This window comes from Pituophis catenifer, unplaced genomic scaffold (genome assembly GCF_029215685.1).
Source record: "Pituophis catenifer annectens isolate HBS135680 unplaced genomic scaffold, rPitCat1.0.hap2 SCAF_15, whole genome shotgun sequence".
Taxonomy (NCBI): Eukaryota; Metazoa; Chordata; class Lepidosauria; order Squamata; family Colubridae; genus Pituophis; species Pituophis catenifer.
This window is the reverse complement of record NW_027256895.1, coordinates 5,915,374-6,059,552: the sequence shown is the minus strand read 5'-3', so window position 1 is coordinate 6,059,552 and position 144,179 is coordinate 5,915,374. Positions and strand designations below refer to the sequence as shown.

Here is a 144,179-nt window from a genome sequence, read left to right as displayed (position 1 = left end):
GGAATTTCCATCATTTCTCCAATTTATTCTTGAACATTCTGGCTATTCTCATTGGGGGTAGATGCCACCTGTAAAACATCTTATAAATTCTCCTTATATGCTGTAGACATTGTCATTTTATAATTTTGAAACCACAGTTTTTGCCATTTCTCTAAATCAATCCCGTGTCCAAAATTTTTCCTCCATGCTATCATCATTGTCTTCTTAACTTGTTCCTCTTCCAATTTTACCTCTAATAAATAACCATACAGTTTTTTAATTACATAATCATCAGACTCTGTCAATATCTTATCTAAATTAGTCAAAACATTGTAAAAACCTTCTTGTTTAGAATCTTCTTCATTTCTAGAACGTATTTGCAAATAAGAAAACCAATCCATCTTAAAACCTTGTTCTTCCAATTTTTGCTTCGACTTAAGTTCACCCTTTTCATCCATTAATTCACTATATCTAATGATTTGTTCTCTTCTAAATATTACTGAATATGAAAAAGCTTCAATCATTGAAACCCAGACTGGAATTTTCAAATAATGTTGTTTTTTAATCTTCTCCCAATTCAATAACAAAGCCTCACGTATATGGTGTTTCCTAAAATACCCCTGTATTTTTGTTCCCTTATATCATAAAAAAGCATGCCACCCCATCAACAAATCATGACCTTCTAAATTCAATAGTCTAGTATTCCTTAATGTTATCCATTCTTTAATCCACATCAAACTTGTCGCTTGATAGTAAAGTTCCCAATTAGGTAGGCCAAAACCCCCTCTCATTCTAGCATCTTGTAGCAATTTAAGTCTTATCCTCACCTTCTTTCCCTGCCAAATATATATTAACACCATTTTATTCAATTCTTCAAAGAAGTCTTTCCCCAATCTAATTGGAATTGTCTGGAACAAATATAAAATTCTGGGCAAAATATTCATCTTTATAGTTGATATCCTTCCAATCAAAGAAAGCTGTAAATTTTCCCATTTTTAATTTGTGATTTTTGAAACGGTATATTCTGTACAAATATTGTCAATGATCAGGTTTTCATCAAATTGACAAAATGACATTACAATTTAAAAGATAGGTATTCACATTTGGGTTGCATTTCCATTTGAAATCATAAGATAGTGTTCCCATAATATTGTAGTGACATGTATTTCTTTATTTACTCTTCCATTCTCCAAACACGCCCTTTGCACATCCTTATAATGTCAACATTTTAATGGGTAGTATAAATATGTGATGGCTCACTGGTTAAAGACACTGAGCTTGTCAGCTGGAAAGATGATAGCCCAGGTTTGAGACCTGCGTGTCATGCAATAGGGTGAGCTCCCATTCCTGCCTCAGCTCCTTCCCATCTAGGAATTACAAAGCATGCTAATGAGTGTAGATTCTTAGGTACCACTTTTGTGCGAAGGTAACAACGTTCCTTGTGTCTTTGGCATATTGCCATGCTGGCTACATGACCATGGAAAATATCTTCAGAGAATGCTGGAGGACTTGGCCAAGAAATGGAGATGAGCACTGTGCCCTAGAGTTGGACGTGACTGCAGAGGGAAACTTTTACCTTATAATAAACCTGAACAAACCCTTGAGGAATTCAAATATTCTTCCCACTAACATAAATGGGAACATTATAAACTGCTTTAAAAATTCCCTTTGCAAAAATCTTTTATGCTTATCACCAGGTTATTCCATTTTCTCAGTGTAATGACCATTGCTCCCCTGGATACTGGAAGAAAGGGTTGGAAGGAGAGCAGTTCTGTTGCTACAACTGTGTTCCTTGCCCAGAAGGGAAGATTTCAAATGAAAAGGGTAAGTTAGACATTCCAGCAAGTTCTCATTGGATAGACTTAAGCAAACTATAATACCCTGTTTTCGTGTAGCAAATAGTTTTGTGAGTTCTTCAAGGTGAATATTCATTTCTATGCTTGTGAATCACATTCTGTTCTTCTGAATGTAAAGTTTTCCCATAAGAGCTAAACTCTTATATCCCCCCCCCCCTCAGATTTCTTCTTTGTGTTTTGGAAAAATAGGAAAAGTCAAAATGCTCTAAATTTTAATAAACTTGAAAATGTTTCAAAAATATGGAATGCATAAAAACTTGCCTTGACTTTGCTTTCAGATATGGATGACTGTTTTGAATGTTCAGAAGATCATTATCCAAATAAAGAAAAGAGAGGCTGTATCTTGAAATTGCTGGTCTTTCTAACTGTTGAAGAAACTTTAGGAATTGGTTTAACCTCAGCAGCTCTTTGTTTCTTCTTCTTGACATCTTGGGTACTTGGAAGTTTTATTATGCACAGGGATACTCCCATTGTCAAAGCCAACAACAGGTCCCTCACCTACACCCTCCTTGTCTCTCTTCTGCTCTGTTTTCTCTCCTCTTTGTTCTTCCTCAGTCAGCCTGGCAAAGTGACCTGCCTTCTCCGACAATCAATGTTTGGCATCACTTTCTCAGTAGCCATTTCTACTGTACTGGCTAAAACGATCACTGTGGTTGTGGCTTTCATGGCTACTAAACCAGGATCTCAGATGAGGAGATGGGTGGGGAAAAGATTGGCTTTTTCTATTGTCCTTTCATACTCCCTCATACAAGTATGTATTTGTATAATTTGGTTGTCAACATTTCCCCCATTCCCTGAGTTGGACAAGCACTCAGTGCACCAAGAAATAATTCTACAGTGCAATGAGGGGTCAGCTTTCTTCTTCTACTGTGTCTTGGGCTACATGGGTATCTTGGCCATCACCAGCTTTATTGTGGCTTTCCTTGCCCGTAAATTACCTGACAGCTTTAATGAAGCCAAGTTCATCACCTTCAGCATGTTGGCCTTTTGCAGTGTGTGGATCTCCTTCTTTCCAGCCTATCTGAGCACAAAAGGCAAAGCCATGGTAGCTGTGGAGGTCTTCTCCATCTTGGCCTCCAGTGCTGCATTACTGGGATGCATATTCTTACCAAAATGCTACATCATTGTTTTCAGGCCTGACCTCAACCACAGGGAGCAACTGATAAAAAGGAATTAACACTTGGTGTAATATTTCTGGCTTTGAGAAATTGCTCACAAAGAAACCGAGAAAGATTTGCTATCCATAGGAGACATATAGAAGCCCTTAATTCTGACAACAGAGGATTGATGGAGGATTATCCTGACAACTAAGATTTATTATAGTTGCCAATTGCAAAAGAAATGCTCATGCTGCTTCAATTGCAATCATTCTCCAATTAAACTTTAATTAAACACCTTCCTTCTTTCAACACCCCAAGATAGCAAGACATTGAGAATCCAGTTGTCGTGTTAGAAGAATAGAGATATTGAATCAAATCATGTCCAATGTTTGCAGTTTACTTATTTATTTATGTAGAAAATTTATATAGCTGCCTACTTTCTCACAATGACTCTAATCAGTTTACAAGCATTAAAACACAATAAAGAAAAAAAAAGACTATATTCCCCTCTGGCAACAACACACAGTCAAATAAGCCATTTGATGGGCTCCCTACGCCTGCGAGCAAAACCAGGCCTCCAGGGCCTTACGTAAGAATGTCCAAGTGGGGGCCAGTCTCATTTTTGAAGGAATGGTATTCCAGAGGATAAGAGCCACCACGGAGTAGGCCCTTCTTCTCTGTCCCACCAAATGTACCTCCTTAAGGGACATTTTCATGGTTTTTCTATTGTCTATTTATAAATGACTTCATAAATATAGTAAAAAGGGAATTGCATTTTATGAAGATATATTTAACATGGTATCAGGGGGATATCCTTTTTGGATAAGTGTGGGGTCTTTGAAATGTCAATGTTATAGAGCTTCTATGCCCAGTCCAGTTTCCTTTTGGAAAATCACTTTTGGGACAACCAACAATAAAGGAACCAGCACTCAGGAAATATATTGCAGACTATAATTTCATCAGATAGCAATGAAAGTTTCAGAGAAGACATTCAAGTGTTCTTGTGTGACAACATACATGAAGATCAGGATTCCCTGAGGAACACACAATGTACTGAAACAGGGCCCTGGAAATTGTGAAAGTCACACCCAGCAACCACGATTTTTCTTTTCTTTGAGTATCAGTTCAATATCCCCTACTCTGGTTGGTGGCTTTGGACTTCCCTGCTCAAAAAAGATTACTCCATTCACTCATAAATGAAATATTTGACTTCAAAGCCAGATTCAGATATGAGAGTCAGTTTGGTCTAGTGATTTATGCATCAGGTTAGAAAGCGGAAGGTTATGAGTTCAAGGCTCACCTTAGCCATGAAAGCCTACTGGTGTAACTTTGAGTCAGTCAATCTCTCTCAGCCCAACCCACCTTTTTGATTTGGTGAGGAAAATAAGAATAACAGAATAACAGTGTTAGAAGGGACCTTGGAGGTCTTCTAGTGCCATCCCCTGCTCCAGCAAAATGTCCTATACCATTTCAGACAAACAGTTGTCCAATCTCTCCTTAAAAACCTCCAGTGATGGAGCACTCAGAGCTTCTGGAGGCAGGTCCTCCCACTTATTAATTATTTTCACTATCAGGAAATTTTTCCTTAGTTCTAGGTTGATTCTCTCCTTGATTATTTTCCATCTATTGCTTTGTGTCCTGCCTTCAAGTGCTTTGGAGAATAGGTTGACCCAGGGGTGGGCTGCTGAGGTTTCGAAGGGGTTCAGGAGAACCTCTAGCTAAGTTTCTGTGCAACTCGGAGAACCCCCAAATCCCACTCCTAGCTGGCCCTGTCCCACCCACCGCATGCAGCCTCTTTTGGATGCAGGTAAGTGCAGGGCATGCACGGAGTCTCAAGGAGGGCAAAAATGGGCCTACCAGAAGTTTGGGAAGACCAGAAATGGTCCCTCCGCCGTGGTGGTGGATACTGACTAGGCCACCTCCACCATGGCTATGCCCACCCAGCAACCTGGCAAAGAACTCCTTGCTAAAAATTTATTTTAAAGCCCACCCCTGAGATGACCCCCTCTTCTTTGTGGCAACTCTTTAGATATTGGAAAACTGATATCATATCTATCCTATCCTATCTTATGATATCTATCGTATCACATCACATCACATCACATCACATCACATCACATCACATCACATCACATCACATCACATCACATCATATCATATCATATCATATCATATCATATACCATATCATATCTATCATACACTATAATAGGAGGAGGAAGGTATGTTTGATATCTTCTCTGCCTTGAGTTATTTGTAAAAATAATAGAAGTCAGAACGCAAATAAAATAAGTAAGTAAATAAATAAAGATTTGGAGGGGTAGATTATTAAACTCGAGCCAATGGCTAATGCTACTTTCCAAATATCAGCATTAATGTTCTCATCTTTTCATTCTTCAACATTCTTGGACTGAAAATGTGGATAAAACCTCCAAAGAAATTATTGGCTATCTCTTCAGTCCTTAAACATGTAAAAAATATTTCCTCTTCTCTGCCGAACAATTCTATTCATTTTATATGGAAAATGGGAAAATGGGATTCATGTAAACATGAATTTCAACACTTAAGACTATTTTTAATTGCCAATGTCCCTTAGATAATTTTTATTAGTATTTGCCCATTTGGAAAAAAAAAGTTGAACCATCACTTGAATTACTTATTCTCTCACCAAAAACAAAATAATTATTTCCTACAGGAATCAACATATTATTATTTTTTTACCTAGGCCAAAACATCAAGAATTATGCATTTAAATTCAGCAACAATTAAGGTATCAATCTGGTTATAAAGTAACTCTTGAACCCCAGGGAGTTTGTCACAAAGGGATAATAATGACTCCGTCATATTCATTGCTACAAGTTTATTCTTTTCCAGAACATCTGTTCAATCCTAGTGACAGTCAGTATAAAATTTGCACACACATGGAACTTCAAATAGAAAATGATGGGATTTCTGATTAGGTGCATTGACAGATATCAACCTTGGCTCAATCATTGAATGAACCACTGAAATACAAACTTCCTTATGGACAGGAGACACAAATATTTTCACTATGACAGATGCCTGAAGATGTTTTTCCTTCTGATGCTCTTGGTGGAGAAAGCAGTTACTCTGAGCTGCCCTGCGAGTGATGCTTTCCTGATTCCCCATGAGTGGTACCAGCCTGGTGATCTCATCGTGGGTGGGATGGTGTCTCAGATAATTCATACCTTTTTTGAAATTGAATTTAAAGAACATCCTTCTCTAATACCTTATGAGTTACCACTGTAAGGATTTTTTGTCTTTCCATTCATTTTCTAATTTTATGGTTTGTATGACTAATAGCTCTTTGAGAATAAATGCATGGTTTTTTATATCAACTTACTCTTGCTTCAAAGTGATCAGATTGTGGGAAAACAAATCATTTTCATTGTGTTAAAATCTTACTCATAAAATGTCTGAAACTATTCTGCAAGCATTCTTTTGGACAATATTTAAGGAATATAATTATTTAGTCTATGCAGTCACTCCTTGCATAACTTACATGTATTAATCATCATTTTCTTTTCACTGTATTAAGTCTAACAAGAAGTCTTTTGGAGAACATTTAGGGAGTGTAAAATCATTAAAAGTATCTAGTCTGTGCAGTCACTCCTTGCATAACTTACATGTATTAAAAGAGTGATACTTGCTGGTTGTATTCGATTTTGTGCCAAACTGATAGAAATAAATGTGAGAGCTTGAAAAAAAATCACAACATTGTTCTCTACTTATTTGTGGCAAATCATGGAAACACTGTACATAGTTGAAAACTATACAAATTATTGAGTGTTTTTACGAAGACTCCCATCTTCTCACTTACAAAAGAGACAGAAGTGGTTACTACTCATATATTAATGGTTTCACCATAAAAGAATTGTCAATTTATTTTGTTTAAACTATTTGCAGTGTAATAACCAAATTCTACCAGCATGCCCTCACCTTGGCCTTTGCTGTGAAGGAGATCAATGAGGACTCCCAGATTTTACCTAACATCACTCTTGGGTTCCACATCTATGACAGTTACAACAACCCAAGGATGACCTATCACACCACTCTGGACCTGCTTTTCAAATCCCAGGAATTTGTCCCAAACTACAAATGTGATAGCCAGAAGAATCTCATAGCCATCATTGGGGGACTAAGTCCTGATACATCATCCTTTATGGCAGAAAGTATACATGTCTACAAAATTCCACAGGTAGTTTGGGGTGGAGTGAGAGAGAAAGTCTTTTGTAATTAATAGTAGATGCTAGTTGTTTGCCATACCTTTCTATAGAAATTCAATTAAATACACTATTATCACCCCTCATCTGTTTTCCCCACAACTCAATAGACTGGCTCAAGGTAATCCAATGAAATCAAAACCTTACAATCATAGAGGTGTTTTGACAGCCAACCAGCAATAGGCTGCAACTCTACTTACTTAATTTTCCTTTTGTATGATAAAAATAGTTTAGTGTAAAACTAAACTGTTTTTCTTAGCAATTGTTGACAGATTGGTGCTGTTGGATTAGTTAGTATTTTGCCATTCCTTTCTGCAGGACTTCAGTTTTGCTCTCTTTGCTCTCCCTTCTACAATTGTTCACACAACTCAAAATGTTGGCTCAAAAAAAATCAGTCCAGAAAATCTAAATCTTTTATTACAATCATAGATTAGAAAATTTAAATTTAAATCATAAATTACAGTACAAAATTTATCTTACTTGAGAAGGTCACCTATGATTTGACCACTATCTGTGGTGGAATCTGGAGCTGTATCAAGAGGAGGATAGAAAAGGCCGGCTAGCACGTAGAAGACAGAACATAGAATAATAGAGTGGCAAGGTTTCTTGGGGATATTCTAGTTCTACCCCCTCTTTGAGAAGGGGATCCTATACCATTTCATATAAATCACTACCAGTCTCTTTTTGAAAGCCTCCAGTGGTGGAGCACCCACAATGTCTGAAGGCAAGTTGCTCCATTGGTTAATTGTTTTCACAGTTAGGAAATTTCTCCTTATTTTTAGGCTGCTTCTCTCCTTGATTAGTTTCCATCCATTGTTTCTTGTCTTGTCTTCTGGTGCTTTGCAAAATAGTTTGACCACCTCGTCTTTGTAGGAGCCCCTCATATATGGGAACACTGCTATCATATCTCATGGTTTTAGGGAAGATCTCCTTTCAGCCGCTTCCTGCCCATTCCCAACTCAAAGCTAGCCAACATTTTCACTGCTGCCCTCAACTCAGCTCCAGATTCCACCAAGCCACCTGATAATAGACCACAACTCTCTTTGGTATCTCTTGGTTGGGTCTGATAGTAATAACTGAATTTAAAACTCATCTGATTTTCTTTGAAATTGTTGAAGGATTGGGCCTACGTGGTACTTTTGGAGATCTCTATCATAATTGCAGTAAATGAAGACATAATTAACCCAGAATCTCATGGGCATACTCTTTCATCTATAAGTATTTTATTTTATCTGCTACAAATAATGGAAGAAGGTAATCCAGTAAGTCTAGCTCTTCTTTGTAGATGCCCCTCAAATGTTTCACTATTGCTGTCATGCCTCCCCTAGTCCTTCTTTTTATCACACTAGAAATACCCAATTCCTGTAACTGAACTCTTTTGGATATCTCTATAATAATTGTAGTAAAGGAAGACATGATTAATCCTTTCTATTCCTCCAGAATCTCATGGGCATAGTCTTTCGTGTACAAGTATCTAACTTTATCTGCTACAAAGAAGGGAAGAAGGTAGTCCAGTAAGTCTAGCTCTTAAAAATCTTTTCCTTAGGCTGAGAAAAGTTCACAAGCTCAGATATTTAGCAATATTCCAGATGTTCTAAAAGGATGAACATACTGGAACTTTGTATTAGGAAACTGAGTGTGGTTGTAATCTAGTTATATTTCAGATGAGAAAATATTTCATCTTGGGGTTTTAGTTGCTTCTCTTTTTCATCAGAATTCTAATAATCTACATGTCAGCATTCCAAATTAGGCTCTTTGGAACGCTGACACTACACTGAATTAGACAAATGTTCAATATAGGGAGACCTTCATTAAATTTCTAACAAGCAGTCTTCTCATTTGTCCCATGATTTTCATGAAGAACAAATTTCTCTTTTTTGTATCTTTAGTTGACTTATGGTTCCTTTGCCAAAGAAGACTTTCAGATTACTGAGTTATTTCCACTTTATTGCATGGTCCCAAAAGAGGAGCATCAGTACGCTGGACTTATTCAACTTCTTCTCCATTTTGGATGGACGTGGATTGGACTCTTTGCTTCTGAAAATAAGGAAGAATGTTTTTTGCAGAAACTGCAGCCGTTGCTTTCACAGAACGGAGTCTGTTTAGCTTTCACAGAAAAAATTCCACAACATATCCACTTGGAAGATGTGTCCCAATTGTTCGATTCAATATCAATTATTTCTGATAAATTGATAGATCCAAAAGCAAATGCTTTTCTGGTCTATGGAGAAACATTGACAATAGTGTGGCTCAGAAGTGTGATGTTTCTACGTGATCCTGAAAATAAAGAGCATGCATTATGTAAGAAGGTTTGGATCCTGATGAATCCAATTGATTTCATTCTGCTGGGAACTCAAAGGAGTTGGGCTCTCCAGATGTTCCATGGGGCTCTTTCCTTTACTGTGCATACAAGAGATATTCAAGGCTTCAAAGAATTTCTTCAAGTCATCAAACCTTCAACCCACAAAGATGCATTTCTTCAAGAGGTTTGGGAGCAATTGTTCAATTGTTCATTTTCAAATACAGAATTATCTTCAACGATGAATGAAACTTGTACTGGAGAAGAGAATTTGGAGAATCTACCTAGTGCTCTGTTTGAATTTCAGATGACTGGCCATACCTACAGTATCTACAATGCTGTTTATGCAGTGGCACATTCTTTGCATAAGGCAGTGAGATCAAAATCCCAACCAAGAGAGATTCAAAGGGTTGAATTTCCAAATCTGCTGCCTTGGCAGGTAATCTTTCCACACCTATCATGTATTTCAATGATTATCCACTATCATCCACAATCTAATATAGTTTATTTACCCTGGTCTATGGCTACAACTCAATAGAGAAACTGAGGAAACAAAGCTATTCGTTTTATCAAATAAGAGGATGAACATAAACTGTGTCCTTACTAATTTCAGTATAGTTAATGGGATTTACTGTATGCATCAATTTTCATTGTATAAATAACTTTTCACCTCCACATAGAATTGGCCTGTCTTGTGAATATATCCAATCTGATTCCAAGAAGAATTCAATTGCATTGTGTCTGAAGGCAGTCTTTCTTCTTTTTGTGCCACCACCCCCCCCCGTGAATATTTTCATGTCATGTAGACGTATCATTTTACTTATTAGATTGTGAATAATAATTCTCACCAGAGCCATGGTGGCACAGTGGTTATAAAGTAGTACTGCAGCTAATTGTGCTGATTGCTGGTTGCCAGCAGTTCAGCATTTTGAGTCCCACCGGCTCAAGTTTGATTCAACCTTCCATCCTTCTGAAGTTGGTAAAATGAGGAGTCAGCAATATGTTGACTATGTAAATTGCTTAGAGAGGGTTGTGAAGAAGGCACAGAAGAGGCTGTACTTCCTGAGAATGCTCAGGAAGAGAAATCTATCTCAGCATCTACTTCTGTCCTACTATCGCAGCATCATGAGAGTATCCTGACATATGGCATTCTTGCATGGAATGGGAGCAGCTCTGTAGCAGACAAAAAAGCTCTACAGGGAATCATTAAAACTGCCCAGAATATCATCGGACTCCAGCTACCAGCCCTGGATGACATCTTCAAATCTCGATGTTTGAGAAAGTTGCAAAACATTCTCAGAGACTCTTCCCATCCTGCTTACAATCTTTTTGGACTGTTACCTTCTGGCAGAAGATACAGAACAATTAAAACTCGGACCACACGTTTTCTGAATATTTTTTATCCCACAGCTATAATTGCACTCAACAATGAACTAAAGGGCCACGATCAGTGAGCTGTTGGACAGTATTACTTTAATTTATTTATTTATTTATTTATTTATTTATTTATTTATTTATTTATTTATTTATTATTGTAAAGCACAGTGAAGGGGTGGGAAATTGCAGTGGGTGGAAGTGTGTTTGGGGATTGTTTGGGGGGTGTTGGACCTGGTCTTTGGGTGTTAAGTGAATGGGTGTACCGTGTATACACGTACAATGACAATAAAGTTATTTATTTATTATTGTAAAGCACAGTGATGTGGTATAAGTGTCCCAAAGGTGCTTTTTCAAGAGGCAACTTTCTGGATTTTCTTTGAAGACGTTTCACTTCTCATCCAAGAAACTTCTTCAGCTCTGATTGAATGGTGGGGAATGGAAGGATTTATACTCCTTGCAGACAAGTGGTCATTTACATTCTTTTAGCGAGTCGTTAAGGTCACCTGGAGGTTTATCTGAGTCATCAGGATTACCTGTGTGATACAAATGGGTGTGCTTTCTTCTTGGAACTTTTGTAAGGACTCTGTTGTAGATGGGAGATAGATGATGTTGTATCCGTCCTGTTTCCCCTGGAAGTAACATTAAAGTAATACTACAACAGACCTGTGTCTTTCTCTAAAATATAGATTATCTATATTCTACGTGTACTTATTTGATATTTGTTAGAGCAACGGGAAAAATTAGTAAGTAAAAGTTTAATATATTGGCCACTTCTTCATTATTATCCTTCCAACTCCCTTTCCCTCTCTCTCTCTCTTCCCCCCCTCTCTCCCCCCCTCTCTCTTCCATTCTCTTTCAAGTAGCTCCATTCATTTCTTCAAGGCATTTCTTTTAACAATTCAGCTGGGGACAGAGTGTTCCTGAATGAGAAAGGGGAAGCAACAGGTGGTTTCGACATCACCAACTTGATCACTTTTCCAAACGGATCCTTTCAGAGAGTTAGAGTTGGAAAGATGGGTCCTCATATTCCCAATACGAAGGAATTAATCATTGATGAAGAGCTGATTGTGTGGCACCCAGCTTTTAACCAGGTGTGGACTCAGTATTATTTGATACTATTTTACTATTTGTATTAAGATATAAACCTTTATTATGAAATTATTCAGTATTTCAATGTATCATTCTAATGCCAATTACACCATTGTTTAAGCATGCATAATAATAATACTCTCTTTCAACCTCTAATCTTGCCATTTAAGTCTTTAATTTATTCTATTTAATCAGGCCAATCTTACTAATCCTAGTATTGTATTAAAATCTAACCCCCTTACTCCATCCTGACAACAATCACCATATTATTTATACATACATATTAAATCCATCTTTCAACCTCTAATCCTCTGCCCATTTATTCATTTTATAACACATGTATCTTTATTTCTACTTCTACTTCTATTATAAGAAGTATAAGAAGAAAAAGAGCCTTGGTGGAGCAGCGGACTAAAGTGCTGTTAAAGTAGCACTTAGCTGCCAGCTGCCTGCATTTACTGCGAGTTCAAATGTCACCAGGTTCAAGGTTGACTCAGCCTTCCATCCTTCCGAGGTAGGTAAAATGAGGAGCCGGATTGTGGGGGCAATAAGCTGACTTTGGATAAAAAAGAACACCGCTTAGGGAGGGCCAAAAGCCCTACTAATCAGGTATATACAAAAGTATGAAGGTGATTGCTAAACGCATTGTAAGCTTGCCCTGAGTCTCTGGAGAAGGATGGCATATAAATCAAACCAATAAATAAATAAATAAATAACTTTTAATCAGGCCCCCATTATATTAAAGAAAGAAGGGGGGAACATGGAAACCCCTTTCCTTTCTATCCATCTCTTGCCCATTTTAATATTTCAATTCTTATTTGTTTTTTGACATACCTCCCATACTCCTCTCTTGGATCTTTGTCTCTATCTACCTCTGCATTTTTACTGTTTCGACTGTTTCTGTTTACTCTTTCTATATTCCTCCATCTCTATCCTCTTATGCTGCCAAGCCTCCAGGGTATTTGCCCAAATTCCTATCTCTTTTTCAATGGTATCTTCCCATTCCATTTTGAAATCTCTTAAAATACTTTCCCCCTGATTTGTTTCATTCATCATTATAGTCTTTATTATCTTCTCTTCTTGTTTTGCTTGTTGATTTATCTGTTCTGTCTTTTCCTCCATTCTTTCTCTTGTCTCCTCCCTCTCCTGGGTATCTTGGTCTTTATTCATTCTCCCTTGTAGAATCTTTTCTATTTTCCCATCTATGCTTTGCATTAAATTGGTTATCTCCCTGAAGTTCTTTGTCATAGAGTACTTAATGCTTTTGAACATCAACAATATTTCCTTTGAACTTCCACTCATTTCCCCCATATGGAGCATCTTGTCTTATTTTAATAAGGTCCACTTTTACTCAATAGTTCAACAACCATATATATATTCAGGCCTAATGTTGATCTTCAAAGAATACTTTAGTCACAGTTCTTTTATATCCCAGGATTATTCATTCAGATGTTCAGGTAGTCCAGGGAACTCTCCAAATATCTCTTATGTCCCCTCTATAACTTTAATCATATATCTTAACATTCAAAAATTGCTTTACTTAGGTATCTTCCTTGTTCTCACCATTGCACCGCCCATAGTCATAAGGTAAATAAGTATAGAACAGTAAATATCACCACAGTTTTCCAAATAAATGTTGTTTATTTTTCTAATTGAAAATTTTCCCAGGGTTGTAGAATATAGTATGTTTTCCTTTGTCAGTAGATGGTGCTCTCAACAGGAGAGATTGCGACTCTCTGCGACCTGCAGGGTGCCCCTCTTTACTTCACCACCCCTCCAGGGTGGCTTTCTCTCCTTTCAGAGCCCTTTAATGTGGAGAACTTGGTGTGGGAGCTCGGAGACCCCCTTCTCATGTCCAATATTGCTGCGATATCAGCCAGAAGTCAGGAATTCAAATATTCTTCTTTCTACCATGAATGAGAACATTATAAATTGCTTAAAAATTTCCCCTTACAAAATCATTTATATTTATCACCAGGTTATTCCCTTTTCTCAATGTAATGACCCTTGCTACCCTGGATACTGGAAGAAAGGATTGGAAGGAAAGCAATTCTGTTGCTACAACTGTGTTCCTTGCCCAGAAGGGAAGATTTCAAATGAAAAGGGTAGGTTAGGCATTCCAGCAAATTTTCATTGAATAGACTTAAGCAAACTATAATACACTACTTTAGTGTAAACAAATATTCACAAGTATAGAAATATTCATTTCTATACTTGTGAATCACAATCTTTTGTTCTGAATATAAAGTTTTCCCATAAGAGCTAAACCCTTATATCCCCCCTCAGATTTCTTCTTTGTGATTTTTGAAAAACAGGAAAAGTCAAAATGCTCTAAATTTTAAGAAATTTGAAAATGTTTCTAAAATATGAAATGTATAAACACTTGCCTTGCCTTTTCTTTCAGATATGGATGACTGTTTTGAATGTTCAGAAGATCATTATCCAAATAAAGAAAAGAAAGGCTGTATCTTGAAATTGCTGGTCTTTCTAACTTTGGAAGAAACCTTAGGAATTGGTTTATCCTCAGCAGCTCTTGGTTTCTTCTTCTTGACTTCTTGGGTACTTGGAACTTTTATTATGCACAGGGATACTCCCATTGTCAAAGCCAACAACCGGTCTCTCACCTACACCATCCTTGTCTCTCTTCTGCTCTGTTTTCTCTCCTCTTTGCTCTTCCTCAGTCAACCTGGCAAAGTGACCTGCCTTCTCCGACAATCAATGTTTGGCATCACCTTCTCAGTGGCCATTTCTAGTGTACTGGCCAAAACGATCACTGTGGTTGTGGCTTTCATGGCCACTAAACCAGGATCTCAGATGAGGAAGTGGGTGGGGAAAAAATTGGCTTTTTCTATTGTCCTTTCTTGCTCTCTCTTGCAAGTGTGTATCTGTATTCTTTGGTTGTCAATATTTCCCCCCTTCCCTGAGTTGGACATGCATTCAGAGATCCAAGAAATGATTCTACAGTGCAATGAGGGGTCAGCTTTCTTCTTCTACTGTGTCTTGGGCTACATGGGTATCTTGGCCATTGCCAGCTTTATTGTGGTTTTTCTTGCCCGTAAATTACCTGACAGCTTTAATGAAGCCAAGTTCATCACCTTCAGCATGTTGGCCTTTTGCTGTGTGTGGATCTCCTTCTTTCCAGCCTATCTGAGCACAAAAGGCAAAGCCATGGTAGCTGTGGAGATCTTCTCCATCTTGTCCTCCAGCGCTGCATTATTGGGATGCATATTCTTGCCAAAGTGCTACATCATTGTTCTCAGACCTGACCTCAACCACAGGGAACAACTGATAAAGAGGAATTAGCACATCATGTAATATTTCTGCCTTTGAGAAGTTGCTCACAAGAAAAAAGACAGAAGGATGTTTGCTATCCATAGGAGACATATAGAAGTCCTTAATTCTGACAATAGAGGATTGATGGAGGAGTATCCCAAACACTAAGATTTATTATAGTTGCCAATTTAAAAAGAACTGCTCATGCTGCTACATTTGCAATCATTCTCCAATATTCTTTAATTAAACAACTTCTGTCTTTCAACACCCCAAGATAGCAAGACATTGAGAATCCAGTTCTTGTGTTAGGAGTTTAGAGATACTGAATCAAATCATGTCCAATATTTACAGTTTCCTTATTTATTTATGTAGAAAATTTATACCGCCTAGTTGCTCACAGTGAATCTAGGCAACTTATCGTCAATAAAACACAACATAGAAGATAATAAAGAACTATATCCCCCTCTGGCCACCACAGACAGTCAAATAAGTCTGTAGATAGTCTCAGTCATTCATGTCATGGTTGTCCCAAAGGTGTTTTTTCATGAGGCAACTGGACTTTCTTTCTTTCTTCCTTTTTTCTTTTGAAAACGTCTTCAAAAGAAAAAACAAGAAAGTCAATGGAATTGGGGAGGGCTTATTTTCAGGGAGGGATTATTTATTGGGGGTCTTATTTTAATGCATTCACTCAAAAGCCTGATTGGGCTTATTATCCAGGGAGGTCTTATTTTCAGGGAAACATGGTATATAATGATGATTTTAAAGAATTAAAAACTATAAAAGCTGAATTAAAAAAGGAGTAAAGCAAATAATTCTTTATGATGGTAATTGACTAGCATTTACATAAAGCAATTGACTAGCATATACTAATAAAGCATGTGGAGAAGGAAGAATACATTTCTTTTTTTTTAAACAAAACTTTATTCATTCTTAAAAACATTTAAAACATACAAGTTTCTCTTAGTCAAGAAACAAATTTACATATACAGTACACAACTTTACCTACTAACTAATTTCTATTATTATATATACATACATATATACAAACATACAGTGACATATTTCATTTTCTATCCTTCTGACAGTTTTTAATTATATTAATTTCTTCTAAATTTCATCTCTACCCATTTCCCCTCCTCTGATTTATCTACTGGTACCATCTATTCCATATTGTAAAATATTTTGAGTCCTCCTTGTCCTGTAACTCTAAAGTTAATTTGTCCATTTCTGCGCATGTGTATATCTTTTGTATTAGCTCCTGGTCGGTTGGCAATCGATCTATTTTCCAAAGTTGTGCTACCGCTAATCTAGCCGCCGTAATTATGTGAAGTATTAAATATTTTATATCATTTCTAATGTTCTTTTTTATCATGCCTAATAAAAAAATTTCGGGTTCTAATACAATTTCGTAATCTGTTATTTCTACTATCCATGTTTTTATCTTGTTCCAATATTTCTTAATTTCTGGGCAGAGCCACCAAGCATGGTAAAAAGTTCCCTGTGCTTTTTTGCGTTTCCAACAGGTCGGATTTACATTTGGGTACATTTCTTTTCACTATTTTTTTCACATTATTAAAATCTAATAAAAGGTTACAGTGGAAATGGAATGATGGATACAAAATGAATAGTTATGACCAGGTATTAAACATTTTTAAAAATACATTTATATTTCAGAAACTCTATGATTTTCTCATTTCAAAAAACCCTAACCAATCCAAAAGAGGAGCCTGATGGCGCAGCAGACTAATAGCCTGTTATTAACATTCAGCTGCCTGCAATTACTTCAAGTTCGAATCTCCCCAGGCTCAAGGTTGACTCAGCCTTCCATCTTTTCTAAGGTAGGTAAATTGAGGACCCAGTTTGTGGGGGCAATAAGCTGACTTTGTATAAAAATACAAAAGTATGAAGGCTATTGCTTAACGCATTGTAAGCCACCCTGATTCTCCGGAGAAGGGCGGCATATAAATCAAATAAATAAAAAAAACTGATACCACATGATACCATTTTAAATACATGCTCATAAAATATGATTAACCTTTTACTACATTTATCAAGTGATTTTAAGAATTGAAAATATAAAAACCACATAACTGGCAGCTGCAAACTTTGGACATCTTTTGAGTTAATATTTCCAGTTATTCTAAGATTAACCAAGAAAGTTACATGCTCATAGCCTTGTTTCCATTGGAAAAGGGGTTAGGCAAAAGAATTTTGGGAAATTACTGAAAATGAGCATGAGCACTGCTGTTGGAATGAGTGACCATAATAAATCTTAATAATTATTTTAATGACCCTGTAATCCCTTGCACTGAAATGGAGTCGGGGCAACTGAATGGAGCTGAATGTTTATTAACCAGATGCCCTTCCTGATGCCTACATGGAGTTCACAGCAGACAATTACTCATTGTGCCCAGAGAGAGAAATATCTGCCATTACCTAGGATTGAACTCACAGCCTCCTGATTGTGACGCGAAGATCCACTGCTGGGCTACCACACTGCTCAACTCTTAATAATCATAATAATTCTCAATATCGACAGAAATAAAATTATATGTTGCCCGTTTTTCTACACTTTTCTGTCAGCAGTTTGTCATTCAAGAAATTACACCAAGTTTTAATTCCTCTTTATGACTTGCTCTTTGTGGTTTAGCTCAGGTCGGAAAATAATGATGTAACATTTTGGCAAGAATATGCATCCCAGTAATGCAGTACTGGAGGACAAGATGGAGAAGACCTCCACAGCTACCATGGCTTTTCCTTTTGTGCTCAGATAGGCTGGAAAGAAGGAGATCCATACACTGCAGAAGGCCAACATGCTGAAGGTGATGAACTTGGCTTCATTAAATCTGTCAGGTAATTTACGGGCAAGAAAAGCCACAATAAAGCCAGCAATGGCCAAGATACCCATGTAGCCCAAGACACAGTAGAAGAAGAAAGCTGACCCCTCATTGCACTGTAAAATCATTTCTTGGAGCTCTGAGTGCATGTCCAACTCAGGGAATGGAGGTGATGTTGACAACCAAAGTATACAAACACATACTTGTAAGAGAGAGCAGGAAAGGACAATAGAAAAGGCCAATCTTTTCCCCACCCATCTCCTCATCTGAGATCCTGGTTTAGTGGCCATGAAAGCAGCAACTACTATGATGGTTTTGGCCAGGACACTAGAAATGGCCACGGAAAAAGTGACGCCAAACACTGATTGTCGGAGAAGGCAGGTCACTTTGCCAGGTTGGCTGAGGAAGAGCAAAGAGGAGAGAAAACAGAGCAGAAGAGAGACAAGAAGGATGTAGCTGAGGAACCGGTTGTTGGCTTTGACAATGGGAGTATCCCTGTGCTTAATAAATGTTCCAAGTATCGAAGATGTCAAGAAGAAGAAACAAAGAGCTGCTGAGACCAAGCTAATTCCTAAGGGTTCTTCGAAAGTTAGAAAAACTACCACTTTCAAGATACAGCCTTTCTTTTCTTTATTTGGATAGTGATCTTCTGGACATTGAAAACAGTCATCCATATCTGAAAGAAAAGTCAAGGCATGTTTTTATACATTCCATATTTTTGAAAATAATATTTTATGAGTCCCTCTCAAGTTTTTTTCCCTATTGGCTACCAGTTTGATCATGTTTCTATGGAACTGCAGTTTTTCCATTGTTCCATTGTCAATAAAATTGAAATCTCTTATTATGATGATAGATCGGAAAATCTAAAACAAATATTACACAACAAATTGAAACTTATTTGATGCACGCAAGTAACTTTGTGGTGTAATCACCACCCAAACATTAAGTGATTAACATTAAGTGATTAACATTAAGTGATTAACTCGCTTTTCGTCTCAGTTTGTGTCTGATAATGATAACTCGGTTTGCCTGGAAATGATTGAAGGATTGGGGGCTATGTGGTACTTTGGGAGATCACTATAATAACTGCAGTAAAAGAGGATATGCTTGACTCTTTCTTTTCTTCAAAAATCCCATGCATAGTCTTTCATTCTTAAGTATTTTACTCTATCTACTGCAGAGTTGGGCAGAATATTATCCAGTAAGTCTAGCTCTTAATAATTTGTAGCCTGGATAGAGTTCACATACTGGGGTAGTGAGAAGATTTCCAGCTGTTCATGAGGATGTGCTTTCTGAAGCTCTTCCTTTGATTCTAATCAATAATAACTTTCCTTTCCTTTCCTTTCCTTTCCTTTCCTTTCCTTTCCTTTCCTTTCCTTTCCTTTCCTTTCCTTTCCTTTCCTTTCCTTTCCCAGAGGATTATTGGTTGCCCTCTCCCCTCTTTGGAAGAGCTTTATAGTTCCCACTGCCTTAAGAACATTCAAAACATTCTTAAAATCCATCTCATCCTGGGCACCTTTTTTTTTTTGACCTATTACCATCTGGCTGCCGGTACCAGATAATAAAAATAAGGACAAATAGGCTGAAAAACAGCTTCTATCCCAGGGCAGTAACTAGATTGAATTCTACTGTATAGTCCAATATTAATGCAATATCAGTTTTCAATTCAATTGTATAGAATGTGAAGGATGTTTGTTTGTGTTTTATTTTTATAATTATAATGTACACTGAAGATGGCATTTAATTTTGTAGCACAAGGTGCAATGACAATAAAGTAAAGTAAAGTAAACTAAGTAAACTTTCCTTCCCTTCCCTTCCCTTCCCTTCCCTTCCCTTCCCTTCCCTTCCCTTCCCTTCCCTTCCCTTTTCTTTCTTTTCCTTCCTTCCTTCCTTCCTTCCTTCCTTCCTTCCTTCCTTCCTTCCTTCCTTCCTTCCTTCTTTCCTTCCTTCCTTTCTTTTTCTTCTTTTTTTTCTTCCTTTTCTTTTAGTTGACCTATGGCTCTTTTGACCAAGAACATTTTCAGTCTACTAAGTTATCTTCACTTTACTGCATGGTCCCAAATGAGAACTATCAATACATGGGAGTTATACAACTTTTCCTCCATTTTGGATGGACGTGGATCGGAGTCTTTACTTTTGAAACTAAGGGAGACCATTTTTTGCGGAAAATGCAGCTGTTGCTTTTACAGAACAGGATCTGTGTAGCTTTCATACAAAAAATTCCAGAACATATCAACTTGGAAAACTTCCCGGAATTATTTGTTTCAATCACAATCACTTCTAATAAATTGATAGATCAGAAAGCAAGCGTTTTTCTTGTTTATGGAGACTCACTCACAATAGTGTGGCTCAGAACTGTCATGGTTCTACACGATCCTGAAAATAAAGAGAGCGCATTGTTTAGGAAGGTTTGGATCCTGATGAACCCGATTGATTTCATATTGACAGGATTTCAAAAGAGTTGGGATCTCCAGTTGTTCCATGGGGCTCTTTCCTTTACAGTGCATTCAAGAGACGTTCCAGGCTTCACAGAGTTTCTTCAAGTCATCAAACCTTCAACCCACAAAGATGGATTTCTTCAAGAGGTTTGGCAACAATTATTTGACTGTATATTTTCAAAGGCAAACTTACCTTCAACTCTCAGTGGACCTTGCAATGGGGAAGAGAATTTGGAGAATCTGCCTGCTCCTCTCTTTGAGTTGCAGATGACTGGCCAAAGCTACAGTATCTACAATGCTGTTTATGCAGTGGCACATTCTTTGCATGAGGCAGTGAGATCAAGAACCCAAGCAAGAGAGATTCAAAGAGTTGAATTTCTGGATCTGCAACCTTGGCAGGTAATCTTGTATTATCTATACCTATCTTGTATTTCAGTCATCATAGCTTATTTACCCTCTCCTATGGCCAACCATAGAGAGGCAACAAAAGTATTAGTGTCAGAAGTCACTCTATGTTCTAAAACAACAACAGCAAACATCATGTCTTTGTCAATTTCAGCCTAGTCAATGGAATTGATGTATCAATGTTCATTCCATAAATAACTATTTCATCTCCACAATGAATTGGCCTGTCTTGTAAATTTATCCAGCTTGGTTCCACAAAGGATCAAGCTAGTCTAGTGAGAAGAGAAGAGAAGGACCAGGGAGACATGATAGCAGTGTTCCAATATATGGGGTGCTGTCACAGAGAGAAGGGGGTCAAGCTATTTTCCAAGGCACCCAAGGGCCAGACAAGGAATAATGGATGGAAACTGTTCAAGGAGAGATTCAACTTGGAAATAAGGAGACATTTTCTGACAGTGAGAACAATCAACCCATGGAACAGAAGTTGTAGGAGTTTCCTCACTGGAGGCTTTCAAGAAGAGACTGGACTGCCATCTATTAGAAATAGTGTAGGGTCTCCTGCTTGGGTGTGGGTGTGGGGGTGGACTAGATGACCTACAAGGTCCCTTCCAACTCTGTTAATCTGTAAAAATAAAGGATTCAATCGCATTGTGTCTGCATTGCATCTTTTTTTATGCCCCTCCCCCCCAAAAAAAAACTTTTCTGAAATGTGGACATTTCACTTTTATTAGCTTTTTGCAATTTATTCAAGACAGGTTAGATGGGAGACCTAGGGCTTATCATACTATCTTTGGTAATAGAGGTGTATTATATATAAATTAAATTATAAATAAATAAATAAATAAATAAATAAATAAATAAATAAATAAATAAATAAATAATATTTCTATAAGGGACGTGGTAGCTCAGTGTCTAAGATGCTGAGCTTGCCGTTCGAAAGGTCGGCAATTCAGCGGTTCGAATCCCTAGTGCTGCGTAATGGGGTGAACTCCCGTTACTTGTCCCAGCTTCTGCCAACCTAGCAGTTCGAAAGCACATAAAAAATGCAAGTAGAAAAATAGGGACCACCTTTGGTGGGAAGGTAACAGCGTTCCGTGCACCTTTGGCATTTAGTCATGCCGGCCACATGATCACAGAGACGTCTTCGGACAGCGCTGGCTCTCTGGCTTTGAGATGGAGATGAACACTGCCCCCTAGAGTTGGGAATGACTAGCACATATGTGCAAGGGGAACCTTTACCTTTACCTTTAATGTGAGATATTTCTATGAAGTGATGTTGATTTCCAGATTTATGATTAAGTACCAGAACAAATGCTGAGTTTTTTGGGCTCTAAAGGACTTGCCATAATTAATTAATAAAACAAAAGTGAGTTCCATATCTCAGTTATTAATCATTCTTTGTGGGTGGACATTCCTTCTTCAAACCAAGAAATATTGTTTGATTTCCTGGGAATGGTGCATTGTTTTCTTTTTGAATCCCTTTTTCCTATCCTCCTTCAAGTAGCTCCACGAGTTTCTTCAACAGATTTCTTTTAACAACTCAGCTGGAGAAAGAATCTTCTTTAAAGACAGAAGAGAAGGCCCAGGTGGCTTTGACATCATCAACATGATCACTTTCCCAAACAGATCTTTTAAGAGAGTTAAAATTGGAAAGTTACACCCTAAGGCTCCAAAAGGAAAAGAAGTTATCATTGAGAACACAATCCTTTGGCACCCTGGTTTTAACCAGGTATGAAAATGTGTTCATGGACAAAGGAACACATCCCCTCATAAAATGTTCTCATGAAGTTTTATTATTTTCAGCATAGGTCTCCCATCATCTTTTTCAAACATAATTAGGGCCTGAATTTCTGCAATGGTCTAGAGAAAATGCTGCAGATGATGATGATGATGGTAAATAGATGATAGATAGATGATGATAGATAGATAGATGATGGATGGATGGATGGATAGATGATAGAATAGAATAGAATAGAATAGAATAGAATAGAATAGAATAGAATAGAATAGAATAGAATAGAATAACTGAGTTGGAAGGGACCTCGGAGGTCTTCTAGTCCAACCCCCTACCCAGGCAGGAAACCCTACACCACTTCAGACAAATGGTTATTCAACATCTTCTTAAAAACTTGCAGTGTTGGAGCATTTCCAACTTCTGGAGGCAAGTTGTTCCACTGATTAATTGTTCTAACTGTCGATAGATAGATAGATAGATAGATAGATAGATAGATAGATAGATAGATAGGAGAGAAAGAGAGGGGGAATGGAAGACAGGGAAGTGAGAAGAAAGGCTAAAGGGAATATATTCTGCTGATATATTTATTTTTCATGCCTACAAATATTTCATCTCCCCCCCCAATTTTTTTCACCATTGTATTATATAGGCTTAAATGAATGCAATTCTTGCAATTGTGTATGCATTGTTACTAACTGCATTAATTTTCAAGAGTGAATATTCAGTCTATTCACATAAATCAAAATCTGTTGTCTGTAAATAAAAGATATTTATGAGCTATTAAACACTGTGTCAGAAAGAGAAAGAAAAAAGAAAAAAGAAAAAGGAAGGAAGGAAGGAAGGAAGGAAGGAAGGAAGGAAGGAAGGAAGGAAGGAAGGAAAGAAAGAAATCACTATATTTTATTTCACCAGGTGACCTTTCATTTATATTAGAAGTACCGTATTTTTTGGAGTATAAGATGCACTGGACTATAAGACGCACCTACCTTTTTTGGTGAGGAAAACAAGAAAAAGAAATCTGCCTCTGCCTCTGTCCCCCAGCAATTTTGCCTCATTGCAGCAAACAGCAAACACCCTGCTTTATTTTTATTTTCGTTTTCAGCATAGCTGAAAAAAAAATCTGCTAGAGCAATTTACCTCCTTGCAGCAAGCGGCAGAGCCCTGCGCAAAACAGCTGAGAGCAAAACAGCTGAGAGTCGGGAGGCCGATCCAATCAACTTGTGCTAATTAGGCTGTGCTGAAGCTGAAACGAGCTGTTTCTTCTTGCTGCTTGCTGCAAGGAGGTAACTGCTGGGAGGCAGAGGCCAATGGGTGTGTGGTGTATAAGATGCACCTAAATTTTCACTCCCTTTTAAGGGGGAAAAGGGTGCGTCTTATACTCCGAAAAATATGGTAGTTGTTAAAAATACGATAATTATTCAGAGTTTCAATCTTGTCTGCTTGTTGTTCTTGTCCCTATGATTTCAGGAATTTCTACAACCCTTCCCCCAGATACTAATAATGTCAAAGGTCATTCATATAATCCAATTTAGATCATTTCCATTGTCTAATCTATATTCTTTCATATCTATGTCTATGTCCCAAGGTTCTGCCTGTTTCTCTCTGTAATGATGCCTGCTCCCCAGGTTACTGGAAGAAAAGGGCTGAAGGGAAAGTATTCTGTTGTTATGATTGTGTTCCGTGCCCAGAAGCCAAGATTTCAAATCTAGCTGGTATTTTCATAATATTTTGGGGGAAATTACATCATTAATTTTTCATTAATTAGCCATTCATTATATATGCTTCAAAGAAATGTAATGTCCTGTATGTGTATTTGTATAATTAAAAGTTTTACCAATTTTTTATGGGGAATATTTTTAGCTGATTCCCAAATTTGTTTATGGGAAACCTGTAACTATTATTCTGCTGGGGATAGATAGATAGATAGATAGATAGATAGATAGATAGATAGATAGATAGATAGATGATAGATAGATAGAAAATAGGTAGATAGATAGATAGATAGATAGATAGATAGATAGATAGATAGATAGAGATGATGTCAGGGTTCCAACAGATGCCCTAATTAAATCATGAGCCTCAAGCCAAGCTTCAAAAGAAATCCAGTTATTTATTAGGAGCTTCATGTTGGCATGTTCCCAAGTGAAGCCAGCTCTTACCCTATGTAATTCACGCTCCAATTATGACCCTGTCCCCCCCTCCCTCAGGGTGTGTTATCAATCACATTCACCAATGGAGCAATTTTGTGGGTTGTAGAGGTCGCTCCCCTCCAGCTGCTGTAGGTGACCATGGGATACAGCCTTGAGAGAGATAAGTGGGGAATGTGCATCTGTCTTTGGCTGCTGTGCCATTTCGCCGGTTTCCCATCCCCCCTGGCCTATGACAACTCGAGAGCAGGCCAGGGATGCTTTGTGAGTTGATGATGGATGGATGGATGGATGGATGGATGGATGGATAGATGATAGATGATAGATGATAGATAGATAGATACTGTATATATATTTGTGACAAAGCAATACATCACAGAGTAGAGTACAGTACAGAGTAGGTAAGATAGATAGATAGATAGATAGATAGATAGATAGATAGATAGATAGATAGATAGATGGATGGATGGATGTGGATGGATGGATGGATGGATGGATGGATGGATGGATGGATGGAAGGATGGATGGATGGATGGATAGATAGATAGATAGATAGATAGATAGATAGATAGATAGATAGATAGATACTGTATATATATGTGACAAAGCAATACGTCACAGAGTAGTGATAGTTTTAATGATAAAATTAAGGAAAAATGAATGATGGTATTATTATTAAGCATACAAAAAATATTATGATTAGCAGTGAAATGATAAAATTAAACAATGGGAGAATAGATAATGAAAGAATATATTTTAATGTAAACATGTGTAGTAATAGTAGAATCACACAGTTTGGTTGATTGGAAAGAACACGAATAGATTTCTTCTATATGTTAAGATGATTGTGATTGGTACTAGAAGTGTACATCGAAACACTGAACAATGAAAGAATGAAGGATGAAACTTTAATATAAATAGATGTGAAGAGTTAAATAAGGGAAATACGAATAAGAAAGCAGGTGAAAGATGGAAGATAGAAAAGAAAAGTCTTTGAATATTACGGGGACATGGGGGAAAAGTTAAAATAGGGATAGAAATAAGAGGGGAATAATAGTATATATATATATATATATATATATATATATATATATATATATATATATATGCGATATTTTTGCAATCAGGGTTTTTTCCTATGTTGAAAGATGTTAAAATGGCCATGGTGGGATGAAATCTCTATTCATCGCTTTCAGGCCTGACAGACATTTTATGTTGTTTCTTCTGAGACTTATGGGAGACTGGGATAGCACTATTTCGGCCTTCTTGGACCTCTTCAGCCAGACACACCCATATTTTATGACTCCTCCCTGTAGAGGTCAAATATGTATTTCTTTTAATTCATAGGTATAAATGTGCGATATTTTTGCAATCAGGGTTTTTTCCTATGTTGAAAGATGTTAAAATGGCCATGGTGGGATGAAATCTCTATTCATCGCTTTCAGGCCTGACAGACATTTTATATACATTATATATATATATATATTAATATAACAAGATATATATATTAATATAACAAGATATATGTAATAATAAAAGGGTCTGGTGGCTCAGCAGACTAAAAGCATTGTGATTAACATCAGCTGTCTGAAATTACTGTAAGTTCGAATCTCACCAGGCTCAAGGTTGACTCAGCCTTCCATCCTTTCTAAGGTAGGTTAAATGAGGACCCAGTTTGTGGGGGCAATAAACTGACTTTGTATAAATATACAAAAGTACGAAGGCTATTGCTTAACGCATTGTAAGCCGCCCTGAGTCTCCGGAGAAGGGCGGCATATAAATCAAATTTAAAAAAAAAAAAATAAGGGGGAGGTCTAGAAATTGAAGGGCGGCAGTATTAGGTATGTTTAAACAATATGAAACAATGAAAATGAAATGTAATAACTATGAATAATAATATTATGTCTATTTGTGATACCCAGGTATCACACTATTCACACATTGATATGTATAAATAATATAAAATAAAAAACTTGGGGGGGGGTAGGAAAAAATGCATTTTCATAGAAACATGATCCAACTGGTACCATGTGGAAAGAACTCAAAGTAGAATAATAGTTGGCCACCAACCAAATTATGGCTAGGCGCTGTGGTGATGCAGTGGTTAGAATGAAGTATTGCGGGCTAACTCTGCTCACTGCCAGGAGTTCGATCCTGACTGAATCAAGTTGCCTTAACCTTCCATCATTCTGAATAGAAAACCCAGATTGTTGGGGGGGCAATAGGCTGACTCTGTGAACGACTTAGAAAGGGCTGTAAAGCACTGTGAAGTGGTATATCACTCTAAGTGCTATTGCTATAAAGTGAAACACGATCTGCTGATGCAAAAGTATGAATTCATGTCTGTCAAATAGTGTGATCTTTGTTATTTTGACTGGAATGGTGTGATTGAAAGTTGGCCTTATTAGCAAGCTTCTAATGAACTACACTCATTGTATATACTGAATGTCATGCTCAAGCATGTCTTGCAAAACCTGGTATAAAAGACCTGTCAATCATCCCAGCTTGGTCCATTAGAAAAGAAAGACTCTTTTGTGTCTGACAGCTGCTGTCACTTCCAGACCCTGCCATGAACTGCTCCTGCGGCAGGGTAATCCCCCTTGAAATTGGGTGTTACTCTGGCATCGGTCGGGTTTGTTTAAGCATTCAAGCCTCTCTCTCAGGCACCCCTCGACTGCCAGCTGGGCCTGCAGAAAATATTGGTTTTATGGGACTTACTCTAAACAGCTTTTCCTGCTTTCCTTTTTCAAGCAACCTAAGAAAATTGCCCATCCGCCAGCAATGGCAAACAGAATTTTAGAAAGGCCAAAAGGGTGAGGAGGATAATAAAAATACTCAGGTGTGTATGTCTATTTGTGTCAATGAATCAGTATAAAGGTCTTTTTTTAACTTAAAGATTTAAGTTAAAGCTTAAGTTTAAATCTTTAAGTTAAAAAAAAAGAAGTGAAACTTCGAACCGGGTGAGAGACGATGGATAGAAAGAATCTTAAAAAAAAAAAAGAAGAAGAAGAAAGAAAGATTGGCTCTACTGAGAATTAGAATAGAGTAAGAAATTAGAAACGGGGGAATATTGTTATACATATTTTTACATAGCACATTTAAAGTGAATGTTAGAGGTTAAGATTAGATTTTGAAAAAGAATGTTATCAGATTCGCCCAAGAATAATGTTATGACTATTAGAAGGATGTAGCAAATATTGAATAATTGAAAAGGGAAGGAATATGTGCTGATGTAAAAGTATGTATAATAACATTAGACCATGTAAGTTTGACCAATGTAATAACTTTTATTTGTAGTAATATGGGTTTTGTATCAAAATGAATGACACTCAGAAGCCACACTGTCCATGCAATGATATTGATGATATTGATGTATGTTTAAAAAAAAAAAAAACCTTAGCTCAAAAAAAAAAAAAAAGACTCTTAGGCTATTGCTATGGAATACATAAATGAAAAATGTCTTGACTTTTCTTCCAGATATGGATGATTGTTTGGAATGTTCACAAGATCATTATCCAAATAAAGAAAAGAAAGGATGCATCCTGAAACCGGTCGTTTTTCTAACCTTTGAAGAAACGTTAGGACATTCTTTAGCCTCAACTTCTGTTTGTTTCTTCCTCTTGACATCTTGGGTACTTGGAACTTTTATGAAGCATAGGAATACTCCTATTGTCAAAGCCAACAACCGGTCCCTCACCTACACCCTGCTTGTCTCTCTTCAGATCTGTTTTCTTTCCTCTTTGCTCTTCCTCAGTCAACCTGGCAAAGTGTCCTGCCTTCTCCGACAACCAACTTTTGGCATCACCTTCTCAGTGGCCATTTCTAGTGTATTGGCCAAAACCATCACTGTGGTTGTGGCTTTCATGGCTACTAAACCAGGATCTCAGATGAGGAGATGGGTGGGAAAAAGATTGGCTTTTTGGGCTGTCTTTTCCTGTTCTCTCTGCCAAGTGTGTATTTGTATTCTTTGGTTGTCAACATCACCTCCATTCCCTGAGTTGGACATGCACTCAGAGCTCCAAGAAATGATTTTACAATGCAATGAGGGGTCAGCTTTCTTCTTCTACTGTGTCTTGGGCTACATGGGTATCTTGGCCATCGCCAGCTTTATTGTGGCTTTCCTTGCCCGTAAATTACCTGACAGCTTTAATGAAGCCAAGTTCATCACCTTCAGCATGTTGGCCTTTTGCAGTGTGTGGATCTCCTTCTTTCCAGCCTATCTGAGCACCAAAGGAAAAGCCATGGTAGCTGTGGAGGTCTTCTCCATCTTGGCCTCCAGTGCTGCATTACTGGGATGCATATTCTTGCCAAAGTGCTTCATCATTGTTTTGAGGCCTGACCTCAACCACAGGGAGCAACTCATAAAGCGAAATTAGTACCCCATGTGTTCTTTCTTGCAAGGAAAAATTGCGGACAAAAAAAAAATAGAACATTTGATTGCTGCCTAGAAGAAACCTATAGAAGTAGTTATTTCTTTCAAAATTTTCTTTCAAATAATCCTTTATGGAGGATTATTATGTTTACTCCTAGACGGGGAAGAAATGGAGGCAATGACAGATTTTATTTTCCTGGGTTTCAAGATCACCGCAAATGGGGACTGCAGCCAAGAAATTAAAAGACGCTTGCTCCTGGGGAGGAAAACTATGGCAAATATAGATAGCTTACTAAAAAGCAGAGACATCACCCTGCCAACAAAAGTGAGTATAGTCAAGGCTATGGTTCTCCCAGTTGCAATGTCTGGCTGTGAAAGTTGGACCATAAGGAAGGCTGAGCACCAAAAAATTGAGGCCTTTGAGCTATGGTGCTGGAGAAGACTTCTGCGAGTCCCTTGGACTGCAAGGCGATTAAACCAGCCAGTCCTAGAGGAGATGAACCCTGACTGCTCTTTAGAGGGCCAGATCCTGAAGATGAAACTCAAATACTTTGGCCACCTAATGAGAAGGAAGGACTCACTGGAGAAGAGCCTAATCCTGGGAAAGATTGAGGGCAAAAGAAGAAAGAGACGGCAGAGAATGAGGTGACTGGATGGAGTCACTGAAGCAGTCGGCGGGAGCTTAAATGGACTCCAGAGAATGGTAGAGGACAGGAAGGCTTGGAGGAACAATGTCCATGGGGTTGTGATGGGTCGGACATGACTTCACTACTAACAACAACAACAAATTATGTTTACTGAGATTTATTATGGGCATCCATTCCAAAAGAAGTGTTCAGGCTGCTACATTTTCAACCATTCATTTAACCTAACCCTTTCTTATTTTGAATGTACTGTATAAGATTGTGAGTTTCTATCTCTTTTTATTCCAAGGGATTTGAAATAAACATGTATTTAACACAATATCAGAAGGTATCAGTTTTGGATTGGTTAGGTTTGTTTGAAATTTAGTATTTTTGGATTTTTTAAAAATCTGTACATATAATGTTACTTCAAAAAGTTTTTCTGCTGACTCTCTGTCCATCTGACTCTCTATCCAGCCAACTATTTCTATTGCAACTTATCATCATATTATTAACTTAATGATACAGAAAATTTAGTGAAACAAAATGTATTCTTCCTGCTACCTCATCATTTATTCAAAGTGTATCCTGTCTTATTACCATAATCAAGAATGATTTGATCTGATAAATGAGAAGTATGCATTTTACATGCGGACATGTGATGTGACACCCAGAAAAATATAGCATACTTCACTTAATCCTCCAAGGAAAAATTAAAGGCAAACGAGGTCCAGGCAGAAGAAAAACATATTGGCTTCAAAATCTAAGAGACTAGTTTGGACAAAACTCGGCAGCACTTTTTCGTGAGGCTGTTGATAAAAATAGGATTGCCAACATGATTGCCAACAACTGATGATAAGTATGGCACAAGAAGAAGGAGATTTTACATGGAAACTAAAAGTGAAATTTAGCCCAAATCGTAGAAGATGTAGAGCCCTTTTGTGATGACCCAGGGTATGACACAAAGGCAACACAGCCAGAGAACCGATATGAGTCCCTTTATTATCACCAACTGTGCCCCCAATGTCCCTATCAATTCTCTGGCCTGGAGAGATCTCTTCCACCAACCTGTAATAGTCTTTGGCTGACAATACTTCAGTCCGAAACATTGTAAGCAGAAAACTTTCAACTAAAAATCCAACAAGGCAAGACAATGTATTTAATCCGGCAGGGCACGCAAAATAGGGAATTCCAGAAGTGAAGTAGCACGGCAGTAAATCAAACCAGTTGGGAGGATGCCAGGAACTCAGATAAACACCAGATGAATTCAGTGTTTGTTCCTGACAACCGCCTCTCCCATTTGCCTCTCTTTTTAAACTCCATCAGCAGCTGTGCCTTATAAAGAGGATCGGGTCCCTTTCCTCCCTCGTAAGCCATGCAACCCACGTTGCTCTCTTCTCCATTCCTCCCTGCGCTGCCTAGGATGAGGAGGGGTGGGCCTTGGTCTTCATCTGAACCCCCTCTCCCTTGTTCTACCTCTCCCCAGCTCTGCCCAGCCTGACTTTGCACTTCCCCAGTTTCTTCCACAGCCAACAAATCCACTCTCTCACTCTCTGTCAACTGTTCCTCTTCCCCTTCAGATTCAGACCCCGGCAGGGGCATGACACTTTTCTTATAGAAGGAAGTGTCAGTTTTGGAAGACAATTTTTTTTTGCTTCTTTTTGCTTCTGCCACATATTTTAGCTGGGGAAGTTGGGAGGGGGTTGTTGTTGGAGCAGTAGAAAGTTAGTCATAACAACATTCCGTACTCAAGGACTTTTGCCTGCATCTGATGGAGACTGCCTGAAGATTGTATCCAGTTGAGTGTGAAGAGTTGATTGGACAATGTGATGAACTTGTGAGTGTGGGGCAGGGCTGTGAACTCTTAGCTGGGTGGGGAAACCTGGAAGCTTTCAGATTCGGGTTTTCCCAGATGTGCCAACATGACATTTCTAATAAATTGGAACTTTGAGGAACTTCAGAACTCGGATATTTATTTTGTTGGGGGTCTTCACAATTGTCTTAAAGCAAGCAAAATAACCCGGTGTCCTTTAAGTTTAGTTTCTGGAAAATATGAATGATGTGGCAACAGTAGAGAGGAATTCTTCCAAATGAATACCCCAAATGACATTTAGGCACTATATGAATGACAAATAAATGAATAGGTTATCCCAGATTTTATTTTTCATTCCAAATTCAAATAAATCTGCGACAATAACTGAATACCTTTAAGTGGGTTGGTTCAAATGATAATTGATTGATTAGGCATGCTGCCCTATATTATATATATATGGCTGTGTGTGTGTGTGTGTGTGTGTGTGTGTGTGTGTGTGTGTGTTCCAGCATAACTCTGGAACGCCTCGAGCAATTTCAACCAAACTTGGTACACAGATGACTTACTCTCTGGAAAAAAATATTGTGGGTGTGAGACACCCCTAACACCCCTCGGGGTGTGTGTTCTGCTAAGATACAGCCTGTTGTGCCTTAGAATGGCTTCTACTGTACTGCCTTAAAATGGCTTCTACTGTGCAGCACAGTGGAGTTGCCATGGTAACGGCTTCACAGTACTCCACAAGGGGGCTCTCTCCAGTAAGGGGGAAAATCCAAGATTATAAATTATGTTCGGTCTGGACATTTTCAACAAGGCTTTGATTATTCTTGAGGACAAATCTATGGCCATGATCAACAAAACATTACTGTAACTCAACCTGCCTGCACCACTACGAGACCGACCCGATGTACTTCATGCAGATTACATACAAGAAAAGAACTACAACGTCGAACAGCTTAGTGCATATATCGCAGACAAGAAGTGACTTCTAAATCGAGATCAGAAAAAAGCATACCAAATTATCATGGATCAGCTAGCAAAGCGACAAGGTGGTATCAGTTTACTTGACACTTCTGGGGCTACAGGAAAAACATTTTTAACTAATTTAATTCTCGCCAAAATCAGGGCTCAGGGTGAAGTTGCTCTTCCTGTCTAATACAGGATTGGGATAAATAAATACCCAGGCAATGCTGGGTTATCAGCTAGTTTCATATAAAATCAAAAACAGTCCTATTTTAGTATACAAAGGTAGGTCATTGTTTTATGGTAATAAAAGACTTCTCATCTTTTACTTCTGATCAGCTGTTCCTTGGTGTTCAGTTCAGACTTTAGAAGAATGATGTAGCATTTGGGGGAAAAGATACAACCCAACACCCCAGCACTGGAAGCTAAGATGGAGAAGATCTCCACAGCTACCATATACTTTCCTTTGGTGCTCAAATACGTTGGAATAAAAGACAACCAAACACTGCAAAACACCAACATGCTAAAAGTGATAAATTTGGCTTCATTGAAAGTATCTGGCAACTTCCTGGCAAGGAAAGCCACCGTAAAGCTGATAAGGGATAGGAAACCCATATAACCCAAGACAAGATAAAACATATTGGTGGTTCCTTCATTACATTCTACTACAATTTCCCCCGGGACTGAGTACATATCTAAATTTGGGAATGGAGGTGCGGTTGCCACCCATACAATACAAATGACTGCTTGAACCAGAGAGCAAGAAATGACAATAGAGTTGGATAGTCTTTTCCCCATGTATGTCCTCATCTTGGATCCTGGCTTGGTGGCCATAAATGCTACCACCACCGTGATAGTCTTGGCCAATACAGAAGAAACTGCGATGGAGAAGATGATGCCAAAAACTGATTGTCGGAGAAAGCAAGTCGCTTTCCTTGGTTGTCCAATAAAGAGCAAAGAAGACAAGAAGCAAACAAGAAGGGAGACAAGGAGAAGGTAGGTGAGATCTCGGTTGTTGGCTTTGACAATAGGGGTATCTCGGTGCTTAATGAATGTTCCCAACACCAACGCTGTGATCAAAGAAAAGGAAACAGCCACTGACATTAAACCGATTCCTAAAGGTTCATCATAAGAAAGAAAGCTTATTGTTTTAGGGATGCATCCATCCTTATTCTTGGTAGCATACTGATCTTCTGGGCATTCGATACAATCAATCATATCTGAAAAAGAAAAGAAAATGAAATATTGGATGGATTTATTACACCTAATCGTAAACCACTTCTATTTGGACCTTGATGGGAAGATAGACTTACTGTGGAGACTGAAACTATCATTGGACAACAGTTGATAAGATATTGCATTAAGAAACAAACATGGATATTTGATCCAGGGCAAACTAGTTTTAATTTTTTAGGGTGATTTGGGATCGATAAGATGCCGTAGTAAACTTTCTATGAGTGGATTACAATAACAGTTTGTTAATAGAGAGTTTTGAAACTTTAATCTTGTTTTGTTTTCTAAATAGATGTTATATTTCTAGATATACAGAAATGTATATATTTCTGTATATCTAGAAATAAAGGAGAAACAACTCTGTTTAACAATGGAAGGATCTATCTACAGATGTTATGGGTTCTCCATTGCTGAAGGTTTTTAAAAAGCGATTGGACAACCTCCTTTCAAATTTGTTTCATTGTTTGCATTGCACATTGCAGAGGGTTGGATTAGAGCAACATTATGGCCCCATCCAGCTTCACAAGTTTCTAAATCTAAGATTCTATCATTGTGTGAATTAATACATGTATCAGCTGACTACAGAGATACACATAAAGCAGAGTTGGTATTCAGCCAGTTTGGACTGGTTCACATGAACCAATTGCGGAAATCACAGGTGGGCCTGCCCACCTGCCTCAGCTCTATGCCATCCTATTTAGGCATGTTTTTGAAGCTGGGAGCATGCCCAGAAGGGACATGTATGAGCAAAGCACATGTATGGAAGGCCAGGCACATGTGCAGAAAGCAGGCACATGTGCAAACCAGGCACACGCATGCACGAAGCAAGCGTGTGCACACAGGGTGAACCGGTAGTAACATAATGTGAAACCCATCATTGGCATAAAGTATGGAAGAGTGAGATTTTTTTCATTTAGTTTTCTTTTTCTTTCTTCCCTTTGATTTGATGTTAGGTAACATCTAAGGTCTAGGGCAGGGGTCCTCAAACTACAGCCCGCAGGCCAGATATGGCCTGCTGAAGGCATTAATCCAGCCCACACGGGACCACAAGGCTGCCCCGCCCACATCACCCCACCTACCTACTGGCCCCCACCCACCTTCTGGAGGCCAAAGAGGCCAAAAACGGATCTGTTTTTGGGCAGCAGAATAGTATTCCCCGGCCTCCAGAGAGAGAGAGAGAGAGGGGTGGAGGGAGAGGGAGGGAGGGAGAGAGAGAGAGAGAGAGAGAGAGAGAGAGAGAGAGAGAGAGAGAGAGAGAAACACACACACAAATGGAAGTCCCTCACACATACCCCCAAGGCAGCCACATCCCTTCACTAACCTACTTTCCACTTCCAGGAGCATAACAAATTAAACTGTAATTTGTGTGTATTGTTTAATGGACTGCTAAATTGGCCAGTCACATGACCACCTAGCCACGCCCACCCAGCAGGGGTGAAATGCTCCTGATTTAGACTGGATTGCCCAATCTAGTAGCGATGGAGGCGGGTGGTTCAAAGAATCGGTAACAAAAATCCCTGCACCCCTCCCACCATGCCCAGCTGAGCCGCACGATCATCAGAGGCTTTTTTTTTTTACTTTTAAAAGCATTTTTTTTACAACCTCTTCCGCCGAAAAAAATGCTTTTAAAAGTTAAAAAAAAAAGCCTCTGATGATCGCCCAGCTCAGCTGGGATCGTCAGAGGCTTTTCAAAGCATTTTTTTCTGCAACCTCTTTGGCCAAAGCAGTTGTAGGGGGAAAAATTGCCTTTAAAAGCCTCTCTGACAATCCCAGCTGAGTTGCCTGATCGTCAGAGAGGCTTTTCAAAGCATTTTTTTCTGCAACCTCTTCAACCGAAGAGGTGGTAAAAAAAAATGCTTTGAAAAGCCTCTGATGATCCCAGCTGTGTTGCCTGATCATCAGAGGCTTTTCAAAGCATTTTTTTTTTTGCAACCTCTTCGGCCAAAGAGGTTGTAGAAAAAATGCATTGAAAAGTTAAAAAAAAAAGTTGGGCATTGCCCACCCAGTCACATTACCCCACCCCCACCCCCAAGCCACGCCCACAGAACCAATAGTAACAAATTTTACATTTCACCCCTGCCACCGAGGTACATGATCACCTAGCCACATCCACCCAGCTGGTCCGGTCCTCCAACAGTCTGAGGGACCTTGAACAGACCCCCTATTTAAAAAGTTTGAGGACTCCTGGTCTAGGGGATCTCATGAATGCAAGAACAAGGGGACAATTGCTACTTCTTTATCTGAAATAATGCTGCAGGTAGTGCTGAGGAATATAATGCATTGCCTACCCTTCAACTTTGAGATCTTCCCTTCTGGGCACGGTGAACAGTCATAACAGCAGAATTTATCCTTCTCTCTTTTTTTCTTCTGGTAACCTGGAAGGCAAGACTCAGTACATATGGAAACAGGTTGTACCTGCCACATAGAAAAAAAAGCAGCAACAGGTTTTAGGAGAAACAAACCAAGAAAATATGCCACAGAATTTAGGTTTTCATAGCTACTATTTACAAATGAAATGACATCTGGGTAGTCATGGGGATAGTAAAATATGAGGCCATCTTCACTGTCTCACACAGCATTTGATCATAGGGGGCACCTACGATCTGGAATAAGCTCCCCCCGGAAAAACGGAAGATCCCGGCTCTGCGCACCTTCCGCCGTGATCTTAAGACTTTTTTATTTCATCAAGCTGGCTTGGCCTAAATCTTCTCCCCTTTTTAAATGTCAATTTTAATTTGTTTTTAAATTATGGGGTATTTTAAATTTGTCCAGCCAAATTATTTAATTTGTTTTTATTCTATTTTAAATTTTTGTATTTATGTGTTTTATCCTGTGGCTGTTCACCGCCCTGAGTCCTTCAGGAGTAGGGTGGTATAGAAATTTAAATAAATAAATAAATAAATAAATAAATAAATAAATAAATAAATAAATAAATAAATAAATTTCCTCCTTCAGCAATTGATATGAAGGAATAGAATAGAATAGAATAGAATAGAATAGAATAGAATAGAATAGAATAGAATAGAATAGAATGGAATGGAATGGAATGGAATGGAATGGAATGGAATGGAATGGAATGGAATGGAATGGAATGGAATGGGAAGAGAAGAGAAGAGAAGAGAAGAGAAGAGAAGAGAAGAGAAGAGAAGAGAAGAGAAGAGAAGAGAAGAGAAGAGAAGAGAATTCTTTATTGGCCAAGTGTGATTGGACACACAAGGAATTTGTCTTTGGTGCGTAACCTCTCAATGTACATAAAGGAAAAGATACGTTCATCAAGAATCATAAGGTACAACACTTAGTGATAGTCATAGGGTAAAATAAGCAATCAAATCATATTAGCAAACAGTCAATATAAATTGTAAGGATACAAACAACAAAGTTACAGTCATACAGTCATAAGTGGGAGGAGATGGGTGATAGGAACGATGAGAAGATTAATAGTAATGAAGACTTAGTGAAACGTTTGACAGTGTTGAGGGAATTATTTGTTTAGCAGAGTGATGGCGTTTGGGAAAAAAACTGTTCTTGTGTCTAGTTGTTCTGGTGTGCAGTGCTCTATAGTGTCGTTTTGAGAGTAGGAGTTGAAACAGTTTATGTCCAGGATGTGAGGGGTCTGTAGATATTTTCACAGCCCTCTTTTTGACTCGTGCAGTATACACGTCCGCAATGGAAGGCAGGTTGGTAGCAATTGTTTTTTTTGCAGAATATCACAGATTGCTATTATTTTTATAATCTAGTGTCAACTCTGAAGTGAACCTGTCTGGGACCATTTTGGAGGTTTCAGGGTTGCCACAATGCAAAGATGGGATAGGGTGGGGGGATATAGTTAGATGGGGTTTTTGTAGCCAAAACAAAATAGTTTCCTGAGGGAAGCAAGGACATTCCAACAGGTAGCTGGAGAGAGGAGGAATCTGGTTACCAGCCAGTACCCTGATTGGACAATGCAACTGGTTGTTTGGGGAAAGGGGAAACTTTCCCTTTTTAATCAGATGAAACCCACTGGAAATTTCAAAGTCGGTTTTCACAAGTTTATGCCAATATGATATCTCCAATAAAATTGTTCTTTGAGGACTCCGCCTGCCTCAGAGTTCTGCTTTCTATTGAGTTATTACTTGGAACCCTGATATATAGTTAATAAAAATCTGGAGCTCAAATGAATGAATTAATGAATTAATGAATCAATCAATCAATCAATCAATCAATCAAATCAATTGACTCAATCCAAAACTTATAAAATGAAGAGATGAGTAGTGATATTCCTTGGTGATGTTAATGACATTGTTTCTTCTAACTCAATAAAAGTTTAATTACTGTAAGTTATTGCAAAATGCAATAAAATGCAATGAAACTATCTATTTATCAATCTAAATTTAAGAACAGCTTCCATATATATATATTAAATATTATACAACAAGATACTGTAAATATAAATAATGAAACTAGACCATGAAAAACTAGACAGAAGGAAAGTTGAGTTATTTTAACTATGATGCTGGTGATGTCAGCATTCTGATGCTGCCATAAAAAGGAGGAGACGAGACTTGACTTTTCACCTTCTTATTTTCTCTGTAGATAATATCCCCTAGGAGATGGGATGGGAGGGGGACATTCCTGTGGGCTGAGGTCAGAAGCTGGGGAGACTGACTTGGAAGATGGCCAATGAGAAGATGAGAATTGGGGAACGGAAAGGGAAGGGTTTGGGGGTCAGAGGGTTAGTATCGGCTACGACGAAGTCGGGCCAGATCTGTCGTACTCAATAAATGGAATATTTCAGCAAAGATTAATTGTTTGGGAGTGCAATTTATTTGAGATGACATCAAAACCTGACAGGTGAAGGCTCCTACACATCCCTTGGACAGCAAAGGAGACAAAGAAGCAAGAATGGGAATGTATAAAACCAGACGTATGGTTCAAAAGCAAAATCACAAAATTCTGCTTACTTATTTTGGCCACATCACTCAATCAAACTTACTGGAAAAGGCTATTATGGTTGGAATGGGCAACAGTAAAAGGAAATGAGGCTTCTGTAAACCATGGTATTTAGACACCATCAAAGCAGACACTGGCCAGACCATGAGACAGTAGAAATAAGGTGTAAAAAATTAAAAACTGTGGAGAGATCTCGTTCATAAAATCACCAAGAATCAAATATGTTTGAACAGATAGGAACTTCAAATAGAAACACGTAAAGCATGGTTTCCAAAATGTACCAAAATTGCAGAGATGGAAGGGACCTTGGAGGTCTTCTAGTCCAACCATCTCCTCAAACAGGAAACCCTATATCATTCCAGACAAATGATTGTCCAATCTCTTCTTAAAACCCTCTTGTGTTGGGGCACCCAAAACTTCTGGAGGCAAGTCATTCTAATGATTAATTGTTGTAACCATCAGGAATTTTTCCCCATAATTCTAGGTTGCTTCTCTCCTTGATTATTTTCCAATCCATTGCTTCTTGTCCTGCCTTCAAGTGCTTTGGAGAATAGGTTGACCTATTTACTTGCACCAGTAAATACTGTAAATCAGTTTTGGATTATAAGAAGGAAAGTCAGAAGTTAAACACTTACTGTATCTATATTATTTTAGAAGTGTTTTTCTATTTTATTTATTTATTTATTTATTTATTTATTTATTTATTTGTTTGTTTGTTTGTTTGTTTGTTTCAATTTGTATACCGCCCTTCTCCAATAGGACTCAGGGCAGTGAACAGACAAAATAAAAACAAAACATACAAAATTTAAAAACAGTTTAAAATAATTAAATATTTTTGGCCGCAATTTAAAACAAACCCAATTTAAAATCAGTTAAAATTTAACCCAAAACTGTGGGATCAAGCCAGCCCGTCTAGTTGAAATAAATAAGTTTTCAGGGGCCGACGAAAAATCCGGAGGTCAGATATTGTACGTATCTCTGGGGGGAGGTTGTTATAGAGGGCGGGCACTGCCACAGAGAAGGCTCTCCCCCTGGGGGTCACCAGCCAACACTGTCTGGCGAACGGCACCCTGAGGAGGCCCACTCTGTGTGAGCGTACTGGCCGGTGGGAGGCTATTGGTGGCAGAAGGCAGTCTCCTAGATACCCCGGCCCTAAGCCATGGAGAGCTTTAAAGGTGGTCACCAACACCTTGAAGCAAACCTGGAAGACCACCGGGAGCCAGTGCAGCTCACGCAGGAGAGGTGTCACATGGGAGTGCCCCGTCGCTCCCATAATCCCCTGCGCGGCTGCATTCTGGACCAGCTGGAGCCTTCAGGTACACCCCACGGGGAGCCCCATGTAGAGAGCGTTGCAGTAGTCCAGGCGGGAGGTGACGAGTGCCTGAGTGACCATGCCTAGGGAGTCCCAATCTAGAAAGGGGTGCAACTGGCGTATCAGGCGAACCTGATAAAAAGCCCCCCTGGCCATGGCCATCAAATAGTCTTCTAAAGACAGCCGTGCATCCAGGAGGACACCCAAGTTGCGAGCCCTTTCCGTGGGGGTGAGGGATTCACCCCCAATAGCCAGCGATGACACCAGCTGGCTATATCGGGACGCCGAAAGCCACAGCCACTCAGTCTTGGAAAGGTTGAGTCGGAGCCTGTTTCTCCCCATCCAGGCCCGCACGGCTTCCAGGCACTGGGACATCACTTCAAGGGCATCGTTGGGGTGGGGTGGGGTGGAGATGTACAGCTGGGTGTCGTCAGCATGCTGATGGAACTCCACCCCGAAGCCACGGATGATCTCACCCAGCGGCTTTACATAAATGTTGAACAGAAGGGGCGAGAGGACCGACCTTTGTGGCACCCCACAAGCAAGGTGCCTCGGGGTCGACCGCTGCCCCCCTGTCAACACAGATTCTTGTTTCTTTTTTTCATTACCATTTATAAAGGACCATTTATAAAGGAAAATTCAAAATTTTCCCCTACCAGTTTTGTGGGCATGGCTTGTTGGGTGTGGTAGGGGAAGGATATTGCAAAATCTCCATTCCCACCCCACTCTGGAGCCAACCAGAGGTGTTATTTGCCAGTTCTCTGAACTACTCAAAATTTCCGCTATCGGTTCTTCAGAACCTGTTAGAACCTGCTGGATTTCACCTCCGGATTAGGGGACTGGAGGCTAAGACATACAACGAACGGTTGCGGGAACTGGGCATGACTAGTCTAGTGAAGAGAAGGACCAGGGGAGACATCATAGCAGTGTTCCAATACTTGAGAGGCTGCCACAGAGAGGCCACAGAGTCAAGCTATTTTCCAAGGCACCTGAAGGCCAGACAAGGAATAATGGATGGAAACTGACCAAGGAAAGATTCAACCTAGAAATAAGGAGAAATTTTCTGACAGTAAGTGCAATCAATCCATGGAACAGAAGTTGCCTTCAGAAGTTGTGGGAGCTTCATCAATGGAGGCTTTCAAGAAGAGATTGGACTGTCATTGTCTGAAATGGTATAGGGTCTCTTGCTGGACTAGAAGACCTCCAAGATCCCTTCCAGATCTATTCTGACTGATTGATGGTTTCAAACTCAACTCAATGGTACCTACCTAATTTTTATGGAAAGAAATTGTCACACATGATGGGGTCAGCCCATTCAGAAAAAGCAAATGTTTAGTTACAGGACTGAAGATGAAGAAAAAAAAACATTCTGAAAATGAGTCATAGATCATACCTGATTATAACGCTGGGGCCACACAATTTTCGAGTCATCAAGATTGAGTTTTTTCCCTTCAGTATCCATTGTTCCAATCTGTACTTTAGCAAAGGAGTTGTTTGAGAAAGTGATTAAGTTTATGATATCAAATCCACTGCCCATTTCCTTCTTTCCATTGAAGTACACCATTTCTCCAGCGGAATTGTTAAACACAATAGATTGAAGAACTGGGTGGAGCTACACCCAACATACAGAGGGAGACACAGAGAAAGGAAAATAATGCACTGAAAATTCAACTGGAATTGTTTCCAAATACATTTCCTTCCTGTTCTGCTATGTGTGAATCTTCAATCTACAATGTGCAATTTCCCAAAAGACACAACAGGCCAACAACTGTGCTAGACAGACAGAAAAGATCATTTTTAAAGAAATGATAGAGATAGGTAGGCACTGTGATGACATGATGACGTGGCATGAAGGCAACACAGCCAGAGAACCGGTATGAGTCCTTTTATTGGCACTAACTTTGCTCCCAACGTCCCATTTATTCTCCAGCCTGGAGAAAAACTCTCCCACAAATCTGCAGCAGCTTCTGGCTGCAGATACTCCAGTCCAAACACTGTAAGCAGAATGACCGCAATCAATCAGTCCAGCAGGGCAAGATAATGAGTCCCAGAAGTGAGGAATAATTCCAGCAAGACAAGATAAGCACACAGAAGCATGGCACTAATTCAAACAGTCAGGAGGAATGCCAGGAATGCAGGCTACAACTCTCAACACTAGATGAATTCGGCGTTTGTTCCTGACAAATGCCCCTCCCAACTGAACTGCTTCTCCTTTAAACTCCATCTCCAGGTGTGCCTTGTGAAGGGAATCGGGGCCCTTTCCTTTCTTGTAAGCCACGCAACCAATGTTGCTCTCTTCTGCATTCTTCCCTGCGTACCAGTGGTGAAATCCAAAGTTTTTTACTACTGGTTCTGTGGGCGTGGCTTGGTGGGCATGGTGTGGCTTGGTGGGCATGACTTGGTGGGTGTGGCAGGGGAAGGATACTGCAAAATTTCCATTCCCACCCCACTCCAGGGGAAGGATACTACAAAATCCCCATTCCCTCCGCACTCCTGGGGGAAGGATATTGCAAAATCTCCATTCCCACCCCACTCTGGGGCCAGCCAGAAGTGGTATTTGCCAGTTCTATAAACTACTCAAAATTTCCGCTACTGGTTCTCCAAACTGCTCAAAATTTCCGCTACCAGTTCTCCAGAATCTGTCAGAACCTGCTGCGCACCCTAGGATGAGGAGGGGGTGGGCCTTGGTCTTCCTCTGAACCCCCTCTCCCTTGTTCTACCTCTCCCCTGCTCTGTCCAGCCTGACTTTGCCCTTCCCCAGTTTCCTCCACAGTGATCTGTCCCCGTCCACACACACACACAAACACAGCCAGCCGAGGGTTAAGGAAACACTTTGGCACACACCCAGGTCTTTATCTCCAACTTGGCAGCGATTTACACACCGTCTGCCAAGTGCATTTATTTCCACAAAACAGAAAGATAAGATACTTAACGTACAAAAGTCCAATCAGAATAATATTCCTCTCAGCAGTTTCCGGACGAGGCTTTAGTGACTATCCAAGGTTTACTTTGTTCGTCACAAGGATCACTGGCCACCACCCTCTATTATATAGTCTCTGGGGTGTGGTCCAGTGACTCAGTTCTAATCCCTAGCATGCCTCCTGATCTGCTGCAATCGTTTATCATGCCTTCGGAGGCGTGCGTCCAGGAATGATGTCTCTCCCTCGCTCTCATCCGAGCCACCTGTCTCCCTGCTAATCTCCTCTCCCTCAGCCGGCACCTGAGACAGTGCCAGAGGGGAGGGGCCTGGAGAGGGAGGCCTGGCTGACTCCTCTTCCTCATGCTCGGAGCTTTCTTCCTCCGATGGGACAGGCTCAGAGGGCGGGGTCACAACACACAGCCAACGAAGCCACTCTCCTGCTGTCTTGCAGCTGTTCATCTTCTGTCTCAGATTCACACTCCGATGGGGGCATGACAGGCACAAAGACAGATCGGTTGACAATGATATTTGGTATCTGGGTTAACCTTATTGGTTAAAGATGCAGAGAATGGTTAAGGATGCAGAAAATGATGAGAGGACATAAATCACAAGTACAAAAGGACTGTGTCAGGTTTCGGTGCTATCTTAAATAAGTTTCATTTTCAAGCGCAATCTCTCTCTAATGAATCATTTTTATTTAAGAACATAAAAAGCCGACATTCCTGATTTCATTTTTGCAGCCAAACTGGCCCCTCCTTCCAACCCCCTCCTCTTCCGCTCTCCAGCCCCAATGTCCCATTGGCCATCATGCAGATCCATCTCTACCTCCCGGCACGTTCTTTTCACAGGAATGTAGCCCCCACCCTCGTCTCCCAGGAAACACTATCTGTACATACAAAACTAGGTAAAAGTTCATCTTGTTATGTCAGCGCTGGAAGAGAGCCTAATTTGGAACGCTGACAGACTGTAGTTTGGTTTTGTAATCATAGGGTTTTTTTAGAGCTTTACACTACTTCAGGCTTCCATGCACTAGACCATGGGTGTCAAACTCATGGTGTCATGTTGCTGTCACATGATGTATCATGACTTTTTTCCCTTCACAAAGCTGAGGTGGACATGGCTGGATGCATCTGGCCCGCGGACTGCCAGTTTGACACCCCTGCACTAGACAATAGCCTATTTTCCACACTCAAGTAAACAAGAAACGAAAAGTGCAGCTACAAGGTTCCCAACAAGTAGTTATCTACATTTGTTCTCTACAAATGGAAATACAGCTATGTATAAATTAATAAATAATAAGATCGCTAATATGGGTTGACATTACATCACTGTAAAGATATTTGCACACATGGGCACTTCATTTTGAAGCTTTCCAGTGTGGAACAACAGTAACAAGAGAGCAAGAGTAGTAGTATCAACCTATTAGAACTCTAAACTAGAGTTCTTTTATTTATTTATTTAATTTATTTAATATTCCAATTTATATACCGCCCTTCTCCGGTGTACAGCCAAAACTAGAGCACACAAATATAAAATTTAAAAACGATTTAAAAGCATATTAAATAATTTGGCCCAGCTATTCAAATAAAACACCCGTTTTAAAATTTTAAAAAATTAAAAAAGTTTAAAAATTAGGCCAGCCCACCTTGTTGGAATAAAAACGTTTTGAGGGCACGGTGAAAGGTGCGTAAGTCGGGAATCCTCCGTATCCTGGGGGCAGTTCATTCCAGAGGGCAGGTGCCCCCACAGAGAACCTGGGGGTTGCCAGTCGACATTGTTTGACCGACGGCACCCGGAGGAGCCCCTCTCTGTGGGAGCATACTGGCCAGTGGGAGGCTATTGGTAGCAGCAGGCAGTCTTGTAAGTACCCAGGTCCTAAGCCATAGAGCGCTCTGAAGATGGTAACCAGCACCTTGAATCACACCCGGAAGACCGCTGGAAGCCAGTGCAGCTCACACAGGAGAGGTGTTACATGGGAGTGCCATGTCGCTCCCACAATCACCTGCATGGCTGCATTCTGGACCAGTTGGAGCCTCTGGGTGCTTTTCAAGGGGAGCCCCATGTAGAGAGCATTACAGCATCCAAATGCTTTTTTTAAAAAAAATTAAGCATTTCCCACCACACATCATAAGTCAGGAGTGTCAATCTCTAAGCCCATGGGCCAGATGCGTCGCACGCTGGCCACGCCCACCCCTGGTTTTGCAAAGGGGGGGAAAGTCGCGATATGATGCGTCACGTGATGATGACGTGATGACATGAGTTTGACACCCCTGCCATATGTCATGTTCTACATATTAAGGAAAAAGAAACTTATGGTTGTTTTTCAGTGCATCTTATAGAACAAGGGTGTCAAACTCAAGGCCTGCAGGCCAGATCTAGCCCGTGCAGTGCTTAGATCTGGCTTGTGGGGCTGCCCTGGAAACAGTGAAGGATTAGCCCATGGTGCCTCTGCCAGCAGAAATGGAGCTCTGCTTTTGATGGCAGAGGGTTGCAGGAGGCCATCACAGCCAAAAACAGAGCTCACAAGGGCTGCGCATAGGCCTCTCGACCTCCATTTTTGCTGGCAAATGGTTGCAGGAGGCCCTCCCAAGCTCCATTTTCACTGGCAGAGGGTTGCAGGAAGTCGTTGCAGCTGAAAACAGAGCTCGGGAGCCCATTTTTGTTGGCAGTATGCTCGGCCCACCACAGGGGTCCCTGATATGAATGACGTTGAGCCCGCCACACCCACCCCGGCCCCCCAAGGTCAAATCACAACCCTGATGCTGTCCTCAATGAAATTGAGTTTGTCACTCCTGCTACAGAATAGCAGAATTACAGAGTTGGAAGGAACCTTGGAGATCTTTTAGTCCACCCCCCTGCCGTCACGTGCCAAAAGTGGGGGGAGCACAGTGGGGTCGCGCGTGTGTGTGCTCACACCCATAATTCAATGCACCCTGCCCCCCACACTTGCACATGCGACCCCCTCTGTGCGACCCCCACTTTTGGCATGCGATGGCATGGTGGGCCTGGTAGGCCCATTTTTCACCCTCCCCAGGCTCCAGAGCTTTCTTGGAGCCTGGGGAGGGCAAAAACAGCCGTCCCCCCCCCCCAGAGGTCCTCCGGAGGCTGGAAATGGTGCATTTTCTGACTTCTGTTGGATCTAGAAGGCCCAAAAATTAGCTGGCAGGCACGCACATGCTCGCTGGAGCTGAGCTACGGCAATGCTCACGTGCCCACAGATATGGCTCCACGTGCCACTTGTGGCACGTGTGCCATAGGTTCGCCATCACGGCCCTATACTATTCCAGAGAAGTATCTGCCCAGTCTCTTCTTAAAAGCTTCCAAGTGGTGGAACACCCATGACTTCTAAAGCCAAGCTGTTCCACTTGTTCTAACTGTCAGGAAATTTCTCTTTAGTTCTAGGTTGGATCTCTCCTTGATAAGTTTCCATCCATTGCTACTCGTCTTGCCTTCTGGTGCTTTGGAGAATAGGTTGACCCCCCTCTTCTCTGTGGCAGCCCCTCGAATATTGGAACACTGCTATCGTGTCACCACTAGTCTTTCTTTTCACTGGACTAGACATACAATTCAGGGATGGTATTCATTTACCTTTGCTACCAGTTTGCAAATGTGAGTGGATGCACCACTTCTGCACATGTGCAGAACCTTCTGCACATGTGCAGAGCATCAAAAATGGGATGTGATGATGTCCGGGCGGGTGGGCAGAGCCTCCCGAAGCCGCCGCTACCAATTTGCCCAAATCGGATAGAACCGGCTGAATAGCACCACTGATACAATTGTATTCACTCACGAAAGAGATAAGATGGATGATGTCTCAGTCTGTACTCATCTTTTTTATGATGGAAAGAGAGCCCCCTCAGACATTACCTGCCAAGGCTGAAGACTTTGAAGTTTGTTTTTTTTCATACCGCTCTTGGATCTGAGTTTGGACCTAAATAACTCCATGGAATGCAAAGAATGTGCAATAGCATAGACAGCATTGTAGATGCTATAGCTGTGACCGGTCATGTGAACTTCAAACAGAGATCTGGGAAGTTTCTTCAAGCTCTCTTCCCAAGAACATACTTCTGTGGCCTCCGTTGGTATCTTTGGACATTGAAATGAACAGTCCAAAGCTTGCTCCGAGAAGACATTCAGAAAATCATTTCTTCCAGTCTGACACGGGTCTAGGGCCAGAATAAATTTCTGGAACTTGGGCAGTTGATGGGAGTGAATAGCAAAAGCAATAGCTCCTTGAAACACTTGCAAATCGGAGCCCATCTGAATTCTGGACATTGCAAAATCAATCTGGGCAGTCATAATCCATACCCTTTGAAAGAATACATCTGAACTATTACCATGAGTTGCTTGTAGCATAAAATTGCTCAGCAACATAATGGACAAGGTATCTCCATAAACAACCATTGCATTCACCTTGACGTTAGTCATCGGTAGGTAAATATTCCAGACTTTCCTATTAATGGTTGGGATGTCATCCAACTCTGCTTTGGGGATTTTTGCAGTGAATGCTGAACAGATCCCATTTTGGGAAAGCAGCGGTTCGAACACCTGCATGAAATGTTCTCCACTGTCATTGTCAACGATGAAGAACCCAATCCATGTCCATCCAAAATGGTGAAGGAGATGGATAATTCCCATGTACTGACTGGCTTCATTTGGAACCATTCGGTATAGAGTTGGTTGCTGGGTAATGTAGCTCTTCTCCGGAGCAAATGAGCCATAACTAAGCTGGAAGGAAGGGATAAATAAATCAACATGCAAGAAGGTTTTTATGCAATTGTCAGAGTAAAAAAAAATATGTATCTCGGTCTGCATAAACCCAAAGATAAACATCTTTCCTTAAACAGTGTGTCAGCTGGGTACAAATATCTCTGTGCAACAATGTTCAGCATTTAGACGTAGAAATAGAATAATAGAGTTTGAAGGGGCCTCTACACAACATCATACACAATTTTCTCAAGTATCCTGCACACCAAAACAACTAGACACCAGAACAGCTTTTTTCCTGAACGCTCTCACGCTGCTAAAAAAATAATTCCCTTAACACTGTCAAACTATTCATCATATCTGTATTACTACTATTAATCTTCTCATCGCTCCTATCACCCATCTCCTTCCAATTATGACTACATGACTGTAACTTTGTTGCTTGTATCCTTATGATTTATATTGACTGTTTCCTAATATGATTTGATTGCTTATTTGTACCCTATGACTATCATTAAGTGTTGAACCTTTTGATTCTTGATGAACATATTTTTCCTTTCTGTACATTGAGAGATTATGCACCAAAGACAAATTCCTTGTGTGTCCAATCACACTTGGCCAATAAAAAATTCTATTCTATTCTATTCTATTCTATTCTATTCTATTCTATTCTATTCTATTCTATTCTATTCTATTGAACATTATAAGCCTATTCATTTTTCCTCTTAACCTGTCTTCTAGTAAGAATACAATAATGATAACATTAAGCATAATTATCCTCATCATCATAATACTAACAATTATAATCTAATTTATACCTCTGTCTTAACGTATTTTCTATTCTTCTTTAATCTTCTCCTTTTATTTCCAGTTTTCCTTTTTATTCTCTAACCATTGATAAAATACTTCCCATATCATATAATATTCAGTTTGTTCTTTCTCCTTAACTGCTAGTGTTAATCTGTTCATTTCTGCACATTCTATTTTCCTAATCACCTTCTCATCAATAGAAATCTCTTCAATTTTCCAATGTTGTGCAAATACAATTCTAGCTGCAGTTAGAACATGGATTATTAAATAAGTGTTCTCTTTATTATAACTTTCAGATAAGATCGCCAGCAAAAAATATTTCTGGTTTTAGCTCAATGCCTTGTTTTATCATCTTTTCCAACCATGTCTTTATTTTCATCCAATATTTTTTTTTGCTTCTACACATGTCCACCACATATGATAGTAAGTTCCAAGTATCTGGTGGCACTTCCAACATTTAGCTGACTTATCTTTAAACATCTTTGCCAACCTCACTAGTGCAAGGTGCCACCTATAAAGCATCTTATACTAGTTCTCTTTATTTGCAGTCGACATCGTTAATTTATAATTCCTATCCCACAGTTTCTGCCACTTATCTAATTCTATTGTGTAACCAAAATTTCCTGCATGTTAAAAAAAAATATGATTTCCTGCAACAAGTAACTTGCAAAGAGGTATAAAGGTAAAGGTTCCCCTCGTGCATATGTGCTAGTCATTCCCGACTCTAGGGGGCGATGCTCATCTCCATTTCAAAGCCGAAGAGCCAGCGCTGTCCGAAGATGTCTCCGTGGTCATGTGGCCGGCATGACTCAATGCCAAAGGCGCCTGGAATGCTGTTACCTTCTCACCAAAGGTAGTCCCTATTTTTCTACTTGCATTTTTTATGTGCTATCGAACTGCTAGGTTGGCAGAAGCTGAGACAAGTCACGGGAGCTTACTCCGTTATGTAGCACTAGGGATTCGAACCGCCGAACTGCTGACCTTTCAATCAACAAGCTCAGCATCTTAGCCACTGAGCCACCATGCCACTACAAAGAGGTATACTAGTGGTGATTCATTAGAAAAAGTCAGAGAAGAGCAACTAAGATGATTAAAGGCCTGGAAAGTAAAACATATGAAGAACGGTTGCAGGATTTGGGTATGGCTACTCTAGAGAAAAGAAGGACTAGGGGAGATATGATAGCAGTGTTCCAATATCTCAGGGGCTGCCACAAAGAAGAGAGAGTCAAGCTATTCTCCAAAGCACCTGAGGGCAGGACAAGAAGCAATGAGTGGAAACTAATCAAGGAGAGAAGCAATCTAGAACTAAGGAGAAACTGCCTAACAGTGAGGACAATTAACCAGTGGAATAGCTCGCCACCAGAAGTTGTGGGTGCTTCATCACTGGAGATTTTTAAGAAGAGACTGGAGAGCCATTTGTCTGAAATGGTATAGGATCTCCTGCTTGAGCAAGGGGTTGGGCTAAAAGATCTCCAAGATCCCTTGCAGCTTTTTTATGACACAATTTTAGTATTAGGCTCCTATCCCTTTTCCCGTTTTGGGGAAACATTCCTGTCCATCTATAATCCATTTCTGAACTGCAAAATCAAAGTAAGAAGAAAAACGATCATAACTTATACGGTAGTGGCCAAAATTGTGGAAACCTTTTGGGAAAAGTGCATTTTCTAAAACTAGCTAATAACACCACTTTTTTTGGGAGTAGTACCATAAAATTATATATCAATGGAAAGATAATTAAATATTTAATCATTTTAAACTGCTTTTAAATTTTGTACGTTCTGTTTTTACTCTGGCTGTTCACCGCCCTGAGTCCTATTGGAGAAGGGCGGTATAGAAATGGAAACAAATAAATAAAATAAAATAAAATAAAATAAAATAAAATAAAATAAAATAAAATAAAATAAAATAAAATAAAATAAAATAAAATAAAATAAAATAAAATAAAATAAATAAATAAATAATTTAATCAAGAATGTAATGCAATAACTCTTATGAAGGATTTGCTATTAGAAGAGCAGTTACAGTATAAAGAAGAAAAGCGAAACGAGATGTAGAAAAATTCTCACCATAGAAAAAAACGAGATATAGAAAAAATTATCACCATGTCAGTTGGGTAACCTTTAGCATGAATTACGGCCTTACAACGTCTTCCCATGGAGTGAACCAAGGCTTTTAGTTCTGCAGCTTTTATAATGTGAAACCAAGATTGAATGATTGCTTCTATTAACTGGGTTTTATTGCTGGGTCGCTTCTGATCAGAGGTGGGTTTCAGCAGGTTCTGACCAGTTCTGGAGAACCAGTAGCAGAAATTTTGAGTAGTTCGGAGAACTGGTAGTAAAAATTCTGACTGGCCCTGCCCCCATCTATTCTCTGCCTTCCGAGTCCCAGCTGATCGGGAGGAAATGGGGATTTTATTTATTTATTTATTTATTTATTTATTTATTTATTTATTTATTTATTTATTTATTTATTATATTTCTATACCGCCTTTCTCCCATAGGACTCAAGGCGGTGTACAGTGAAGAAAAATATAGATACACAAACATCATAAAATTGCTAATTAAAATTATTATTATAACATAGTCTGACCCAATTAAATAGAACCTAAAATTAGATAACATTTTAAAAACATTCACATGTTCATATGTTTAGCCCCGCCTGTTGGAACATCAGGGTCTTGAGGGCATGGCGGAAAGCATCAGGGATATTCCGTATTTCAGGGGGCAGTTCATTCCAAAGGGTTGGAGCCCTCACAGAGAAGGCCCTCCCCCTGGGAGTCGCCAGTCGGCATAATTTAACTGACGGTACCCTAAGTAGTCCCTCCCTGTGAGAACGAACTGGTCGGTGGGAGGTTATTGATTATTGGCAAAAGACGGTCTCATAGGTACCCAGGTCCTAAGCCATGGAGCGCTTTAAAGGTGATAACTAACACCTTGAATCGCACACGGAAGACCACCGGGAGCCAATGCAGCTCGTGTAGGAGAGGTGTTACATGGGCGCAATGAGCTGCGCCCATAATCACTCACGCGGCTACATTCTGGACCAGTTGGAGCCTCCAGGTGCTTTTCAAGGGGAGCCCCATGTAGAGAGCATTTTGCAGTAACCTTCCCTTGGATTGGGAAGGGAATGGAGTTTTTGCAGTATCCTTCCCCTGCCATGCCCACCAAGCCACGCCCACCATGCCACGCCCACCAAGCCACACACAGAAATTTTTGTAAAAATTTTTGAAACCCACCACTGCTTCTGACTAACCAGTTTCTTTAGTCGGCTCCCTAGATTTTCAATTGGGTTCACGTCTGGGCTATTCCCAGGCCATTCCAGCAATAGAATAGGATTTTCTTGAAACTCCAAAAAAAGTGATGATATTAGCCATCAAACCTCAAAAATACACTTTTCCCAAAAGGTTTCCACAATTTTGGCCACTACTGTACACATCTCCATTATTCCGTCAGCAGATCTTACCTGTGGAACCTTATAAAGACTTAAAAGTTTTGCCATATGGAATGAGACGGTGTAACCAAGTCCGCCAATAACAGCAATCAGCTTTTTCCCAGAACCACATTCATAGTTAGGTATAACTTGGTGCATTTTGAAAAGAAGGTCCAGAGTAGTCCGATAGGTCTTCATTGCGTCGCTGTAGCTGTCACAGATATGGAACCCAAGCGTGATATTGGGTAAGATCGTGGAATCCTCGTTGATTTCATTTATGGCAAATGCCAAGGCCAGGATGTGTTGGTAGAACTTGGTCACCATGCTGCCAATAAAGTGATAAGTTCATTGACTGGCAGATGCCACAAAGCAAATTGTCCCAGCATAGACTAACACCAAAAGAAAAAATGCTACAGTACTGAATAAAATTCATTGCAAGCAACAGTCATGGTTTTTCATTACTGATGGAAAGAGGGAATAACAGAATGACAGAGTTGAAAAGGATTTTGGAGATCTTCTAGTCCAACGTCCTTCTCAGGCAGAAAACACTGTAGGTTCAGGATAAGCTTTGGCAAAACAACTGTGGTTCAAACTTACTGTAGATAACATCACAAGTCGAACACAACTTTTAGTCATTAAAACAGATAATGGACTCATCTGAAGACCTTCTCATTCAGAATAACAGATGGAAGGGACCTTGAAAGTCTTCTACTCCAATGCTCTACTCATGCAAAAGCAACCATTTCAGACAAATAATAGTCCAATCTCTTCTTAAAAACCTCCAGTGTTGGAGCACCCACAACTTCTGGAGACAAGTTTTCCACTGATTAATTGTTCTAACTGTCAGGAAGTTTCTCTTTAGTTCTAGGTTGTTTTTCTCCTTGATCAGTTTCCACCCATTGCTTCTTGTCCTGCCTTCAGGTGCTTTGGAGAATAGATTGACTCCCCTGTTCTTTACGGCAGCCACACTTTTATTGGAAGTCTGCTATCATGTTACCCCTAGTCCTTGTCTTCCTTAAACTAGCAAGTACTTTACAGATAACCACAAAGAGATTAGGGATAGAGAGGGAGGGAGAAATTCCCAAGAGAAAAGAGAAGACACTTGATCATGGATTTGGGAAGAGGGGAACACAGGTTTTGGAAATAAAGGGAAGGGTCACCTGGAACATACATTTGATACAATTTGTTTGTCTGTTCAGAATTAGAAATAGAAAGTGTAGCCTGCTCAGTCCCGTGTAATCTACACCTTCCATCCTGAATCAAAGTAATATACTTTGCCTTCTTCTTTGCAAAACTTTTTTCAGAAGAAAATACCATTTTCTCCAATTTCTTCCTCAACTGGATGGAAAAAAGAAGGAGGAAGGAAGGAGGGAGGGAGGGAAGGAAGGAGGGAAGGAAGGAAGGAAGGAAGAAGGGAGGAAAGAAGGAGGGAGGATGGATGGATGGATGGATGGAGGGAGGGAAGGAAGGAAGGAAGGAAGGAAGGAAGGAAGGAAGGAAGGAAGGAAGGAAGGCAGAGTTGGAAGTGACTTTGGAAGTCTTCCATTTCAAGCCCCTGCTCAAGCAGGAAACCCTATACCATTTTACACAAATGGTTGTCCAGTCCCTCCTTAAAAGGAAGGAAGGAAGGAAGGTGTCAACTTGCAAAGCTTTCAAATTGCCATGAGCAGAAGGGAGGGAGAACTGAAAGAGCTGATTGATTTCCCTAACTGAAGCTACATTCCATAGATGCTTTCTTACCGCAATCAGTAGAAGGGTGTTGGATTTCACAGCCAGCCAAAGTGGTTAATTGGACAATGTGATTTATGGCATGGCCAGGGAGGAGGGGAGAGACAGGGTCATAGGGGAACGTAAATCTACGTGGGATTAGTTCTAACTGCATCCGAATATTGCCGAAATGGTGCTCCTAATAAATGACTGTATTTCTTTTGAAGTTCGGCTCATGGCTCATGAATTAATTAGGGCATCTTTTGGAAACTTCACAGAAGGAAGGAAGGAAGTTTAGAAAAGTATCTATTTAATATAAGGCATTTTAAGTACTTGGCTCACAAAAAATCTAGGGAATCAATATTTAAACATGTTTGTGTTGACCGTTGAGGTTAATCTGTTGCCATTCGCTGGTTTCTGCCTTGTTCTTTGACCTTAATTTTATCGGCGCGGCCAGATACATCATGAAAATGATTCATATAAAACAACTTATAGAATGAATATAAAACCTGGGACAGGGAAATCTTTCAAACATTTCTGGAAGGAATGGATGATCTACATTTAAATCTCCAATGCAAGCCACCAAATTTGGGGTGGGGGGGGAAATGCTCAAATGTTAGCAAAGAAAGATAGATAGAAGAACAGATTAAAAACTCTAATGCATACCTTGAAGCTGTATCAAAATATTCTTCAACAGAAGGCATGATGATTTGAAAAGATTTCAAATGTTTCAGCCTTTTCCAGTGTCTCTTTCCAAAACATTTAGTAAAATCAGGGCCACGGTTATATTTTTCTTTTAAAGGAATAATGATTCACAAGTGGACTATGAACAAATACTACCTTCCCACCTTTATTTATTTTTCCTTACTTGCCTTCATGTCGTTTTGCACTTCTGCTGGCTAGATGGACACCTTAGGTAGTTGTCCAATATTATTTTTTAAAAAAAATTTCCCTGGCTTTCTTCCTAGGTTTGATAAAGTGGAATTGGTCCAAAATCACCCAGCGAGCTTCATGCCTAAGGCAGTACTAGAACTCACAGTCCCTCAGTTTCTAATCCAGTGCCGTAATCAGTACATCATTCTGACTCTTATATTTCCCTCTAACTTATTAGCAAACTTGTAGGTTCAGGATAAACTTTGGCAAAACAACTGTGGTTCAAACTTACTGTAGATAACATCACAAGTTGAACACAACTTCTAGTCATTAAAACAGATAAGGGATTCATCTGAAGACCTTCTCACTCAGAATAACAGAATTGGAAGCGACCTTGAAAGTCTTCTACTCCAATGCTCTACTCAAGCAAAAGTAACCATTTCAGACAAATGGTTATCCAATATCTTCTTTAAAAACTTCCAGTGTTGGAGCATTCACAACTTCTGGAGGCAAGTTGTTCCACTGATTAATTGTTCTCACTGTCAGGAAATTTCTTCTTAGTTCTAGGTTGCTTCTCTGCTTGATTAATTTCCACTCGTTGCTTCTTATTCTGTCTTCAGGTGTCTTTGGAGACTAGGTTGACCCCCTCTTCTCTCTGGTAGACCCTTCAATATTGGAAGACTGCTTATCATATCACCCCCTAGTCCTCCTTTTCATTAAACTAGATATACTCAATTCCTGCCTTTCTGATTCAGTAAAACTGAGTTTGTCAAAGGTTCCTAACAGCAAAAAAAAAAAAAAAAAAAAAAAAGTGGGAGGGGGGATGAAATCCTTACATGGGAAAATCAATGTCCAGCTCTTCTGAAGGATGTTTATTGAAGGAAAGTGGAAATAAAATATAAATGATCTGTGATGACATCCCACCAAGGAGGACGTCTCCTGGTTGCTGCCACTCATGTCGAACAGGGAGAGGATCATTTTTGGAGCATGTCTCTGCCGCAAATTTGCACACTGTGGGCGTAAAAAGAAAGAAAACCAGGACTAGCATCGCCGTCAGGTGTCAGAGGTCCCACTGTGACACACACCTCCCCCCCTTACAGATGCATGATTGCTATTAATGCCATTAGCATAGAATGGAAGGATTGGGAACAAAAGTGCTCTGGATAAAATGACGAAGAGTCCTGTTTTCCTTCTACACCTGCCCTGAATGGAAACCTCAAATGAGTTAATTCAGACTCGTGGCTTTTTTAAAAATGCTTTTTCTGGTAGCTATTGGGAAGCAATTGGAGGTTGAGTGAATCATGAGAGTCTGATAATTGCATAGAAATCATCGTTTCTGGTTTCGGGGGTGTGGGGGGAGGCATGGGTAAGTCATATGATTTTCACATCGGCTTGCAATTCCATAGGGAAATTTGACTCCGGAGAAGTAATCTGACAAAAGCAAAGGGAATACGGCCTCGGTTGTAAACAAACAGACGAAAACCTTCTGTGTCGTATGTGATGCTCCATTATTATCTTTTCCCTCCAAGGGAAATTCATATAAAGATATTGGTCAAATGGAGGAAAATCATTATTTCAACTCTTGTTTGGATCTCTGTGGAAATGACATGGGGGAACGCAGACTGGGTTTGAGTATTCCCATGTTTGTCCCGACTGCTATTATCAGATAGAGCTGTGCAACTTTTCAAATCCAGAGAAAATAAAAAAAATAGTTTTGTGGAGTGCATGGGGTAACTTCAGGGTACCTGTTGGCAACCCTTCGAGCCAAACAGATTGTCCTGTCCCCGTCTCACACACGCACACTAGCAGTTGACCAAGAGTTAAAATAAACCTGCAGACAATAAGTTACTTTGATAACAGAATTGGCAGCAACCCAGTAGCTGCTTGCCAAAAACTTTATTCACAGAGGGAGATTTTCCTACTCCATCAAATAAACCAAAATAAATTCACAAAGCCAAAGAATTGTCAAGTCCAGTCCATAATAAATCCAAGGAAGGCATATAACGGAGTTCCAGAAACACAGTATGACTTGCTAGCTGTTCAGTTTTGTCCGTCAGAAAGCCTGAATGGCCACCACACCCCTTTTTATCCCCTGTGGGGTGTGGTCCAGTAACTCAGCTTAATCTCTGGCACGCCTCCTTCTTTGCTGTGTGCGCTTGTCTTTCCGACGCTGGCGAGGATCCATCCAAGACTTATCTCTGTCACTGTCTAACTGCGGCTGCTCGGAGATGCCTGGCTCCTGGCCTATCTCTTCTCCTTTGGAAGACACCTGAGGCATTGCCAGAGAGGAGGGTCCTGGAGAGGGAGGCCTTGCCAACTCCTCTCCTTCACTTTCGGAGTCTTCTCCCTCCGATAAGACGGGCTCGGGGGTCGGAGTCACAACACTGATATTCCCCAGGATTGCACTGTAGCTGCAGAATGCAAACATCTGCTGGGACCAAAATCTAGTTTACGGTAGTGGCCAAAATTGTGGAAACCTATTGGGAAAAGTGTATTTTTAAGGTTTGGTGGCTAATAACACCACTTTTTTTTTTTTTTTTTTTTTTTTTTGGAGTTTCAAGAGAATCATATTCCACTGCTGGAATGGCCTGGGAATAGCCCAGACCTTAACCCCATTGAAAATCTATGGAGCCGACTAAAGAAACTTGTTAGTCAGAAGTGACCCAGCAATAAAACCCAGTTAATAGAAGCCATCATTCAATCTTGATTTCACATTATAACAGCTGCAGAACTAAAATACTTGGTTCAATCCATGGGAAGACGTTGTAAGGCCTTAATTCATACTAAAAGTTACCGAACTAAGGATTAACTTACATGATAATTTTTGTATATCTCATGGCCTCCCCAGGCTCCAGTGGCCCTTCCCAAACTTCTGGTAGGCCCATTTTTCACCCTTACCAAGCCTCCGCACATGCCGTGCACTTATCTGCATCCAAAACAGGCCGTGTGGGGACTCCTGGGAAGGGTGGGGTGGGGTGGGTGGGGCCAGCCAAGAGTGGGATTTGGGTTTTCTCCAAACTGCACAGAATCTTAGCTAGAGTTTCTCACGAACCCCTACGAACCCCCAGCAGCCCACCCTGAATACAATCCTACATTGCATTAACAGAGGGATAGAATCAAGATCATATGAAGTATTACTACCGCTTTCTAAAACCTTAGTAAGACCACACTTGGAATACTGCATCCAGTTTTGGTCACCATGTTATAAAAAAAGATGTAGAGACTCTGTAAAGAGTGCAGAAAAGATCAACAAGGATGATTAGGGGGCTGGGGTTATCTCTAGGAAAAGAAGGACTAGGGGGTGACGTGATAGCAGTATTATTATTATTATTATTATTATTATTATTATTATTATTATTATTATTATTATTATTATTATTATTATTATTATTTTGATTTATATGCCGCCCTTCTCCGGAGACTCAGGGCGGCTTAAAATGCGTTAAGCAATAGCCTTCATACTTTTGTATATTTATACAAAGTCAGCTTATTGCCCCCACAAACTGGGTCCTCATTTCACCTACCTTAGAAAGAATGGAAGGCTGAGTCAACCTTGAGCCTGGTAAGATTCGAACCTGCAGTAATTGCAGGCAGCTGTATTAATAACAGGGTGTTTTAAACCACTGTACTACCAAGGCCACCAAGGCCAGTGTTCCAATATTTGAGGAGCTAACACAAAGATGAGAGGGGCAAACTATTTTCCAAAGCACCAGAAGGCAAGAGCCAATTGATGGAAACTAATCAAGGAGAGAACCAACTTAGAACTAAGGAGAAATTTCCTAACAGTGAGAACAATTAGCCAGTGGAAGAGCTTTTCTTCCGAAGTTGCAGGTGCTCCATCATTGAAGACTTTTAGGAAGCAACTGGAGAACCAGTTGCCTGTAATGGTATAGGGTCTCCTGCTTAAGCAAGAGGTTGAATTAGAAGACCTCCAAGGTCCCTTTCAACTTCGTTGTTCTGTAAAATACTGAATGTCTGAGGTGGCGCAGTGGTTAGAGTGCAGTACTGCAAGCTATTACTGCTAACTGCCGGCTGACTGCAATTTGGCAGATCTCACCAGGCTGAAGGATGGCTCAGGTTTCCATCCTTCCGAGGTGGGTAAAATGTGGACCCAGATTGTTGGAGACAAAATGATGACTCTGTAAACTGCAAAGAGAGGCCTGTAAAAGCACTGTGAAATCGTATATAAGTCTAAGTACTATTGCTATTGCTATATCCTCTAAACTTGTTTTTATTTCCAGACATTTAATTTCATTTCATTCCAAATCAGGGAACATCATCAGTTCACTAGAAATAGAAATAGAATAACAGAGTTGGAAGGGACCTTGGAAGTCTCCTAGACCAACCCCCTGCCCAGGCAGGAAACCCTACACCACTTCAGACAAATGGTTATCCAAAATCTTCTTAAAAATTTCCAGTGTTGGAGCATTCACAACTTCTGCAGGCAAACTGTTCCACTTATTAATTGTTCTAACTACCAGGAAATTTCTCCTTAGTTCTAAGTTGCTTCTCTTCTTGATTAGTTTCCACCCGTTGCTTCTTGTTCTACCCTCAGGTGCTTTGAAGAATAGTTTGACTCCCTCTTCTTTGTGGCAGCCCCTGAGATATTGGAACACTGCTATCATGTCTCCCCTAATCCTTCTTTTAATCAAAATAGACATAATCAGTTCCTGCAACCGTTCTTCATATGTTTTAGCCTCCAGTCCCCTAATCATCTTTGTTGCTCTTCTCTGCACTCTTTCTAGAGTCTCCACATCTTTTTTACATCATGGCAACCAAAACTGAATGCAGTATTTCAAGTGTGGCCTTACCAAGGCATTATAAAGTGGTATTAACACTTTTAACATGATCTTGATTCTATCCCTCTGTTTATGCAGCCTAGAACTGTATTGGCTTTTATGACAGCTGCTGCACATTGCTGGCTCATATCTAAATGGTTGTCCACTAGGACTCCAAGATCCCTCTCACAGTTACTATTGTTGAGCAAGGTACCACATATATGGTACCTGTGCATTTTCTTGGATACTAGAAATGTGTCCAAGAAAACAATCAAGGTCAGAAGGCATCAAGGAGCCCTCATTTCAAACCTGAGCTACAAATATTCTCCTTCATTGATTCTGATATCCTTTCAACTCAATTATGTCAAGTAGAATCCAGGATTATTACCTTTCGGTGCTTGATTTTAAATCAATCCAAACAACATTACTCAGATATTTGATCATTGTTAACCATTAACACAGAGCACAAAGTCTTAAAGAAGACCTAATTATTCTTTTCTTTAAATAGGTCCTGTAAATAATCAGACCTAAAACAAAATATTTCATTAAAAGCAAAATGACTCATGAAACAGTGACATATTTTATTTTCCATATCCATTCATAAGAATATGACACAGTGTTAGATATGCCAAGGATATACAATATCAATAAAATTGATAGAACCCATAAACAAGCCCCATTTTTATTCATAGAAGAGGATTACTCATTCGGTTTCAGAGTAGAAATACATCAATCCATAATTTAATAATCAAAAATGCTTTTTCTTCACAAGTTGTCCTTTGCTGTTGAGGTTAGGCCTCAGCAAAATAATGTAGCATTTGGGGAAAAAGATACACCCCAATAAACCAGCACTAGAAGCTAAGATGGAGAAGATCTCCACAGCTACCATATACTTTCCTTTGGTGCTCAAATATGTTGGAACAAAAGATAACCAAACACTGCAAAACATCAGCATGCTAAAAGTGATGAACTTGGCTTCATTGAACGTGTCTGGCAGGTTCCTAGCCAGGAAAGCCACCATGAAGCTGATCAGAGACAGAAACCCCATGTAGCCCAAAACAAGATAAAACATCACAACAGATCCTTCGTTACATTCTGCTATGATCTCTTCAGTCATTGATTTCATGTTAAGTTCTGGAAAGGGGGGAGAAGTGATCATCCATGCCAGACAAATGCCTCCTTGAATGAAGGAGCCAGGAAAAACTATTAAGAAGGACAGTCTTTTCCCCAACCATTTTCTCATGCTGGATCCTGGTTTGGTGGCCATGAATGCTGCAATGACCATGATGGTTTTGGCCAACACAGAAGAAATGGCCACGGAGAAGATAATGCCAAAGATAGTTTGCCTGAGGATGCAAATCAGTTGTGGAGCTTTTCCAAGGAAAAGAAAAGAGCAGAGGAAGCAAAGCAGAAGGGAGATGAGGAGAGTGTAGGTGAGGTCCTTGTTGTTAGCTTTAACAATAGGGGTGTCTTTATATTTAATAAATATCCCAAATATAAACATGGTAATTGTTGAAAATAAAATAGTAATCACAACTAAGCTGATCCCTAAAGGTTCTTCAAAAGTTAGAAATATTATTGTTTTGGGGATGCATCGAACTTTGTCCTTACTTGGATATTGATCTTCTGGACATTCAGAACAGGCAGTCATGTCTGCAAATAAGAGACGTACTGTAACCTCTGTAGATGCATTAGCAAAGACATACTGGTACCTGCCCACCCTTAGCATCACAAAATAGGCCTTAATAGAAGCATTAGCCCATCCTTCATTCTTTGCAAAGTGCCTTCTATGTTCTAGATCTCTCTATCCCAATTTTATCTCCCCCAGCTCCTCTGTAACCCAGGCAGAGTCCTGGATCCCTGAGGTGAGAGAGATTTCATTAGCATGATGTAATCAAACATTATTTTTCTTCATTTTAGGAATTACCCTGTTTCCCCAAAAATAAGACCTCCCCGGATAATAAGCCCAATCTGGCTTTTGAGCACATGCTCTAAAATAACACACACACACACCCGAAAATAAGCCCTCCCAGAAAATATTTAAATTCGGTCCCCACCATTTCCTCTGGTTAGGGTTAGAGAGACAGAGTTGGAAATCAGGCATGATGGCAAGAGGAGTCCCGTCTTGCTCCATGAACCTCAAAATAATAAGACCTCCTTGAAAATAAGGCCAAGTGCTTATTTTGGGGTCCAAAAAAACATAAGACAGGGTCTTATTTTCAGGAAAACATGGCTTTTGACTCCAGTTTTATCCAATTTTACAGTATGTGTGCACTGTCAGCACTTCAACCTGCATTTACTCTAGTGCTGACATAAGAAGAAGAAGAGGGGCCAGCTGGCAAGAGGACGCTTGACATTTCACCTACTTATTTTCATTGAAGATAATATCCCCTAGGAGATGAGAGGGAGAGGGGGGCATTCCTGGGAGCTTAGGTAGTAGATATGGGGAGAGTGATTTGGAAGAAGGCCAATGAGACGCAGAGATTTGGGAAATGGAAAGGGAGGGTCTGGGGTTAGGAAGCCAGAGCTGGCTTCGCCATGAACGGGGCCAGATTGTCGTGCTTAATGAAAGATTTCTTCAAAGACTATCTGTTTGGAAATGCAATTTATTTTATTTGAAGACGATATCAAAACCTGACATACACCTTGTGAAATCTTTCAGTATGTGGATTGGCATTGGAATAAATGAAACAGAGAAATCAGGTATATGTTTATGTAAAAGTAATTTACTATCTGGTCAATTACACAGTGAATAACTCTAATATATCACAGAGTACAGTAGAACGAGGTAGAGTAGAGTAGAGTAGAGTAGAGTAGAGTATGGTAGAGTGGAATAAGGCAAAATTGAATAGAGTGATGGTTGCTCCTGGGGAGGAAAGCTATGGCAAATCTAGACAGCATTCTATAAAGCAGAGACATCACCCTGCCAACAAAAGTGTGTATAGTTAAGGCTATGGTTTTCCCAGTTGCACTGTATGGTTGTGAAAGTTGGATCATAAGGAAGACTGAGCGCCAAAGAATTGAGGCCTTTGAACTATGATGCTGGAGAAGATTCCTGCAAGTCCCTTGGACTGCAAGCTGATCAAACCAGTCAGTCCTAGAGGAGATCAACCCTGACTACTCTTTAGAAGGCCAGATCCTGAAGATGAAACTGAAATACTTTGGCCACCTAATGAGAAGGAAAGACTCACTGCTGGGAACGACTGAGGGCAAAAGAAGAAGGGGACGACAGAGAATGAGGTGGCTGGATGGAGTCACTGAAGCAGTTGGCATGAGCTTAAATGGTCTCCAGGGGATGGTAGAGGCCTGGTGCAACGTTGTCCATGGGGTCGCGATGGGTCAGACATGAGTTCGGAACTAACAACAACAAAGAGTAGAGTAGAGTAGAGTAGAGTAGAGTAGAGTAGATTAGAGTAGAATATGGTAGAGTGGAATAAAGTAAAGTAGAATATGGTAGAGTGGAATAAGGTAAATTAGAATAATGTAGAGCAGAGTAGAGTAGAGTAGAGTAAACCTGAGAATAATTTACCTGACATATTTGACATCTTCCCATCAGAACATTGATCACAATCATAGCAACAAAATTTCTTGCCTTCTTTCTTTTTCTTCTGATAGCCAGCAGGACAGGGATCATTGCACACTGAATGGGGCAAGACCTATGAATAAACCAGGAACTCAGTACTGAAGATTTGAATAATACTGGACAGTCATCCTCTAATCTATCTGACCAAATAGAGCAACATCAGATCATGAAATGAAATGCTACCCTTGGAAATCTCTACAACACTTCCTAAATATTGCATATGGTTGCATCCAAATTATCCTTTCCTTTCCCCTCTCCTGATCAAATGAAGCAGAAAGAGAAGTGGTTTAAATTACTTAAACTAAGTAATAAGTGATACAAGACTTATTACTTAGTTTAGGTAAAGGTTCCCCTTGCACATATGTGCTAGTCGTTCCTGACTCTAGGGGGTGGTGTTCATCTCCGTTTCAAAGCCGAAGAGCCAGCTCTGTCCAAAGACATCTCCGTGGTCATGTGGCCGGCATGACTAAACGCCAAAGGCGCACGGAACGTTGTTACCTTCCCACCAATGGTGGTCCCTATTTTTCTACTTGCATTTTTTACGTGCTTTCTAACTGCTAGGTTGGCAGAAGCTGGGACAAGTAATGGGAGCTCACCCCGTTATGTGGCACTAGAGATTCGAACCACTGAACAGCTGACCTTTCAATCGACAAGCTCAGCATCTTAGCCACTGAGCCACCGCATCCCTGGCTTACTTAGCTTAGTACAAGCAAAAAAATGAACAAATAAATCACCACATTAAGTGTGCCTCTGAGCTCCAGTTTCGCGGATTAAACTTTCATCCTAGTTTCATTTTTATAATATTGTTTATTTAATGAAGTCTTTGCAACCCCAATGATGCTGGAACCTTTTGTGATCTCATTGATTCTCAAACTTTTTTTATTCTTCAATATTATTTTATAGTTTCAGCAGCAAATATACTAAAATTGGAACGATACAGAATATTATTTTATAGTTTACTTGTGTCCAGGATAATAGCAATATTCCCCATTTCTCTTCCCCCCCCAAAAAACCTTGTTATTTACCAATTATAATTCCATCAGAGTAGGAAAGAATCGTACAGAATGGCTAATTTTAACTGATTAATGCAAATGTAAAATAACGCATTGTAAGCCGCCCTGAGTCTCCGGAGAAGGGCGGTATATAAATAAAAAAAAAATTAAAAAATGAAAGGCTATACAATTAAACAATTATTTGAACACATAGTTAATTTTAACTGATTAAAGTTAATTTTAACAAATTACAGGATCTGAAAGACAGCTGCAGAATGAAACTTATCTCTGATCTCCCAATCTTCCATCCACAATAAATAAAATACCTCAAAATCCATACCTGCTTAAAATCTTTGTGCCAAACAATTAAATCTTCATGAATGACAAACTCCTTTCCTGCAAGTGTTTTGGGATCCATCTTTCCGATTTTCACTTTGCGGTACGAATTGTTTGAAAACATGACCACATTTGTAATATCATATCCAGAAAGCACTTCTCCCTCGTGGTTGATGGACACAGTTTCTCCAAGGGAATTATTGAATGAAAGGCCTTGGAGGAACCAGTGAAGCTAAGTAAAAAAAAAACAAAAAAAGGGGGGGGGAATAAGGGGAAGCAAAAAGTGGATTAAATCAAGACATTTTGAAATTTATATCTATAGAAATGAAAGTGGCATTGCTTCAGAGGTGGTATTCAACCAGTTCAGACCAGTTTGGGCAAACTGGTAATGGCGACTGTGGGTGAGATATTGGAACACTGCTATCACGTCTCCCCTAGTCCTTCTTTTCATTAAACTAGCCATACCCAGTTCCTGCGAGCATTCTTCATATGTTTTAGCCTCCAGTCCCCTAATCATCCTTGTTGCTCTTCTCTGAGCTCTTTCTAGAGTCTCAACATCTTTTTTTACATCGTGGCGACCAAAACTGGATGCAGGATTCCAAGTGTGGCCTTACGAAGGCATTATAAAGTGAAGTGGTATTAACACTTCATGTGATCTTGATTCTATCCCTCTGGTTATGCAGCCCAGAACTGTGTTGGCTTTTTTTGGCAGCTGCACGGCTGGCTCATCTTTAAATGGTTGTCTATTTAATGTCTGTAAGGGGTATGCATAAGTGCACTAGCGTGCCTACAGTCCCTGTCCTAATATTTCTTTTTACTTACTCTTTTCATGTATTCAAATTATGTTTATACTTTTACCTGTTATCTTATATATGCTTGACAAATAAACTTATGATTATGATTATGTGTTGTGGCCCATCAGCGGCCTGTGCAGCTAATAGCTGATTCCGACAGTGAGGAGGCTGGTGTGGTGCTGCGCCAGCAGCCTGTGCAGCTGGCACTCAAGACAATAAGGAGGCTGGAGAAGATGTGGTGCCAGAAGCAGGGATTCAGCCAGGGCCTTCAGAACCTCCAGAAGCTCCCATAAGTGAAGAGGAAGAGGAGGAGCCTCTTCTCAATGCACAGGCGTGCAGAACTGCCAAAAGGCAGGAGTGGTTCCTCAGGAGGAGGTCTCATCTAGAGTAAGGCTTGGGGCTAACTCTCTTAGCTTATTTAAGGAAGGACGACAACTGAGGCAATTTGCAGGGAACAACTTCGTTCACTCTCCTTCGCATCCTGATCTTAGTTTTCTTATCAGTTTCCTGCAAATTGCTTCTGGGCTTTCTGCCAACCATAGTAAGATTACGATTATTTATTCTTTGGATTCTTGTAGGCTGTTAAGAAAGTTAATTAACAGCCTTTATTTGAAAAAGACTGATTTAATTTAGTAAACTAAGGTTTGTACAGACTTTGTGTGTGCTGCGTTCTTTGGGGTCCGTAGCTGGGGCAGAACATTAGGATTATGTGATGCTCATCCGCTTCTGCCAATAAAGGTTTTGATTTATAAGTTATTACCTTCCAGGTGCCTTGATCTTGAAGTTCATCCCTTCTAATTGCTGTTATTCTTTTGTATTTAGACTTAAGTATGTTCATGCCATGAACAGCGTGGGCTACAGCACAGACTGCATTGTAGATACTGTAACTGTGACCAGTCATTTCAAATAAATGAGCAGGAAGCCTTTTTAGCTCTTCCTTCCCAGTACAAGCTTCGTCACTTTCCACTGGTTTATTACTCTCTGAAAAGACACAATCGAAGCCTTGCTCCCAGAACTCTTTCAACAAACTATCTCGTTGGGTCTGGAATGGCTTGAGGGCCAAAAGGAATTTGTCAAAGCCCGGCAGTTCATTGGAGTGAATGTCAAAGGAAATTGCTCCATCGAACAATTGCAAATCAGAGGGTTGATGCAGACTTGTTAACGTTAAATCCATTTGAGCTGTCAGAATCCAAACCTTTCCAAGGATTAGGTATGTATATTTGAGGAAGAGGAAAAGGAGCATTGCTGTCAAGCTTTCTCCATAGAAGATGAATGTATTGACTATGGTTTCCCTCAAATAAACGTTTATCCTACCCACCATGGAACCATGAAACATAGAAAAAAATGCTTGTTTTGGAAACCTCTCCACAAAAGCAGAGCAGATCCTGTTCTCCGAAAGTAGCGAGTCCAGAGCTTCGAGGAAATTGTCTCCACTGTCATCATCCAGAATTAAAAGGCCAACCCAGGTCCATCCAAAGTGCTTCAGCAAATGGATAATCCCTGCAGTCTGTAGAATTTCATTGGGAGCCATGTGATAAAAGGAAGCAGCCATCTTTGTTCCATGCTTCTTGGGAGCAAATGAGCCATAGGCAAGCTGAAATAAAATGGCAGTTGATTGCTTAAGGTTGGAATGTATGACTTATATATTTCTTAAATTTATATTATACTAGCTAATAACCCAGCATTGCCAGGGTATTTATTTATCCCAATCCTGTATTAGACAGGAAGAGCAACTTCACCCTGAGCCCTGATTTTGCCTAGAATTAAATTAGTTAAAAATGTTTTCCCTGTGGCCCCAGAAGCGTCAAGTAAACTGATAACACCTTGTTGTTTTGATAGCTGATCCACGATCATTTGGTATGCTTTTTTTCTGATCTTGATTTAGAAGTGGCTTCTTGTCCACAATATATGCACTAAACTGTTCGACATTGTCGTTCTTTTCTCATATGTAATCTGCGTGAAGTACGTTGTGTTGGTCTCATTGTGGTGCAGGCAAGCCAAGTTGCAGTAATGTTTTATTGATCATGGCCATATATTTGTCCTCAAGAATAATCAAAACTTTGTTGAAAATGTCCGGACCAAATGTAATTTCTAATGTTGGATTTTCCCCCTTAGCAGAGCCCCTTGTGGAGTACTGTGAAGCCGTTACCATGGCAACTCCACTGTGCTGTACAGTAGAATCCATTTTAAGGCAGTACGGTAGAAGCCATTTTAAGGCAGAACAGGCTGTATCTTAACAGAACACACACCTCGAGGGGAGTTAGGGATGTCTTACCCCCACAGTATTTTTTTTTTCAGAGAATAAATCATCTGCATACCAAGTTTGGTAGAAATTGTTTGAGGCATTCCAGAATTATGCTGGAACATACACACACACAGAGAGAGAGCCATTTATATATATATATATAGAGAGAGATTATATTCTTAAATTTAAGAATATATATTTCTTAAATTTATCTCAAGAGGACATAAGCAGTATTCTAAGTAACCCTGTAGGTTTCGTAGAGAGATGGTGATGGGCACAGTTCCCCCTTCGTTCCATGACTGAGGATGAACTTATACTAAATGAACACCTAACATTTTCCAGCTTGCGCTTGCATTTTCAGACACAATTTTAAACTAACTATTTTCAATTTGGCCCTATGGGTGAGTTTTCATACATGTCAATACCTTACATCAGTGATGGCTAATCTTTTCCAGATTGAGTGGCCAAAGCACATGTGTGCAGGTGCGCATGGGTGCATGTACGTGCCCAAACCCCCAAAATGCAATGCATGAAAATGAAGTTTATTTAAGATAGCAGCGAAACCTGGCCTCCGTGCTTGTGTTGTGGCTCCGACCCCCGAGCCCATCTTATCGGAGGAAGAAGGCTCCAAAAGGGAAGGAGAGGAGTTGGCCGGGCCTCCCTCTCCAGGACCCTCCTCTCTGGCAATGCCTCAGGTGTCTCCCGAAGGAGAAGAGATTGGCCAGGAGCCAGGTATCCCCGAGCAGTCGCAGTCGGACAGTGACGGAGATGAGTCTTGGCTGGATCCACGCCAGCGTCGGAGAGATAAGCGCATGCAACAGAAAAGGAGGCATGCCAGAGATTAGGCTGAGTCACTGGACCACACCCCATAGGGTATAAATGGGAGTGAGGTGGCCAGTCAAGCCTTGTGACGAACAAAGCTGAAAGCTTCCCCACCATTCTGCATTGCTGGACTTTTGCTATAGGCTTTGCTGAACTACATTTGTGAACTGGACTTAATTTACCCTGTACTTATTGAACATTTACTTTGATGTACAAAAGCGGAGAAAAGTTCTCTCCTCCCTTCGTAAGTAAAAGACTCTTGGCAGGCAGCCACTAGGTTGCTGCCAAGTTCCGTTATCAAAAGGGAGTTTCTTGTCGGCTGGTTTGGTTTTTAACTCTTGGATGTCTGTTGGTGTGCGTGTGTGGGACGGGGACAGAACAGCTTGTGCCCCACCCCCGTGCATACACATGCCCCCTGCATGCGCCCCTCCCCTCCGCACATGCGCAGCAGAGACCTGAAGACCAGCTGGCCAGCAAGAGGTGCACACACATGCTCAGTGGAGCTGAACTAGGGCAACAGCTCATGTGCCTTCAGAGAGGGCGCTGCATGCCACCTCTGGCACATGTGCCATAGGTTCACTATCATGGCCTTACATCTAACCTAGTAGCTTTTTTTAACATATTATTTTTAATATGTTGCATCAGATATGTCTTAATTCCAACTCCCAAATTTCATCGGTCCATTTTGATGCATAATTGATGCAGAATTTAACCCCTACTTGGGAAAGAATTGTTTCTCCTTCCTTTCAAATTTGCCATATGGACATGTTTTCACACACATCGATACATATATATCTTACCTGTGGGATTTTATAAAGACTTATGATATCTGACATGAAGAATGATATATCAGCACCAAATCCTCCAATAATGGCTACAATGAGATTCTCCTTGATACCACATCCATAGTTGACAACCAACTGATCAGATCGGAAGAGCAGTTCCAAAGTGGAACGGTAAGTCAGCCGGGCATCAAAATAGTTGTCACTGATGAAAAATCCCAGAGTAACGTTAGACAAGACTCTTGGATTTGAGTTGATCTGTTTCACTGCAAATGCCAAACTGAGGGAATGCTGATACAACTTTAAAACAGCCCTGAAAACATAATTCAGGGATGAGGGAATTACTGAGGATTGAGGCAAAACAAATGCATTGTGTGAAGAAATAAAAAACAACCACACTATGAAACTTTCACATTGTGATGAGCATCAGATATAAAGACCAATGAGAAACATTTGGTAAATCATGAAACTACCTCAACAACTGGACTAGCTTTGTGCAATTCAATTGTAGAGATGGAAAAGAATTTAATTTAATTTTAATTTTAATTTAATTTAATTTCCAATTTATATACCGCCCTTCTCCCTGAGGACTCAGGGCGGTGTACAGCCAAGATAAAAAACATAGAATACAAATATTAAAAAACATTTAAAAATATATATAAATTTTGGCCCGAAAGTTAAGAAATCACAGACTGATTAAAAGAATTTAAAAATTTCTTCTTAAGCCAACCCGGCTTGCTGGAAAAGATGGGTTTTAAGGGAACGACGGAAGGCATTGAGGTCATGGATTCTCCTTATCTCCGGGGGCAACTGATTCCAGAGGGTGGGAGCCCCCACCGAGAAAGCCCTCCCCCTGGGGGTCACCAGCCCACATTGTTTGGCTGATGGCACCCTGAGGAGGCCCTCTCTGTGGGAGCGCACGGGTTGATGGGAAGTCTTCGGTAGCAGCAGGCAGTCTCGCAGATAGCTAGGCCCTATGCCATGGAGTGTTTTAAAGGTGATAACCAACACCTTGAAGCACACCCGAAAGACCACCGGGAGCCAGTGCAGCTCTCGCAGGAGCGGTGTTACATGGGAGCACCATGTTGCTCCCATCACTACCTGTGCTGCTGCATTCTGGACCAGCTGGAGCCTCCGGGCGCTCTTCAAGGGGAGCCCCATGTAGAGAGCATTGCAGTAGTCAAGGCGAGAGGTGACGAGGGCGTGAGTGACTGTGCACAAGGAATCCCGATCAAGAAAGGGCCTCAACTGATGAATCAGGCGAACCCAATAAAAGGTCCCCCTGGTAACAGCCCTCAGATGTTCCTCCAAAGACAGCTGCCTATCCAGGAGGACTCCCAGATTGCGAGCCCTTTCAGTGGGGGCCAAAGACTCGCCCCCAATAGTCAGTGATGGAGTCAACTGACTATATCGGGATGCCAGGAGCCACAACCACTCAGTCTTGGAAGGGTTGAGCTTGAGCCTGTTCCTGCCCATCCAGATCCGCACACCCTCCAGGCACTGGGACATCACTTCAAGGGCATCGTTGGGGTGGCCTGGGGAAGGAGAAGGAGAAGGAGAAGGAGAAGGAGAAGGAGAAGGAGAAGGAGAAGGAGAGGAGAAGGAGAGGAGGAGGAGGAGGAGGAGGAGGAGGAGGAGGAGGAGGAGGAGGAGGAGGAGGAGGAGGATAAGTGAAATATAGAGGGATTGAAGCAAGTGGAATACATTGAGCGAAGAAACAATGACTACATAAACATGCTAATTGTAATAGGCATTAGACCAAAAAGGTACATGTTGTGATATGCAATTCAATTGTAGAACATATCGAAACCTTCCCAAAGAGTAGGCAGGCAGATGTTATTGTTTGATGGCATTGAAGGTATTGTGATTTTATCCAGCTCTTTCTCTCCTTTTCTCCTGTCTCTCCAGGTACTACAACATCCATTATCCAGACATTTTTATCTTTCTAATTTACGATAGTTAGGTCTGGGATCAGAGGTGGTATTCAGCTGGTTGGGACTGGTTCACCCCAACTGGTAGTGGAAATCATGGATATTAGTACCTCACTTGATCTTGATTATATCCCTCTACAAAATAAATAAATAAAATATAAATAAAATAAAATAAATAAATATTAATGCAATTTAGGATTGCGTTGGCTTTTACATGTTACATTGACCATGCTGCTCAGAGTTTCTTCTGCTTTAGATCTCAGCTATCCTAGTGGAACTTTAGAATATTTTGATTCCACAATTTCGTGCTACAATAGATTTCTATCAAGAAATCTGAGAAATTTAATCAGACACTGGGCACATACTATCATATGTGGTGGACATGTGTGAAAGCAAAGAAATATTGGACAGAAATACATGTTAAAGCAGCCTATCAATTATAAACCAGAAATATTTTTGTTAGGTATAGTACCGGAAAAGTATGATAAGGGGAATTTGTATTTAATATTATGTTCTGGCAGCAGCAAGAATTAAATGTACACCGGACTGGAAAAATGATGAAACACCGAGGGAAGAAGTTGCAATTTAAAAAATATTAGATTGTGCAGAAATGAGAGCAGTCAGGGTTGATCTCCTCTAGGACCGACCAGTTTGATCAGCTTGCAGTCCAAGGGACTTGCAGGAGTCTTCTCCAGCATCATAGTTCAAAGGCCTTAATTCTTTGATGCTCAGCCTTCCTTATGATCCAACTTTCACAACCATACAGTGCAACTGGGAAAACCATAGCCTTGACTATACACACTTTTGTTGGCAGGGTGATGTCTCTGTTTTTTAGTATGCTGTCTAGATTTGCCATAGCTTTCCTCGGTCTTATGGTAGACTCATTTAGGGCCTGGCTAAAACTGTCTATTCTCTTCAGAAACCCTGATTACAAATACAGATGGTTAAAAACCGGTTCGAAACCTTGTAATATTCTCTGCCTAATTTACAAAACACCCTTGAGACTCTTTTTATTCTTGCAGTTCCTAACCCACCTCGAGAAATGAATGAAAAGGAAAAAGAGAATTACTTACAGAGGTGGCATAAATGCCTTCTGTGAAGGATGCTCTTCAAAGGAGTGTTCCTCTAGGACATAGACAACTTGAGCTGTGATCCCACCAATGAGGAGGTTTCCAGGCTTACGCCATTCATGAAGGATAGGAGAAGGATCACTTCTTTGACAAGGTGTGGCATTCATCTGGCACTTCATGTCAACCATCAACCATAGTGTGAGCACTCTCCACAACATTTTCTCCAGAGGACCCTTACTTGTGCCTATCCTATCCGCACAATCACATCACTGCATATGGTGAGATTGTTTTCCCATCAACTAGAAATTTTCAGAACTCATTCAGCTAACGCACGTAATTATATCAGTTCTCTCATTTCATGGGTTGACATCAGCAAGGTGAGCAAAGCAGAGACTGACAGACAAGCACATTCCAGTGAATAGAATTCATCACCAGAATCTGTCACAGATTCTGTCACCACCAGAATCCACTGTTTGTCTGAAACGGTGTAGAGTTTCCTGCCTAAGCAGGGGGTTGGACTAGAAGACCTCCAAGGTCCCTTCCAACTCTGTTATTCTAGTCTAAATCTAAAGGCAGAAGATCCTGCCTTTCCCTTTTTCCTCAACTGCAGAAGTGAAATGTTTTATATCCTCTTTGAATTATTTCTGAGTATTTTGTGGAAAGCTTCTGGAGCTGCGTCGTAAAGCTTCAATGATAGTCATTTCGCTTAATTGCCTGATAAATAGTCACCTCTGTCAAATGGAACCTCCTGGGTTTGGAGAGCTATTTAATTCCCTTCCACGTTACACCATTGAAGAGAACCGTCTTCTTAGATGTTTAAGGAGATACCATATAAAAGAATTATATATGATTATTTCTGTAGACTTAATCATTACCCAAGGGATTCTTCCAGTGGTAAAATTCATTTTTTACTACCAGTTCTGTGAGCGTGGCTTGGTGTGAATGGTGTGGCTTGGTGGGCATGGCTTGGTGGGCGTGGCAGGGGAAGGATACTGCAAAATGTCCATTCCCACCCCACTCCAGGGGGAAGGATATTGCAAAATCTCCATTCTCACCTCACTCCAGGGGGAAGGATATTGCAAAATCCCTATTGCCACCCCACTCCAGGGGAAGGATACTGCAAAATCTCCATTCCCACCCCACTCCAGGGGTCAGGATACTGCAAAATCCCCATTCCCTCCCCGCTCCTTGGGGAAGGATATTGCAAAATCTCCATTCCCACCCCACTCTGGGGGCAGCCAGAGGTGGTATTTGCCGGTTCTCCGAACTGCTCAAAATTTCTGCTACGGGTTCTCCCGAACCTGTCAGAACCTGCTGGATTTCACCCCTGGATTCTTCCCAACCTTATAGTTGAAATCTCTACCTTCTTGGAATGTATCTCTTTTGGCAACTGTTGAGCACAATAAACCATAAAGGTATCATTGAGGGTGTGTTCTATGGATTCTTTATTCTTCTTGAAAAAAAAAAAATATTGATATGAAGTGCAAAATTTGTCCATGGGTGATACATTGCTTATACTGACTAACCTGCACTTGGCATTTTTTTTCTTGAAAACCCATCCCAACTTTCCTCTAAGGGCTGAAAGGAGCTTTCTCTTTATTTGAATTTTTTAAAGTCCTCCAGTAAGCCTTAAGATGGACTTGAAGTTCTATTTCCGAGGCCCAAACTAGAGGTAGCAAATCATCCAGCTTCAGTACATCGTACAAAAATATGCAGCTCTCATCCACTCAATTCCTCCATACCTCAATTAAGTGCTGATCTTCGAACATTCTTTCAAGGTGAACTGTGTTGTCTGTCATAAACTCTTACAAATATTTCATATCATAGATCTGGTGGTTTAAACATTATCTCGTCTAATGATTCCCACAGAATAGACTACATTTTAAAAACTCCCTTTTTATGACCCTGTAATCCCTTAATTCGGACGTGATGGCTCAGATGCTGAGCTTGTCAATCAGAAGGTCAGCAGTTCAGCAGTTCGAATCCCTAGCGCTGCTTAATGGAGTGAGCTCCCGTTACTTGTCCCAGCTTCTGCCAACCTAGCAGTTCGAAAGCACCTAAAAAATGCAAGTAGAAAAATAGGAACCACCTTTGGTGGGAAGGTAACAGCGTTCCGTGCACCTTCGGCATTTAGTCATGCCGGCCACATGACCACGGAGATGTCTTCGGGCAGCGCTGGCTCTTTGGCTTAGAAACAGAGATGAGCACCGCCCCTTAGAGCCGGAAAAGACTAGCACGTATGTGCGGTGGAACCTTTACCTTTTAATCCCTTAATTCAGGGTAGAGTCAGGATGACTGTATGGAGCTGAGTATTTACTGACCAGATGCCTTTCCTGACGCCACATGGAGTTCGCAGCAGATATTTTTTCTTTGTGCCCTAGGAGAGAAATACCTGCCGCTAGCTAGAATTGAACTCTTAACCTTCTGAATGGAAGATGAGTGTCTTCACCAGTAGGCTATCATGCCGCTCATAGAATAGACTACATTGACTAATCAAAAAATATTGGTCAGAACAACCAACACAATGAGCTCTGTCTGTTCTCAAACACTTTCTTTATACAGATCAGTTGTGTATGTATTATGATGTATGTATCATCCTTTCCATCAGTCTATTTCTTGTCTTCTTCATAAGCCTGGTTTGTTAGTGATCATGGTTTTCAATGTTGCTTGAACGGCTTTTCTTCAAGGGAATTGCAACTCTTTTCCAGAGAAGCTTCTTTCAATACTCGGTAGTACTTTGATGGCTTGAAGGCATATCCCTCTGAAATGGTTAAACATCTGAATTTTTTAAATTATAGTCCAATATTAGTCCAATATGAGCCTTGGTGGTGCAGCAGACTAAAGCACTGTTAAGTGCTGTTAAGTAACACCAGCTGCCTGCAATTACTGCAAGTTCAAATCTCACCAGGATCAAGGTTGACTCAGCCTTCCATCCTTTCGAGATAGGTAAAATGAGGACCTGGTTTGTGGGGGCAATAAACTGACTTTGTATAAAAAAGAACACCGCTGGGGGGGGGGGTTAAAGCCCTACTAAGCAGGTATATACAAAAGTATGAAGGCTATTGCTTAATGCATTGTAAGCCGCCCTGAGTCTCCGGAAAAGGGCAGCATATAAATCGAACCAATAAATAAATAAATAAATAAATAAATAAATAAATAAATAAATAAATAAATAAATAAATAAATAAATAAATAAATATTACCAGGAAGAAATGAAAATGATAATTGCTGAATTATTTTGTCAGTACTGTTGCTCAATGACTTAAGTAGAATCCCTGGATTTTTCTCCTTGCTGCTTAATCATGACAATATGATCCAAACTATATTATCCAGATATTACATCATTATCAGACATGGTATTCAGCCGGTTCGGACCAGTTCAGGCAAACCGGTAGCACTGACAATCAGTTGGCCCCGCCCACCCTCCCTTGGTCTATCTTATCCTTTATTTCCTGCTTTGTAGTTCATCTCAATTGCATGGCACAGCTGATTCCCCGCTTTTACTGTTCAACTTACCGTTGCTGACTTGGAAGGTAAGCAGCTGAGCTTTTAAATGCTCCATTTTCCTTAGGCATGCACGAGCGCAAAGTGCGCAAAGCACGTGCTCACCGAACCGGTTGTTAAACCAGCAGCATCCCACCACTGATCATTATAAATACTTACCAAAGAGCAGATTTCTTTTCAAGAAGACCTAAATACTTGTTGTGGTCCACCAGCAGCCTGCGGAGATGACAATGGAGTTGGACAGCGATGAGGCTGAGGAATAACAGGGGCCAATCCTGGAGGCTGGGGAAGGCTCGGATGAGGGCTCTGCGTCAGAGGCAGAGATGGGGCCAGGGCCATCGGGGAGTGAGGTGTGGACTCCGGAGCCTCCAGAGGCTGACAGTAGAGAGGCAGAGGAACAGGAGGAGCCTGTTCCTAGTGCACATATGAGAAGAGCTGCCAGAAGGCAAGAGCAGCTAAAGCAAAGAGGACGACTTGGGAGTAGGGCCAAGAGATGATTGGCCCCTCCCATAAGGCTTAAAAGACCAGCAACGGCTCTTAGGCTCTTTGTTGGAAAACAACGTTGATAGACTTGTTCTTGTCTTGCTGCACTTATCTCTTGTCGGCATCTAATGCTTCTGAACTTTTGCCAAGAGAAGCCTTTGACAGTTTGCCTAATTATACCAAGGTTGGTGATTAGACTGAAGAATTTGTGTTATGAAGAGTTTGTTTTGATTTAATTTGGACTACGCTGAGAATGAGTTAATTCTAAGCTGTTCTAATAAAGTCTGTTTGATTTGGGACTGTTTGCATCTAATACTACCTACTTGGGCCTGGGTCACAACAATACTCTGCTCATTAAATAGGTCACATAAATAATCAGAACTAAAAGAAAATCCTTTATTAAAAGCAGAGTCACTCATTAGACATTAGAATGTTCTTTCTGCACCAACTCAGAAACCTCAAACTGCCCAAGGAGCTGCTGATACAGTTCTACAGAGGAATTATTGAGTCTGTCATCTGCACCTCTATAACTATCTGGTTTGGTTCTGCAACCCAACAAGATAGACACAGACTTCAGAGGATAATCAGAACTGCAGAAAAAACAATTACTACCAACCTGACTTCCATTGAGGAACTGTATACTGCACGAGTCAAAAAGAGGGCTGTGAAAATATTTACAGACCTCTCACATCCTGGACATAAACTGTTTCAACTCCTACCCTCAAAATGAAGCTATAGAGCACTGAACACCAGAACAACTAGACACAAGAACAGTTTTTTCATGAACACCATCACTCTGCTAAACAAATAATTCCCTCAACACTGTCAAACTATTTACTAATTCTGCACTACTATTAATCTTTTCATGATTCCCACCACTCATCTCCTTCCACTTAGGACTGTATGACTGTAACTTCGTTGCTGGTATCCTTACAATTTATATTGATATTGTTTCCTGATTGCTTATTTGTGCCCTATGACTATCATTAAGTGTTGTACCTTATGATTCTTGATGAACGTATATTTTCTTTTATGTAGACTGAGAGCATATGCACCAAGACAAATTCCTTGTGTGTCCAATCACACTTGGCCAATAAAAAATTCTATTCTATTCTATTCTATTCTATTCTATTCTATTCTATTCTATTCTATTCTATTCTATTCTATTCTATTCTATTCTATTCTATTCTATTCTAGACCGGGGTTGTCAAACTCATTGTCATGTGACATATCATGACTTTTTCCCCCTTCACTAACTGGGGGTGGGCGTAGGCAGTGCGTGAGGCATTCGGCCCACGGGCTGTGAGTTTGACACCCCTGCATTAGATGAAAAAGAATTTACTTTCGATTTCCATTCATTTTGCGCACATTGTTATACATACCAGGGATAAATAATACTGGTTAAAATTGACAGACATAATAAGCAAACCCTGTTTTTATATACATATAATCATGTTTTAATAGTCAGAAACTTTTATAAATAACAAGGATATAAAATAATGGTAAAGGTGACAAAGCTTTGTTTTTATTCTTAAAAGACAATTCCTAATTCCATTTTGCAGCAAGAACAGATGTAGCCATGATTTAATAGTCAGAAATGCTTTCTGTTTACAAGTTGCCCTTTGCTGTTGAGCTCAGGCCTCAGCAAAATAATGTAGCATTTGGGGGAAAAGATGCATCCCAATAAACCAGCACTAGAAGCTAAGATGGAGAAGATCTCCACAGCTACCATATACTTTCCTTTGGTGCTCAAGTAGGTGGGAACAAAGGACAACCAAACACTGCAAAACATCAGCATGCTAAAAGTGATGAACTTGGCTTCATTGAACGTGTCTGGCAGGTTCCTAGCCAGGAAAGCCACCATGAAGCTGACCAGAGACAGAAACCCCATATAGCCCAAAACAAGATAAAACATCACAACAGACCCTTCATTACATTCTGCTATAATCTCTTCAGTCACTGATTGCATGTTAAGTTCTGGAAAGGGGGGAGAAGTGATCATCCACGCCAGACAGATGCCTGCTTGAATGAAGGAGCCAGAAAAAACTATTAAGAAGGACAGTTTTTTCCCCAACCATTTTCTCATGCCGGACCCTGGTTTGGTGGCCATGAATGCTGCAATGACCATGATGGTTTTGGCCAACACAGAAGAAATGGCCACAGAGAAGATAATGCCGAACACGGATTGTCGAAGGAAGCAAATCACTTTGAGAGGTTTTCCAATGAAAAGAAAAGAGCAGAGGAAACAAAGCAGAAGGGAGATAAGGAGGGTGTAGGTGAGGTCCTTGTTGTTCGCTTTAACAATAGGGGTATCTTTATACTTAATAAATATTCCAAGTATGAAAACGGTAATTATGGAAAATAAAACAGCAACCACAACTAAACTGATCCCCAAAGGTTCTTCATAGGTTAGAAAAGTTACGATTTTGGCAACGCATCGAACTTTGTCCTTACTTGGATACTGATCTTCTGGACATTCAGAACAGGCAATCACATCTGAAAATAAGAGAGAAAGAATTGAATCTAATTGCCACGATTACTGTAGCACCAAGTGAAATATATAATTATATTGCATTAAAATAATGTTTTCTAACCTGCCCTCTTTAAGAGGTATGGACTTCAATTGTCGAAATTATGGGGAAAAAAATTTGGGAGTTTTGGTCCAAAGGTTTTAAAGCTGCTAAACACTGGATTAGATCATTAGAGGAGAACCAAAATTAACTGATTGAAATGGGGATCTTCTCTGTCAGTAGTAATTGTGGTCAAATAGCATCACACTTAAAATATGCTAGAAGCTTCATAAAGACCTATCCCTTCAAGCTTTCTGTGTCCAGAGATAGGAATTGATGCGTATGAGCAGTAGTGTCCACCAGTCTGCAGTATAGATAGATAGATAGATAGATAGATAGATAGATAGATAGATAGATAGATAGATGTCTTCTTAAGTTTTCGCGGGTGTGCATATGCAAAAAATTGAAATCTCGGGTGTTTTCCCGCGTCATTATAAATAAGTTGGTTAAAATAGAAGAAAAACTGTTGTCCTCCAATCGGAACACAGAGTTGCAGGCTAGCCAGCATACGTCAGCAGCAGCAAATATACATAAGCGACAGCTCCAGCCCCGCAAAAGAGAACCCATAGCTTCTACATGAAACAGAGCCTGAAGATGACAGGGTTGTGAGCCTGTCGAAACGTTGCTTTAAGAAAAACTTTTAAAGTCACTGGTAGAATTTTAGCTGAGGTTTTAAAGGACTTTGCAGAGTGCTCTGTAAGGATTTTTAGAAGATTTTAAGCTGGGATTTTAACCAGGGTTTTAGATATTTTAACCAACTTATTTATAATGACACGGGAAAACACCCGAGATTTCAATTTTTTGCATAGATAGATAGATAGATAGATAGATAGATAGATAGATAGATAGATAGATAGTTGGATGGATGGATGGATAGATAGATAGATAGATAGATAGATAGATAGATAGATAGATAGATGGACAGATGGACAGATAGACAGACACACAGACAGGCAGACAGACAGATGTTGTTAGTTGCAAAGTCAAGTCCAACACATCACGACCCCATGGACAATGTTCCTCCAGGCCTTTCTGTCCTTTACCATCCTCTAGAGTCCATTTAAGCTCACTCCAACTGCTCCAGTGACTCCATCCAGCCACCTCACTCTCTGTCGTCCCCTTCTCCTTTTGCCCTCAATCTTTCCCAGCATTAGGCTCTTCTCCAGTGAGTCCTTCCTTCTCATTAGGTGGCCAAAGTATTTGAGTTTCATCTGTCAGATGTAAATGCCTTATTCTCTAATGTGTAAATAATGTATATATGGAACATCAGGGGTTAACTTATTCTTTGGACTTTAATGTATTCATAATTTACCACTCCCATTCCTGGCTCCACCCCTTGTATATATAAGGAGCCATCCTCCCCATTTTACTTGCTTCTATCTTGAATAATCAGCGAATATAGAATGCCTATTATGATTAAAGAAAAATATATTTAAATCTCTAACTTCTATTATCTTTATTGAGTCTGATCCTGAAAATATTGCAACAAGCTGGTAGCAGAGGATGGTTAATTGACTCAATAAGTAATTAAAAATGTCCAAGAAAGATAGGCCCAACACCAGGGCCTACAGCAAAGAAATAGAAACTGATCAAGAGACGATCAACGAATCCACTAATGCGATTTCGAGAGAATCCGAAGAATACACCACTGGAGAAGAAGAACTGATGAGTGAAAATAACGACCAGGAAGAAATCGAGATAGAAAATAACGAACTCAGGTCAGAGATATTAAAAATACTAAAAAGCCAAAAGAATGATGAGAGCCTCATCGCGGACCTCCAGGAGATGCTGAGAAACAGCGGAGCAGCGAGAGAGAAAAACGTCATTAAAGAAAAACCCAAAGATCAAAAAACTGTGAGTGAAATGACTACTGAGAAAATAGTTGTAAAAAAGAAAAGATGTGACATCGCGCGAAATTTTGAATGGCAGCCATCTTGGTTTCAACGAACTTCAAAAGAGAGTGAAGCAGAGCCAATCAAAACGCTCAGTTCAAAATTTCTGGCGCGAAAAACGCTATCAGACGAAGAAAGTGAAAAAGAAGTCTCAAACTCTTCAGATGAACCAAAATCAGAAAGTGAAGACGATTTAACAAAGTCTCAAGTAAAGTCAGCAATGAAAACGCTTTTTGCTGCTTTTGGGCCAAGATTGAAAATTTCCAAGACATCAACAAAGAAGCAAGAAATCAAACCGACAACTCAAGACCTGCACGCTCCCATCCTGACTTCGAAAACGACAACACCCGAGCCCAGAGAGCCATGCCGATTCCGTCCTACACCGCAGACAGAATCGAGTGCCAGCGCACACAAGAGAAAGAGAAGAACCGTCGCCATCACCAAAGCCCCAAAAACCGAGCCAGAGACCGACTCATCTGAAGAGGAGCGGATCGAGAGAGCTGAAATGGAGAGAACCTTCCACAACGGCGCCAAAGAAGAAATGAGCAACGCGCATGTGCAAAACTACGTAGACAGCCCCGAAAGACTTGAACTGGCCAGAGAACCGCGCAGACTCGTTACAAGCATCCCAATGCCGTTCTGTAATTTCCTGCACTTGAGAGACCACGGACTGCCTCAGGTTGTAAGTAATGGACAAAATAATGTGGGGAATTTACCCAGTGACTTCCCAAAACTTAGAGTTGATGGCATTAATTTACAAGAGTGGTACCAACAGCTTCAGGTTATTTTTATGAAAGAAAATTTACTATTCTTTATAACTAGTCCTCCAAGAAGACCTTGGACTTTAAAAATAGATTGTTTACATCATAGAGCATTTTTCATAATAATTTCTAGCGTGTCTCCTGCAATGTATCATAGCATCAAACCAAACCTAACTGTATCAGAAATAATTCAATGCATGTTTAATCTATTTCACAGCGATAGCGTAGCCACAACCACAAGAATGTCTAAGGATTTCTTTTCTTCTAGAGTGAAACCAGGGGTTTCTATAAGTGAGCATTTGATAAATCTAAACAAAATAAGAGCTGAGCTGCAATTGAGGGGGGAAGTGATTTCAGATCAAACAATGAAAAGTGTTATTATCAATTCACTTGATCCATCATGGGATAACTTTATGTCACACTTAGATACCATTAATTTGGGATATTTATCAATAGAAAGTCTATCTAACAAATTGATAGCAGAAGACAATTCAAGAAAAAATCGTTCCAGTAACCAAACAGAACACAAATCCTTTAGGAAAGTAGTCTTTCAAGATAAATATAATGAGGCCTTTAGATGCCACAATTGTGGATCCAGGGAACACAGTAGAAGAGACTGTCCCAAAGTCCCAAGGGAGAGACATAGGCCAGAATATAGGAGCAAATACAATTACAGACAATCTTCCACAGATAGACACAAATATAGAAGTCCACCAAATTACAGAGAAAGTAGAGGGGGTAGAGAAAATTCAAAAGAGAGAAAATCTGGGTCACTAAATGGGCTAAATAAACAAGACAGCATCAGAACACAACAAGATGAGAACAATAATTGGCTTATTGATTCTGGTGCAACAAATCACACCACTAACAACAAAAGTATATTATCTTCATTTACAGAAGATAAGTTTGTGATAAAGGTAGCTAATCAAGAAAAGGTTCAAGTATTAGGCAGAGGAAATGTGACCTTGCCTGGTTTATTTATTTATTTATTATATTTATTTATTTAATTAAATTTTTATACCGCCCTTCTCCAAAATAGGACTCAGGGCGGTGCACAGCCAAGGTAAAAACAAGACATATATACAAACATGGTGAATCTAAAAAACTATTTAAAATAATTAAATGTTTTGGCCGAATTAAAACCATTTCCAATTTAAAATCAATTTAAAAATTAAAAAATTTGGTCAAGCCAGCCCAGCTTGTTGGAATAAATAGGTTTTTAGGGCCCGACGAAAAATCCGGAGGTCTGTTATTATGCGTAATTCTGGGGGGAGGGTGTTCCAGAGGGTAGGCGCCACCACAGAGAAGGCTCTCCCCCTGGGGGTCGCCAGCCGACATTGCCTGGCGGACGGCACCCTGAGGAGGCCCACTCTGTGTGAGCGTACTGGCCGGTGGGAGGCTATTGGTGGCAGAAGGCGGTCTCGTAAGTACCCCGGCCCTAAGCCATGGAGCGCTTTAAAGGTGGTCACCAACACCTTGAAGCGCACCCGGAAGACCACCGGGAGCCAGTGCAGCTCGCGCAGGAGAGGTGTCACGTGGGAGCGCCTCGTCGCCCCCATGATCCCCCGCGCGGCCGCGTTCTGGACCAGCTGGAGCCTCCGGGTGCACCCCAGGGGGAGCCCCATGTAGAGAGCGTTGCAGTAGTCCAGGCGGGAGGTGACGAGTGCCTGAGTGACTGTGCGTAGGGAGTCCCGATCTAGAAAGGGACGCAACTGGCGTATCAGGCGAACCTGATAAAAAGCCCCCCTGGCCACGGCCGTCAAATGATCTTCCAAGGACAGCCGTGCGTCCAGGAGGACGCCCAAGTTGCGAGCCCTCTCCGTGGGGGCGAGTGATTCACCCCCAATAGTCAGCGATGGCGTCAGCTGGCTATATCGGGACGCCGGAAGCCACAGCCACTCGGTCTTGGAGGGGTTGAGTTGGAGCCTGTTTCTCCCCATCCAGGCCCGCACGGCCTCCAGGCACTGGGACAACACTTCAAGGGCATCATTGGGGTGGCCTGGGGTGGAGATATACAGCTGGGTGTCATCAGCGTATTGATGGAACTCCACCCCGAAGCCACGGATGATCTCACCCAGCGGCTTTACATAAATGTTGAACAGAAGGGGCGAGAGTACCGACCCTTGTGGCACCCCACAAGCAAGGTGCCTCGGGGTCGACCGCTGCCCCCCTGTCAACACAGATTGCGACCGGTCGGAGAGGTAGGAGGAGAACCACCGCAAAACGGTGCCTCCCACCCCCAACCCCGCCAACCGGTGCAACATGATACCATGGTCGATGGTATCAAAAGCCGCTGAGAGGTCTAACAGGACCAGGATAGAGGAATGACCCCTATCCCGGGCCCTCCAGAGATCATCCACCAATGCGACCAATGCCGTTTCCGTGCTGTGCCCAGGCCGGAAGCCGGACTGGAGCGGGTCTAGATAGACAGCTTCATCCAGGTACCGGGGAAGCTGTTGCGCCACCACACTCTCAACAACCTTCGCAACGAAGCGAAGGTTGGAGACTGGACGATAGTTAGCCAAAACAGCCGGATCCAGAGAGGGCTTCTTGAGGAGGGGCCTCACCACCGCTTCTTTCAAAGCGGCCGGCAGGACCCCCTCACCCAAAGAAGCGTTAACAATCATCTGGAGCCAGCCTCGCGTCACCTCCCGGGAGGCCAGTACCAACCAGGAGGGACACGGGTCCAATAAACATGTGGTCGCGTTCAGCCGTCCCAGGATCCTGTCCATGTCCTCGGGAGTCACAGGATCGAACTCCCCCCAGATAACACTCTCAAGACCTGCCTCAGTCATCCCGTCCGGACATACCCAGTCAGAGGCCAGCCCTTCTCGAATCTGAGCGATTTTGTCATACAGATATTGCACAAAATCCTCAGCTCGACCCTGCAAGGGGTCATCCCGCACTTCCAGATGGAGGAGGGAGCGGGTCACCCTAAACAGGGCGGCTGGGCGATTATCTGATGACGCGATAAGAGCGGCAAAATAGCTAGTTTTCGCCGCTTTTATCGCCACTAGGTAGGTCTTAATATGAGACCTCACCCGTGTTCGGTCAGATTCGGAGCGGCTGGTCCTCCAGCTACTCTCCAGGCGTCTTTTCCGGCGCTTCATCTCTCTAAGCTCCTCGGAGAACCAAGGAGCTAGGTGAGTTCGGTGCCGGGTCAGAGGCCGCAAAGGCACGACTCGGTCCAAGGCCCCGGCAGCCGCACTGTCCCAGGCGGCCACCAGGTCTTCCGCCGAGTCATGAGCCAGAATCTCAGGAAATGGCCCAAGCTCCATCTGGAACCTGTCTGGGTCCATCAGGCGCCTGGGGCGGAACCACCTTGTCGGTCCCGCCTCCCTGCGGCAGGGTGCAGCGGTTAGAAAGTCCAGTCGAAGGAGCGAGTGGTCAGACCATGACAAGGGTTCGATGACTATATCCCCTATATCAAGGCCACTCAACCACTGACAGTTTAGGGAAAATAGAGGGGGTATTATTAATCCCAGAAATACCTCACAACATACTGAGTGCTATAAAACTAAGCAGAGAATCTGACATCAATATAGTTTTCTCAAAGGGGAAAGCAACTATAGAAAAGAACAAAACAAATGTAGGCACTGTGATGATAAAAGGGGGTCTACCCTATCTGATAACCAAAGAAAGATGGTTACATAACATTGATTCAAATATGGAAGATTGTATTGAAGCAGATGATGAAAATGTCAGTAACAGTGACAATGATGAATGTAAAATAACTCATGATAACAAAAATACACACAATGAGAAGAAACCAAAAATAGGTAAACCAATTCATGATGAGTGTGCTCACATCTTACATAGGAAGTTAGGACATGCAAGCTTTCCTGTAGTACAAAAAATGACTGAACACGCAGAAGGTGTCAAAATAAAAAATTGTGAAAATTATTTGGAATGCTCAGTATGTAAATCCACCAAACTAAAAACCAGTCCCAGACCAAAAAAATCTAACAGATCAACCAACAATATTTTTGATTTGGTACATATGGACTTAGTTGGTCCATTAACTCCATCAATTACCTATAGAAAACGTTACTTCCTAACAATAGTGGATGATTACAGTCGCTATGGTTTTGTTTACACATTAAAGCACAAGGATGAAACCTTTCAGAAATTTAAGGAATTCTACAAACGCATAGAAACACAACATAATATCAAAATAAAACAAATTATGACAGATAGGGGATGTGAATTCATGTCTAAAGAATTCTCCCAATGGTTAAAGGATAGAGGGATGCTACATTTCACGTCCAATCCATTTTCTGCATTTCAAAATGGGATTGCAGAGAGAAAGAATTCCACACTACAAACCATGATTAGATGCACATTAGAGGATGCTGGTTTAGGCAAACAATTTTGGTCAGAAGCCTTACATTATTCAAATTACACTCAAAATAGGACATGGTCCAGTATTGTGAATAAGACACCATATGAGGTGATGTACAATAGAAAACCCAAATTAGCACACATGCACATATTTGGAGTTACTGCAGACGTACACATACCTAAACAATTGAGGAGAAAGGGAGAAAACGTATCCAGGAGATTAAGATTCATGGGATACGAAACTGGAACCAAAGGGTACAGATTCATTGATAATAATAACAAATTTATAGTATCCAGAACAGCTGTGTTCCATGAGCAGGCCAATTGGTCTAAATTGCACCTTAATGAAATATTTCCTAATAAAAGCAAAGATAATATATCTTGCGAGGAAGGAACAACAGAAAATCAAAGTATTAACAAAAGTAAGAACAAAACCAAAACTTGGACAAATAGTCAGCATAAAATAAAGACAGACACATTAACAAAAAAGGAAGCTAGATATTTGCATGACAACCATAGCAAACCTGAAAGAAATATTAGAAACAATAGAAACCAAATACCAAATAAATACAAAGATTACATAATGCATATGGATGAAGAACAAATAACACCTAATACATATGAGGAAGTATTGAAACTTCCCCGTGAAGAAAGAGAAAAATGGGAACTAGCTATGGAAAAAGAGATGGAAAGTTTACAAGGATTAAATGTATTCACACCTGCGATCGCACCTAAGGATAAAACAATTATAGGTACCAGGTGGATTTATAAAATTAAGAATTTAGAAGGAGGTAATACCTTATACAAGGCCAGACTAGTTGCACAAGGTTATGCACAAAAATATCCAGAAGACTATACTGACACATATTCACCAACAGTGAGAACAGAGAGTGTCAAAACAGCTCTTGTAGTAGCATCTGCACTCAATCTGGACGTGTTTCAATATGACATACAGACTGCATACTTACACGCAAAATTAGATAAGGAAATATATGTAAGAGCACCACACAGTCAATACACTAATAAGAACGAAATTTGGTTATTAAATAAGAGTCTGTACGGATTGAAGCAATCTGGCAAAAGATGGTACGATTGTTTGGTAAAAGTACTTAAGACCATGGATTTCAACGCCACCACTGCTGATAACTGTTTCTTTGTAAAAAGGAGTAATGATCATATTGAATTTGTATTAATTTATGTTGATGATATTTTATATATTGGAAAGCATAAAGAGAGCAGGGAAATCTTTGTAAATAAGTTAAACGAACACTTCTCATTAAAATCACTAGGTAGAGTGAACAAATACCTTGGTGTACAAATTAACAAAACAAAAAGGGGATTCAAACTTACTCAGAAAGATAAAATCATTGAACTCCTAAACAAATGTAACTTAAATAATGCCAAAACATGTGACACACCTATGCAAACTGATTTTCTCAGAAACATTGATGAATCTTCCCCTGAGTTTAAAGACAACACATTTTACAGATCAGTTATAGGTTCACTCCTTTATATATCTAATTGGACTAGGCCAGATATTGCATTACCTCTCAATTTATTGTCAAGATATGTTAGCAGACCAACCTTGTATCATTGGGAAGCTGTCAAAAGAATTTTAAGATATCTGAAAAGTACATTAGATTTTTGTTTAATATTGGAACCCAATAATGACAAAGAACCAAAAATTACTTGTTATGCTGATGCAGATTGGGCTGGTGATACATCATGCAGAAAGAGTACCTCTGGTTATGTTTTTCTATTGAACGATTGTCCAGTTTACTGGTATACTGGTAAACAAGAACTGGTAGCCACTTCTACCACAGAAGCGGAATATGTTTGCTTGTCTAAAGCTGCAAATAACCTTGTATGGTTCAATGATTTGATCACAGATGTTTGGAAGAAACCTACTTTACCATTTATTATGCATGAAGACAATAAAGCGGCCATTGAAATATCTAGATCCGATGCAATTGGACAAAGGTCCAGGCATATTGATATAAAATTTAAGCACGTGAGACAACTATCTCAAGACGGATTCATCAAAGCAATACATTGTGATACTTCTGAACAATTAGCTGACATATTAACAAAACCCTTACCTTCTAAACAACACAAATATTTAACTTCTAAATTATATGTATTATATTGTCCTGAATCTGAATGTAACTAGTGTTGTATAACGAACCGGCATTTAGAGGGGGATTTGTCAGATGTAAATGCCTTATTCTCTAATGTGTAAATAATGTATATATGGAACATCAGGGGTTAACTTATTCTTTGGACTTTAATGTATTCATAATTTACCACTCCCATTCCTGGCTCCACCCCTTGTATATATAAGGAGCCATCCTCCCCATTTTACTTGCTTCTATCTTGAATAATCAGCGAATATAGAATGCCTATTATGATTAAAGAAAAATATATTTAAATCTCTAACTTCTATTATCTTTATTGAGTCTGATCCTGAAAATATTGCAACATCATCTTCAGGATCTGGCCTTCTAAAGAGCAGTCAGGGTTGATCTCCTCTAGGCCTGACCGGTTTGATCGCTTTGCAGTCCAAGGGACTCGCAGGAGTCTTCTCCAGCACCAGAGTTCAAAGGCCTCAATTCTTTGGCGCTCAGCCTTTCTTATGGTCCAACTTTCACAGCCATAAATTGCAACTGGGAGAACCATAGCCTTGACTATACACACTTTTGTTGGCAGGGTGATAGATAGATAGATAGATATAGATAGATGTAGATGTAGATGTAGATGTAGATGTAGATGTAGATGTAGATGTAGATGTAGATGTAGATGTAGATGTAGATGTATGTACATTTAGGCACAACTGTTTGACTGAACCCCTCCCATTTTTAATTATGAGATGAAGCCCTGCCCATTTTTACCTAGTGTCCCATATGTTGCATAAATGTTTTCTTTTTTTCTTTTGGCATCATGTCCTATATAATTGCCGGTTTCTTGAAGACACGTGCTTGCGCAGAAGGCACGCACGCTCATGTTTTTGGTTCTGGTTTGCAATCGGTTGTTACAGTATGAGATGCCCACTTCTGGAGTGATGTGATAGCAGCGTTCCAGTATTTGAGGGGCTGCCACAAAGAAGAAGGGGGTCAACTTATTTTCCAAAACACCTGAAGGCAGAACAAGAAGCAATGGATGGAAACTAATCTAGGAGAGAAACAACCTGGAATTAAGGAGAAACTTCCTGTTAATTAGAACAATTAATCAGTTGAACAGTTGGCCTTCAGAAGTTGTAGGTGCTTCATCACTGGAGGTTTTTTTAAAAGAGATTAGACAATAATATAGGAGTTGAATTATAACACCTCCAAGAGCCCTTCCAGCTTTATTCTGATTCTCATATAGGGACTATATCTATTTTATATTGTTTATTTGTTTGTTTATCAAATTTATATAGCTATACATCTCACCAAAAGTGACTCTTTGTGGTAGATAAAAATGAGATAAAATAACAATCCAGTACAGGCAGTGGTGGAATTCAAATTATTTTACTACCGGTTCTGTGGGCATGGCTTGGTGGGCGTGTGTGGCTTGGAGGGCGTGGCTTGGTGGGTGTGGTAGGGGAAGGATACTGCAAAATCTCCATTCCCACCCCACTCCATGGGAAGGATACTGCAAAATCCCCATTCCTCCCCACTCCAGGGGAAGGATATTGCAACATCTCCATTCCCAACCCACTCCAGGGGAAGGATACTGCAAAATCCCCATTCCCTCCCCACTCCAAGGGAAGCATATTGCAACATCTCCATTCCCACCCCACTGCAGGGGAAGGATACTGCAAAATCCCCATTCCCTCCCCACTCCTGGTGCCAGCCGGAGGTTGTATTTGCCGCTTCTCTGAACTACTCAAAATTTTCCGCTACCGGTTCTCCAGAACCTGTCAGAATTGATTACTGTAATGCTCTCTACATGTGGCTCCCCTTGAGGGGCACCCAGAGGCTCCAGCTGGTCCAGAACGCAACAGCGCGGGTAGTGATGGGAGCAGCATGGCGCTCCCATGTAACACTGCTCCTGCGCGAGCTGCACTGGCTCCCGGTGGTCTTCCGGGTGCGCTTCAAGGTGTTGGTTATCACCTTTAAAGCGCTCCATGGCATAGGGCCTAGCTATCTTCGAGACCACCTGCTGCTACCGACGACCTCCCAGCGACCCATGCGCTCCCACAGAGAGGGCCTCCTCAGGGTGCCATCAGCCAAACAATGTAGGCTGGTGACCCCCAGGGGGAGAGCCTTCTCTGTGGGGGCACCTACCCTCTGGAATCAGCTGCCCCCAGAGATAAGGAGAATCCAAGACCTCAGTGCCTTCCGCCGTGCCCTTAAAACTCACTTTTTCCAGCAAGCCGGGCTGGCCTAGGAAGAAATTTTTTAAAATTTTTAAATGTTTAATTGGTTTGTCGTTTTTTAAATTTTGGGCCAAATTTATATAGATTTTAATTGTTTTTAATATTTGTGTTTCATGTTTTTAATTCTGGCTGTGCACCGCCCTGAGTCCTCAGGGAGAAGGGCGGTATATAAATTGAAAATAAATAATAAATAAATAAATAAATAAAATAGCACCCCTGAGTACAGGGAACCCCAACCTCTGGGATATGAGGGGTTTGCAACTGAGCTGCGGAAACTGCCAGCGAGTGCATTCACACTCACATCCTCATTTGTGTGAGCAGCAGGCACTCCATTTAAGTGAGTGGAAGGTGTGCGTACATGCCGCTCACGCAAATGGAGCTGTGCTTGTGCACACTTTCCTGCCACTCACACAAAACCATCCCCTCTCGCCCCCATCCCATGTAGCAATAAAACAATCAAGTTTTGAGGTCCTTTCAGGGGTGGGCTGCTGGGGTTTGGGAGAACCTCTAGCTAAAATTCTGTGCAGTTCAGAGAACCGCCAAATCCCACTCCTGGCTGGCCCTGCCTACCCCTTCCAGGAGTCCCCACGTGGCCCGTTTTGGATACAGGTAAGTGCAGGTGCGCACGGAGGCTCAGGGAGGGTGAAAAATGGGCCTACCAGAAGTTTGAGAAGGCTGGAAATGGGCCTGTTTCCAGCCTCCAGAGGGTCTCTGGAGCCTGGGGAGATCATTTTCACCCTCCTGGAGGTTCAAGGAAAGCCTCCGGAGCCCAGGGAGGGCAAAAACGCCACCCCTGCAGTGGTTCAGAAGGTTAACTAAGCCACACCCACCATGGCCACACCCACCCAGCAACCAAGCAGAGAACCCCTTGCTAAAAATTTTTTGAAGCCCACCCCTAGGTCCTTTCAGAATGTCAAAAGGGGAATGTATCACTTCACTGCCCTTAGCATCATGAGGTAGGCCTTAATAGAAGCTCTGGTCTGGTCCAGTTCATCCTTTGTTGAGCACAAGGTATCCTTTAGATGTCTCCTCTATCATTTCATTTCCTTCAGCTGTTCTATAAACCACATGAAGTGTAGATCCCCTCAAGGACAAAGTTCACATGGTCACAATCTGACCCAGAATCTCTATCTGAGATTCTTTTTCCTCATTGCAGTAATTCTTTGAAACCTGTACATTTATTTATTTTATTTATTTATTTTATTAGTCATACTTCTATGCCGCCCACTCTCCGAGGACTCTGGGCAGCTTACACCAAAGACAGTATACTAAATAGCATATTGCCCCCCAACAATCTGGGTCCTCATTTTACCCACCTCGGAAGGATGGAAGGCTGAGTCAACCTTGAGCCTGGTGAGATTTGATCCGCTGATCTGCTGAACTAGCAGTCAGCTGAATTAGCTGCAGTACTGCACCCTAACCACTGCGCCACCTCGGCCCAGTTTTGTGTATGCCACCATGGGAAATCTTCCAGTATCAGAATTGATCTTTGTATCAATGAAGGAAGAAAACATATACAAATAAAAGTAACTGAGTGGCTGCCCAATTTTATGGTGGAAAAAAGTCATCTACCAACATAAAGTAGAGCGGAGTACAATAGAGTAGAATAAACCAGACAGCAGTGGGTTTCACATTATGTTACTACTGGTTCACTGTGTGTGTGCACACTCACTTCATGCATGCATGTGCATGCTCACTTCATGTGTGTACACGCCCAGTTTGTGCGCACACCAGCCTTCTGCACATGCGCCCGGCCTCAAAAACATGTGTAAATAGGATGGCCACCAACGATTTCTGCTACCGATTCCGGTGAACTGGTCCGAACCGGCTGAATACCACCTCTGAAACCAGAGAAAAAAATTACCTGACATGTTTGATATTTTCCCATCTGAACATGGATCACAATCATAGCAGCAAAATTTCTGCCCTTCTCTTTTCTTCTTCTGATAGCCAGCAGGACAGGGATTATTACACACTGAACGGGGCAAGACCTGTTGATAAACCATAATGTAAATCAAGATTGGTGGATTTAACAACAACAAAAAAACTCAACACTATATGTGTGCCTTTGAGAACCAGATCAAGGAATTAAAGTCTATTGATTAAGTTTTGAGTTCTTTTTCCAACTATGTCATTAGGAGTCAGTTACTCACGGTGTATGCTGTTGTACATACAACTGTCAGAAGCATTAGTGTTTGAACCCCAGTGAAGTCAGTGATTCTCAAACTTCTTATAACCTATCAAAGGTGAGTTATAGCACTTTTTATTTTATTTTATTTTCAAATATATTAAAACATCTATTTTTTTTTCAATTGTTCCTGAGTTTTATTTCATTGGTAGCAAAATTTCCCATCTCCCTCATGGAAAAAAATAATCAAGTAAATTTGTCCCATACAGCAAGAAAAAGAACAGCCATAGTTGGAATACAAGCACTTAAATTTAACATTATACAAGTGTCAAGGTTCCGACAGATGCCCTAATTAACTCATGAGTCTCGAGCCAAGTTTCAAAAGAAATCCAGTTATTTATTAGGAGCAACATGTCGGCATCTATTCAAGTGAGGTCAACTATGCTGCATGTAAATTATGGCTCAACTTTGACCCTGCTTCCTCCCTCCTCTCAGTCTGTGTCATAAATCACATTCTCCAACAAGGCACTCCTGCGGGCTGTAGAAAACACGCCTCATGATCCAGCTAGAAGAAGGTATGTGTAGCTTTGCGAATTGACAACAAGGCTATGAAAGTAGGCTGTACAATCAAATTCATCTATGATCTCCAAATCTTTCACCCAGAATCATGCAATAATTCAAAAATCCATACCTGCTTAAAATATTTGTGCCACACAATTAAACCTTCATGAATCACAAATTCGCTTCCTTCAAGTGCTGTGGGATCCATCTTTCCAATTTTCACTTTATGGTAGGAGTTGTTTGGAAACATGACCACGTTTGTAATATCAAATCCAGAAAGCACTTCTCCCTGATGGTTGATGGATATAGTTTCTCCATGTGAATTATTAAATGTAAGGCCTTGAAGAAACCAATGAAGCTAAATAAAAACAAGAGGGAACTAATAACAGGGGGAAACATTCTTGTGGGTTATATCAAGACTTCCTGAAATTTATCTCTGTAGTCACATTGTTATCTATCAATCAAATTTAAATAGGACTATTGCTAGATCATGACAACTTGCTCTGGTCACAATTACAGTCTTCCACAAGTGAGATAAAAAGGTGACACCTGTTAGCATATTGACATAATTTGACTTATGCAACCTGATTGACAACATGATTATAATGTCTGTCCTTACCTGTCCTTTCTTTGGGATAAACACACTGTTAATTTAACTAAATAAGATCCATACCAGGGGTGAAATGCTCCCAGTTTGGACCGGATCGCCTGATCCGGTAGTGATGGCGGCGGGTGGTTCGGAGAACCGGTAGCAAAAATCCCTGCCCCCCCATGCCCAGCTGAGCTGCGCAATAATCAGAGGCTGTTTTTTAAACTTTTGAAAGCATTTTTTCTACAACCTCTTCGGCCAAAAACATGATTTTTTTAAAAAAAGCCTCTGATGATCGCGCGGCTCAGCTGGGATTGTCAGAGGCTTTTCAAAGCATTTTTTTTTCTGCAACCTCTTAAGGTTGTAGAAAAAATGCTTTTAAAATTAAAAAAAAGTTGGCCACGCCCACCCAGTCACATTACCCGCACACACCAAGCCACACCTACAGAACCAAAAACATGCAGGCAGCTGCAGAGTTCTTTTCTATATATTTTCACAACTCCTCCATCTTTTTTGGTGCCATTGAAATCCTCCCCAGGGTGAAACTTGTTAATGGCAAAAACACCTGGGCAAATGAGGGAATAAATTGCCAGTAGAAATTAGCAAAGCCTAGGAAACTCTGCACCCCAGGACCTTGATAGGATCCATTTCTACTCTGATACTGGAGACACAATATCCCAGCTAGTCCAACCAGGTTCAGTGGACAATTTCACATAGAGGTTTGCAGCCAACAGCTTCTGCAAGATCTGCCAGACTAACTGGGTGTGCTCGGCCATGGTTTCAGTATAGGTGAAGATATCATCGAGGTACACCCATGTTGCTTCAAGTAACCTCCTTTAACAGTCCTTCTCAGCCTTCTTCTGAAAAAGCATGGCTGGCATCTAGAATCCATCCTGTAACTCATCCCATCCAGATTTTGGAAGGTCAACTCCAGATTGGTGACCATGGGGCACGTGCTGAAGATATTCCAGGTGGGTTGGCTTAAACACACTTGTGCCAAAGTCACCCAACACTGAAGACCTTCAACCAAGTACGGCTCACTAAGTGGAGAAAATGGAAGAAGCTCAGTATACCTTTCATGGTACTAATCTACTCTTTGGAATGACGGTATTTGATTACCAAGTTAAGAGCTGAGGAGGCGCAGTGGTTAGAATGCAGTACTGCAGGCTACTTCAGTATTGCAGGCTACGGCTGACTGCCGGCTGCCAACAGTTTGACAGTTCGAATCTCACCAGGCTCAAGGTTGACTCAGACTTCCATCTTTCTGAGGTGGGTAAAATGAGAACCCAGATTGTTGGGGGCAATATGCTGACTCTGTAAACTGCTTAGAGAGGGCTGTAAAGCACTGTGAAGCAGTATGTAAGTCTAAGTGCTATTGCTGTTGCTATTAATAATAATAATAACTTTATTGTCATTGTACGTGTATACACAGTATACCCATACAACGAAATTCACTTAACACCCAGAGACCAGGTCCAACACACATAACACTCCCCAAAGACACTCCCACCCACCACAATTCCCCACCCCTAAACCACCCAAACATCCACACAACAGACCAAGTTTTTTACCTTCCAGATACCTTGATCTTGAAGTTCATTCCTTCTAATTTCTGTCACCCTTTTGTATTTAGACTTAAGTATGTTCATGCCATGAACAGCGTGGGCTACAGCATAGACTGCATTGTAGATACTGTAACTGTGACCAGTCATTTCAAATAAATGCGCAGGAAGCTTTTTTAGCTCTTCCTTCCCGGTACAAATTTCATCACTTTCCACTTGTTTATTACTCTCTGAAAAGACACAATCAAAGCCTTGTTCCCAGAATTCTTTCAACAAACTATCTCGTTGGGTCTGAAATGGTTTGATGGCCCAAAGGAATTCCTCAAATTCTGACAGGACGTTGGAGTGTATAGCAAAAGAAATTGCTCCATCAAACAATTGCACATCTGAGGGTCGATGGAGACTTGTTAATGTAAGATCAATTTGAGCTGTTAGAATCCACAATTTTCCACGGCTTTCATCTGTATATTTAACAAACAGAAACAGAAGCATTGCTGTGAAGCTTTCTCCATAGAAGACGAATGTATTGACTTTGGTTTCCCTCATGTGAACATTTATCCTACCCACCATAGGATTTTGGAAAATAAAAATAAAGGCTTGTTTGGGAAATCTCTCCACAAAAGCAGAGCAGATCCTGTTCTCGGAAAGAAGCGGTTCCAGGGATCGGAGGAAATTGTCTCCACTGTCATCATCCAGAATTAAGAGGCCAATCCACGTCCATCCAAAATGCTTCAGCAACTGGATAATCCCCACCACTTGAAGGCTTTCATTGGGAGCCATGCGGTAAAAGGAAGCAGCCATCTTTGCCCCAGGCTTCTTGGCAGCAAATGAGCCATAGGAGAGCTAAAATAAAATGTCTACTTTGTGGGTTATTGTTGTAAACTCTCCATTCCTATGAGAAAGTTATATTTTCTTAAAGAACACATAGAAATATACATTCCACACCCCCCTCCCAAGCTCTTTCCTTGCATGGGCTTCCATTTTCAATTGCAAATGAAGCTATGACCATTATGATTCCTATATACTAAATGCTAAATAAATGGAACACTGTTATTTATTTCTGGAATTTATACCCTACCCTTGTTTCAGGTCCTTAAGAAGACACATAGAGCACTCTAAACAATCCTGTAGGTTTGGCTGAAAAATCCAGGTATGAAAAAGATAGACAGGAGTGTGGGTTTTTTTACGAACCAAATGAGTTAGACCAGATTCTAATGGGAACAGATGAAAAATTAATCAAGATTAATCAAGTATTTATTAACTTTCAAATTGGAGGAAGAACAAGTAAAAGAAGCTACGTGTTTCCCCCAAAATAAGACCCTATCTTATATTTTTTTGAACCCTGAAATAAGCGGTTGGCCTTATTTTCAGAGAAGTCTTTTTATTTTGGAGTGCATGGAGCAAGATGGGGATCCCCTTGCTGTCTTACCTGATTTCCAGCTCTGCGTTTAAATATTTTTGGGGAGGGCTTATTTTCAGGGAGAGGCTTATTTTACTGCATGCACTCAAAAGCCCGATTGTGCTTATTATCAGGGGATGTCTTATTTTTGGGGAAACAGGGTAGGATAATTTGGGCTAAGAATTTTGGCTATAGAATAGATTTGGACAGGTGACAGAAATTATGGAATAGAAATCATAAACTCACAATGTCAACAGCATATAAAGAAAATCTCAACGAAATGTTTTATAGATGGCATGATTTACCTGCAAGATTAGCAAATATGTATAAAAATAAATCTGTTAAATGTTGGAAGTGCAACCAAATACCAGGCTGTGGTGGATATGTCCCAAAGCAAAAAAATATATATACTGGAAGAAAATACACATATGGCTGGAAACTATGACAAAATAACACATAGATTTAAAACCTGAGACATTACTGTTGGACAGGAAGCTATAATAAGGATAACACATATTTAATTTTACATATCCTAACAGCAGCCAGGATTGTATAAGCACAATACTGGAAAAATTTAGAAACCCCTACAGATGATAATATAATCAAAAAAATTCTGGAATGTGCAGAAATGGATAGGTTAACTCTAAAAATCAAAGGAAAAGAAGACTCAGAATATTTTATAACATGGGAACTATTCTACAAATGGTTAATTGACAGATACTACGGTTAGAGGAGTGGATTTATGTGAAATATGGACTACATGAGAAAGAAAAACTGATGAGTAGATATTTTGATGGTTATATAATCGATACTATAATGGAAGATAGTATACTTTTCAATGATACTATCGCATATATGTTTATATGTATATGATTATAATGATTATGATGATGTTTATATGTTAACACCTTGGACACCTAGAAAATGCACTGTTCAACATAGAAATTGAATATATGATACAAAACAATAAAAATATATATATATTAAAAAAAAGAAGACACAAAGAGCACGCTAAACAATCCTGCAGGTTTGGCTGAGAAAACCAAATTGTGATGGACACAATTACCCACCGGTGAAGATGAACTTACATCTGACCACCTGAAGCTCTCATAAACTAGTAGCTTTCTTTAACAGATTATTTTTAACATGTTGCAGCAGGTATGTCTTAATTCCAACTCCCAAATTTCATCAGTCCATTTTGATGCATAATTGACGCAGAATTTAACCCCTACTTGGGAAAGAATTGTTTCTCCTTCCTTTCAATTGTGCCATATGGACAAGTTTTCACACACATCAATACATATATATCTTACCTGTGGGATTTTATAAAGACTTATGATATCTGACATGAAGAATGAGATATCAGCACCGAATCCTCCAATAATGGCCACAACGAGATTCTCCTTGATACCACATCTGTAGTTGACAACCAACTGATCAGACCGGAAGAGCAGGTCCAAAGTGGAACGGTAAGTCAACCGGGCATCAAAATAGTTGTCACAGATGAAAAACCCAAGGGTAAGGTTAGACAAGAGTCTTGGATTTGAATTGATCTGTTTCACCGCAAATGCGAAACTCAGGGAATGCTGGTACAATTTTAAAACGGATCTAAAAACATAAATGGAAATACAGAGGGATTGAGGAAAGAAGAATATATTTTGTGGAGCAACAACAATCATATGAAACTTGAACATTTTGATAGGCATCAAATATAAAGATCAATGAGGAACATTTAGTTCATCTTGCTTGCATGAATTGTTAAATTCAATTGTACAATGCAGCTAGATCATGATTAGTCACCGAATCCGACAGATGTCCCAAAGGTGCTTTTTCAAGAGGCAACTTTGATTTTCCTTGAAGGGGTTTTGCTTCTTATCCAAGAAGCTTCTTCAGTTCTGCTTCAAGGAAAATCAGAGAAAATCCAGTTGCCCCTTGAAAAAGCACCCTTAGGACAACCAGGTCCTGGTTGACTGAGAATCTCCATAGACAATCAGGTAAAGGTAAAGGTTCCCCTCGCACATATGTGCTGGTTGTTCCTGACTCTAGGGGGCGGTGCTCATCTCCGTTTCAAAGCCGAAGAGCCAGCGCTGTCCAAAGACATCTCCATGGTCATGTGGCCGGCATGACTAAATGCCAAAAGTGCATGGAATGCTGTTACCTTCCCACCAAAGGTGGTCCCTATTTTTCTACTTGCATTTTTTTTTATGTGCTTTCAAACTGCTAGGTTGGCAGAACTTGGGACAAATAACGGAAGCTCATCCTGTTACATGGCACTAGGGATTCGAACTGCTGAACTGCCTACCTTTCTATCGACAAGCTCAGCATCTTAGCCACTGAGCCACCACATCCTTAACTAAGACAATCAGACTGATGCTTAAACTGGATCTGCCATTTTTATCCACATATCAATTCTTTCCAAGCACCTGGAAACAGGCAGATCGTGCTGTTGGGTGGTAGTTAAAAGTATTGTAGCAGAAAGGAAGTTGTTCTACTAAAGCTGCTTTTTTTTTTCCAGCTGACTGACGCTGATTTTCTTCAATGCTGATATTGTTCTAGTGGTGCTCCAGTGGTTTTAAGATTGCACCTAAGACACCAATTATATTGGTATTACCTTTGCTTTCTTTCGTCACAGTCATTGTACTTCTCTTTGCACGTCTTTGCATTTTGTTATCTTCTCTTCTGCTGTTTCCAAATGCTCCCAAACCCACTACCCAAGCCTTTAGATCTTCTCTATTGACTTTATCTACTCACAATAGAATCCCTTATGCCACCAGACTTGAAATTCTGGGCTTGGATAATCTGGAACTGCACCGCCTGTGGTCCAATCTAAGCATAGTACACAAAATTGTCTGCTACAACATCTTACCTGTCAATGACTTCTTCAGCTTCAACCACAATAATACACGAGCAAAAAATAGATACAAACTCAAGGTAAAGCGTTCCAAACTCGATTGCAGAAAATACAACTTCAGCAACAGAGTGGTCAATGCCTGGAATGCTCTACCTGATTCTGTTGTTACAGCCTCACAGCTTCAACTTCAAACTGCCTACCGTGGACCTCACCCCATTCCTAAAATGTCCATAAAGGGAGAGTGCATAAGTGCACCAGCGTGCCTACCGTTTCTGTCTTACTGTCCCCATTTATCTGTACTTACTTCCTTTGTTTATGTTTACACCTATACCTGCTATCTTCTACATGTTTGACAAATAAATAAATAATAAATAATAATAATGGTTAAGTTTTGCAATATGTTGCATTGTGTAAAAGGTGATTGTGTGTTTGAATTTTAAAGTCCCAGAACAATTTAGCATCTTCATTTTCTATTACTGTGTCTATGTCGTAGTCCCAAAACTTCATGCTTTCATGCTTTCAAAAAAAAAGAAGAAGAAGAAGAAGAAGAAGAAGAAGAAGAAGAAGAAGAAGAAGAAGAAGAAGAAGAAGAAGAAGAAGAAGAAGAAGAAGAAGAAGAAGAAGAAGAAGAAGAAGAAGAAGAAGAAGAAGAAGAAATTTCTGGCCAATATTCCAATGATATTCCAAATATCACAATAATCATGATGCAAGGTCTAGTTGAAGTTTGACTGGATTTTTTAAAAAAAGTAAATTCTTACACTGTGTCTCAAATGACACATGGAAAGAAAGGGGGGGAGAATTTCTTACAGAGGTGGCAGAGATGATTTCTGTGAAGGACATCCATCAAAGGGAAGTTCCTCGAATACATATACAATCTGAGCTGTGATCCCACCAATGAGGAGGTTTCCTGGATTATACCATTCATGAAGGACAGAAGAAGGATTACTTCTTGGGCAAGTTATGGCATAAGTCCGGCACTTCATGTCAACCAGCAACCACAGTATGATCAGTACCCTCAACATTTTCTCTAGAAGAGGATTATTTGTACCTGCATATTGTGAGACTATTTTGCATCAACTGCAAATTCAAGGAACGCTTTGAGCTAACACATGAAATTTTGTCAGTTGTCTCATACAATCAACAAGATGAGCAAAGCAAGTTTGATAGACAAGCATATTCCAGTGAATGGAAATCACCACTACAATCAAAAGGGACAAAACCCTGCCTATTTCAATAGAACATAGAATAACAGAGTTGGAAGGGACCTTGGAGGTCTTCTAGTCCAACCCCCTGCTTAGGCAGGAAACCCTACACCGCTTCAGACAAATGGTTATCCAACATCTTCTTAAAAACTTCCAGTGTTGGAGCATTCACAACTTCTGGAGTTTCTTTTCCTTCGACTGCAGAAGTGAAAGGTTTTATAACCTCTTCCAGATTGATTTATTGATTCTTTTTCAGTATTTCCTGGAAAGGTGTTGCATCAGTGTCATAAAGCATTAATGATAGTCATTTAGGTTAATTGTCAATAAACACTAATCTTGGCAAAAGGAACCCCCTGGGTTGTATCTTTGTAGGGTTTTTTTTAATAGATTCCTCATAAAACATTTACATATGATTTTTTCCCCATAAGTGTAATCGGATTCTTCCTAAACCAAATATTTATGGCTGAAATCTCTTACTTTCCCCAAATGTATCTCTTTAGGAAACCAATGTGCACAATCAACCTCAAAAGAGCCTCTGAGAGTGATACTCTAGAAATATTTTGTTCTTTCAAGAAATTATTTATATAAAGTGCAAAATTAGTCCATGAGTAATACATTGCTTTACTTGCCTTTTTTTCTCCTGAAAACCTATTCCAGCTTTTCTTCAAGGGCTTGAAGGCATTCTGACACCATGTTTCAAGTAGTTTAATAAATCGACTAGACTAGACTAGACTAGACTAGACTAGACTAGACTAGAATAGAATAGAATAGAATAGAATAGAATAGAATAGAATAGAATAGAATAGAATAGAATAGAATTCTTTATTGGCCAGGTGTGATTGGACACACAAGGAATTTGTCTTGGTGCATATGCTCTCGGTGTACATAAAAGAAAAGATACATTCATCAAGAATCATAAGGTACAACACTTAATGATAGTCATAGGGAACAAATAAGCAATCAAATCATATTAGGAAACAGTCAATATAAATCATAAGGATACCAGTGACAAGGTTACAGTCATACAGTCATAAGTGGGAGGAGATGGGTGATAGGAACGATGACAAGATTAATAGTAATGCAGGCTTAGTAACTAGTTTGACAGTGTTGAGGGAATTATTTGTTTAGCAGAGTGATGGCATTTGGGAAAAAAACTCTCCTTGTGTCTAGTTGTTCTGGTGTGCAGTGCTCTATAGCATCGTTTTGAGGGTAGGAGTTGACACAATTTGTGTCCAGGATGTGAGGGGTCTGTAAATATTTTCACAGCCCTCTTTTTTACTCGTGCAGTATACAGGTCCTCAATGGAAGGCAGGTTGGTAGTAATTGTTTTTTCTGCAGTTCTAATTATCCTCTGAAGTCTGTGTCTGCCTTGTTGAGTTGCAGAACCAAACCAGACAGTTTTGGAGGTGCAGATGACAGACTCAATAATTCCTCTATAGACCTGTATCAGCAGCTCCTTGGGCAGTTTGAGCTTCCTGAGTTGGTGCAGAAAGAACATTCTTTGTTGTGCTTTTTTGATGACATTTTTGATGTTAGGTGTCCATTTTAGGTCTTGTGATATGGTAGAACCTAGAAATGCAGTTAAAAATGCTATACAAGTCATCATTGAGAACAGTCCCTTAATCATCCTGGTTGCTCTTCTCTGCACTTTTTCTAGAGTCTCACCTTTTTTTTTTTTTACAGTGTGGTGACCAAAACTGGATGCAGTATTCTAGATGTGTTCTTACTAAGACTTTATAGAGTGGTATTAGTACCTCTCCTGTAACTCTCTTCCAGAAAAATGTAACTCTCTTCCAGAGAAGCTATATTTCCATACTTTGTAGTATTTTGATGGTTCAGAAGTAGTATATATGAATGATCAGTGTGGTGGGCTAGTGGTAAAGATACTAACTTCCCACTTGGAAGGCTGAGAATTCAATCCTAGGTAGCGGCAGTTGTTTCTCTCCTAGGACAGAAAGAAAAACTATCTGCTGCAAATTCCATGTGGCATCAGGAAGGGCATCCAGTCAGTAAACTCTCAGCTCTATCCAGTCATCCTGACTTTACCCCAAATTAAGGAATTACAGGGTCATAAAAAAGGGGAGAGGTATAGTCCACTGGAATAGTTAAACATTTGGATGTTCAAAATTATAATGCAATATTTCCAGGGTGTTATCCCTATTTGAAGGATTGTGAAGATGGTGTCTAACACCCAGAGTTGGAGACCACATGAAATGGTGAAGTCTTCCTTTGTGGAATTCTTCTAATAAAGGATTGATAGTCATTTACCAGAGATGTTTTGGTGAACTGTGTATTAAGCGGAAGGTTGTACTAATTGGTCAAAGACTGCTTTTCATCCTCTGATTCCAAATTAATGGAAGAGTGAGTGGATAATACGTGAGTGGGAACAAACCAGTCATATGGTAGGCTATGTTATAAAAGGCGATTTCCACCCAGGTGGCAAGAAACATAGAATAGAATAGAATTCTTCATTGGCCAAGTGTGATTGGACACACAAGGAATATGTCTCCAATGCGAAAGCTCTCAGTGCACATACGAACAACAAAGTGATAGGTCATAGATCATAAATCATAGTTACAAATCATTAATCATAAGATACAAACAAGTTACGGGACCGCCTGCTACCACCAATAGCCTCCCACCGGCCAGTACGCTCCCATAGAGAGGGGCTCCTCCGGGTGCCGTCGGCCAAACAATGTCGGCTGTCGGCCCCTAGGGGGAGAGCCTTCTCTGTGGGGGCACCTACGATTTGGAACGAGCTCCCCCCGGAGATACGTAGGATCCCGGATCTGCGCACCTTCCGCCGCGCGCTTAAGACTTTTCTATTTTATCAAGCTGGCCTGGCCTAAATCTTCCCCCTTTTTAAACGTGGAAATTTTAAATTTTTAAATTTTAAATTCGTCTTTTATAGGGGTATGGGTAAGGCATTTTAAATTGGGGAGCCATTTTAGATTTAATTCTGTTTTAAACGTATTTTAATTGTTTATATTGTATGTTTTTAACTTTGGCTGTGCACCGCCCCGAGTCCTTCGGGAGAGGGGGCGGTATAAAAATCTAATAAATAAATAAATAAATAAATAAATAAATAAGTGATAAATCATAAAAGTGGGTTTCAGCAGGTTCTGACCAGTTCTGGAGAACCGGTAGCAGAAATTTTGAGTAGTTCGGAGAACCGGTAGTAAAAATTCTAACTGGCCACGTCCCCATCTATTCTCTGCCAGCTGATCGGGAGGAAATGGGGATTTTGCAGTATCCTTCCCCTAGACTGGGGAGGGAATGGAGATTTTACAGTATCCTTCCCCGGCCACACCCACCAAGCCACGCCCACAGAACCGGTAGTAAAAAATTTTGAAACCCACCACTGGCGGGCTCACTTCACTTGCACACACACCAAACGTGTGCTCCACGTGTTTTTACATACCAACTGTAAAACAGCTGAGGTGCCGCAATCTGCTCTGCCATGCCTATCAGCTGGGCTTCAAACAAAGGAAATATAAGTCCTGTTCGATTGCGGCTGCGAGAAAGCAGAAGAAGTAGGCCAGTGGCCACCTGGGCTCCTGCTGGATGGGGCTGCTAAAGCCGCCGCTGTGAGATGCAGGTGTTGGGGTATAGGTGGCCTGGCTGCGGAGGCCCTGAGGTAAACTAGTGCGGGGCGCATAGGGCAGTTCCACTCCTCCACCTCATGGTGGCAGCACTGGCACACCACACTACTTCTGCCCTGCCGCGAGGAAGCAGAAGTGGGCCTCTCATACATGAGGGAAAAAAAGATAGTCCATCTTATTTTTGGGGAAACACGGGTAGATCGTTGTTAATGGTTACCAAAGAGCAAATTTCTTTTGAAAAAGACCTAATTTTTCTGGTCATTAAGTAAGTTCTATCAATAATCATAACTAAAGAAAACACTTTATTAAATGCAGAGTAACATATGTGGTAAAAGATTTTATTTTCCATTTCCATTCATAAAAATTTGACACACAATGTTATACATACCAAGGATATTTGGTATCAATAAATTTGGCAGAAACTTTATTAAAAGCTGAGTCACTTATGATACAGTGAATGGTTTATTTTCCAGTTCCATGCATATGAATTTGACAGAAACTGTTATAAATGCCAAGGATATACAATAATGTAAGGTGACAAAACTCTGTTTTTATTCTTAAAAGATGATTCCTAATTCCATTTTGCATCAAGAACAAATGTAGCCATGATTTAATAGTCAGAAACGCCTTTTCTTTACAAGTTTCTCTTTGCTGTTGAGGTCAGGCCTCAGCAAAATAATGTAGCATTTGGGGAAGAAGATACATCCCAATAACCCAGCACTAGAAGCTAAGATGGAGAAGATCTCCACAGCTACCATATACTTTCCTTTGGTGCTCAAGTAGGTGGGAACAAAGGACAACCAAACACTACAAAATGTCAGCATGCTAAAAGTGATGAACTTGGCTTCATTGAATGTGTCTGGCAGGTTCCTAGCTAGAAAAGCAACACTGAAGCTGACCAGAGACAGAAACCCCATATAGCCCAAGACAAGATAAAACATCATAACAGATCCTTCATTACATTCTGCTATGATCTCTTCAGTCATTGATTTCATGTTAAGTTCTGGAAAGGGGGGAGAAGTGATCATCCATGCCAGACAAATGCCTGCTTGAATGAAAGACCCAGAAAAAACAATTAAGGTGGACAGTTTTTTCCCCAACCATTTTCTCATGCCAGATCCTGGTTTGGTGGCCATGAAAGCTGCAATGACCATGGTGGTTTTGGCCAACACAGAAGAAACGGCCACAGAAAAGATGATGCCAAAGACTGATTGTCGGAGGAAGCAAATCAGTTTGAGAGGTTTTCCAAGGAAGAGAAGAGAACAGAGGAAGCAAAGCAGAAGGGAGTTAAGGAGAGTGTAGGTCAGGTCCTTGTTGTTAGCTTTAACAATAGGGGTGTCCTTATACTTAATAAATATTCCAAGTATGAGCATAGTTATGACTGAAAATAAAACAACCACCAGAAGTAAACTGATTCCTAATGGTTCTTCATAAGTTAGAAAAGTTATGGATTTTGGGATGCATCGAACTTTGTCCTTACTTGCATACTGATCTTCTGGACATTCAGAACAGGCAGTCATGTCTGCAAATAAGAGAAAAACCAGTGAGATATGGAAACTAACCTTTGTGACTGATGGAGCATCAAGTTATAAATGATTTATAGATTTATAGATTAGATTGTATAAATGTTTTTTGAAACTTGGCCATTTTAAAAACTTTGGACTTCAATTCTCAGAATTTTGGCTGGGGATTTTGGGATTTAACAGATTAATAGAGTTGGAAGGGACCTTGCAGGTCATTGAGTCCAACCCCTGTCCAAGCAGGAGACCCTACATCTCCCTCTACCTAGGATCAAACCCACAACCTCCTGATTGTGAGGCAAGAGCTCCACCTCTAAGCCACCGGGTCTTGGCATATGACATCCACATGTCTTAAACATGTCTTAGATCATTATATGATGCCTAAGTGTAATTTATTGGGGAGACAATCTTCTCTGTTAGTGATCACCCTGGATGTATCCCACAAGCTTCCTAAAGACCCATCCCATGGATGCATATAAGTGGGAATGTTCACACTTGTTCCAAACGTCCAAGAAAGTGGCCACTACAGTGTGACTGAAACCTTGCCTATGTTTTCCTGTACAATTTTATGCATGTGAAATCTTATGAGAATCAATGGAGCAAATAAATCATCTACATATATAAATAAAATCAGAGGTATTTACTACCTGGTCAATTTTGCACTGAAACAAAGTAATATATCAGAGAGTAGAGTAGAAGAAATAGAGTAGAGTAGAGTAGGGTAGGGTAAAGTAGAGTTGAGTGTATGGATAGATAGAGCAGAAGAGTAGAGTAGAGTAGAATAGAGTAGAGTAGAGTAGAGTAGAATAATTTACCCAACATGTTTGACATCTTCCCATCGGAACATGGATCACAATCATAGCAGCAGAATTTCTCCCCTTCTTTCTTTTTCTTCTGATAGCCAGCAGGACAAGGGTCATTACACACTGAACGGGGCAAGACCTGTTGATAAACCAGGATGGAATTTAAGACTGAAGACTGGAGTAATACTGGACAGTCCTGTAATCTACCTGCACAAACAGAGTAGCAGAGATCAAAGGAATCATGAAATCTGATCTTTTCCCACTCATGACATTAGGAGTCACTTATTCACTTTTTACACCATTATTACACCAACAACTAAGTTAGAGGCTTTGCTCTCTGAAGCACAATGAAGACAGGCTATGCGAAATTTGTCAGCTCACTGGTTCTCAAATGGCTCATGACCTGTCAAAAAAGGGGTGGGAGCAGGGGTGGGCTGCTGGGGGTTCGCATGGGTTCGGGTGATCCTCTAGCTAGGATTCTGCCCAGTTCAGTGAACTCCCAAATCCCACACTTGCCTGGACCTGCCCACCCCTCCCAGGAGTCTCCATGTGGCCTGTTTTGGATGCCATGTAAGTACAGGGCTTGCATAGAGGCTCTGGGAGGGCAAAAAAGGGGCCTACCGGAAGTTCCAGAAGGCCGGAAATGGGCCGGTTCCAGAGGACCTCTGGAAGGCCGCCCATTTTCACCCTCCTGGAGGCTCCAGGAAAATGTCTGGAGCCTGGGGAGGGCAAAAAATGTTTTTCCCCCCCCTGCTGTGGTGCAGGAGTCCAACTAGGCTACGCCCACCATGGCCACGCCCACCCAACAACAGAGCAGTGAACCAGGGGTGGGTTCTACTTACCTTTACTACCAGCTAGCAATGAGGCCCAGTGGTGGGTTCCTCCCGGTTCGGTCCAGTTTGGCTGAGCCGGTAGCGGTGATGACATCACTGGTTCTCCCCCCCCGCCCTCCCACCCACGTTATTCTTACCCTTTATTTGGTCCCACCCCCAATCTATTGCTGCCTCCTGAGTCCCAGCTGATGACTAGAGGGAAAAAAACTGTTTAAACTCTTGCCACGGGGCTTCAAAGGGCCATCCTACAGCTGATCAGTGTTAAAAGCAAACAAATGAGTCGGGTCGTAAGTGAGAGGACTGGTCGTAAGTGCGAGGACCTTCCAGAAATGACTCTGACCAGCTAGCCATGCCCACCTAGTCACATGACCTCCAAGTGACACCCACAAAATAAGCCACACCCACAGAACCGGTAGTAAAAAAAATTAGAACCCACCCCTGATGAGGCCATACACACAAGCAAGCAAAGCGAGCGCCCGCGCACGCACCCTCTTCTGCACATTTTGATGATGTCAGGGTCAGTGGAGCCTCCTGCCGGTTTTACTACCAGTTCTATAGAACCGGTGTGAACCTGGAGCAACCCACCACTGCAGCGAACCCGTTGCTGAGATTTTTGAAGCCGACCCCTGGGTGGGACCCCTTCTGATATCTCTATTTGATTGTTGTCTGTATAAGAGGGTGAGAGATAGGTACCTTGGTCTATATACCAAACAAATGACCTATTGGGATAACCGTATCAAAACAACTTCCCTTATGTGCAGCCAGAATCTGAAAATAACATTTAACACAACACAGTACTTAAGCAAAATGGTTCAGTTGAGATCTGCATATATGGGACTGATTGGAGTAGATTGCAGGGGTGACGCCGAAATATAATTTTATCATATTTGATCTATATCTTAAATTATTGTACTCTATTCCAATTTCATTTTAGACTGTATTTTATTCCAATTTCATTTTAAATCGTATTTTATTCCAATTTCATTTTAAATTGCTTTTATCAAATTTTGGTAATAATTTGTTTCCGGAACTTTCCATTTTGATATGGCTCAAGGGCTAATCAATAAAGAAAGAAAGATATTCTACCCAATTATTTCTAATAATACTTTTTTATCTCTGAATTTTATTTCATTTTTTCTAGAGATGGGGGTAACAGCAAAGCTTTCCATCACCCACCCACCCCCAAAAGTCTTCTAAATTATTCCTAATAATAATTACCCCACAACTGGATAAACAGCTATACTTTGAACACAGAATAGTTCATTTTTATCAGGTTCGCCTGATACGCTAGTTGCGCCCCTTTCTGAGTCGGGATTCCTTATGCACAGTCACTCATGCTCTCGTCACTTCTCGCCTGGACTACTGCAATGCTCTCTATATGGGGCTCCCCTTGAGGAGCACCCGGAGGCTCCAACTGGTCTACAATGCGGCCGTGCGGGTGATTACGGGAGCGACATGGCACTCCCATATAATACCTCTCCTGCGCGAGCTGCACTGGCTCCCGGTGGTCTTTCGGGTGTGCTTCAAGGTGTTGGTTCTCACCTTTAAAGCGCTCCATGGCTTAGGGCCAGGGTATTTACGAGACTGCTTTCTGCTACCGATAACCTCCCACCGGCCAATACGTTCTCACAGAGAGGGCCTCCTCAGGGTGCCATCGGTCAAGCAATGTCAGCTGCTGGCCCCCAGGGGGAGAGCCTTCTCTGTGGGAGCACCCGCCCCCTGGAACGAGCTACCTCCCGGAATACGGCTGATTCCAGATCTCCGCACTTTCCATAAGGCCCTGAAGACGTTTTTATTTCAGCAAGCTGGCTTGGCCTGAATAGGTTTTATGGGTTAGTTTTTTAATTGTATAGCTTGGGGTTTTAAATTGGGAGGCCGATTAATTTAATTTATTTTTAGTTATCTTAACTTTTATATTGTATGTTATTTTAATTTTCGGCTATTCACCGCCCTGAGTCCCTTCAGGGAGAAGGGCGGGATATAAATTCAATAAATAATAATAATAATAATAATAATAATAATAATAATAATAATAATAATAATAATAATAATTTTAACTGATTAAAGGAGCTGAAAGACAGCTGCGCAATGAAACTTATCTCTGATCTCCAAATCTTTCATCCAAAATAATAAAATCTCTCAAAATCCATACCCTCTTAAAATATTTGGGCCACACAATTAAATCTTCCTGAATGACAAATTCATCTCCATCAAGTGCTTTGGGATCCATCTTTCCGATTTTCACTTTATGGTACGAATTGTTTGGAAACATGACTACATTTGTAATATCGAATCCAGAAAGCACTTCTCCATGACGGTCGATGAACACAGTTTCTCCAAGGGAATTATTGAATGAAAGGCCTTGAAGGAACCAGTGAAGCTAAATAAAAAGGAGAAGGAATAAAGAAGAGGAAACAAAATAATGGATTTGTGGTAGAATGTGGTCCTAGGCTGCCTTAATAAAGAGGTAGAATCAAAAGCACATTAAGTGTTAATAACACTTTATTGGTAACACCACACTTAAAATATTGCATCCAGTTTTGGTTGCTACAATATAAAAAAGATGTTGAGACTCTAAAAAGAGTGCAGAGAAGAGCAACAAAGATGATGATTAGGGCACTGAAACATACAAAGAATATTACAGGAATTGGATATGTCTAGTTTAATGAAAAGAAGGACTAGGTGTGACATGATAGCAACCTTCCAATATCTAAGGGGCTGCCACAAAAAAGAGGGGGTGAATTTATGGGCATAAAAAAAAAGAAAAACATAAACACTCTCACTGAATCCTGACACAAATTATAATTATGAGGTTCCATAAGAGAGACAAAAATGGAGTGTGTGTCAGGGATGAAATGCTCCCAGTTCAGACCAGATCTCCTGATCCGGTAGCGATGGTGGTGGGTGGTTTGGAGAACTGGTAGCAAAATTCCCTGCCCCCCCCATGCCCACCTGAGCTGTACGATCATCAGAGGCTTTTTAAATTATTTTTAAAATCATATTTTCTACAACCTCTTTGGCCGAAAAAATGCTTTTAAAAGTTAAAAAAAAAATGCCTCTGATAATCGCGCGGCTCAGCTGGGATCGTTAGAGGCTTTTAAAAGAAAAAAAAACCTCTGACGATCAGGCAACTCAGCTGGGATCGTCAGAGGCTTTTAAAAGCTTTTTTTTTTTTTTTACAACCTATTCGGCCGAAGAGGTTGTAGAAAAAATGTTTTTAAAAGGAAAAAAAGGCTCTGACGATCAGGCAACTCAGCTGGGATCATCAGAGGCTTTTAAAAGAAAAAAAGGCTCTGACGATTAGGCAACTCAGCTGGGATCATCAGAGGCTTTTAAAAGTATATTTTTTACAACCTCTTCAGCTAAAGAGGTTGTAGAAAAAAATGCTTTAAAAGCCTCTGACGATCCCAGTTGAGTTGCCTGATCATCAGAGGCTTTTAAAAGTATTTTTTTTACAACCTCTTTGGCCAAAGAGGTGGTAGAAAAAATGGTTTTAAAAGTTAAAAAAAAAAGTTGGCCATGCCCACTCAGTCACATTACCCCCCTCCACCAAGCCACGCCCACAGAACCGGTAGTAATAAATTTTACATTTCACCACTGGTGTATGTTACTTGTTACTCCTTCCTCACTAATTTGAGAGCGAAGTTCAATATACATGGTACTAATTGTTCCAATCTGCTCCTTGCAATGACGGCCTTTGATTCACAAGTGATTACCTTCCAGATGTCTTGATTTTGAAGGCCGTCCCTTGTGCTCTCTGCTACTCTTCTGTATTTAGACCTAAGTAAATCCATGCCATGAAAAGCATGTGCTATTGCATAGACTGCATTATAGATGCTGTAGCTGTGGCCAGTTGTTTCAAATAAATGTGTAGGAAGCATTTTTAGATCTTCCCTCCCAGTACATGCTGCATCACTTTCCAACGATTCGTTACCTCCTGAAAAGGAGCAATCAAAACCTTGCTCCCAGAACTCTTTGAACAAACTATCTCGTTGGGTCTGGAATGGCTTGATGGCCCAAAGGAATTCATCAAAGCTTGGCAACGCGTTGGAGTGTATAGCAAAGGAAATGGCTCCATCGAACAATTGCAGATCTGAGGGCCGATGAGCATTTGTTAATGTTAGGTCTATTTGAGCTGTCAAAATCCACAGCTTTCCAAGGCTTTCGTCTATGTATCTCATGAATAGAAACAGAAGCATTGCGGTGCTGCTTTCCCCGTAGAAGACGAATGTGTTGACTTTGGCGTCGACCAAAGAAATAGCGAAGCGCTGCATTGTATGGCCTTTAAAAATGAAGAAAAATGATTGCTTAGGAAATCTCTCCACAAAGGCAGCGCAGATCCTGTTCTCAGAAAGGAGCGGCTCCAGAACGTGGAGGAAATTGTCTCCGCTGTCATCATCCAGAATTAAGAGGCCAACCCAGGTCCATCCAAAATGCTTCAGCAACTGGATAATCCCCGCAACCTGAAGGCTTTCATTGGGAGCCATGCGATAAAAAGTAGCAGCCATCTTTGTCCCTTGCTTCTTGGGAGCAAATGAGCCATAAGCAAGCTAAAATACAATGTGCAGTTGGTTGCTTATCATTGGACTGTCTCTACTAATCTGAGAAAGGCATTGTTTCTTAAAGAACGTGCCAATACATACATTTTTTTCCAACCTGTTTCCTTTCATGGGCCTCCATTTTCCATTGTTAATGAAACTCTGAACATTATGGTTGATGTTCACTAAAAGCTAAATAAATGGAACTCTACCCTGTTTGTTTATTTCTTAGATTCATATCGTGCCTTGTCTTCAGGCATTGAAGAAGATACACCTAACGCAAGAGCCATGGTGGTGCAACGGTTAGGATGCAGAATTGCAGGCTAATCCTGCTGACTGCCAACAGTTTGATTCTGACTTGCTCAAGGTTGACTCAGCCTTCCATCCTTCCAAGGTCAGTAAAATGAGGACCCAGATTGTTGGGGGCAAGATGCTGACTCTGTAAACTGCTTAGAGAGGACTGTAAAGCACTATCAAGTAGTATACAAGTCTAAGTGCTATTGCTACTCTAACAACCCCCTATGTGTGGCTGCAAGAGTGTGATGGACACTGTCACAGTCAACATGCAACTAGATGAGCACCTTCAATTAAGGCAGTGGTGGGATTCAGCCAGTTCACACCACTTCGGGAGAAGTGGTTGTTAACTTTCTGAACAGTTTGGCAAATTGGTTGTTGGAAGAAATCATTAGGGCAGAGAACCGGTTGTTAAATTACTTGAATCCCACCATTGAATTAAGGGATACAATCAAGATCAAGTGAGGTACTAATACCACTCTATAAAGCCTTGGTAGGACCACACCTTGAATACAGCATCCAGTTTTGGTCACCACACTATAAGAAAGATGTTGAGACTCTAGAAAGGGTGCAGAGGAGAGCAACCAGGATGATTAGGGGACTGGAGGTTAAAACATGCAATGAACGGTTGCAGGAACTGGGCCTGGCTAGTCTACTGAAGAGAAGGACCAGGGGAGACAGGATAGCCATCTTCCAATATTTGAAGGGCTGCCACAGAGAGGAGGGGATCAAGCTATTTTCCAAGGTACCCGAAGGCCAGACAAGGAATAATGGATGGAAACTGAACAAGGAGAGATTCAACCTGGAAATAAGGAGAAATTTTCTGACAGTGAGAACAATCCACCCATGGAACAGAAGTTGCCTTAGGAAGTTGTGGGAGCTTCATCCCTGGAGGCTTTCAAGAAGAGATTGGACTGCCACTTGTCAGAAATGGTGTAGGGGGATTGGACGAGAAGACCTACAAGGTCCCTTCCAACTCTGTTAATCTGTAAACCTGAAGTTCTCAGCTTCGGCTCCCTTTTTCAGAAACCATTTTTAACTAACAACTTTCAATGTAGTACATCGGATAGGGCTTAAATCCAACTCCCAAATGTTATTGGGCCCTTTTGCTACATCATTAAAAGATAGCCTACTTCCTACTTGATATAGAATTGTTCCCCGTTCCCTTCCATTTTGCCATATGGAAGAGTTTTCCTACATATCCATGCATATATCTTACCTGGGGGATTTTATAAAGGCTTATGATATCTGACATGAAGAATGAGATATCAGCACCAAATCCACCAATGATGGCCACAACGAGATTCTCATTGATAGCACATCTGTAGTTGACAAGCAACTGATTTGATCGGAAGAGCAGTTCCAACGTGGAACGGTAAGTCCACTGCGCATCAAAATAGTTGTCGCAGATGAAAAACCCAAGGGTAAGGTTAGACAAGAGTCTTGGGTTTGAGTTGATCTGTTTCACCGCAAATACCAAACTCAGGGAGTGCTGATACAACTTTAAAACGGCTCTGAAAATGTAATTGAGGCATAAATGAAATACTGAGGGACTGAGGCAAGAAGAATAGTTTCCACGAAGCAACAACAACAAGCATAAAATGAAACATGCACATTGTGAGAAGCATCAGCTATAAAGACCATTGAGGAACATCTGGTAGATCATGAAACAGAAGTCAACAACTGGACTAGCTTGCAGGAAACTGTAGAATAGAATAACAGAGTTGGAAGGGACCTTGGAGGTCTTCTAGTCCAACGCCTTGCTTAGGCACTTAGAAACCCTACACCACTTCAGACCAATGGTTATCCAACATCTTTAAAACTTCCAGTGTTCGAGCATTCACAACTTCTGAAGGCAAGTTGTTCCACTGATTAATTGTTCTCACTGTAAGGAAATTTCTCCTTAGTTCTAAGTTGCTTCTCTCCTTGATTAGTTTCCACCCATTGCTTCTTGTCCTGCCTTCAGGTGCTTTGGAGAATAGCTTGACTCCCTCTTCTTTGTGGCAACCCCTAAGATATTGGAACACTGCTATCATGTCTCCCCTAGTCCTTCTTTTCATTAAACTAGACATACCCAGTTCCTGCAACCATTCTTTACATATTTTAGCCTCCAGTCCCCTAATCATCTTTGTTGCTCTTCTCTGCACTCTTTCTAGAGTCTCAACATCTTTTTTACATCATGGCAACCAAAACTGGATGCAGTATTCCAAGTGTGGCCTTACCAAGGCATTATAAAGTGGTATTAACACTTCACAATTAAAATAAGGTATACAATATGACATAAAATGTAACACATAAAATACAAAATATGTATAAGTTAAACAGCTCTTCTCTGCTCTCTTTCTAGAGTTTCCACATCTTTTATACATTGTGGCGACCAAAACAGGATGCACTTTTCACCAAAACTGTGAAGGGCAAGTCAGTTGTAGAGCTGGAGAACAGAAAGATTCTTCTTCTTGTGATTAATGTGAGGTCCTGTTGATAATTTATTTGGACTTTGCAATTGGCAGACTTCGATGTGGACAACGAGACACTGATGAGCATAGTGGAATTTGAGTCCAAGGGAGGCAGTTGGAAAAAAATGTGGTCAACTGCTTCTCCAAAGTCACTGCTCTGTATTTGCAATTTTGTCTGAATTGCGTAGAGGGTTTTTGGTCATTTTGTGCAAGGGTTGAATCAGCAGCCAGCAACCAGTTACTATCAGAGGTGGTATTCAGCTGATTCAGACCGGTTCGGGCTAACCGGTAGAAGTGACCTGCAGCTGGGCTGCCCACCCACGTCGACACTATGCCGTCCTATTTAGCCACACTTTCTAGCCATAAGCATGCATGGAAGCCGCACGTGTAAGGAAAACACATGCGCAGAAGGCCGTACACACGCCCACACTCACATTTTTGGTGCTGGGTGAACTGGTAGGTAAATTATGTGAATCCCAACCCTGATCACTATTTTTTCCCAACACTACACACAACACTTCTAATGCCCTGAATCATATCCATTGCGACCTTACCAGCTATTCTGTTACTATATAGGTTTTAATGATGTCAGGGGAGAAAATCTGACCATGAGCATAATTGCAATTAATAATAATTGAAAAGACAGCACACTACAAAAGTCTCACTTTGAGTTTCAGAGGTTTATTGAATTTTAAGGTAAAATAGCAAACACTTACACAGAAATCACATTGCAATGAGGGTCAATTGGACAAGCAGTTCAAAAGGGAGAGCTTGAGGCCAATTGGCCACTTCCACATCTCATCTTAGTCCTTTTATACCGGAAGACCATAGTCCCACATGACTTTCTGGATTTTGCCATTCTGCCGTAACAACAGGGGCAGTTGCTACCTCCTTCAACCTAACTGTCACAACATTACAATTTTTATATAGGTGACCAACCTTAGTTCCTCATTTCCCACGATCTTAGCCCACCACAATGTGCCAGCTAAGCAGCTGTCCTGCTTGCAAGGCATAATTTCCACATACACAGCACTATTTCCACATACTTTGGGGGCACAGGCTCATTACACAGGCTACATTGATTTTTGTTCATATTTCTATCATCGTGGATCTGGGTAATGGATCCGCGACCCCCAGAACAACCTCATAACAGTGATTCCTCCAATATGACATATAAGACAAGATAAAAATGCAGGTTAAATATACCTTCAGGTAATACATGTAGGCAGGCTCGGGGCACAGGGAGTTGGGATAGGTACAGCATTAAAGGTATACAGATAGGGGACCCCTATTTGATAGGCTCTCACAGTGATCAGTCAACCTGATCCACAAAAACATAATAAAATTGAGATTCCAGTAAGATTATTTGAAGCTGATTCCAAAAGATTCTTTGAAGCTGATACACCGTCGAAACAACGTCTGATTACAAATAGAGCTCTTAGAGACAAAGAGGAGATAACAATGAAAATGACAGTGATTGATGAATTCAACCGGGGGAAAATACATTAAGAGAGTTGGAAGATATGTCTGAAAGGGAGACAGGGGCCTGGGTAGAAATTTTGGAAACTAGGCAGTGGGAGAGGGTAGAGGTGGGAGAAATACCTAGATTGAACAGTAAAGAAGCAGATGCAGACAGAGATAAAGGGAGGAATTTGGGAGGCAAGTAAAAAAAAAAAAGCATAGCAATTAAAGTATTGAAATGGGCAAGAGACGATGGATAGATGATTCTTCTTTTTGGTTGTTCTGATTTGCTTTTCCTTTTCTCTCTCTTTCTTTTAAAGCATAGCAATTAAAGTATTGAAGCAGGCAAGAGACGATGGATAGATGACTTCTCCTTTTTGTCGTTGTTCTGATTTGCTTTTCCTCTCCTCTATCTCTTTTCTTTTTCTTTCTTTTTTTGAAGGTAGGTGACATGATTAGAAATTAGATAGGATAGAAAGAAAACGTTTTTAAATAAAGGGTGACATGATTAAAAGCTAGAATAAGTAATAGAAATAAGAGAAGGGGGAATATTAGTGTATACATTTTTATATAATAAAATAAAAGTAATAGAAAACATGGAATAATTGAATAATGAGAGATTGCAACCTAAGATAAATGCGTATTATTATTAGAAAAACATAAGTTGATTGAATGTAATAATTATGAGTAACTTTATTAGAATGTATGACACCCAGGGACCACACTGTTTGATATATTTGTAAAAAAAAAATAAAAAACTTGGGGAAAAATACAAACAAAGCTCTTAAAAATGGGTGTGAAAACTTGCAATATTCTCTGCTTAATTTACCAGAACATCCTTGAATCTTTTTGTTTTCTTTCGTTTTGTTTTGCAGTTTCAAACGACATGTGGAGAGGAAGGAAAAAAGAAAAAAGAGAATTTCTTACAGGGGTGGTATAAATGAATTCTGCGAAGGATGCTCATCAAAAGAATGTTGCTTTAGTACGTAGGCAATCTGAGCTGTAATCCCGCCGATGAGGAACTTTCCTGGTTTATACCACTCATGAAGGATAGGAGAGAGATCACTTCCAGAGCAAGATGCGGCATCTGTCTGGTGCTTCATGTCAATCAGCAACCACAGTATGATCGCTACCCTCAGCATGGTCTCTAGAAGAGGCTTCCTTGTGTCTAGCTACGATCCCAGGGTTACATTTGGTGAGACTATTTTCCACCAACTACAACATCTAAGGACATGTTCAGCTAACACATGCAACTGTATCAGTTCTCTCATTCAATGGGTTCACATCAAAAAGATTAGCAAAGTAAGATGGAGAAGCACGCTCCAGTCAATGAAAACCATGAGCAGACTTCAAAGGGATAAGAACTCGCCTGCCTGTTTTCTCTTGGTTACAGAAGCAAAAGTTTTTATAAACTCTTCAAGACTGACTTACGAATTATTTCCTGGAAAGCTGTGGCAGCTGTGTCATAAAGCTACAATGATAGTCATTTAGGTTAATTGCCAATAGACAGACAGTCACCTCTGCAATGGAACCTCCTGGGTTTGGAGAGCTATATTACACCTTTTGAGACGACCATCTTTATCAGCTCTTTAAATAGATGCCACCTAAAACAATGTTATATAATTATTTCTGTAAACTTAACCATTCCCCATGGGATCCTTCACAAAATAAATGCTTATGATCGGTAGCTTCTCTAAATATTTCTCTGTAGGCCATCATTGAACAGAATTAACCTGAAAAGAGTCACTGAAAATGCGGCTGTAGGATTCCTTACTCTTCTGTAAAAAATATTGATACAAAGTGCAAAATTAGTATATGTGATATACACATTGTTTGTCTTGATTTACCCTTTCCTTGACACTTATTTTTTCTTGAAGACCTATCCTACCTGTCCTCCAAAGTCTTGAAGGAGCTTTCCTGGTGCTCTATCTTTGAACTCTATTAAGTCCCCCACTAAGTCATAAGGTGGAGTTCAACCTGGATTTCCTTGGCCTTAGTCATAGTTAAGAAGTCATACATAATTCTATAGCTTCACTATACCTTAGGTCAGGGATGTCAAATTCAAGGCCCATGGACCACAGCCAGCCTGCAATGTGCTCAGATTCAGCCCATGGAGCTGTCACGGAAAATGTAAGGGGCTGTTCTGTGTCGCCTTGGTGAGTCACTTTGGCCCAGTCTATCTGTATCACTTCAGCTCAGTCTACCTGTGTGGCTTCAGCCCAGTCTACCCAATGCAAAAAGGAAACATTTGGGGAGTGGTGTCAAGCTGACCACACCCACCCAGTCAGCCACGCCTGCCCAGACCCTTCAAGGTCAACCATAGCCCTGATGCGTCCCTCAATGAAATTGAGTTTGACACCCCTGCCTTAGGAAAACACAGATCATCTATCCACCCGATTTTTCTGGGGATCTTTGAAATTTCCTTGAAGTTCAACTGTATTTGTCAGGCCTGGAGCCATTTTCTCCTAGCACCTTCAGGGTTGCCTCAGCGGAGATGAGTCGAGTTGTGGGAACGGGAGGGAGGAGGTAGAGATAGCAAGGGGATTGTAACCAAAATAAAATTCTTTCCTCTGAGAACCAAGGACGTTCCCACCAGGTGTGTGTCAAGATTCGGTATCGTCTCAAATAAACTGCATTTCAAACAAATAGTCCTTGATCAAAATCTTTCATTTATTAGGCACAACAATTGAAAACTCCGACTCAGTTGCAGCCAATACTGACTTCCTGGTCCAAACCCTCCCTTTCCTTTCCCCACTGCTCTGCTTCTCATTGGCCATCTTCCAAGTCACTCTGCTGTTATCTACTACTTCAGCTCAAAGGAATTTTCCCCCTCCCAACCCATCTCCTAGGGGATAGTATCTCCAGGGAAAATAAGTAGGTGAAAAGTCAAGCATCCTCTTGCCAGATGCCCCCACCTTCTCCTTCTTATGTCAGCACTGGAGTGAATGCAGCTTGGAGTGCTGACAGTGCGAGGAGGTGGCCCTTGGACTGTGACCTGATTGGACCATGTGATGGACTGCATAGGCAGAGGGAAGAAAACTATACTTTTAACTAGGGGAAACCCGAGGGGGGTTTATAGTCGGGTTTCCCCAGATGTACCAATATGACATGCCTAATAAATCTATACTTTGAGGAATATGCCTGCCTTGGAGTTTTGATTCCATTGGGTGTATTACTTGGAACCCTGAAAGTATTATTGTTTTGGATAGGAAGGTTGTGCAGAGAGTGCTGAGGACAGCAGAAAAGATGATTGGAAGTCAACTTCCTTCTATTCAGGATATGGCATATAAGCAATGCTTGACCAGGGTCCTCAGGGACAAAATGGGACAATTGAACATGACTGCCTTAACACACCCACTTCTTCTTCTCGGGCATTCCACCATGGCTGACCTAACATGGGCATTTTTACTCAGCTGGATCTCTACTGGCATTCCTCTCCCACCATTGGTCTACCAGCATTCTTGTCCCGCCCCTTTATCCCGGGTGTTTCATGGAAGATTACTTTTCCATGGCCATTTGGCTGTGTGGGACATTTAAATGAGCATCTGGACAGCCAGTCTGAACACCCAGAGTTGGGCAGCCTCTCGCATGGGGAAGTGGGGGACGTTGCTTTGATGTGCATGCAAGAAGAGGAGGAAAAAAGCGGCCGATAGCGGGAATGTCAGGCCTTTCTAATCTCTCCCCTAGCTCAAGTTAATGAAGGGAGAAGAACTTGTGGCTCAGAGGTTAATATAACTGCCTAACATGCAGGCAGCCCAACTTCGAATCCAAGTAAGGGTATGGCTAACTGATGACAGCTAAATAGCTTGAAATAGATCTCTACTAGTCTCCCTTTATTTATTTATCAGCAAAATATAAATTATATATTTATAATATATGCAAGTTTTGGTGTATTCGGGTCTTTTCCCGTGTAAGATTGAGAGTATCTTGGCGACGTTTCGACGAGGTCACCAAGATACTCTCAATTTTACACGGGAAAAGACCCGAATACACCAAAACTTGCATACCATTTTTGGGAAAACATGGTAGCACTATTGTCTTTCTTTGTCCTAGCCCCATAAGAACTCTTTGCAAGGGGGTCTTTTTCATTTTTCCTCAACCAAAGTTGCCAAAGGAGGAGCAACAAGAGACAAAAGTCACAAGGGACAGTCAAAAGGGGTTATGTTGGTGGGGGGTTCAGTGGGTTAACATGACTCTGTGGTCATTGAATGGAAGCTCCTGAATTCTGATCACATGATCCCGGGTTGTGCAATGACCATAACTTTGAGCATGGGTCATCAGTCCCTTCATTCAACACCATCATTACTCCAAACAGTTGCTGAATGAATGGCCATGTACTGAGAATTATCTGGATGTTATAACCATAGACAGAGAAATGTGTATTGTAAATTTACTTTAGGAATTTATTTGTAACTGCTGCTAAGAAATTTTTTTTTCTAACATTTCCCCCACTTCCCTTACTTCCTTTTTTCTCTTCTCTGCTTCAGGATGATAAAAGCTAAAATATATTACCCAGATAGTACACATCTTTTTTCAGTTACCAAATGCATCTTTTTTGAAGAAGATCCAATTGGCTATGGAAATAATCAGAACTAAATAAGAAAACACTTGATTAAAAGCAGAATCACTCATTATACAGTGAAAGATTTTATTTTCCATTTTCGTTCAAAAGGAGGAGCCATGGTGGCGAAGTGATTAGAGTGCAGTGTTACAAGCTAACTCTGCTGATGGCCAGCAGCTCGATCCTGACCAGCTTAAGGTTGACTCAGCCTTCGATCCTTCCGAGGTTGGTAAAATGAGGATCCAGATGGTGTGAGCAATATGTTGACTCTGTAAACTGCTTAGAGAGGGCTGTAAAGCACTATGAAGTGGTATATAAGTCTAAATGCGTTGACTATTTCTATTGCTATAAGAGTGTGACAAACACTGTTATAATGTTATACATAAAAAATACTGGTAAAATGGATGCAACTAATAAGACTTGCTTTATTCTTAGAAAAAGATCACCATTTCTGTTTCACACTAGAAATATAGGTAGCCACCATTTAATAGTCAGAAATGCTTTTTCTTTACAAGTTGCTCTTTGCTGTTGAGGTCAGGTCTCAGCAAAATAATGTAGCATTTGGGGAAGAAGATACATCCCAATAACCCAGCACTAGAAGCTAAGATAGAGAAGATCTCCACAGCTACCATATACTTTCCTTTGGTGCTCAAGTAGGTGGGAACAAAGGACAACCAAACACTGCAAAACATCAGCATGCTAAAAGTGATGAACTTGGCTTCATTGAATGTATCAGGCAGGTTCCTAGCTAGGAAAGCCACCATGAAGCTGATCAGAGACAAAAACCCCATGTAACCCAACACCAGATAAAACATCACAACAGACCCTTCGTTACATTCTGCTATGATCTCTTCAGTCATTGATTTCATGTTAAGTTCTGGAAAGGGGGGAGAAGTGATCATCCACGCCAGACAAATGCCTGCTTGAATGAAGGAGCCTGAAAAAACTATTAAGAAGGACAGTCTTTTCCCCAACCATTTTCTCATGCTGGACCCTGGTTTGGTGGCCATGAAAGCTGCAATGACCATGATGGTTTTGGCCAACACAGAAGAAATGGCCAAAGAGAAGATAAGGCCAAACATGGATTGTCGAAGGAAGCAAATCAGTCTAAGAGGTTTCCCAACAAAGAGGAAAGAGCAGAGGAAGCAAAGCAGAAGGGAGATAAGGAGGGTGTAGGTTAGGTCCTTGTTGTTAGCTTTAACCATAGGGGTGTCTTTATACTTAATAAATATTCCAAGTATGAGCATGGTGATGACTGAAAATAAAACAGCAACCACAACTAAACTGATCCCCAAAGGTTCTTCAAAAGTTAGAAAAGTTACGATTTTGGGGATGCATCGAACTTTGTCCTTACTTGGATATTGATCTTCTGGACATTCAGAACAGGCAATCATGTCTGCAAGTAAGAGAGAGGCTATGAAACATTCAATCTAATCATCATGATTGATGCAGCACCAAGTGAAATATTAGATTCGATCAATACTTTTCAGACTTAACCACACAAAGTCTACCCTTTAAACCTCAGAATTTTGGTTTCAGAATTCTCAGATTTGAATCCTTCCCCCCGTTAAAGTAGTTAACTTTAAAAAGGGCTGGATTTGATCATTAGATGAGAATAAAAGTAAGCTGTTGAGGTAGGAATATTCTGTATTAGTGGTACTCATACTTTGTTAGCATCATAAACTTTCTTCAGTCTTTCCTTCTCCAAGTCTTATGCATGGATGCATATGAGAGGTATTCCAAAATGCCCAAATGGTAGGCACAAATGTTTGATTGAAGCCTTGTCATTTATTAAAACACTGCTACTGAAATCCTGCACATTTTCAAATGGTGTCATATTTATTACATCAGGGGTGGGTTCCACTTACCTTTGCTAGTGGGAGCGCGCGTGTGCAGAAGCTTCTGCGCATGTGCAGACCATCCATGATGACTTCTGGGTGGGTGGGCAGAGCCTCCTGCCACCGTTACTACCGGTTCGCAAGATCCGGACTGAACCGGTAGCAACCCACCTGTCAGCATTCCAGAAAAATCCCATGTCAGCGTTCCAGTGCTGACATATTGAAAGGAGAGGAGAAGCTTGAACTTTTGCCTACTTAATTCCTTTGAAGATCCTGTTTCCTCAGAGATGGGAGGGGGGGATATTCCTGTGATCTGACGGAGATGGGATGAGGAGAGTGGCTTGGAAGATAGCCAATGAGACGCAGAGAATTGGGGATCGGAAAGGGAGGGCTTGGGGGACAGAGGTTAGTACTGACCGCGAAAGAGCCAGGGACAGATCACTATGCTCAATAAAGAGAAAATTTCCTCAAAGATCGGCAGTTTGGAAATTCATTTATTTTGAGATAGCATCGAAACCTGACACCCCAATTCCAAATAAAGATGCGGAAGCAAGCATTTTCCAAAGTTCTCTTTACTAGAATAGGCAAACTGGCACATCTGGGAAAATCCGAATCTGAAAAGCCCGGGTTTTCCCTCAGTAAGTCAAAACCCCCAAAACCATCCCCTTTCTCCCCAGTCGATCACATGCTCCAATCAACGTCCATTCCATCTCGACCCAGCCCCCTGACCATTCCTTCTCCAGATGCTGGATCGCCCTGACCTTGACCGTCAGGAAGAATGTTATTATGTCTACTAACAACCCCTCTCCTTAACCCCCCCCTCCTACTTTCCTACACATGAGAAGGTGGCAGCATTGAAGCTTCTGGCCTAATATGGCTTCCAAAGCTGACACCACCACTGTATTACATGCATGCAAAACATGGTATTGGACTTCAATCACATGGTCAATCTCTCTCTCTCTCTCTCTCTCTCTCTCTCTCTCACACACACACACACACACACACACACACACACACACACACACCTCCCCTAACAGTAGTGGGTTTGATCTGTCCCCGTCCCCACACACACACAAACACAGCCAGCCGAGGGTTAAGGAAGTACTTGGCACGCACACAGGTCGTTATCTCAAGCTTGGCAGCAATATAATCACCGTCTGCCAAGAGCTTTTACTGCAACAGATAACATAACATTACATACGCATTGAAAATAGTCCAGCAAAACAATATTCCTTTCGGCAGCTTCAGACGTTGTTCAAGTGACTAGCCAAAGTTCGTTTTTGTTCATCACGGAGTTTTACCAGCCACCACCCTCTCTTATATAGTCTCTGGGGTATGGTCCAGTGACTCAGTTCTAATCCCTAGCACGCCTCCTTAACTGCTGCAACCGTTTATCACGCCTTCGTTGGCGTGCATCCAGGAATGACGGCTCTCCTTCGCTCTCATCTGAGACACCTGGCTCCTGGCTAATCTCCTCTCCCTCGGCCGGCACCTGAGACAGTGCCAGAGGGGAGGGGCCTGGAGAGGGAGGCCTGGCTGACTCCTCTTCCTCATGTTCGGAGCTTTCTTCCTCCGATGAGATAGGCTCAGAGGGCGGGGCCACAACAGGGTTTCAGAAATGCTTACCACCGGTTCACCCCGCGTGCCTTCCACACATGCACCTGGCCTTCCGCGCACGCACCCAGCCTTGAAAACATGGCTAAATAGGACGTCTTTATGCCGCTCCGAACCAGCTGAATGCCACCTCTGTCCCCTTCCCCCCTCTCTATATTTATCTATCTGTCTATCTGTTTGCGTGCTTCCATGCCTGCCTGCCTGCCTGCCTGTCGTCCATCTGTCTCTGTCTTTGGGCCACTTTTACAACCCAAGTTGGTCATGGAGCTAGAAAACAGATGATTAAGCTCACAATCCCAAGAACTCTCTCCACATCCTCAGCTCCAACAGGTTCAAACCATTCCTAATTAATCCTGCAAGAATTCTCCCCAGGAAACTTCTCTGGACCTCCATCAAGGCCAATGTCCAATCAGGAATGCCGATAAATTTCAGTGATTGCATCTGACAAATGCGACAAAATTGCCTCTGCACACTCTTGCAATATTTTATTCATTCCCTCCTCACTCGTTGGGCCTGTGAGATATGAAACAGGGCTAAGATTGTGGGGGAGCAATCTGCCGATGCAGTAAGTGTGGATAAGTACTGGCACTGCACAGCCCTAAGCATCATAAGGTAGATCTTAATTGCAACTCTAACCCTTGTTAGATCAAGTTCATCCTTTGTTGGGTGCCAGCAAGATTCTAGATCTCTCTTTTCCAGTTTCAATTTCCCTCAGATCATCTATAAACCAGACTAAATGCTGGAAACCTGGAGAAGAGAGATTTGCATGGGCACAATTTAATCCAGGGCCTCTATCTAATGTTCTTTTTGTTCATTTTAGGAATTAGCTGAAATCTTTTCACTGTGGTATTATTGGATGTTATGTTTCCAGCCAGCTGAAATCATCTAGTATGAGAATTTATATTGGAATAAATGAAGCAAGCAAATCAGCTCCATGGTAGGAGCCGAGGTCGCGCAGTGGTTAGAGTGCTTTACTGCAGGCTACTTCAGTTGACTGTTAGGCTCAAGGTTGACTCAGCCTTCCATCCTTCCAAGGTGGGTAAAATAAAGTCCCAGATATGCTGACTCTGTAAACCGCTTAGAGAGGGCTGTAAAGCCCTGTGAAGTAAATAAAAGTAATTTACCATCTGGTGAATTTTGCAGTGAAAAATATAATATATCATAGAGTAGAGTAGAGTAGAGTAGAGTAGAGTAGAGTAGAGTAGAGTAGAAGAGTAGAGTAAAGTAGAGTAGAGAAGAGAAGAGAAGAGAAGAGAAGAGAAGAGAAGAGAGAAGAGAGAAGAGAGAAGAGAGAAGAGAAAAGAGAGAAGAAAAAAGAAGAGAGGAGAGGAGAGGAGAGGAGAGGAGAGGAGAGGAGAGGAGAGGAGAGGAGAGAAGAGAAGAGAAGAGAAGAGAAGAGAAGAGAAGAGAAGAGAAGAGAAGAGAAGAGAAGAGAAGAGAAGAGAAGAGAAGAGAAGAGAATAAAGAACTATTTACCTGACATATTTGACATCTTCCCATCAGAACATGGATCACAATCATAGCAGCAAAATTTCTCGCCTTCTTTCTTTTTCTTCTGATAGCCAGCAGGACAGGGATCATTGCACACTGAACGGGGCAAGACCTGTTGATAAACCAGGTTGGAATTCAAGATACTAGTATCTTCTAATCTACCTGCACACATAAAGTAGCACAAATCAAAGCACCATGAAATACAATGCAGCACCTGGAAATTTTTCTGACGCTTCCTAGATAATGCAGTTGGTTTCATCTCAGCTTTTCCCTCCCTTCACCAGTCTGGATTTTAAAAATACCTACTGTGAGATTCAATATTTAGCTTTATACAAGTAGAACACAAATAAAAATCACAGCCTTAATTGTGCCTCTGAGTTCCTACTCCATGAAATTTTAAATTTCTAAAGTTTAGAATTTTTGAATCCTACTTATCTACTTGATGGAATTTGGGATGTCCAACCATAACTTTAGCAGTCAGTTACTTGTTTTTCACACTATTGTTCATAGAACTAAGTAAGAATCTTCCCAAGCCACCCTGTAAATTATTTGCCAATTATAATTCTCCCAGATTAGGAGGCAACTCCCATATATTGAGTACAGAATACTTAATTTTAAGTGATATAAAAATATGAAACATTCTTTAACACAGCTGATCTTTGATCTCCAAATTTTTCATCCAAAAGATAAAATATTGTGTTTTCCTGAAAATACGACCTACCCCAAAAGTTAAGTCCTAGCTTGATTTTTACACATGCGCCCAATAAAACTCTAACTACCAAAATAAGCCCCGCCCACTCCAGGGTAACTGATATAAAAATATGAAACAGATTCTTTCACACAGCTGATCTTTGATCTCCAAATTTTTCCTCCAAAGTTATAAAATACTTCGAAATCCACAACCTGCTCAAAATCTTTGTGCCACACAATTAAATGTTCATGAATCTCAAATTGTTCTCCTTTAATTGTTTTGGGATCCATCTTTCCAATTTTCACTTTGCGATATGAATTGTTTGGAAACATGACCACATTTGCAATATCAAATCCAGAAAGCACTTCTCCATGGTGGTTGATGGACACAGATTCTCCAAGTGAATTATTGAATGAAAGGCCTTGGAGAAACCAGTGAAGCTAAATTAAAAGGACGGGAAACAAAGAAGAGGAAATAAACCAATAGATAACATCAAGAAATTTATATTTCTGAAAATTATATCTATAGAAATGTTCTGACCCAAACCATGAAGCGACTGATCTGTCCCCGTACCCACACACACACCAACACAGCCAGTTGAGGGTTAAGGAAACACTTTGGAACGCACCCAGGTCTTATCTCCCACTTGGCAGCGATAGGCACACCGTCTGCCAAGTGACTTTATTTTCAAAGTAAAACAGAAAGATAAATACTCAAGAGTCCAAATGTCCGACACTTTAAATCTTTCTCTCAGCAGTTCCGGACGAGGCTTTAGTGACTATCCAAGGTTTGCTTTGTTCGTCACAAGGATCCTTGACCACTACCCTCTATTATATAGTCTCTGGGGTGTGGTCCAGTGACTCAGTTCTAATCCCTAGCATGCCTCCTAAGCTGCTGCAAACGTTTATCACGCCTTCGGAGGCGTGCGTCCAGGAATGAGGTTTCTTCATCACTCTGATTCGAATCAGCTGTCTCCTCTCCCTCGGCCGGCACTTGAGACAATGCCAGAGGGGAGGGGCCTGGAGAGGGAGGCCTGGCTGACTCCTCTTCCTCATGCTCGGAGCTTTCTTCCTCCGATGGGACAGGCTCAGAGGGCGGGGCCACAACAGCGACAAAAACCCCTTTTATTTAATTTACAGTGAATTCCTCTCCAGCAAAGTCTTTCTTTCAAAAGCCTTTCAGTCTTTCAAGATAGTTCACAATTACCGACCTTTATTGTTGAGGGTAAAACTTTCCTCTGCATAGTAGGCAACAGACCGGACAGCAAAGAGATATGTTGCTGGTTAAACACACAGATACTCACAGACCAGTTCTCTTCAGTCACACACAGTCCCTCTTCAGAAGATCAATCATCAAAATAGCAGGAGCTCCCGGGCTTCCTGTCTACTTTATGGCTGCCTGATAATAGCACAGCCAATCATTCTTCTTATAACATTTAAAGTCACAAACATAGTTTTTCTTATATATTAACTACCCAACCGTAGGATAAATATCCAACATTTATCAGGCTTGGAGAGTGGCCAGGCCAATATCTTTCAGACGCCGCAATACTTGGCAACAATGCAGTAATGAACAAATTGTCTCCTGCAAACTCCACTCCCCTTTCGCTCCTCTTTTATTGCCTCTGGGAGGGGCCATTCATCGTCCACCTGTGGCATTACTCCCAAGTCGACCCTTATTCTTTATCTGTTCGTCTGGCAACTCTGTGCATGCACACACTGGGAACAGGCTCCAGCTGTTCATTTGCCTCACTAATGTCTGACTCTGAAGGCAGCTGATAACTGGCATATGGCCCTGGTCCCCTCTCTGCCTTCGATGCAGAGCCCTCATCAGAGCCTTCCCCAGACTCCAGGACTGGCTCATCTTCTTCCCCAACCTCCTCACTGTCTGAATCTGCTTTTTACCCCCTGCGCATGCACAGAAAGGTTTGCACATGCGCAGTGGGTCCAAGCGTGCCCTTCCGAACCGGTTAGGAAGGCAAGTAGATTTCAACCCTGTACTGAATGTCATACCTGTGTCATATCCACCCAAACTGAACACCTTCAGCCATTACTGCTGGGAAGGGCTGAGAAGACACATCTGCAACACTGACCCATCGTTCAGGACAATGTGAATTGTTTTGTCATAGTGGGTCATATCATTGTCTTACTTAAATGAAGAGAATTCTATCGTGTTCAGTTTCAACCTATTTCTAGAACTGAATAAGTGGCTTTTGCAATAGCACTTAGACTTATATACCGCTTCATAGTGCTTTACAGCCTTCTCTAAAGCGGTTTTACAGAGTCAGCACATTGCCCCTAACAATCTGGATCCTTTTCTCCAAAGCCTCCTCAGTAATTTGAGAAAAAAGGAAGAAGTACATGCAGTAATTATTTGTACTTCTATAACTGTCTGGTTTGGTACAGCAACCACACCGGGCAGGTACAGGCTTCAATGGATAGTTAGGACTGCAGAAAAAAAACAATTGCAACCAGCCTGGCCTTCCATAGAGGATCTGTACATTGTGCAAGTCAGAAGCAGGGCTGAGAAAATATCTCCAGACCTCTCACAACTGGGACATAACCGGTTTCAAAGCATCCTTTCCAGATGCCTCTATTGGGCATTGCATGCCAAACAATTAGACACAAGGATAGTTTTGGCCTTGTGCCATCACTCTGCTGAACAACTAATTCCCACTGTCTTATGTCTAAGGGTATTTCTCCATGTAGTAGGGCTGTATTATTATTATCCTTCTAACCTTTCCTACTACTTCTATTATCAGATATATATTGATGGTCGTGCTCATTTGGTTCTATTTGGTCAATATAGCTTCAGGTTCAAAAGGTTGTTTTTATTATTTACAAATATATACATGTATACGATAATGAACAGGGTGTCCTGTTACATTTTTACCCTAACTGTATGACTCAAATGTTGAGAGGAGAGAGAAGTTCATGTGTTGTCTCGCTGAGAGATAGATGAGAGAGAGAGAAAAAAAGGGGGGGGGAGAAGATATCCAAGTGGTTTCTAGGTAAGAGTCCAATAAGAGAGTTCATTGGCTGATATAGTCACATGTGATGTCTGTAAAGACTTAACCCCTTCTAGACTCTGGTGCATCATATGCAGGCAATATCTGACATCTATTGATATTTTATGATTATATTACTTGGTTGTTTGTGTGTACACTGAGAGCTTAGGCACCAGAGACAAATTAATCTTGTGTCCAATCATACCTGGCCAATAAAGTATTCTATTCTATTTCTATTTCTATTTCTATTATTTCTATTTCTATTATTCCTATTCCTATTCTATTCTATTCTATTCTATTCTATTCTATTCTATTCTATTCTATTCTATTCTATTCTATTCCATTCCATTCCATTCTATTCTATTCTATTCTCATGCTGACAATGAAGGTCTTTGATTCACAAATGATTACCTTCCAGGTCCCTTGATCTTGAAGTTTGTTCCTTATACTTTCAACTACTCTTTTATATTTAGATGTATGTACATTCATACCATAAACAGCATGTGCTACAGCATGGACTGCGTTGTAGATACTGTAACTGTGGCCAGTCATTTCAAATAAATGCCGAGGAAGGTTATTTAGCTCTTCCTTCCCAGTGCATGCTTCATCACTTTCCGCTGAAAAGGAGCAATCGAAGCCTTGTTCCCAGAAGTCCTTCAACAAACTATCTCGTTGGGTCTGGAATGGTTTGATGGCCCCAAGGAATTCTTCAAAACCCGGCAGTTCCTTGGAATGAATAGCAAAGGAAATTGCGCCATCGAACATTTGCAAATCTGACGGTCGGTGAAGACTCGTCAATGTTAAATCCATTTGAGCTGTCAGAATCCACATTTTCCCCAATAATTTCAAAGAAAACGTATATTTAAGGAACATGAAGAGAAGCATTGCCGTGATGCTTTCCCCATAGAAGAGGAATGTATTGATTTTGATGTCCAGCCAATAAATATTTATCCGATCCACGATTGTATTATGAAACATAGAAAAAAATGCTTGTTTGGGCATTCTCTCCACAAAAGCAGAGCAGATCCTGTTCTCCGAAAAAAGCGGTTCCAGAGCTTCAAGGAAATTGTCTCCACTGTCATCATCCAGGATTAAAAGACCAACCCACGTCCATCCAAAATGCTTCAGCAAATGTATAATCCCCGCAATCTGAAGGTTTTCATCTGGAGCCATCCGGTAAAAGGAAGCCGTCATCTTTGCTCCATGCTTCTTTGGAGCAAAGGAGCCATAAGCGAGCTAAAATAAGATGTTCAGTTGGTCCTTATGGTTGGAATGCCTCAATTTACCTCAGAAATGTTTTTTTTTTCTTTTTTAAAAAAAATATTATTTTTTATTATACAACGTTTCTTTGTTATATATAAAATGTCCATATCCACAATGGCAGTTTAAGTACAAATAATAACTCTTATACATACAGTAGCTATCACTATTATTCTTATTAGCCTTATTAAACATTTTCCATTATTTAATTAAACACTCTATTGGTTTTTATCTATAATTAGTTAATAATATCAAGCATTATAAACATTACATAACCATCACATTTGTAACTATTATCGTCCAAGTCTATTAATCATAATGTTTACTTATCATTATTCAATATTCATATTTAATTGCAGATTTGCTTCATTTTTATTTACATAACCTCCTACATATTTGACTCTAAATGTCTAGCTTCTGCTTCTATTTTTTAACCATTGATAAAATAATTCCCAAGTGAAAAAATCTTCTCTTTCCTCCTTGTCCTTAATTTTCAATGTTAATCTATCCATTTCAGCACATTCCTGTATGTTCTTATTACATTTTCCTCTACAGGTATATTTTCATTTTTCCAGTTTTGTGCACACACAATTCTCGCTGCTATTACATGTAAAATTAAATACATATTTCTTTTATTATATTTCTCCAGTAGGATACCCAAATGTATTTTCTTAAGGAACATGCAGATACGTGCATTTTTTTCCAAACTCTTTCCTTGCAGGGGATTCCATTTTCAATTCTAAATAAATCTTGTGACCATTACCTTATTGATTTCTTTGTTAGATACATACTGTATTTTTCAAAGTATAAGATGCAACTTTTTCCCCAAAAAAAGAGGGTGAAAATCTGGGTGCTTCTTATACTCTGAATGTAGCCCCGCCCAGCCTCGCAAACGGAGATATCAGAGGCTGAAAGAAGCCTCTGAAAGAAGCTTCAGAAAAAAAAGCCTCTGAAAGGCTTTTATCTAAAATAATATGGCAAGCAACAAAAGAAGAATCAGTAAAGGTTCTAATTATGCTAACAAATCTGGAGAATGACACAATAACCAACAGATTGGAAGAGGTTAATCTATATACCAATACCAAAGAAAGGAGATTGAACAGAGTACAGATAGTCCTTCAATAAAAGCCTCTGAAAGAAGCTTCAGAAAAAAAGCCTCCAAACAGAGCTTCAGAAAAAAGCCTCTGAAAAAAGCTTCAGAAAAAAAGCCTCCAAACAGAGCTTCAGAAAAAAAAGCCTTTTTTTCTGGAGCTCTGTTTCGGAGGCTTTCAGAGGCAGAAAAAAAAGTATTTTTTCTGAAACAGAGTTTCAGAAGTTTCAGAGGCAGAAAAGAAGAAAGGAACAGAGCTCACAACCAACATACCTGTTCCTAAAATTCTCCTCTGGAAACAGCTGATTAGGGGTATTCCAGGAGGCCGATCCACCCAACAATCAGCTTTTTTCTTATTTTCTAAGGTGTGTCTTATACTCCGGTGCGGCCTATACTCCAAAAAATACAGTATCTTGCCTTTTGTTCAGGCAGTCAAGAATACATATATACAGGGTTCTAAGCAAACGCACAGGTTTGGCTGAGAGAGGGTGATGGACATAGTCACCTGTTAGCTGCCATGGATCTGGATGGATTTAATCAGGACCTTCTACAATGTGATGCATCAAATATGGCTCAATTCTATCTCCCAACTTTCATCGGGACATTTTATGCCTCATACAAGCAGAATCAAATCCCTACTTGATAAACGATCATTTCCAATTCCTTACAATTTTGCCATATGGATGAGTTTTCATACCTGTGAATACATACTGTATCTTACCTGAGGTTTTTTATAAAGACTTATGATATCTGACATGAAGAATGAGATATCAGCACCAAATCCTCCAATGATGGCCACAATGAGATTCTCCTTGATATCACATCTGTAGTTGACAACCAACTGATTGGATCGGAAGAGCAGTTCCAAAGTGGAACGGTAAGTCAGCCGGGCATCAAAATAGTTGTCACAGATGAAAAATCCCAGAGTAACATTAGACAAGAGTCTTGAGTTTGAGTTGATCTGTTTCACCGCAAATGCCAAACTTAGGGAATGCTGATACAACTTTAAAATAGCTCTGACAACATAATTGGAGACAAGTGAAATGAAACTTATTGAGGAAAGGAGAATATATTCACTGATGCAACAGTAAAAATATGAAACTTGCAAATAGTACAAAATTGTACAAAAATAGTGGGAAATATTTGAAATATCATGAGACAGAGGTCTACAACTGGACTAAGGTAAAGGTTCCCCTCGCACATATATGCTAGTTGTTCCCTACTCTAGGGGGCGGTACTCATTTCAGTTTCAAAGCCGAAGAGCCAGCGCTTTCCAAAGACATCTCCATGGTCATGTGGCTGGCATGACTAAATGCCAAAGGCGCATGGAAAGCTGTTACCTTCCCAACAATAATGTAGGAATAATGTAGTGAATCATAAGGCAGCTGATACTGACAAGTTCTACCTAGTGTGTTAAATATCAAACAAATGATGAATACTGGAACAAAATTTTCATATCACAATGCACTGAGTACCACATTTGATGAGTTTCAAAGCTGTTAAGTACCAACGTAGCACTGTATTATAAGTCTATGTGTTACTTGGGCAAGTGTATAAATTTCTTTAATATATAAATAAAATAAACAAACCCATGTAGATTGCCCATGCTGATTAGAGATATTTTTTTTAACATAAGAGCAATCTTCACATTTCAATGGTGGTATCAATGGGGATTTAGAATATATTCAGAAGTGGTATTCAGCCGGTTCAGACCATTTTGGGCAAACCGGTAGCACCGATGATCAGCTGCCCCCACTCTATCCTGTCCTTTATTTCCTGCTTTGTAGCTCATCTCAATCACACAGCACAGCTGATTTTCCCTTCCTCACTGTTCTACTTACCATTGCTGACTTGGAAGGTAAGCAGCTGAGTTTCTGAATGCTCCATTTTCAGCACTGCGTGCAAGCGCCTTAGGCGCACGCAAAGTGCATACTCACCAAACCAGTTGTTAAACCGGCAGCATCCCACCACTGAATATATTGACTCCAGGATTTGATGCTACAATAGATTTCCATCAAGAAATCTCAAGAGCTGAAGACTAGATTGGGAAGTCAAATCTTATCCCAGATTAAGGTGATGGTATAATGGTACTTTTGTAAAGATGGCAACTAATCTCCATGAATTATCTGTCAACTCGCAAAGCATCCCTGGCCTGCTCTTGAGTTGCCATAGGAAAGGGGGGGATGGGGAACCGATGAAACCGCACGGCAGCCAGATGCACATTCCAGACTTATCTCTCTCAAGGCTGTATCCCAGGGTTACTTACAGCGGCTGGAGAGGAGTGATCTCTATAACCCAAGAAATTGCCCCATTGGCAAATGTGATTGATGTCACATCCTGGGGGCGGGGGAAAACAGGGTCAAGCCTGGGCCATAAATTACGTGGGGTCAGAGCTGGCTTCACTTGGAAACGTGCCGACATGAAGCTCCTAATAAATAACTGGATTTCCTCTGAAGCTTGGCTCGAGGCTCATGATTTAATTAGGGTATCCATCAGAACCCCAACATCTCCAATCTGGTATCTTTTTTTTAAAGGGTCGGGATTGCAACTTTTTTGTTTACAGTGGCAATCTCAAAACATCTCTTTACATGCAACATTAAATGAGAAAGGATGAATAGGAAGCAAATCACTGTAATCCTGCCTAGATTTTCCAAGGTGTAAAATGACATCTGCAGGTTCTTTGAGAGAGCAAAGGTTATTCACCTGAAGTGTGTAAGTGGAAGGTTTTGATGTGGACAATGGGCACAGTGAGATTTGAGTAACAAAGAAGGACCTGAAGTTTCCATCTGAGGAAAACTAGTGGTAAACTGATTTAAGCTTGCTGTATTGACTACATAGAACTTAACGTGAATTTCATAGAAGATTTTTATAAATTTTATGCAATGGCTGATTTAGTAAAAAGCCAGTCATTATCACTTCCTCAACACCACACACAAGATATCTAATGCTCTGGATCATGTTCATCAAGAGAGACCCTTGTGAACTGACTATTGGATTATTGTATAATATTTTACAGATTAGTTGACTTGAACCACAAAAGCATAATTGGGAGTCTTAAAGAACTCTTTGAAGATCTGGCTGCAACATTGTCTATACTTTAGAACCGCTTGTTACAAATACAGCTGGTAAAATACTGGGTGTGAAACCTTGCAATATATATATATATATTAATTTGATTTATATGCCGCCCTTCTCCGGGGACTCAGGGCGGCTTACAATGCGTTAAGCAATAGCCTTCATACTTTTGTATATTTATACAAAGTCAGCTTATTGCCCCCACAAACTGGGTCCTCAATTTACCTACCTTAGAAAGGATGGAAGGCTGAGTCAACCTTGAGCCTGGTGAGATTCGAACTTACAGTAATTGCAGACAGCTGGTGTTAATCACAATGCTATCAGCCTGCTGAGCCACCAGGCCCATATGCTCTCCTTAAATCATAAAAACAGCCAGGGGATGGATGGATGGATGGATGGATGGATGGATGGATGGATGGTCGGATGGTTGGATGGATGGATGGTCGGATGGATGGATAGTTGGATGGATGGATGGATGGATAGTTGGAGGGAGAGAGGGAGGGAGGAAGGGTGGAGGGACAAATGAGCAGACAATGGATAGATAGTTTGTTTGCAGTCTCCAACAATATATGGAGAGAAAAGGAAAGGAAAAAGAGAATTACTTACAGAGGTGGCATAAATGACTTCTGTGAAGGATGCTCTTCAAAGGAGTGTTCCTCTAGGACATATACAACCTGAGCTGTGATCCCACCAATGAGGAGGTTTCCTGGATTATGCCATTCATGAAGGATAGAAGACGGATCACTTCTGGGGCAAGTTATGGCATCAGTCCAGCACTTCATGTCAACCAGCAACCACATTATAATTGCTATCTTTTCACATTTTCTGTTGAGCGATTTCCTTTCCATCAATCTAGGAAGACATTTGGCTAACTCTAGCAATGGTATCAGTTCTCCCATCCAATGGGGTGACATCAACACGTTAGCAAAGCATGCAGTGATGAACAAGCACAGTCCAGCAAACTGAAATCACTAGTACAATTCAAACGGACGAGATCCTGCCTGTCTCTTTGTGCTCAACTGAAGATATGAAGCTATTTAGAACCTCTTTGGAATTGTTTCTCAATATTTTTTTTGGGGGGGGAAAGCTGCTGGAGTTGCTGTATCATAAGTGATCAATGATAGTCATTTAGCTTAATTGCCAATAATCACCTTTGCCAAATGAAACCCCTGAGTTTAGAGCTATTATTTCACTTCCATATTACATCGTTGGAGGCAAACATCTCTGTACCTCTTTATGAAGATGCTACTTAAAAGAATTATTTATTTCTTTGTTCCCCCGCCTTTATTATTTTTACAAATAACTCAAGGCAGCAACCTTATCCAACACAGAATACTTTCTAACTTCCTAACAGAGAGGACGATCGAATAGCTTGCCTTCAGAGGTTGTGGGTGCTTCATCACTGGAGGTTTTTCAGGATAGACTGGACCAGGGGTGAAATCCAGCAGGTTCTGACAGGTTCTGGAGAACCGGTAGCAGAAATTTTGAGCAGTTCGGAGAACCGGTAGCGGAAATTTTAAGTAGTTTGGAGAACTGGAAAATACCACTTCTGGCTGGCCCCAGAGTGGGGAGGGAATGAAGATTTTGCAATATCCTTCCCCAGGAGTGGGGTGGGAATGGGGATTTTGCAATATCCTTCCCCTGGAGTGGGGTGGGAATGGGGATTTTGCAACATCCTGCCCCCAGGAGTGGGGTGGGAATGGAGCTTTTACAATCGCCTTCCCCTGGAGTGGGGTGGGAATGGAGATTTTGCAATATCCTTCCCCTGGAGTGGGGTGGGAATGGGGATTTTGCAATATCCTTCCCCTGGAGTGGGGTGGGAATGGGGATTTTGTAATATACTTCCCCTGGAGTGGGGTGGGAATGGAGCTTTTGCAATATCCTTCCCCCAGGAGTGAGGTGGGAATGGGGATTTTGTAATATCCTTCTCCTGGAGTGGGTGGGAATGGAGATTTTGCAATATCCTTCTCCTGGAGTGGGGTGGGAATGGAGATTTTGCAGTATCCTTCTCCTGCCACGCCCACCAAGCCACGCCCACAGAACCAGCAATAAAAAAATTTGGATTTCAGCACTGGACTGGACTTACTTGTCTGAAATGCTATAGGATCTCCTGCTTGAGCTGGAGTGGGGGGGTTGGATTAGAAGACCTCCAAGGTCCCTTCCAGCTGGATTCTAATTGATCAACTGAGAGCAAACCAGTCAGTTGATGGTATATCTCATAAAAGATCACAGGTGATATTATTCAAATAACTACATCTAAAAAACACCTGACTTTAAATGAGGCAGGGACAATCCATGTACACTTTCCAAGATTCTGATTCACCCCCAAGCTAGATGGAAATATTCTTTACTCAAATCTTTGTATCCCCCCACATAACTAGGTGGCTCAGTGGCTCAGACACTGAGCTTGTCGATCAGAAAGGTCGGCAGTTCGGCGGTTCGAATCCCTAGTACAGGTCTCCTGCGTGAGCAGGGGGTTGGACTAGATGTCCTCCAAGGTACCTTCCAACTCTGTTCCTGTTACTATTGCCTTCCTTGGTCTTTCCCAGCCCCATGCAGTAGGTCTCTGAAAAGATTCAGCTTTATTTTATCCTCAGCTGAAGGCCAGGCCCAGGCATTTAATTAGAATAGAGCTGGAAGGGACCTCGGAGGTCTTCGAGTCCAACCCCCTGCTCAAGGAGGAGACCCTATGCCCATTTTCAGACAGGTGGCTGTCCAATCTCTTCTTAAAAATCTCCAGTGATGAAGCACCCACAATTTCTGAAGGCAAACTGTTCCATTGGTTGATTGTCCTCACTGTTAAGAGGTTTCTCCTTAATTCTGGATGGGGAGGAACAGGCTCAGGCTCAACCTATCCAAGACCGAGTGGCTGTGGTTTCCAACATCCCGATATAGTCAGTTGACGCCATCGCTGACTATTGGGGGTGAATCGCTGCCCCCCCCCCCGGAGAGGGCTCGCAACTTGGGCGTCCTCCTGGATTCACGGCTGTCTTTAGAAGAGCACTTGACGGCCGTGACCGGGAGGATTTTTCATCAGGTTCGCCTGATTCCCCACTTGCGTCCCTTTCTGGATCGGGACTCCCTACACACAGTCACTCATGCCCTCGTCACTTCCCACCTGGACTATTGTAACGCTCTCTACATGGGGCTCCCCTTGAGGAGCACCCGGAGGCTCCAACTGGCACAGAGTGCGGCCGCGCGGGTGGTTATGGGAGCAACATGGCGCTCCCGTGTCACACCTCTCCTGCGCGAGCTGCACTGGCTCCCGGTGGTCTTCTGGGTGTGCTTCAAGGTTTTGGTCACCACCTTTAGAGCACTCCATGGCTTAGGACCTGGTTATTTACGGGACCGCCTACTACCACAAACAGCCTCCCACCGACAGGTACGCTCTCATAGAGAGGGGCTCCTCCGGGTGCCGTCAGCCAAACAATGTCAACTGGCGGCCCCCAGGGGGAGGGCCTTCTCTGTGGGGGCACCCACTATCTGGAACAAGCTCCCCCCAGAGATACGGAGGATCCCGGATCTGCGCACTTTCCGCCATGCTCTTAAGACCCTCCTATTCCAGCAAGCCGGCCTGGCCTAATTTTCTCCCCTTTCTTTTAAATTTTTTAAATTGAAATTTTAATTTGTTTTAAATTATTGGGATTTTTAATTGTCTCGGGCTAAATTATTTAATTTGGTTTTAATTATGTTTCTAACTTTTGTATCTATGTATTTTATTCTGTGCCTGTTCACCGCCCTGAGTCCTTCGGGAGTAGGGCGGTATATAAATCTAATAAAACAAACAAACAAACAAATAATTCCACCTTGATTCTCTCCTTGATCAGTTTCCATCCATTGTTTCTTGTCTTGCCTTCTGGTGCTTTGGGAAATAAGTTGATCCCTTCTTCTTTGTGGAAGCTCTTCAAATATTGGAATACTGTTATCATGTCACCCCAGTTCTTCTTTTCTCTAGACTGGCCATATCCAATTCCTGAAACCATTCTTCATATGTTTTTGCCTCCAGGCCCTCAATCTTCTTAGTCTTTTGATCATATTACCCAAGAGAACTTCAATAGAGAGAAATTTAGAATATTCAATTACGTTTACAAGAAGATTGGAAGCTGCTTCTTCGTAACCTTTTCTTTTCTTCCCTTTCTATTTTTCTCTTTCTTTCTTTCTTTCTACTTGTTTCACTTCTTTCTTTCTTTTTGTTACTTTCTTCTTTCAAAATTTGTATTGTTGCAAAGGGTCTTTAATGAAACATGCATGCATGCATAAAATCATTGCCTTAACTGCATTACTTTCAGATATCAGCGAAAATAGAAATTAAAAATAAAATATCAATAATATTTGTCTTCTTCAAACTCATAAAGTTGAAAAGTAATTGAAGAAGATGTAAGAATGAATTATTGTATTTTTTGGAGTATAAGATGCACTTTTTGTCTCCCAAAACGGGGTGAAAATGTACGTGCGTCTTATAAATTGCCAAAGCCCTGCCCACCCGCCAGCCATTTTTTGGCCTCTGCATGCCCCGTTTTCAGGCCTTTTTTTGGCTTTTTTTTTTTAAAGGGCTGAAAAAAAGCTTCAAAAATGGGCTGAAAAAACACCTAGAAAATGGGCAAAAAAGCCTAAAAAATGGGGCGAAAAAAGGCTGGGAAAGGGCCCAAAAAAGGCCCAAAAAAAGGGAGGCCAAAAACTTTTGTTGTTGTTTTTCTCTTCTAAATTTAGTTGCATCTTATAGTCAGGTGCGTCTTATAGTCCGAAATATATGGTAGATTTGGGGAAAAATCAATCAGATACATTTCTAATTGCTCAGATATTCTAACATTCTCTTAGCTCAATGATTTAAAGTAGAATGCAGGGTTTATTTTTATTCTTGCTTGATGATGATAAGCTCCCAACTACATTACCCAGATTGTCAGGTTTCGATGCTATCTCAAAAGAAATGAATTTCCAAACTGCCGATCTTTGAGGAAATTTTCTCTTTATTGAGCACAGCAATCTGATCCTGGCTCTTTTCGTGGTCAGTACTGACCTTTAACCCCCAATCCCTCCCTTTCCGATCCCCAATTCTTTGCTTCTCATTGGCTATCTTCCAAGCCACTTTTGTCATCTCTTCTTTGTCAGATCACAGGAATGTCTCCCCCCCCCTCCCATCTCCGAAGAGACAGAATCTTCAAAGGGATTTAGGAGGCAAAAGTTCAAGCTTCTCCTCTCTTTATATATGTCAGTGCTGGGACGCTGACACAGATATTAAATAATTATTAGTGTTAGAAAACAGCAGACCTCTTCTGAAGAAGGCCTAATTACTCTCTTCATTAAATAAGTCTTGTAAATAATCAGAACGAAAAGAAAATAATTTATTAAAAGCAAGTGTTTCATTATACACTGAAAGAGTTTATTTTCTTTTGACATTAATAAGAATGTCACGTAGACATTTACATTTTCCAAAGATATAAAGAATTGGTAAATTTGACAGAGCTGATAAAACAACTCCTGTTTTTATACTTAGAAGAGGATTACTAATCAGAGCAGAAATACTTGTAACTATAATTTAATAGTCAGAAATGCTTTTTCTTTACAAGTTTCTCTTTGTTGTTGAGGTCAGGTCTCAGTTAAATAATGTAGCATTTGGGGAAGAAGATACAGTCCAATAACCCAGCACTAGAAGCTAAGATGGAGAAGATCTCCACAGCTGCCATATACTTTCCTTTGGTGCTCATATAAAAGGGAACAAAAGATAACCAAACACTGCAAAACATCAGCATGCTAAAAGTGATGAACTTGGCTTCATTGAATGTGTCTGGCAGGTTCCTAGCCAGGAAAGCCACCATGAAGCTGATCAGAGACAGAAACCCCATGTAGCCCAAAACAAGATAAAACATCACAACAGATCCTTCGTTATATTCTGCTATGATCTCTTCAGTCATTGATTTCATGTTAAGTTCTGGAAATGGGGGAGAAGTGATCATCCATGCCAGACAAATGCCTCCTTGAATGAAGGAGCCAGGAAAAACTATTAAGAAGGACAGTCTTTTCCCCAACCATTTTCTCATGCCGGACCCTGGTTTGGTGGCCATGAAAGCTGCAATGACCATGATGGTTTTGGCCAACACAGAAGAAATGGCCAAAGAGAAGATAAGGCCAAACATGGATTGTCGAAGGAAGCAAATCAGTTTAAGAGGTTTCCCAACAAAGAGGAAAGAGCAGAGGAAGCAAAGCAGAAGGGAGATAAGGAGGGTGTAGGTTAGGTCCTTGTTGTTAGCTTTAACCATAGGGGTGTCTTTATGCTTAATAAATATTCCAAGTATGAGCATGGTCATGACTGAAAATAAAACAGCAACCACAACTAAACTGATCCCCAAAGGTTCTTCAAAGGTTAGGAACGTTATGATTTTGGGGATGCATCGAACTTTGTCCTTACTTGGATATTGGTCTTCTGGACATTCAGAACAGGCAATCATATCTGCAAATAAGAGAGAGGTCTTGAAGCATTCAAATCTTAGCATGGAGCACCAAGTAAAATACAAAATTTAGAGTAAATCAGTGTTTTGTAAACTTGGCCATTACACAAAGCCTGGACTTTAATTCTAAGAATTCTGTCTGTAGATTTCTGGGAGTTTCATCCACCTCTTAAAGTGGCTAAGTTTGAAAACCATTTGATTAGCTCATTATGCGCTCCCATGTGATCCCCCTCCTGCGCGAGCTGCACTGGCTCCCGGTGGTCTTCTGGGTGCGCTTCAAGGTTTTGGTTACCACCTTTAGAGCGCTCCATGGCTTAGGACCGGGGTACCTACGAGACCACCTTCTGTCACCAGTGGCCTCTCACCGACCAGTACGCTCCCATAGAGAGGGGCTCCTCAGGGTGCCGTCGGCCAAACAATGTTGACTGGTGGCCCCCAGGGGGAGAGCCTTCTCTGTGGGGGCACCCACCATCTGGAACGAGCTCCCCCGGAGATACGGAGGATCCCGGACCTGTGCGCTTTCCGCTGTGCCATGAAAACATTTCTTTTCCAGCAGGCTGGCCCGTCCAAACCTCTCTTTTAAACTTTTTTAAAATTTTTAAAATTTTTAAATTTTAAATTTGTCTTTTGAATTGGGGTGTTTTAAATTTCGTTTTTTGGGCCAATTATTTAATTGTATTTTAATGGTTTTTTAACATTTGTATTATATGTATTTTATTTGGCTGTTCACCGCCCTGAGTCCTTCGGGAGTAGGGCGGTATACAAATTAAATTAATAATAATAATAATAATAATAATAATAATAATAATAATAATAATAATAATAATAATAATGTAATAATAATAATAATAATAATAATAATAATAATAATAATAATAATAATAATAATAATAATAATTAGATGAGATTCAAGAGTAACTTATTGAGGTGGGAATCTTCTCTATTAGTGACAATCACAATCAGGAAGCACTACACTGGAAATATTCCAGAATCTTCCTGAAATCCCATCGCTTCAGGCTTTTTTGTCCAAGTGTTAGGCACAGATGCACATGACTAGGAGTGTCCTGAGGTGTTCAATGCTGGGTCCAACTCTATGATTGAAGCCCTGTCCATTTTCAGAGCTGTCGTATATACAGGTGAAACTCGAAAAATTAGAATATCGGTCAAAAGTTAATTTATTTCAGTAATGCAATTTAAAAGGTGAAACTAATATATGAGATAGACTCATTACATGCAAAGCGAGATAGTTCAAGCCTTGATTTGTCATAATTTTGATGATTATGGCTTACAGCTCATGAAAACCCCAAAATCACAATCTCAGAAAATTAGAATATTACATGAAATCAATAAAACAAGGATTGTACATAGAACAATATCGGACCTTTGAAAAGTATAAGCATGCATATGTACTCAGTACTTGGTTTGGGCCCCTTTTGCATCAATTACTGCCTCAATGCGGTGTGGCATGGATGCTATCAGCTTGTGGCACTGTTGAGGTGTTATGGAAGACCAGGATGCTTCAATAGCGGCCTTCAGCTCTTCTGCATTGTTTGGTCTCATGTCTCTCATATTTCTCTTGGCAATGCCCCATAGATCCTCTATGGGGTTCAGGACAGGCGAGTTTGCTGGCCAATCAAACACAGAAATCCCATGGTCATTGAACCAGGTTTTGGTACTTTTGGCAATGTGGGCAGGTGCCAAGTCCTGCTGGAAAATGAAGTCAGCATCCCCATAAAGCTCGTCTGAGGAAGGAAGCATGAAGTGCTCCAAAATCTCCTGGTAGACGGCTGCGTTGACCCTGGATTTAATGAAGCACAGTGGACCAACACCAGCAGATGACGTGGCTCCCCAAATCAACACAGACTGTGGAAACTTCACACTGGACTTCAAGCATCTTGCAGTGTGTGCCTCTCCATTCTTCCTCCAGACTCTGGGTCCTTGGTTTCCAAATGAGATGCAAAAGTTGCTCTCATCAGAAAAGAGGACTTTGGACCACTGAGCAACAGACCAGTTCTTTTTTTCTTTAGCCCAGGTAAGACGCTTCTGACGTTGTTTGTTGTTCAGGAGCGGCTTGACGAAGAATACAACATTTGAAGCCCATGTCCAGGATCCGTCTCTGTGTGGTGGCTCTTGATGCACTGACTCCAGCCTCTGTCCACTCCTTGTGAAAGTCCCCAACACTTTTGAATGGCTTTTTCCTGACAATCCTCTCCAGGCTGAGGTCATCCCTGCTGCTTGTGCACCTTTTTCTTCCACACTTTTCCCTTCCACATAACTTTCTATTAATGTGCTTTGATACAGCACTTTGGGAACATCCAATTTCTTTTGCAATTACCTTTTGAGGCTTTCCCTCCTTATGGAGGGTGTCAATGATGGTTTTCTGCACAACTGTCAGTTCAGCAGTCTTTCCCATGATTGTGATTCCTACTGAACCAGACTGAGAGACCATTTAAAGGCTCAGGAACCCTTTGCAGGTGTTATGGCTTAATTAGTTGATTAGAGTGGGACACTTTGAGCCTAGAATATTGAACCTTTTCACAATATTCTAATTTTCTGAGATTGTGAATTTGGGGTTTTCATGAGCTGTAAGCCATAATCATCAAAAGTATGACAAATCAAGGCTTGAATTATCTCGCTTTGCATGTAATGAGTCTATCTCATATATTAGTTTAACCTTTTAAGTTGCATTACTGGAATAAATGAACTTTTGCACGATATTCTAATTTTTCGAGTTTCACCTGTATTACACACTCATAAAACAAATCATTAGGCTTCAATCATACGGTCAAACTTGGCTTTCTTTCTGTCGGCACCAAGATATCTAGGGATGTATGTTTGTATCTATTGATTTTGGCTTCTATCATTCTTTTTATTCATTATAGGAATTATCTGAAAGATTTTCAGTCTAGTATTACCCATTATTAAGAACAACACCTTGTGAAATCTTCCAGGATGAAAATTGGTACTAGAATAAATGAAGGAAGTAAATCAACTGTTTATCTAAATAAAAATTATTGATCACAAATATTGTATGTCAGAGGGAAGAGGAGAGGGGAGGGGAGGGGAAGAGGGGAGAGGAGAGGGGAAGGGAGGGGAGAGGAGAGGTGAAGAGAGGAGAGGGGAGGGGAGGAGAAGGTAAATAGAAAATAATTTACCTGACATGTTTGACATCTTCCCCTCAGAACATGGATCACAGCAAAATTTCTCCCCTTCTTTCTTTTTCTTCTGATAGCCAGCAGGACAGGGGTCATTACACAGTGAACTGGGCAAGACCTGTTGATAAAGGAGGATGGAATTCAGGACTGAGTAATCCTGAACAATTATCCTCTATCAGCATAAATAGAGTAATGGGGGGATAGATAGATAGATAGATAGATAGATAGATAGATAGATAGATAGATAGATAGATAGATAGATAGATAGATAGATAGAATTCTTTATTGGCCAAGTGTGATTGGACACACAAGGAATTTGTCTTTGGTGCATATGCTCTCAGTGTACATGAAAGAAAAGATACGCTCATCAAGAATCATAAGGTACAACACTTAATGATAATCATAGGGTACAAATAAGCAATCAGGAAACAATATCAATATAAAT

At 40.8% G+C, this 144,179-nt stretch overlaps 5 protein-coding genes across 5 annotated transcripts; all 5 read right to left on the bottom strand.

Annotated features, from left to right (window-relative positions):
• Positions 1–32,864: 32,864 nt before the first annotated feature.
• On the bottom strand, positions 32,865–52,210 carry LOC139324873 (vomeronasal type-2 receptor 26-like). The gene is made up of 5 exons (XM_070954622.1): positions 51,920–52,210; positions 46,808–47,668; positions 41,414–41,632; positions 36,068–36,194; positions 32,865–33,766 (listed from the first exon to the last, which is right to left on the bottom strand). The coding sequence occupies exons 1-5, from the start codon at positions 52,208–52,210 to the stop codon at positions 32,865–32,867; spliced, it is 2,400 nt and encodes a 799-aa protein (XP_070810723.1).
• A 7,782-nt stretch (positions 52,211–59,992) lies between these two features.
• On the bottom strand, positions 59,993–69,089 carry LOC139324984 (vomeronasal type-2 receptor 26-like). The gene is made up of 5 exons (XM_070954770.1): positions 68,817–69,089; positions 65,710–66,543; positions 64,160–64,387; positions 62,774–62,900; positions 59,993–60,897 (listed from the first exon to the last, which is right to left on the bottom strand). Exons 1-5 carry the CDS (start codon positions 68,850–68,852, stop codon positions 59,993–59,995), a joined length of 2,130 nt encoding a protein of 709 aa, XP_070810871.1. The 5' UTR covers positions 68,853–69,089.
• An 8,288-nt stretch (positions 69,090–77,377) lies between these two features.
• Positions 77,378–95,348, bottom strand: LOC139324675 (vomeronasal type-2 receptor 26-like). Its single transcript, XM_070954407.1, has 4 exons — positions 94,557–95,348; positions 92,527–92,754; positions 91,572–91,698; positions 77,378–78,282 (listed from the first exon to the last, which is right to left on the bottom strand). Exons 1-4 carry the CDS (start codon positions 95,346–95,348, stop codon positions 77,378–77,380), a joined length of 2,052 nt encoding a protein of 683 aa, XP_070810508.1.
• Positions 95,349–104,218: 8,870 nt separating this feature from the next.
• On the bottom strand, positions 104,219–113,081 carry LOC139324983 (vomeronasal type-2 receptor 26-like). The gene is made up of 5 exons (XM_070954769.1): positions 112,809–113,081; positions 110,474–111,307; positions 108,910–109,137; positions 105,937–106,063; positions 104,219–105,123 (listed from the first exon to the last, which is right to left on the bottom strand). Exons 1-5 carry the CDS (start codon positions 112,842–112,844, stop codon positions 104,219–104,221), a joined length of 2,130 nt encoding a protein of 709 aa, XP_070810870.1. The 5' UTR covers positions 112,845–113,081.
• Positions 113,082–120,558: 7,477 nt separating this feature from the next.
• On the bottom strand, positions 120,559–129,902 carry LOC139324664 (vomeronasal type-2 receptor 26-like). Its single transcript, XM_070954396.1, has 4 exons — positions 129,120–129,902; positions 125,914–126,141; positions 124,996–125,122; positions 120,559–121,463 (listed from the first exon to the last, which is right to left on the bottom strand). The coding sequence occupies exons 1-4, from the start codon at positions 129,900–129,902 to the stop codon at positions 120,559–120,561; spliced, it is 2,043 nt and encodes a 680-aa protein (XP_070810497.1).
• Positions 129,903–144,179: the final 14,277 nt, after the last annotated feature.

Excerpts from the sequence above, each read along its gene's own strand:
- LOC139324664 (XM_070954396.1), bottom strand. The coding sequence starts at position 129,902 with ATGACGGCTTCCTTTTACCGGATGGCTCCAGATGAAAACCTTCAGATT. Across the intron at positions 126,142-129,119 it reads AAGATCAAGGGACCTGGAAG|CTTCACTGGTTTCTCCAAGG; the intron begins GTAATCATTTGT and ends CTTTTAATTTAG. Across the intron at positions 125,123-125,913 it reads GGCACAAAGATTTTGAGCAG|GTCTTGCCCCGTTCAGTGTG; the intron begins GTTGTGGATTTC and ends GTTTATCAACAG.
- LOC139324984 (XM_070954770.1), bottom strand. The coding sequence starts at position 68,852 with ATGTCAGATATCATAAGTCTTTATAAAATCCCACAG. Across the intron at positions 64,388-65,709 it reads AAGATCAAGGCACCTGGAAG|CTTCACTGGTTCCTCCAAGG; the intron begins GTAATAACTTAT and ends TTTTTTACTTAG. Across the intron at positions 60,898-62,773 it reads GAAGATGTCAAATATGTCAG|ACATGACTGCCTGTTCTGAA; the intron begins GTAAATTATTCT and ends TCTTATTTGCAG.
- LOC139324873 (XM_070954622.1), bottom strand. The coding sequence starts at position 52,210 with ATGGTGACCAAGTTCTACCAACACATCCTGGCCTTGGCATTTGCCATA. Across the intron at positions 47,669-51,919 it reads GTCTTTATAAGGTTCCACAG|CTTAGTTATGGCTCATTTGC; the intron begins GTAAGATCTGCT and ends CCTTCCTTCCAG. Across the intron at positions 33,767-36,067 it reads GAAGATCTCAAAGTTGAAGG|ATATGATTGATTGTATCGAA; the intron begins GTAGGCAATGCA and ends TTTCTTTTTCAG.
- LOC139324675 (XM_070954407.1), bottom strand. The coding sequence starts at position 95,348 with ATGGCTGCTTCCTTTTACCGCATGGCTCCCAATGAAAGCCTTCAAGTG. Across the intron at positions 92,755-94,556 it reads AAGATCAAGGTATCTGGAAG|CTTCATTGGTTTCTTCAAGG; the intron begins GTAAAAAACTTG and ends GTTTTTATTTAG. Across the intron at positions 91,699-92,526 it reads GGCACAAATATTTTAAGCAG|GTCTTGCCCCGTTCAGTGTG; the intron begins GTATGGATTTTT and ends GTTTATCAACAG.
- LOC139324983 (XM_070954769.1), bottom strand. The coding sequence starts at position 112,844 with ATGTCAGATATCATAAGCCTTTATAAAATCCCCCAG. Across the intron at positions 111,308-112,808 it reads GCCTTTATAAAATCCCCCAG|CTTGCTTATGGCTCATTTGC; the intron begins GTAAGATATATG and ends ATTGTATTTTAG. Across the intron at positions 106,064-108,909 it reads GGCCCAAATATTTTAAGAGG|GTCTTGCCCCGTTCAGTGTG; the intron begins GTATGGATTTTG and ends GTTTATCAACAG.